The 133,970-nt window shown below is 55.3% G+C and overlaps 12 protein-coding genes and 2 long non-coding RNA genes across 36 annotated transcripts in view; 5 read left to right on the top strand and 9 right to left on the bottom strand.

Moving 5' to 3' along the window:
* Positions 1-427: 427 nt before the first annotated feature.
* On the bottom strand, positions 428-18,393 carry EPN1 (epsin 1). Of its 3 annotated transcripts, none has more exons than XM_077130682.1 (11): positions 18,137-18,393; positions 14,888-15,197; positions 9,436-9,685; positions 6,184-6,308; positions 5,783-5,857; positions 5,228-5,311; positions 3,678-3,981; positions 3,093-3,203; positions 2,813-2,899; positions 1,341-1,598; positions 428-1,040 (listed from the first exon to the last, which is right to left on the bottom strand). In XM_077130682.1, the coding sequence occupies exons 2-11, from the start codon at positions 15,113-15,115 to the stop codon at positions 832-834; spliced, it is 1,731 nt and encodes a 576-aa protein (XP_076986797.1). In that variant the 5' UTR covers positions 15,116-15,197; positions 18,137-18,393; the 3' UTR covers positions 428-831. The 3 variants fall into 3 exon arrangements, with proteins under 3 accessions (XP_076986797.1, XP_076986796.1, XP_076986795.1); XM_077130681.1 differs by lacking the exon at positions 18,137-18,393 and adding an exon at positions 17,065-17,145 and having other exon boundaries at positions 2,813-2,896; XM_077130680.1 differs by lacking the exon at positions 18,137-18,393 and adding an exon at positions 17,065-17,145.
* Positions 18,394-18,818: 425 nt separating this feature from the next.
* On the bottom strand, positions 18,819-43,432 carry U2AF2 (U2 small nuclear RNA auxiliary factor 2). 2 transcript variants are annotated; one of them, XM_077130686.1, is made up of 12 exons: positions 42,408-43,432; positions 38,214-38,349; positions 37,413-37,457; positions 37,028-37,131; positions 36,517-36,668; positions 35,064-35,180; positions 34,085-34,223; positions 24,580-24,659; positions 24,368-24,490; positions 23,995-24,081; positions 23,533-23,781; positions 18,819-19,560 (listed from the first exon to the last, which is right to left on the bottom strand). In XM_077130686.1, the coding sequence occupies exons 1-12, from the start codon at positions 42,454-42,456 to the stop codon at positions 19,426-19,428; spliced, it is 1,416 nt and encodes a 471-aa protein (XP_076986801.1). In that variant the 5' UTR covers positions 42,457-43,432; the 3' UTR covers positions 18,819-19,425. The 2 variants fall into 2 exon arrangements, with proteins under 2 accessions (XP_076986801.1, XP_076986800.1); XM_077130685.1 differs by having other exon boundaries at positions 23,983-24,081.
* Positions 43,433-44,051: 619 nt separating this feature from the next.
* Positions 44,052-47,878, bottom strand: CCDC106 (coiled-coil domain containing 106). Of its 2 annotated transcripts, none has more exons than XM_077130687.1 (6): positions 47,821-47,878; positions 47,275-47,350; positions 47,049-47,156; positions 46,782-46,958; positions 45,413-45,601; positions 44,052-44,925 (listed from the first exon to the last, which is right to left on the bottom strand). In XM_077130687.1, exons 2-6 carry the CDS (start codon positions 47,303-47,305, stop codon positions 44,609-44,611), a joined length of 822 nt encoding a protein of 273 aa, XP_076986802.1. In that variant the 5' UTR covers positions 47,306-47,350; positions 47,821-47,878; the 3' UTR covers positions 44,052-44,608. The 2 variants fall into 2 exon arrangements, with proteins under 2 accessions (XP_076986802.1, XP_076986803.1); XM_077130688.1 differs by lacking the exon at positions 47,821-47,878 and adding an exon at positions 47,749-47,812.
* A 525-nt stretch (positions 47,879-48,403) lies between these two features.
* Positions 48,404-51,034, bottom strand: ZNF581 (zinc finger protein 581). The gene is made up of 2 exons (XM_077130689.1): positions 50,816-51,034; positions 48,404-50,266 (listed from the first exon to the last, which is right to left on the bottom strand). The coding sequence occupies exon 2, from the start codon at positions 50,245-50,247 to the stop codon at positions 49,651-49,653; it is 597 nt and encodes a 198-aa protein (XP_076986804.1). The 5' UTR covers positions 50,248-50,266; positions 50,816-51,034; the 3' UTR covers positions 48,404-49,650.
* A 90-nt stretch (positions 51,035-51,124) lies between these two features.
* Positions 51,125-53,275, bottom strand: LOC143658594 (zinc finger protein 580). Its single transcript, XM_077130690.1, has 2 exons — positions 53,148-53,275; positions 51,125-52,081 (listed from the first exon to the last, which is right to left on the bottom strand). The coding sequence occupies exon 2, from the start codon at positions 52,067-52,069 to the stop codon at positions 51,551-51,553; it is 519 nt and encodes a 172-aa protein (XP_076986805.1). The 5' UTR covers positions 52,070-52,081; positions 53,148-53,275; the 3' UTR covers positions 51,125-51,550.
* A 467-nt stretch (positions 53,276-53,742) lies between these two features.
* On the bottom strand, positions 53,743-58,712 carry LOC143660106 (uncharacterized). Its single transcript, XM_077133536.1, has 3 exons — positions 58,641-58,712; positions 58,157-58,284; positions 53,743-54,193 (listed from the first exon to the last, which is right to left on the bottom strand). Exons 1-3 carry the CDS (start codon positions 58,710-58,712, stop codon positions 53,749-53,751), a joined length of 645 nt encoding a protein of 214 aa, XP_076989651.1. The 3' UTR covers positions 53,743-53,748.
* Positions 58,375-59,978, bottom strand: LOC143658595 (zinc finger protein 580-like). Of its 2 annotated transcripts, none has more exons than XM_077130691.1 (2): positions 59,844-59,978; positions 58,375-59,602 (listed from the first exon to the last, which is right to left on the bottom strand). In XM_077130691.1, exon 2 carries the CDS (start codon positions 59,552-59,554, stop codon positions 59,210-59,212), a length of 345 nt encoding a protein of 114 aa, XP_076986806.1. In that variant the 5' UTR covers positions 59,555-59,602; positions 59,844-59,978; the 3' UTR covers positions 58,375-59,209. The 2 variants fall into 2 exon arrangements, with proteins under 2 accessions (XP_076986806.1, XP_076986807.1); XM_077130692.1 differs by having other exon boundaries at positions 59,840-59,978.
* Positions 59,979-60,038: 60 nt separating this feature from the next.
* Positions 60,039-60,996, top strand: LOC143658597 (uncharacterized). Its single transcript, XR_013163257.1, has 2 exons — positions 60,039-60,110; positions 60,201-60,996. It is a non-coding gene; the product is annotated as an uncharacterized LOC143658597 (long non-coding RNA).
* An 11,839-nt stretch (positions 60,997-72,835) lies between these two features.
* ZNF784 (zinc finger protein 784) lies at positions 72,836-82,300 on the top strand. Of its 3 annotated transcripts, none has more exons than XM_077130697.1 (3): positions 72,836-73,207; positions 73,808-73,862; positions 80,363-82,300. In XM_077130697.1, the coding sequence occupies exons 2-3, from the start codon at positions 73,854-73,856 to the stop codon at positions 81,251-81,253; spliced, it is 900 nt and encodes a 299-aa protein (XP_076986812.1). In that variant the 5' UTR covers positions 72,836-73,207; positions 73,808-73,853; the 3' UTR covers positions 81,254-82,300. The 3 variants fall into 3 exon arrangements, with proteins under 3 accessions (XP_076986812.1, XP_076986809.1, XP_076986808.1); XM_077130694.1 differs by having other exon boundaries at positions 72,837-73,236; XM_077130693.1 differs by lacking the exons at positions 72,836-73,207; positions 73,808-73,862 and adding an exon at positions 79,118-79,212.
* A 2,573-nt stretch (positions 82,301-84,873) lies between these two features.
* ZNF865 (zinc finger protein 865) lies at positions 84,874-98,517 on the bottom strand. 5 transcript variants are annotated; one of them, XR_013163259.1, is made up of 3 exons: positions 94,366-94,637; positions 92,823-92,962; positions 91,367-91,567 (listed from the first exon to the last, which is right to left on the bottom strand). XR_013163259.1 is itself a non-coding variant. In XM_077130699.1 (2 exons), the coding sequence occupies exon 2, from the start codon at positions 88,505-88,507 to the stop codon at positions 85,352-85,354; it is 3,156 nt and encodes a 1,051-aa protein (XP_076986814.1). In that variant the 5' UTR covers positions 88,508-88,533; positions 98,481-98,517; the 3' UTR covers positions 84,874-85,351. The 5 variants fall into 5 exon arrangements, 2 of the variants coding, with proteins under 2 accessions (XP_076986814.1, XP_076986813.1); XR_013163258.1 differs by having other exon boundaries at positions 92,823-92,971; positions 94,366-94,628; XM_077130699.1 differs by lacking the exons at positions 91,367-91,567; positions 92,823-92,962; positions 94,366-94,637 and adding exons at positions 84,874-88,533; positions 98,481-98,517.
* On the bottom strand, positions 95,762-110,051 carry ZNF524 (zinc finger protein 524). 7 transcript variants are annotated; one of them, XM_077130708.1, is made up of 3 exons: positions 98,481-98,559; positions 97,245-97,340; positions 95,762-96,827 (listed from the first exon to the last, which is right to left on the bottom strand). In XM_077130708.1, the coding sequence occupies exon 3, from the start codon at positions 96,786-96,788 to the stop codon at positions 96,003-96,005; it is 786 nt and encodes a 261-aa protein (XP_076986823.1). In that variant the 5' UTR covers positions 96,789-96,827; positions 97,245-97,340; positions 98,481-98,559; the 3' UTR covers positions 95,762-96,002. The 7 variants fall into 7 exon arrangements, with proteins under 7 accessions (XP_076986823.1, XP_076986824.1, XP_076986821.1 ...); XM_077130709.1 differs by having other exon boundaries at positions 97,200-97,340; XM_077130706.1 differs by lacking the exons at positions 97,245-97,340; positions 98,481-98,559 and adding an exon at positions 109,893-110,051.
* Positions 99,464-106,814, top strand: FIZ1 (FLT3 interacting zinc finger 1). Of its 6 annotated transcripts, none has more exons than XM_077130701.1 (4): positions 99,872-100,167; positions 100,864-100,950; positions 101,110-101,455; positions 104,492-106,814. In XM_077130701.1, exons 3-4 carry the CDS (start codon positions 101,144-101,146, stop codon positions 105,656-105,658), a joined length of 1,479 nt encoding a protein of 492 aa, XP_076986816.1. In that variant the 5' UTR covers positions 99,872-100,167; positions 100,864-100,950; positions 101,110-101,143; the 3' UTR covers positions 105,659-106,814. The 6 variants fall into 6 exon arrangements, with proteins under 6 accessions (XP_076986817.1, XP_076986816.1, XP_076986815.1 ...); XM_077130700.1 differs by having other exon boundaries at positions 100,864-100,939; XM_077130704.1 differs by having other exon boundaries at positions 99,872-99,984; positions 100,864-100,939.
* Positions 110,052-112,453: 2,402 nt separating the features above from the next.
* On the top strand, positions 112,454-115,702 carry ZNF579 (zinc finger protein 579). The gene is made up of 2 exons (XM_077133544.1): positions 112,454-112,531; positions 113,897-115,702. Exon 2 carries the CDS (start codon positions 113,899-113,901, stop codon positions 115,576-115,578), a length of 1,680 nt encoding a protein of 559 aa, XP_076989659.1. The 5' UTR covers positions 112,454-112,531; positions 113,897-113,898; the 3' UTR covers positions 115,579-115,702.
* A 16,865-nt stretch (positions 115,703-132,567) lies between these two features.
* LOC143660117 (uncharacterized) overlaps positions 132,568-133,970 on the top strand; it is a 2,239-nt gene continuing 836 nt past the window's right edge. Inside the window, exons 1-2 of the long non-coding RNA XR_013163853.1 lie at positions 132,568-132,662; positions 133,591-133,641. This is a non-coding gene — a long non-coding RNA (uncharacterized LOC143660117). The remainder of the gene's footprint in view (positions 132,663-133,590; positions 133,642-133,970) is intronic.

The following is a 133,970-nucleotide window of genomic DNA, read 5'->3' on the forward strand; positions in this document are numbered from 1 at the left end:
GCACACAAGGAGCCTGGGTGCCCACTCGGCTCAAGCAGGAAGGAGAGGGAGTCCTCCTTGAGGCCCAGGACTGGGCGGGGGCAGGCGGCCACCTCAGAACCTACCCCCTGACATCCCACTGGAACACAACGTGGCCTGTACTGAAGCCGACACTCCCCGGACCTCCCAGCGCTGCAGCTTGGGTCTCCCAGACCTCACACCCACATCAGGTGTCAGAGTTGACCTCAACAGGGCCCCTGCCCTCCTAATCACATCCCCACACACAGCCCAACAAACCCCAAAGGCTCAGGGAAACCAAGGCTTACTGACAGGACAGCCGGTCCCCAGCTGACCCCAAGAGGCAAGCAAGGATCAGAGCCTTGGGTGCCTGGAGTGGGGGTTTCAGGGGCTCGAGCAAGCCATGGAGGGAAGTCTGGGGGAGCCACGCCCATGAGAATTGTCCTTTATTCCCGAAGTTGCCAAAATCATGACCAAGGATCCACCAAGGGGCGCATAAGGGAAAAGAGGAGGCTTGAACACTGATTTGGGGGGAGGTCAGGAGTTTCAGGTTGGGGGGGAGGGACCCCCAGCTGTCCCTCCCCCTTCTAATGCCACAGGACAGGGTCCTCCTCTCGCCAGTATCCCCCATCTCCCCAGGTCCAGGTCCAGTTTCGCTGTGGGGAGGTGAGATGGGGGGGTCACGGGGAGAGGGTGTAGTGTGAGTGGGCCCCAAGAGCGGGGAGGGGGCTATGGTGGGGGGGGGGTCCCCATTTCACATGCACTCACAACACTGATCTCCCAGGGAGCAGAAACGGAGGCAGCTGGGCCGCACCAAGCCCCCTCCCCACTGGATTACAGGAGAAAGGGGTTAGTGTTGGGGGCCGGAGGTCCCGGGGGCATCATGGGGGGCAGACCAGGACCCCCTCCTAGAGGAGAGGTGTAGGACGGCGGCGCTCCCAGGACTGGGGGCACAGGGCTGAGACGCAGCTGGTTGAGCGTTAGCGTTGCTGGGGGTGCAGGCTGGAAGGGGTTGGTGACCGAGGGGCCGGAGGCAGGGGCACCTGCAGAGAGAACAGACAGAGCAGGGTCAGTGGTGCCAGCGGGCACTGGGCTCACCCTGATCCCTCCCACCTCGTGCCATCCCCCAGGCCAAGTCAGGGGTGCACTGTGGATACACCCACACAAGCATCCCCCCCAATCAAGGCTGAGTCTCCTGGGAGCCAGGAAAGGGCCTGCAGGGACACGGAGAGGGTGGAGGGGAGGCAGGAGAAGAAAGGAGGAGGGAGGGAGGGGAAGGAGTCTCACTATGGGCATGCGTGGGAGGAGGGCAAGGGGTCAGGGCAAGTGGGTCCCACACTCACCACTTGGCAGGAAGGGGTTGGAGGCCTTGGCTCCGGGGGGTGTGGGGCCAGGCCGGCTCACCAACGAGTCCAGGTCAACAAGGGATGCGTTGGGCCCTAAGAATGACTCTGGCGTCTTCCGAGTGGGAGGCGTGGGAGTTGGGGCAGTGGCGGCCGGGGGGCTCCCCACAGCCTCGGCCAGAGACCCCCCAACCCCACTCATGTCAAACGTCCCAGGGCTACGGGCGGGCACCTCTCCTGCCAGCAGCTCCAGCTCCCCTGAAGAGGAGGAAAGAGAGGGTACTCAGGGCGGTGGGAGCAGCGGCCATCCCAGAAGCACAAGGAAGACGGGAGTGGGAGCCAAGATCCCCCAGGAGGTGCCCACATCAGCTAGGATCTGGCAGGGCTGCCCGCGAGGGCCGGGCCCCAGAGCCCATCAAGAGGAGCTGAGGCTCCCTGAGGGCACACCCCATGCCCAAGGGTACAACGAGCCGAGCAGAGCCCCTCGGGAGCCCGTGTGGACGTGCCTCGACCTGGCAACGTGCACCACAGCAGGTGTCATCCTCAGCTGTGTGCCAGGCGGGGTTGGAGCAGGGGCTGCCTGTCCCAAGTGGGGCTCCCACGGCCAGCCTAAGGCATCTACCTGTCAGCCTGACATCCTTCTTTTTTAGGTAAACTTAATAATTCTATCATACTGAAAAAATGCACAAATTGGGGTGGGGGGGAACCCAGAAAAACAAAAACTAGCTTGGACAGCCATGTCAACAGATCAGGGGGATGGCAGGGGACGTGCTGAAGCCATGCCCTGCCCCATCACAGGGTGAGAAGTAATCAACTGGAATGTGTTTCTGTGCCAGGCTCCACGCTTCGGATAGCTCTGCTTCTTTAAGACCTGCACACACGGGAACGAACCCAAATGTGACCATGGACTTTAGTCACTATTCAGTGTCAACAGTGGCTCACCATCGTAACAAACACACCACACTAACGTGAGATGCCGGTAACAGAGGAAATGGGACTCTATGGGAAATCTGCACTTTCCTGCAATTTTTTGTAAACCTATAACAGTTCTGAAAATAAAATATATTATTAAAAAAAAAGAAGTGCTCTAAATTACAGGGTCCGTGACAGGCCACAGCACCCGTTCCCAATAAGATGTCTCTTGCCTAAAACGCACACGAGAAGAGCCCAGGTTGACCCCACACACACCCCTTGCCGGGGCATGCTGGCAGCACTGTGCCCGGGGGCCTACGCCAGAGGCGTGAGACGCCATGAGCCTGCGCAGACGCAGAAGGGCTCTGAGGTCACGAGAGGCAAAAGGGTAGCACTTGTGAATCTTGATGAAGCAAATCAAAGTTTAAAACTTTTTTCAAAACTGGGAGAGAGTCTCTCACCAGGGAGTGTGTTCTCTCTAGCTTAACTTTAAACCCTTCAGCACCCCAGCTGGCCCCAGGACCCGGTGCTGCAGGTGGGAGCCAGGGCAGGCTGCTCACCTGTGCTACTTCCAGAGGTCGGCAGAGCCGTCCGGAGTCGGTCAAAGTCAGAGAACTCATCAGGCTCTGGGTCAAATCCCTCAGCTGCTGCAGGGGATCCAGAAGTTCCTGCAGATGCCGCCCCACCTGCACAGGTACCACCCCACCTGCACAGGTACCCCAGCCCAGGCCTCTAGCCCCTTCTCCCTCAGGACCCGGGGTCTAAACACCACACCCCGAAGGCCGCTGCCTGCCCCCACCCGTCCAGGGCCCAGTTTCCAGGCCCGAGGCCTGCAGGTACCTGTGGTGCCATTGGTGCTGGCCTTGGCAGGAGACCCCCCCCAGGGGTCCGAGAAGGCCGGGGCAGGTGCCCAGGGATCAGAGGCAGGTGGCCCACTAATGGAGGCCCCACCTGAGTAAGGAAGGGAGAGCGTAAGGGGGCTGGAAGGCCCCCACCCCCACCCAGAATGCCATCCCCTGGGAGTTCAGGGGCTCTGTCCCCTCTGCTTGCCAGTGGCTACCAGACAGCCCACAACTGGACACTCTTCTAAGAACAATCAAGGCTGTTCACAAATAAAACCCCTCTCCAGTGCCAGGCTCCCCTCAGAAGCCCCCATTGGCTCAGGCCTTCAGGACGCCCCTGCCCAGCCCTGGACTCCTTTCTCGCCCATGTCATTTGTCATCTCTCTGGGCCTTGCCTGGGCCAGGCCCTCCTGGCTTGGCCTCACCCAGGCCCCCCCCAAGCCTCCACAGCCCTCTGCTGCCTCCCCCAGCCTCCCTCGCCAGCTCCCGCAGGCTGCTCTGGGGAGTCTTCTCCAACACCCAGGCCTGGGCTCCCCATCGCTGCCCCCCCCATGGGTGCCAACCCCCCTTAGCACGGACTCACCGTCGGCACCGCCCCATGGGTCAGGTGCAGGCCCCTCTCCAGCCGCGGGGGCAGGAGTCCCACCCCAAGGGTCAGCCGAGGGCCCAGCTGGGGTGGGAGCTCTCCAGGGGTCCCCAGAGGCTGGAGTGGGGGCCGGACCACCCCAGGGGTCAGCAGCAGGAGGGACAGAGTGACCCCCCCAAGGGTCCGAGGCAGGGGTCGCCGTGGGGACAGCAGCAGCCATGGGGGCGGGGCCTCCCCAGGGGTCTGAGGTTGGTGGGGGGGCGGGGGCCGTGAAGACGTCCGCGAGGTCCATGAGCGCCGACTGCAGGAAGGAGAGAGAGCGCGTGGAGGTGAGGCAGAAGGACACAGACATCTACCCGGTCCCGGAAGAAGGGCGGGAGACAGGGCGGGAGCTAAGAGAAGACACACCTCCCTCCAAACAGCCTGGGAACCTATCCATCCCCCAACCGCCCAGGACCCAGGTCCCAGCAAACACTGACAGCCCCAGCCTGGCCCCCTGCCCACCTCACCCACACTCCAACCCCTGCAGGGCAGCCAGGGCCTTCAAAGCCCACCCAAGCCTCTCCCTGTGGGGTCCTCTGACGGCTCCCGGGGGCCGAGATGTCAGGCCAGAGCCCCACTCCCACCCGGGCCAGCCCCGCACGAGCTAGGGCTCCATTCGGCCTCTGCAGCAGGCCATGGTCCCCACTGCCCTCTCTGCGCCTGCCCCACATGCGCCCCCCACCCTCTCAGGGGAATTTCCAGGCCCACCGTGCCCACCACGAGGCTGACGGCGAACACATAACTAAGGCCTGGCCAACCAAAGTCCTCCCCACCCAGTCAGCGACGACCAGCAGACAGACAGCAGGGGGGGCAGGCACCAGGAAAAGGCTCTGGGCCTGCTCAGGCCATGCACAGAAGCAACCACAGCAGAGAGGGGGCAGAGCACCCCAATGAGCCCAGGCGACCCGAGCGTTGTGAGAAACAATCGGCTGGTGCTGCAGCTGCTACGTTCAGGACGGTGAGCGGCAAGCTGTGCGCAGGGGATGTTGCCCACGTGCTGCTCGAGTGCAGCTCTGAGGGGAGCATGCAAGTCCGTCACGGTGCCCGGCACATGGCCTGGCACTCGGCAGGTCCCTGGGACAAGCTTACAGCTCTCCCCGGCACTCGTGCTGTGTGTTAGGTTCTTCCTGGCCGGCGAGGCCCAGCTGCACGGACACCAGCCTAGCACTTACACAGTGAGCCCACCCCGACGGCTGTCCCAGGCCGTGCTCCAAGCCTGTCCCAGCGCCTCGCAACACCTCACACAGAGAAGCAGGCAAGGGAGCTGTGGGCACAGCAGGCCACATGCCCAAGGCCCCAGAGAGGTGGCAGACCCAGAGCCGAGGACCCGGGATGGCAGGTGGAGCTTCCTACTCCCCATTTCTTCAGCTCTCGACCAAGGACACAGACGGAGCAGATGAGGGATGAACAGACAAAACGCAGACGAGGATGAGCAAGAGCAGATCGACAGGGATGCTGCAGCAGTGGGAGGGAATGAGCCAGGCTCCCCTGTGGCCCCCGCTCACCTCCTCCTTGCCCCCCGTCTCCCTCTTGCTCTCCTCAATGGCCATCTGCAGCCTCAGGTCATCGCCTCGGCGAATCCGCTCCTCCTGTGCTCGAGGGGGAGGGAGAGGGGGCATGAGGGTATGCAGACTCCCCAACCTGACCCCCAGACTGGAAGGCTCCTAGACCCTCTCCCACCCTGACAAAGACAACCAAAACTTTAAAATGGGATGTGGCGATGTATGGAATGGGGATGGGGGGTAGGACACCTGGGTCAAAGGATGTGTGGGAGGCCGGGGGAATGAGGGAGGTGAAGACACACAGGGGACCGTGCTGAGGACAGGCCAAGGATGGGCCTACTCTGTGCCAAGGGCAAGGGCACCTGCCTGGAGTAGTGTGTTCTGCCCTGTGGAGGCAATGAGGCCATGGGGTTGCCGGGGTAGGGAGAGGGCAGGGCCCCAGCACCCAGAGAACTGGTTCACCCGTGCTCTGCTCATAATCCTGCAAGGCAGGAGGCCCTGCAGTAGCAGGAGGCAGGGCCTGAGGGGAGGACAGGGGCCAGGGAAGCGGGCTCTGACCTTGTCATGCTCTTCACGGCTCAAACTAAGGGCCAGCTGAAGCTGGACGTCGTCCTCGGGGCCGCAGGGCAGGGGCTAGGGAAAGAGAGTGTGAGGGGCTGGGAGGGGCTGGGGAGGAGCGGGAGAGAGAGGAGGGGGTGTCGGGGAGACCCGGCCCAGGGCAAGGGCAGATGGCAAAAGACGGACAGATGGACAGACGCTCAGACCGGGAGACAGGCAGAGACAGGAAGAGTCAGGGAAGAGTGCGGTATGGGGGGTGGACAGGCGGCAGGAGGAGGGAGAAAGGAGGAGGGCGGCGTGGAGGAGGCTGAGCGGGAGGAGCCAGGGAGGCTGAGGACGGAGGGGCTGAGGCCAAGGAGGTGGGATGGCGGGCCCCATCCACGCCCGGGCGCCCAGCCTACCTGGTCGGCCTCCTCCTTGCTCATGGCCAAGGCCAGCTGGAGTTGCAGCTCCTCCTCCCCGCTGCTCTGCGGCCAGGCCTGCTCTGCCTCGGGAGGGGGCCCGGGGCCCACGGCGGCCGAAGAGGCTGGGGGTGGGGAAAGAGTGGGTCAGGCCAGCGAGTGACTCCACAGGCAGCAGACACAGGGTCTGCAGGGCTGGGGGCAGAGCCCACCCACGAGGAGTCCTTGAGACATCGAGGTGGTGGTGGTGGCACAACACTGAGATGTAACTAATGCCACTGAACTGCATACCCAACAGCAGCAAAATGGGAAAGTTTAAATTTAAATGATTTTTAAAAAGGGCAAGATAAAATAGCACACGGAGGTGAAAAAGGGTGAAGAGCTGAGGATCCCCAGACCCACAGAAGGGGCCTCTGCTCCACACGGTAGCTTGGGAGCCCACACGGGAATCCTTGGTGGGTAAGGGCCCCCAAGCCAGCCTCCCCGGACCCCAGCTGGAAAGGGCCTAAGAGCTGCCTGCTGGACCCCGTGGGCCCAGCCCCAGGGAGGGGTGGAGGGCTGTCCCATCCACAGGAGGGTTGGGAAGAGAGGGCAGCACTGCCCAGACCAGGGGCAGAAGTCAGCAGACAGGAGGGAGGGACGCTCAGAGCAGCACTGAGGCCTGTCTTCAACCTTGGGCCTGCCCAGCCCACGAAAGCTCCACGCAGGGCCTGAGGACCCGGCATCCAGGGCTTGTTGAGGACGAGCACCCTGACCATCGGAACTGGGGAGGGGAAGCAGCATCTGCTCAGACTTGGGGACTCCAAGGCCCACTTGTGGGAGGGGAGTGGACAAGGAAGAGCCCTTGGGTCCCCAGGTGCCAGGAAGAGTGGGCAGTCGGCAGAGAGGGCCACTCTCAGTGTCCTGGGGACCAGCAGGAGAGCCGGGGAGGCCACTGGGCCCTGTGCGAAGACCACAACTCTGGGTCTTGGGCCAGCACCTCCCACTGCCCCGCTGCCCGCTCCCATCCCCCCGAGACCCCAGCCCCAGCCTCCTCCAGGCCTCTGCTCCCCAGCCCCCAGAGCAGGCCCCCACCCTCGACACATCCCTGCTCCAGGGCCTCAGGAGACACAGGAAGGAGGGAGAGAAATCCCAAAGCCGCCCAGACAGGGCTTCTGTCTCACACGGGCAAAGTCCAAAACCCACCCCTCACACGTGACCCTTCCCTCCCCTCTCGACAGGCCCTGACTGTCTGGCCAGCAGTGGCCTGAGCCTGATACCTGGTCCCAGTGCCCCAGCTTCCACTCTTCCTGCGGCCCACACAGTGCTCTACCACAGTTCTCCACACCCAGACCGGGGCTGGACACAAGCCGCCCTGGCTACTGCTGGTCTTAGGGTGGAACACGTGGTCAGAACAGGGATGACCTGCTGATGTGACAAAAGAGGAAAAGGATGGACAGAGAGGAGAGGAGTGGCTGATGGCAAGGGTGAACAGTGACCCCTAGAAGATAGATTGCTAGATAGAAAGGTGGGGGGCAGACCACTATCACACAGGAGGATGTCACCTCTGTGATCCCTTCCCTGACCTCCCACCCCCAAATGGCCCCTGCCTTGGTCCCCAAACACCCCTCTCAGGGCTCCCAGGTGGGTGCCGGGCTCACCCCCACTGCCACGCTCTGCCTGCAAATACCCGCAACCCCTCGCCCACGTCCCAACATGGGCCCAGCGTGGGGGAAGGCCTTCCCACAGGAGCAGAGCCTAGGGCAGAGGCCAGCAAGGTACAGTTCGCTGCCTCCTGTTTCTGTGAAGCCCAGGAGCTAAGGAAGGTTTTTATATTTTTAAATGGCTGTGGGGAAAGTAAAATCAAGAGTATTTCATGATGTAAACACTTAAATGAAATCCAAATTTTAGCGTCCACAAATAAAGCTTGGCTGGCACCAAGCAAGGCCTGCCGGTCCACGTACGGCCCGTGGCTGCAGCAGCAGAGCTGACCGGTGGAGGCAGACAGCATGGAGCCCACAGCCAGGGACTTTACTTCTAGGCCCTCGCAGGGAATTTGATGACCCCTGCCCTATGATGCCTGACTGCTAAAAACTCTTCTCTTGAGGCCTCCTAAATTCTCTTCCAGCCAACACCCCGTTTCTCCACTCCTCTTCCTGGCAAGACTCGGGATAATGAGTCACCCGGTGGCACCTTGCACCACTCCTTCCCCACGGCCCACTCGTGACCCTCGTCCCCACCTCCAAGTGGCTGGAGCGCCGGCTCCTCTGAGAAGCCCCCACGGCCTGCACTCTGCAGCCTGCGCTCCCCACCCTCCACAGCACAGCCTCTCTGCTTTAACTGCCACCAGTGGGCTGCCCAGTTCGACTTGCGCAGGCCACACACAGCCGCACCACCCAGCCCCAGATGCGTACACCTGTCCACCTCCCCACATCTCCATGGCAACCTCAAGCTGGGACTTCCCGACAGATGCCGCCCCTTCCCCTCAGAGAGCCTCCTCCACCCAGGCCCATCCACCCTCCAGGTGAGGCTGCACTCCCTCTTCTCCATCCCAAAGTCGGGAACTGTTGGGAATGCCACTCAGCCTCTGCCCCCCAGCTTTCACCTGCACCACCTGCCCTCCACCTGGACCTCGTACCTTCCTGCTGCAAACCCTCCACTAGCTCCTGGTGCTCTTGGTGCCATTTTTCCAACTTTTCTGGCCACGACCCCAGTAAAACATGCATTTCCCAGCACAGCTCGGGGCCCACACACCTATGTCTGACTAACTGACCAGGTCCATGCAGAGAACCTCCGCCCTGCTGCATCGGGCACTCCCGGCCCCCCACTGGCTGCTGCCTTGCCCACATGAGGCTAGTGGAGGCCCACGACCCCGCCTTCAGGCCACTGTGCAGATGCCCCCCAGCACCAGTGAGCCTGGGACCCCCACACTCTGCAGTGCCCCCTCTCCCATGGCCCCATCTCCTTCTCTTCAAGGCACCATCTGCTCTCAGGGAGGGCCGGGGGCTTGCTGCCTGGTTCTCTGGGGCCCCCGGGGCGCCACAGGAGCAGGGACTCGGCCTCATGCAGGGCCTGAGGAGACTAGCGGAACAAAGTACCTCAGAGCCCAGGTCCCGCCACAGTGGGGAGGGAGAGAGGGAGAGGAAGGAGAAGGCAGAGGGAAGCCGGGACTCGAGAACCCCAGGGTCCTATGGGCTGGGAGGGGTGGGGGTGCCGATGCAGAAGGAAGGATGCCGGGCCGGCAGGCTCAGGGGCAGTGGGTGGCAGGCTCACCGGTGGCGGTCTGCGCCAGCTTCTCCTTGGTCTTGAGGGCGTGGGCACGCTCCTCCCGCAGCCGGTCCTCGTCACGCAGCAAGGCCACCAGCTGCTTGGCCTTCTCACGCACGTTCACGCCCTGGTCCTTGCCATCCCGGTCGACATACTGGAAGTCCTTGAGCGTCTGCACGGCGTACATGTTCTCCTTGCACTGCTGCGACACGCGCTCAGAGCCCGTCTTGATCAGGTACTCCATCAGCGTCATGGCCTGCGGGCAGCGGGCGGGCGACGCGCACTCACGTCACCTGGGGGCCTCGGGGTCACCCAGAGTCACTCAGGGTCACTCAGGGTCACTCCCATGGCCTTCGAGCACACTGCGGACACTGTGGGGTCCACGGGAGCTGCTCAGGCTGGGATGACGAGCGCATCCACTGGCAGGTGAGCAAGAAAGAAAATGTGGCCTCCCCACAGATGGGAAGTTCTAACAGATGCTGCAACGTGGACGAACCAGACAACGCGATGCAAGGGAAACAAGCCAGACACAAAAGCCCACATGCTGCACAGCTCACGCCTATGAAACGTCCAGAAAAAGCAAATGCAGAGACAGAAAGTACACTGGTGTTGCCACAGGCTGAGGGCAGGCTTGTTACGGGGCTTGTTCTGAGAATAGAAAACATCCGGGAGTGAGACAGGGGTGATAGCTGCACAGCTTGTGATACTCTACAAACCACTGAATTGTACACTTAAAAAAAAAACTCAATTTTTAAAATGTGGGAAACGGCAGCTATGTCCACTTCTGTTCTGGCTGGCTTCATTCAATGGCACAAAACCTGCTCCATTTTTTTTTAATGAAAATTCTAAAGTAACAAGAAAAAAAAAAAGTGCTGCTAACTCATGTTCGCGGGCACATAGCACACTGGTTTGGTTCTGTATGGTTCTGCAAATCTGAAATATGTCGTCGTCATTAAATGTCAGAAAGCCATACTGGTGTGGAACACTTCTGTGAACGACCGAGCGGGGAGCTGCTAAAGGAGGGCTCCTTCCCAGTTGTCCAAGCATGCGCCCCCAGGAAGGACACTATCCCCAGCCAGGCTCAGGGAGCACAAGAGAACAGGCTGGAGACGCTTCTTTCCCATGTGCACCCTCCGATACCTTTCAGGTGCCGTAACATGAGAATGTATTCCCTTTTCAAAAAGTTAAAATGAAATGGAAGAAACAAAAGCGCATGGGACCCCTCCTGGTAGGATGGCTTCTGTGGCTCACACCCTGGAGGGTCCTCAGGGAAAAAGGCACACCTTAAAGCCTGCAAATTCACGGAGGGGTCCCTGGAGCCCCAAAGCCCCATCCAGAGTAGAGGCACAGAGGGGGAGGTCAGCCCATCACTTCTGTTGTCTTCTGTCTGGGCCACTGTGAAATCTGGCAGGAAACTGCTGTGTGGGGGTCCGCAGCATCTTCCCCGCCATTGGAGGGGAGGACCTAGACCCGGCCAGGCCCTCGGCAGACCTCTTACATCTGTGAGTGGAGATTAGTCTGGAACTCGCCCTCACCCTGGAGGTGTTCACAGATTAGAGGAGAAAGGAAACAAGCACAGCAATTTCTATGCCTTATCACACCAAGCCTGTGGGGCAGGCACCAGTCCAGGCCTCTTATCCAAAGTACTTGGATCAGCTGTGTTTCAGGACTCAGAATTTTCCAGAACTCAGCCTGATAAGACTGTGCACACACATTCCCCAGTGGAGCACTTACAAATAGTCTTGCTAAGTGGGACCATCAGAGACAACCTAAGTAACCTACCTCAGCTCAGCTCAGATGGCATCACCAAGTCAATTACGAGAAAATCTTCTGTTTCTCAGAGCTTTCTTAACTTTGCATTGTGGTCAAAAGACTGTGGACTTGGAAATAACCCAAATGCCCACCAAAAGAATGCCTAGGTAAGAGGTAGCAAATCCACCTGATGGGAAGACCACACACATGGCATAAACGAGTCGGCACATTATGGCTACACGCAACCCCACAGGCTTGCACGGACATGACGGGCAGCAAGGGAAGCAGACACGAGACCACAAGCCCCACGGCCCCACACGACTGACGACACGGCAGCCCCTCTGGAAACATCCTCCCTCTCTATCTTGGGGCGGTGATGTAAGGGTACACACGGGCAAAACTACTCAAGCCACCTGCTCAAGACTGGTTTTGGATGCAATGCCCTGATCCAAAAAAAAAAAAAAGAAAAATCAGGAACTAAAAAAGCAATGTGCAATTGGATAAGCCTATTTCTTCTGTCAATATTTAAAACAGCTTTGCCAAGGATGTCCTGGTATGGCCATCCCTGCCACCTGGGATGGAAGCAGCCACCGACAGCACACAGACAGGGGTGTGGCTGCATGCCAATGCAACCTTACGGTCCAAACCAGGTAGCACGGGCCTCCTCTGCTGACCGACCTCAAAACTTCTGAGACCCCGTACTCCTCAGGGAAGCAGGTAGCACCAACCAGGGTTAAGCACCACTGCCCCTTCCTGGCCTCAGTTTCCCATCCACCAAACAGGAAAGACCACTCCTGCCCGACCACTATCGAGAGCTGAAGCCACAAGCACAATGGTAGTGGGAAGGGACGGTGCCAGCACTGGTCATCAGGCGGACCCCCAACAGAGCCCAAGCAAGCGCCATGGACTCACAGGCTGCTGGAGGTCTCGGACCCCCGCCCAGCTAAGTGTGGGCCAGTCTACAGGAAGCCTCAGCCGTATTTCTGCCTGAACCCCTCTGGGGGTTCCCCTTTGCTCCTAGAAAATCCTGGGCTGCCCAGAGCCGGCCCAGCCCCTCCCCTGCCACTCCCTCCCAGCAACCCCCGCCACGCCCACGCCACCCGGCCAGCTGGCTCCCATGGGCCCCAGGCCTTCCCATTGCCTGCTGCCAGTGCAGTGTTTCAAAACCCCTGCTGAGGACTCACTTCCCTTCACACTCGCCCCCCCAGCCCAGCAGGCCCTGTCCCTCCTTGCCTCCACACTGTGGGTCTCCTTCCCCACACTGGGCAGGACAAACACCACACAGCCCTTCAGCCCTCACAAAAATCGAGACTTGATCGGGGAACTGAACAGACCTGGCTTATCAGACAGACCTTCAGACAAGCCAGAGGAAATGGGCCTCAAAAATGTACACACTGTGGCCTCCCTCAGTGTGCTCATTACTGAAATGGGGAGAAATACAGCAGGCCCCGGGGAGAGCAGCCTGGGGGGCGGGGCTGCAGACCCCACTGGCTGAGCGGATGCCCTGTGTCCGCCCTGCCCAGCAGAAGCACCTGTCTACTCCTCACGAGTCTCATGAGCTCCGCTGTGCAAGGACACAGATGACTGGTCGCACATCAATCTAAGTGCAGCGCCAGGAGGAGAAGCCAAGCCCCCTCTGGAGCCCCTGCAGGCAAAAAGCCCTGGTCCTGAGCTCCCCACAGAGCACACAGCTGGACGGGTGTCCTAGAATCCAGTCCCAGATACAGAGACGGGAGGCACCTCTGTTCTGGAGACACGGAGATTAGGCCACCTGACCTCACGGTCGTGCATCCTCCACCTCCAGGCCCAGGCATGACACCTACACCCCAGAAAGGCATTCCTGCCCCCCCCCGCCCCGCCCGCCCCACCTAGGCCGGGCGATTGATGATGTCTCTGACCAGGCTGGGGGCTCCGTGAGAGCAGGGTCACATCTCTCTCGCCCACCACTACAAACGGAGAGGGGCCCTCAACAAACATGTGCTGAAGAAGTAGCAGCAGCAGCAGCAGCCACACAGCTTGAGCCTTCCTGCCAACCCCTGCTGCCAGGGTCTGACATGTACCTGCTCACCAAGTGCTTCCAGAGCCCAGAGGGACGCCCAGGACCTGACTGAGCCCATGCTGCTCTCACCACTTCACTCTAACATGGAAAAACACGGGCGACACCAGCCCCAGACCCCTCCAGAGAACAGTCACAGACTGGAAACCCACGCACAGAGCCCTGTCTGCAGATCTGTTTAGCTCAAAGCGTAAGATTTTTTCACTGAACTGAATTAAGGTACACTCAGGGATTACCAGGGGCGAGCACAGGCACAACTCATTTCAGTGTGCTTCACAGATATTGCATTGATTAAAACTGAAGGTCTGTGGCAACCCTGCCCTGAGCAAGTCTACCAGCTCCATTTTCTCAACAGCCTGGCGTGGTGTGCTCACTTTGTGTCTCTGTGTCACATTTTAATTAAAGTATGTACAATGGTTCCCTAGACTTAATTCTTACTGCACACTTTAACAGATTATGGGAGAATGCAAACATACCTTTTACATGCACTGGGAAACCAAGAAACTTGTGAATCGCTTGGCTGCAGAACTTGCTTTATTGTGAGCCTGAACTATCCCCAAGGGGGGCCTGGTCTGCTTCCACGGACAGCAATCTGTTCACTTTTATCAAACCACAAAGGCACGTGCCCTTTGACCCAAGAATCTCACTTCCAGAAAACGACAAATGTACAAGGATATACAAGGCAATCTTACTTGTAAAAGCAAAACATGGTAAACCAGTTAAAATTCCATCAATATGGAAATAGTTAAATAAATTATCAGCCACCCCTACTGTGAAATACTGTGCATTTTATAAAAAAAATTGTATACTTTTTTTTAATGTCTGCTGGGAAACAATCTCTAAGATACACTCAGTTTACCTTTTTGTGATTGAGCAGTGCTTTGCTCCTTTCATAGTCCAGCTCTGAGTTCTGACAAACACAGACAGCTGTGGAGCCACACAAGGATCAATATGCAAGGAGTTGCCTTGCCCTGAAAACCCCTCCTGCTGCCCCTCTGTAATCAACCCTGCCCCCCAATTCCTGGCAAACACCAATATGCCACTGCTTTTCAATCCCTCAGTTCTGCCTTCCCTGACATGCCCTATAAACGGAAGCAGACTTTACACAGCCCAGTGAGCCCGCCCCATTGCCCGTGTTACAGCCCAGCTGAGAGTCAACGAGTTGTTCTAACGCATCTTTAAATGGAAAGAGCAAGGCAAGAAGTAAGGTGTAGAAGGCAACCGCCTCTGTGGAAGAGACAGAGAGGAGCAGGAGGCACCCGAGTTCTCCTCCGCTCGAGCGTCCAGGCATGGACTGCCCCCAGGAGATGGGACATTGGCTGCCTCTGAGGAAAGGAGATGGGTGGCTGAGGATACTGGTGAGAGGACACTGAACACCCTCTTGGACCTTAAATGTACAAATCTTATGAATGAGCCGCTTACTTTGGAATAAGTCTGAATGACAAGGTTCTAAGACTTAAACATGCTATATGTGTTGTCTTGATTCATTTAAAAAACAGAAAAAGAAAGAAGGGAGCTTCTCTATAGAAACACGGAACGTCAACTGGAAGGTCAGGCCCTCAAGCAGCCGGTAACCCTCGTCAGACACCCATCCCACCCACAGGAGTCTGCGTGAGAGCCTGGCCCTAGGGCAGGGCAAGGGCCACCAACCTTGTACACGTGCCTCCAATTCTTGCCGTGGTCGTTGAGCCGCTTCCAGATCATGCTCATGATCTCCGAGAAGGCAACGACGTTGTAGGTGAGGTCAGCGATCTCAGACATGAGGGAGCTGGACGGGCCCCACGGGTCGTTGCTTGTGGCTTCGCGGACCTTGATCTCCGCCTCCGAGTAGTTGTGGACAATGTTCTTCATCTGGCGCCTCAACGAAGAGGTCGACATGATGCCCGATGGCGAGGGGGCGGGTCCCCTGGGGCGTGCAGAGGCAGCTGATTGAAGGAGGCTGGGGAGCAGATCACCGCATCTGAGAAGAGAAGGGGGCTTTGGAGGCACCACCTGGATGGGGGGGGCTGCCCAGCCTGAACACCCACTGCTCTCAGGGTCACGGATGAGGTCCTGACTGTGGCCAAAAGGCTCTGTCCTGCCTTAACGCTGCCTTCACATGAAGGCATCGAGTTCCAGTTCCTCAAACTTGCCCAGCTCCTTCCTGCTTGGGGTCTTGGTTCAATGAGGCAGAGCCTGCAGCCGCAGCTCAGGTGCCTACTAGCCTTTGGACACCTTGGCTTTATGTGGTGTGACACTCCAGGGAACTGGAAGGACCCGACAAACGGAGAGGGAGCTAGGAATGCCGGCTTTATAAAATGGTTCCTCCTGCCCTACTCACTACCTCTTCAGCTTCTCACCTGTGTACTCCCAGCTTACCCCAAGGGTACAGCTCAACATTTCCTTCCAGGTCTCCACCCAGAACCCACCATCATTGCTGCCTGGAGACTGCCACCCTCATGGTTTTATATTTATTTGTCTGATTCTCTGAGACTTAGACTGTGTTACAGTTCAGGAACTGTCTGAGGCTTCTTGGAGAGACTGACCTCCTTGGTGATCAGAGCCTGGCCACTGGGGGTGGGGGATGAGTCTATGTCCCAAGGCAAGGGAACTGACTTTTCTGTGACTCCATTTCCTCTCTTGCAAGGTGGCTATGAGTCCTGGAGCCCTTGTGAGGACTGAGTTAGTGTATAAAGCACACAGTGACAACGGCACGACAACGGCACAAGGTAACGCCATGTGAGTGCTCACTCGGCATCCTCATTGCTTGATTCCCGCCTTCCCGTTCTCATCGCCCTCTGTTGAGCTCAGGTTAATTTCATTTAGATTAACTTAAAAGTTAAATGGGTAAATTCTGGAGTTCAAGCATGTTTAGGTTTGAATCTCTGCACTGCCTTTACTAGTGACTTGCTTGAACCTCCATGAGCCCCAGACTTCTCATCTACTCCAGAGTCTGGTAAAACTGCATGCAGTGCTAGGTGAGATAATGCTTAGTGAGCAGCCTGACACTGGGACCCAGTGACTGGGGCCTCCCAGGTTCCTCATCTCTCCTCCCCTGAGCCTGCAGCTGCCCCCACTGGTGGGACGCTCAATTCCCTAGCATTCCCCACACTCCTGCTGCCCTGGAGCCACTCCCCTCTCCACCCATCATCTAATCTCTTCACTGGCCTGCTCTCCCATGAGTCCTTGTTTCTGCCTCGGATTCCTGCTGCCCTTTACCCCTAATTCTCCAGAGGTCTTTCCTGCTCTCTCTCCTTTCCTTCCTTCCTTCCTTATTTATTGAATGACTCCTCCGGGACAGCTTCTATGTTGGGAAAAGCCACGTTCAGACAAATGTGGTCTCTGACCCCCATGTGGCTCACGAGTCAACCTCAGCCAGCTGGCCCCTGCTTTCACCTCAGACCAGACAGCCAGGTTCTCAGAGACGCAAACAGCTGAAAAGAGATGGCCAGGGCCCCAAGAAAGGCTTGGACAGACACACCAAGACTAAGAAACGAAGTGACAAACAGAGAGAAGAATGGCAGAAAAGTGAACGAGAAATAAACAAAAAGAGGTGGAGAGAAATCTAGACAGAAGGAGTGACACCAAAACGTAGCAAACCAGACAAAGACACAATAAAACACAGACATCTGAAACATGTTAAGATAGGGAGACAAAAGGACAAACAGGAAAGAGAGAGGACTTGAAAGAGAAAGAGGTGGTAACCTGGACAGAGAATAAGAGACAAGATATATCAGATAGAATATGGGAAATCTTGTGTCCAAATCCCGGCCACATCAGCAGTCAATAAAGCAACCTTCTTGAGATTCACTTTGCCCAACTAGGAAATGAAGGCAAGAAATTCCTACCTGGCAGGCCTGTTGATCAAATAAGATGGGTACATAAAGTGCTTGGCTCCAAGCCCCATAGATAGTAGGCACCCAATAACATTGGCCGCTATTATCAGGAGAAAAAAAAAAAAAAACAGAAAACGGTTCCAAAAGGGTAGCATCAGAAGACACGTGATCTCAACAGTGTGTGTTAAAGTGCACTAACACATCAAAGCTGGGGTTTTAGAGACACTGCTTAGAAGGAGGCAATGTTTTTCAAAGTAAGTGGATTTAAGGAAAAATATTAGCTTAAATGCAGTACAAACGTTATGGCAACACTCACCAAGTGCGCCCAGACGATGGGCATCAAATATTGTGTAGAACAGAAAATCTACAAGTAACACAGACCTCCCAGTAATTACGCTCTTTTTATGTATCATGCACTGCGCAGGTGCTTTACAAGCATGGCTCAACTGATATACACAGTGACCCTATGAAACGGTAACTGTTAAGACCCCCATTTTAAAGACCAGAAAACTAAGAGAAATCGCCTCCCAAATACCGCAAGTTAACAACCATCCGGCTTGGTTCCACTACACTACAGACTCAAGGTCCTGGGGGGAAGGGAAAGAGAGCAGACTCCAGAACAAACAGACTCGGCGGCGAGGGGCTTTGGGGTTGGATGGAGGTGATGGGGACGGAGACAGAACTGAGACGCGAAGGCAGAGAAAGGGAGAGAGATGCGCTCGAGGCAGAGGGATCTGGAGGGGAGGGCTGAAGAAAAAACCCAGAGAGGGGCAAGCGAACGGAAACACTGACCATCAGAAACGGGGATAGGACAGGCAGACAGAGACCGTGGGTCAGGCACACGGAGACGCCGACGCGGAGGCAGTCACACGGCAGATGGTCACCCGCGGCAGAGTCAGGGGCAGCGGAAGGCCGCCGAGACAGAGACACAAAGGCGTCCAGAGACGGTCGGAAGCCGAGGGCAGACACCCAGGACCGGGGGCCCGCCGGAACCCGTGCGCACCGCAGCCAAGGCCCGAGCCTGGGGCGGACCCGGCCGCTCCCCGCCTGCCCCCGCGAACGCCGGCGACCCCGCCGCGCTCACCTCGCACTCTCACGCCTGCTTCCCGGGGACCATAGCGATCAACCCCCTGCCCCCTTGGAGTCACGGGGCGCGCGCCGACGCACGGAGGCACAGAGGGCCGCAAAACGACGGCCCCGCCGCCCCGGCGCCCGAGAGGGGCCGCGTAGAACCGGGCGGGGGAGGGGAGCCGCGGAACAGACGGGAAGCAACCAAAGGCAGAGACGGACCGGAAGCGGAAACGGCCGCACGCCCCGCCCCTCCAGCCTGCACCGAGCTTGCGCAGACTGCACACCCGGGCCGACACGCCCGGGTGGCGTCACTTCCGCCGCGCCGGACCCCTGCGCCCCCGTCGCCGGGAGCCGCTCAACTCACTTCCGCCTGCCACCCGGGCGCCGACGGCCGCGCGGTGCCCTTTCTTGCTCGCCTTCGCTGCCCTCCGGACCGCGCCGCCCCCACGCCGTAGGACCAGGCCCCGCCCCCTCAAGGTGCTGCTAGGAATACGCCTTCCCAGGGGTCCCAAGGAGAGACCACCCTCCCTCTCTGGGCGGGGACGGGACCAGCGCCCCGCCTAGAAAAGCAGGGGATGCAGGCCGGTCTGCCCCTGGGGGACAAGGAGGCAGGGCAAGGCACCCCGCAGTAGGCCAAGGCGAACCTCTCAGAGAACTAAAAGGAAGGGTTAGACACTTGACACACAACACCTTCATAAAGTAAAATACAACAAAATGTTTAATGAGCAAATTCGTCTTAGCAAATATGAAACTGCCACAGTAAGGAGAGGGACTGGGCCACGGGGATGGGAGCAGGTCCAGAGGAAGACTAAAGAAAGGAGAGCATCAACTACATAAGAAACCAGGGAGGGGACCAGAGGCCATTAGGGCAGGAGCTGTGGTCCTGGAAAAGGACAGGGCAGGGCACTGAGGGGTCGGGCAACAAAATTCAAAATAGTTTGGCCGTAAGATATAAACACACTATGTTCCTAAGGGAGAAGTGGGGGGCATAATGGGGAAGGAGAGGCTGTTTGGGGAGCGGCTGTGGGGGTCCTACCCCGCCCTGCTGTGCGCCCCGTTCCCATCCCGACCCGTCCCTCTGTGTCTGTGTGGGTGCATGTGTCTGTGTGGGCCTGTGTGCGGTCCCCAGCCCCCTCCCAGCCCCACCCCACTCCCACCCCCACCCTGAATCGCTGCCATTCCAGTTGCTGCCGGCTGTTATTCGGCTGTCATTCCTTTGCCCGTCCTCTTCCGAGGGGGAAAAGGGGGGCGGGAGGAGGGACAAAGCCCCCACATCCCTGCCCCCACCCTCCCCGGCCGCCTCTACCAGAAGTCCCGGCGGTGGTAAGAGTCGGGGTCACAGTACTTTGTGACAACCACTCTGTTGGCGAACTTGCGGCCTGTCAGGCCCTGCATGGCTTTCTGGCAGTCAAACACAGAGGTGAACTCCACAAAGATCTGTGGGGACAAGAAAAAGGTTGTGAAGGCCAGACTGACAGACAGTCCTCAGAGGGCAAGCAGGCCCGCTTCCAGCAAAGAACTCGGAAGAAGCGGCTAAGAGGGGCAGGCCTCTCACCACAGGGCTTGGAAAGGTGTTGACTCCTTAAAAAACCCAGCATCAAAGAATAAGAGAACAGACAGCAGAGATAAGACTACAGCTAAAAAAACAGAGGGACCACAGGCATGGAGTGAGGGAAAAACATCCAGGCTGGTCGGTCAACAGCACCACACAGGGCAGCAGAGACAGAGGAGTGCTCCCAGGGAAGAGGAGGAACTGGGGCCGTGTCCGCTTTCATCAGGCACCACGCTGGGCACTCCACCCCAAGGCCCATATCCTCCCTGGGAAGCAACCAGAAGAAGTCAAGGAAGTTTAGAAATTAGGGAATTCCTGCACAGCCAGAGAGTGAAAGAGCTGACATTCAAATTCAGGTAGAATAAAAAGAAAAAAATTGAACCTTCATCTATTCAAGCTTCTAATCTTGCTTGAAGCACCAATTTACAGAAAATGAGGGGATGGAGGGAAAAAAGATAAAACAAGCCTAATCCAAGACATGGGAAACTCTATAGGATGAATGACTCAGTTCCTCAATGAATAAAATGGCTTGACCAAAAAAATACAATAAAATAAGGAGTGATGTACAACCAACATAAATAAGAAAAAACTAACCAAATGCACAGCAGGAACTTGTTTAGCTCCATAACAAATCAAGGACATTTTGAGGCAGAAACATGAACCCAGAATGGGTATATATTAAGGAATTTAATGTTAACTTCGTTTTCATTAAGATAAGTGTTAACATAAATGGTTCTCAAGTGGGGTGACTGTGTCAGGACATTTAGCAACATCTAGAGACCATTTGGTTGTCACACTGTGGGCTGGGGGAGGTGGTGTGACCTGTCTAGTGGGTAGAGGCCAGGGTTGCCACTGAATAACTAAAGTGAACCGGACAGGCCCCCACAACAAGATGTGGCGCAAAACGTCAGTAGTTTTAAGAACTTAAGTGTTTCAGACAAAATATGCTCTATCTGAAACATGGTTTAGTATACCAGAATAAAAAATAAAAAGGTGGGGAGAGATGTCAGAATACAGAAACAAGGAATAAAACACGGTAACTTGAAGCTGTGTCGCAGGTACAGAAGAGTCGCCGAACAAGTCTCTCTACTTTTATGTGTATTTCAAGAGTTCCGTAAGATTAAAATTAAGATGGCAGGGGAGGGGGTAATTCCAGAACCCAGGATTTTTTCCAACCATTCTTCCCATAAATAATCAGCCCTACTTGAAGACACTCTACTCCAGGTGCCAGACGGCACTAATGAGCAAATGGGACAGAAAGGCTCAAAACGTCCCATCACACCAACAAGATGAGTGGGCTGGCTAGAAAACAAGAGGTAACACCAGTCCACCCTCCTCCTTACATCCTCTTCCTCGGCCTTCTCTCCCAAGACACCCTTCTCCCTCTTTTGTGGCTCAGATGTGGCCTCTCTCTCCAGCCAACACAACACGCAAACTCGCCACCCTTCCCCTGTCTACGTGGGACATGACTCCCAGGGGTGTGGACCTTCCTGGCAACATGGGACAGAAATCCTAGAATGAGCTGAGACTCAGCATCAAGGGATTGAGAAAACCTTCTCCACCAAAAGGAGGAAGGGTGAAATGAGACAAAATAAAGTGTCAATGGCTGAGAGATTCCAAACAGAGTCAAGAGATTATCCTGGAGGTTATTCTTACGCATTAAATAGACATCACCTTGTTATTCAAGATATAATGTAGAGGCTGGAGGGAACTGCCTGAAAATGTGGAGCTGTGTCCCAGTAGCCACGTTTCTTGAAGATGATTGTATAAATGATATAGCTTTTACAACGTGACTGTGTGATTGTGAAAACCTTGTGTCTGATGCTCCTTTTATCTACCTCATCAACGAACGAGTAAAACATATGGAATAAAAATAAATAATAGGGGAAACAAATGTTAAATTCAGATTGAAATGCCAGTGATCAATGAAAAGGGAAAGGTAAGGAGTATGGTACGTTTTTTTCTGTTTTCTTTTTATTTCTTTTTCTGAATAGATGCAAATGTTCCAAGAAATTAACATGATAATGAATATGCAACTATGTGATGATATTGTGAATTACTGATTATATATGTAGAACAGAACGATCAAAAGTTAAGAATGTTTGTGTTTGTTTGGTGTTTATTGGTATTTTTTTAAAATTTTAAAAATTAATAACAAAAAAAGATACCCTTCTCTCCCTCTTGAGCCCTGTCTCCTCTTGCCCTGGCCCCACTCTGCCTCTCCCAGTCCATACTCTCCTGGGGCAAGCTCATCTAGTTCCGATCCAAAAATACGGGTCAGTTTTCCCACGATGCCCAATTCCTATCAGATCTCACGTCTGGAATACAGATTTGTCTCTAATGAATGGAGTACCCACAGGAACCTCGAAGCCCATCCCACCCACCAACCATCCCTTTCCCCTCCCCTACCGTTCCTTCAGTGACCCAAGCCTAAAGTCTAATCATCTCACTCAGCTTCTCCCACCTCCTTCCCCACATATCCAAATCAATCACCAAGGTCTAATATTTTACAAGCAAAAATCACTCTCGAGTTATCAACTTCTCTCCTGTCCCACTGCTGTTGTTCTAAATCAGGCATCCAGATTAATCAAGACTCTTAACCGGTCAGTCTACGCCCATCCTTGAACCCTCCCAGTCCATTCTCCAAACACAACCAAAATCACCTACAAATTATTTTGTGTCTCCTTAAAAACCCTGCAGTAGCCCAACCACTCCAGGGAAGGCCCAGCTCCCTAGAAAAACCAGTGCAACTCTCTGCAGAGCACACCAGCGTGGTGTGGATAAATGCTGCCTCTGGGCTATGCACTCTAAATGGCAGCACCTGCCCACCCCTCCACTTCCCACTGTGCAAACCCAGATTTCCATCCCACAGGTCACAGCCCTGCAGGACTAGATGAAGTCCCACTTCACCCTCACTCTCTCTTGCCCACCTCCCACTTCATCCTAACAGGGTGTCATTTCCTGCCCAAACCACACCTCAAATGATCACTGAAAACAAGACTCCTCTGCTCAAAATTCTTCAAACTTCCTTCTCATCTCCCTCAAGAGAATGCCAAATTCCTACTGATACCCCACAGGACCCACAAATCTGCCTTTCCGCAAGCCCCAGTATTCCCATCTCACCTCTTGGTGCCCTCGGCTTTACTTGTTCTGCCCCAGCAACATGACCTCCCTGCTGTCCCCAAAAGCACCAGCCCACACCTGCCCCAGGGCTCTGCACACGCTGGGCCCTCCGCCCATGACACTGCTGCCTCAATCCCCATCTCACCCTGACCACCCTATCTGGAACCATGCCCAGCAACCCCATTCCCTTTCCCTGCCTACCTAACATAACACGTCTTCTTTAGCAACTGCTCCCTAGGTAGCATGTGAGCTTTTGTTCACCGAATCCTCAGCGCCTAGAACAACACCTGGCACAAAATGGGCACTCCATAAACATGCTGTGTGAGTGTGAGCCACACGGACCTCACAGCTGCCTCATGCCATGCACCACGCAGGTGCTCATGTGGCCCATCACCAGACTGGCAGTAATTAACAGAACCCCTAGCCCAGAGAGAGGCTTGAAGATATCAATGGCAACACGTAAAGCTCTAACAGACTTTACGACACAGAGCACCAGGTGTTTTTACATCATTTCCTCCCCATTTCAGAGACAAAGCACCTAATGTGTTCAGAAAAGCAAAATCAGACACAAGGTCTTTTGACAAAGATGAGGCAGAGCCAGATTTGAACCCTGCACCTCCACTGCCATGCCCGAGGGGTGGCGTATGTGCCTGTTGTCGTGCATGCACATGAGATAGAGAGAAAAAGACAGATAAATCCAGGGAGGCAGGCGCACTGGGCCTGGGGCCCCTGACCTTTCCGCAGCCGGGCACTTCAACGCCATCCACCGGCCGGGGGATCTCGATGGACTTGACGAGTCCGTACTTGCTGCACTCGTCGCGCACATCCTCCACGATCTCCTCGTACTCCTCGTCGTCCAGCAGCTCCTCTGGCAGCACCATGTTCATGAGGCACAGCACCTCAGTGGGGTGGCCGCCCATCTGCACCTGGGAGCTCATCAGACCCGGCACCTGGAGGGTCACGGGCGTCTGGTTGATGGTGCTCTGTGGGGCAAGGGGGATGAGGGCGTCACCGAAGGCCCCACCCCCTCAGGATTCCGTCTCCCCATGGCCCATGCCCCTCAGGAAACCCTCACAAAGACCATGCAGCCCACCTCCCAGCACTAGGCACACCACCCCAAATAGGAGAAGCCCAGCCCCTCCCCAGCCCCTCCCCGTCCCCCTAGCCAATGGAAGGTGACGTGCCGGGGGGCTCACCAGCGTGGCATTCTTGGCTCCCACACTTGCCCTCTGGACTAGCAGCTTCTTATCCCCCAGCTGCATCCCATTCAGCCCCGCAATGGCCTGGTTTGGAGGAAGGGCAGGAGGGGGTGCAGGGGAGAGGTGTGGGTCAGGGTGGTCCCAAGCCCTGGTACTCCAGAGCCAGGATCGTTGGTGGAGAAAAGGGGGAAGGCAAAGGGGGCGCTGAAAGAATGGAAAGAGCCAGAACCAAGGGAAAGGTGATACGTCCCACCCCTGGATGTAGCTGGCTCCTACAATCCCATCCCGAAACGGGGAGACCTCCACTTGGGCTGGAGTGCAGGGCGGGGCAAGGGCAGAGTGGCCAGCAGCCAGGTTCCTGGAGACTCACCTGGTCCGTGACGTTGATGTCCACGTACTCACAGAAGGCGTAGCCTTTGGAGAGGCCCGTGGCGCTGTCCTTGACCAGGTTGAAGGCCTTGAGAGGCCCAAACGACGTCAGCAGCTCTTTCACCTGCAATGGGCCACACACACCCCATTCCCTCAGGACCCAGGGGAAGGCCAGGGGCAGCAGGAGGGGCTGGGCCAGAGAAAAGGGTTTACCTGGTCATCATTCAGGTAGTTGGGTAAGCCCCCAATGAACAGCTTGTGGGCAGAATCAGGGACCACGGTGGACACAACTCCTAAGTGGAGAAAGGACAACAAGGAAGGACCTCAATTCCCAGGGCAAGGCCATCACCCACCACCTTGTGGGCAAGTCCACAGGTGAGACTGCCCCATCCATTCACAGAAAGCCCACTATGGGCCAGACCACTTCGTGCTGATGGGGACAACCACCACCTGTCCCTGGGGTGGCAAAAACAGACATATATGCATATGACCCACAATCCTGTTGCCAGGTATCTACTCAGAGGACATGAGGGCAAGGACATAAACAGACATTTGCACACCAATGTTTATAGCAGCATTATTTACAATTGCCAAGAGATGGGAACAGCCCAAATATCCATCAACAGACGAGTGGCTAAACAAGCTGTGGTATATACATACGATGGAATATTACGCAGCTGTAAGACAAAATAAAGTTATAAATCACGTAACAACATGAATGGACCCTGAGGACATTATGCTGAGTGAGATTAGCCAGAAACAAAAGGACAAATACTGTATGGTCTCACTGATATGAACAAACAGTTAGAACTCAGTTAATAACAGAGACCATCAGGAGAAAGAAATAGGGTAGATATTGGGTATTTGGAACTGCAGTGATACAGATTGTGCGACTGATTATAAAAATTCAGAAATGGACAGCACAATACTACCTAACTGTAAGATGAAGCTGAATGTGAGAATGATAGAGGGAGGAGGCCTGGGGACACAAATGAAATCAGAAGGAAAGACAGACGATAAAGACTGAGATGGTATAATCTAGGAATGCCTAGAGTATATAATGATAGTGACTTAATGTACAAATTTAAAAATGTTTTGCATGAGGAAGAATAAAGGAATGTCAATAATGCAGGGTGTTGAAAACAAATGATAATATTTTAAAACTTTGAGCAAAAAATGTTTATTTGGTACAAAATTTATATTTTGACTAGTACATTTCCTAGTATAACTTAAGTGGACAGCTTAATTGAATACCATAAGTACATGGAACCTTGAGTAGGGCATGAGATTTTGTAGGTTTGTCCAAAGTGATGCCTCGATAAATCCCAGAAGGATTTGAACAGTGAATAAAAAAGTATTTGCAAAGTCCCCTTGGGAGAATGGTGAGAAAGGTGGATAATTCAACTTACCCAAGTGGAAAAATCTTGACAGTCTCACAAAGCAGTGGGGACAACCAAAGCAGTAGGCTAAGCCCCCAATCTTGGGGTTTGTTCATACGAAACTTAACCCCACAAAGGCTAGGTAAGCCTACTTAAAATTAAGCCTAAAAGTCACCCCAAGAGAATCCCTTTTGTTTCTCAGATGTGGCCTCTTTCTCTCAGCCAACACAACAAGCAAACTCACCACCCTCCCCCTGTCTACGTGGGACGTGACTCCCAGGGGTATCAACCTTCCTGGCAACATGGGACAGAAATCCTAAAATGAGCTGAGACTCAGCATCAAGGGATTGAGAAAACCTTTTCGACCGAAAGGGGGAAGAGCAAAATGAAATTGACACAAAATATAGTGTCAATGGCTTAGAGATTTCAAACAGAGTCGAGAGGTTATCCAGGAAGTTATTCTTACACATTGAATAGATATTACCTTTTTAGTTAAGATGTTAACAGAGAGGCTCGAGAGAACTGCCTGAAAATGTAGAGCTGTGTTCCAGTATCCATGTTTCTTAAAGATGACTGTATCATGATACAGCGTTCGCAATGTGACTGTGTGATTATGAAAACCTTGTGTCTGATGCTTCTTTTATCTACCTTATCAACAGACAAGTAAAACATATGGAATAAAAATAAATAATAGGGGGAACAAATGTTAAAGTAAATTTAGTAGAATGAAATGCTAGTGATCAATGAAAGGGAGGGGTAAGGGGTACGGTATGTGTGAATTTTTTTCTGTTTTCTTTTTATTTCTTTTTCTGAATTGAAGCAAATGTTCTAAGAAATGATCATGATGATGAATATGCAACTATGTGATGATATTGTGAATTACTGATTATATATTCGAACGGAATGATAAGTTAAGAATGCTTGCATTTGTGAGGAAGAACAAAGGAATGTCATTATTGCAGGGTGCTGAAAATAGATGGTAATTAATATTTTAAAATGTCACCTTATGTGTGAGACTAAAGCAAAAAATGTTTGTTACAAAATTTATATTTTGACTAGTACATTTCTTAATATAACTTATGTAGATAGTTTGATTGACCACCATAAGTACCTGGAATCTCAGACAGGACATGAGATTTTGTTAGTTTGTCCAGAGTGATGCCCCGATGAATCCCAGAGTGATTCGATCAGTGAGTGGAAAAGTATCTGCAAAGCCCCCTTCGGGGAGTGGTGAGAACAGGGAAGTATGCCATGACTGCTCCCCAGACCCACCAGCCTCAGGGCCTCAAACTGGCAACGCTGCTCAGAACTTGCCAGGACCAGCACTGGCTGTGGGCAGCTGAATCGCCCCCACTGAGGTCACTAAGACTCCATGCAGAACCTGAACCTGCCACTGGCTGCTCTGTGACCTTGACAAGTCCCCTTGGCTGGGGCCATTTTTTCTCACCCTGCTGGGAGGAGTCAGAAAGACACACCCCTTCCTCAACTAACTCTTCCTCCTTCAGCCCTCAACTTGAAGAATTCTTTCCTGACAACCCCTCTTAAATTGAGTCTCCTGTGAAATCTGTTCTTTCCCTTCAGGGGTCACAGGACCTTGTGAGCTCAGCAAGACACTCCTGACAAGGGCTACCCGCTACAGGGTTATCAGGACAAGGAAATGGGCTGCTGCTTGCAGTCTCAGAGTACCACCCTTAATATCCACTGTGAACCCTTGCATGCTAACTGCTGTTGCACTGCAGGGATTCTGCCCTTAGGGTGTGCCCAGGTCATTCACCACTACTCCAACGGTGCCCAACGTGGTCAGGTCAGCTGAGTGAGTTTAACGACGACTGTGTGTTGGCCCCAACTCCAGCCCTCTCCACTCAACTGCAGACACGTATATTTAAACACCCATTAGGTGGCCCAGCTTTGATGGCCCACATGTCATCAAATTCTTGGCATCCTCGAGTCAGCCGGGAGACATGGAAGCCCCAGCACACTGTGTGGAACACAGAGGGACAAACCAACAGACCCAACACCACCCAGCATGCCCTCCTCACCTTGTCCCGAGAACGCTAGCCCCGCCACAGCCTCTCTTTGCTCCGCAGCCACAGCCAGAGCGTCGGAAAGGCCTCTGCCCGCCTCCATCCCACGTCTCGAGAGGAACAGATGAAGTCAGGAATGGGAGGAAGTGCAAACACTAAGACCCTGCGCCCACAGGAAGGGAACAAGACCCCCATCCGGCCTCAGGCTCAAACCTGCCCCAGTGCACTCCCCCAGACCTCTCCAAGAACCAGCTAATGTCACCCCTACAGAAATGCCTGCACTAACAGCCAGAGCCAAGCATCATCCGAGCTGGGGCTCTGGGGCTGTGCAGACCCCAGCAGACGCCCGACCCAGAGAAAAAGGTAAACTTGAAGCAGCAGCGAATATCTGCCAGCTGCTGCTTCCCGTGGCCCAAGCACGGTTGGACCCCTCCTCAATCCTCACCGAGGCCCTTCCACAGTACAGTAAGGAGCAGTGGCACAGAGACTGAGCACCACCCTGAGGTCACAAAGGTAAGAGATAACCTTGGCTCCACGGGCAACTCCTGACAGCCAAGAGTCTGTTTAAGCTATCACTCCACCCAGGTGACAGTCAAGGAAACTGAGGCTCAGAGGTCAGGTGCCTGACACACCTGAGCTTCCCCAGCAAGCGTGGCAGAGCTGGAGTACAGCCCACAGGGGGCTGGGAGGCAGCTCAGCCACTGAGACAACTCCCCAGGGCTCATTTTGGTTGTACCAGAAACCCCTGGGCCTCAGTTTCCCCATCTGCAACTCCAACACCAGAAAAAACACCTAGTACCTACTGTAGAGAGAGGATCCACAACAAGTACGGACACATGCAAGGCCTGAAAACAGGCACAGAAGCCCCTGAGGCTCGACAGGGCATGTCTGACTCGCCGCCCAGTCAACCACTGAGAGCACAGCAAGACACGCCAACCACAATCACGTGATGGTGCTTTAGATGTAAACTTCTCTGAGCTTCAGGTTCCTCAGCTAACCAGTGAGGTGGCTGAGAAAATGTGCCAAATGACTATGCGGGAGTCAAACCTCCCAAGGCATCCCAATGACTATGCGGGAGTCAAACCTCCCAAGGCATCCCAAGTTATATGCAAGCACGTGGCATCCTGGAGCAAGGGAAAGAGGGGCGCTGGAGCCACAAAGGATGGGGCTCTGGTCCTGCCCTTCCCACAACTCACAGGGCAGCTGAGTCCGGCAGCGACACACTCTCCTTCAGGACCAAAGGACTGCTGCCTACTCTTCCGCATCGTGGGGTCACCCCCGCTCAGAACAGAGCCTGCACACCTCAGCAAACAGACACAGTCAAAACATCACCTGCACGCAGGGAGTCTGGCTTCAAAGCATACCCTAAGGGGCTTGTTCTCCAAGCAAGAGTTTGGGCTTTTTTCTATAACTATTTTTGTTAGTTTAGTGTATATCCATTCAGAATTTTTTTATGCATATATAACCAAGTACAAATATATAATCCCCCTTTCTGAGACAAAAGGTAGCATGCTATATATACCATACTGTACCTTGCTTTTATTATCTAACCATATATCCTGGAGAGCTTTAAAAATCGGTGCATAGAGATCATCCTCTCTCTTTGTTACAGCTCCTTAGCATTCCTTTGAACACATGTACAATAACTTATTTAATCTCAGATTGATTCCACTTTCTGCCTATGATAATGCTCTAATGAATAGCTTTATCCATTCATCATTGTATTCCCAGAAATGGAATTACTGGGTCAAAAGGTATACAGACATTTGTAATTTCGATGGTGCCAAATTGCACTCCGTAAGTGTTGTATTATGTTGCATTCTTTCCCACAGTATATGACAATATGTAAGTGCATTTTAAACAATTACTTAAGTTCTGAGTAGGTAATATGCATCTGCTTCCGAAATAAAGGTGAAAAAGATGTGCACTGAAAAGCTTCATGCCATCAATCATTTTCCCCTACCTACAATGTCCTCCCACCCCCTGCTATTAACCGTTATTATCCATTTGTTACTTAAACTTCTAGTGTTTTAATTCTCTTTTCTTCGGATATAGACCTTTTTTCCCTAAACATTTCTTATTACACACACACACACACAAGAAAGGTCACCTGCCCTTCTACCACCTAGGACCTGGCTGCTTGGTCTGCACCTCATCACTGAACCTTCCCAACTCCGGACAGGGAGCCACAGGCACTCCCTGTTCCGCAAACAAGGAAGAGGAGGCGCAGAGGTTAAGCACCTTGCCCAAGGTAATAATACGATCTTGGAGGAGAACCTTCCAGTAGAACACCCAGGGCAGCTCCAGGGGCCCAGTGCCAGATATACTAGAGTCGCTTCTGGAGTTAAAATCACCCTACAGGGTAGGCACTGTTGCCCCTCTCTTTCAGACACACACTTGGAAGCAGCAGATAACAATGACCAATGCAAGGTCACAACTAGGAATGGAAAGATGCAACCCTGCACACACCTCTGTATTTCCTCCTCAGAACACTCTCCCTCACACTGGCTACCTGGTACATACCTCTCATCCTTCCAAACTCAGCCCTAAAACATGCCTGCCCCCCTCCCCTCTAAAGCCCTCTCTGGACCCCAAAAGCCCCTCACTGTCACCAGCTGGGCAGTCAGACCAGGTCTACCTTGTGTACTGCTCTGAACCCAGAACTGACCATTAGGCCAAAAACAATCAGCGTCTGGCTCATGGGGAGGCTAAACCCCCAGACTCACCACCTCTGGAAGCAGAAGCCAGTCCGTTCTGGGGAGGCTAAACCCCCAGACTCAGCACCTCTGGAAGCAGAAGCCAGTCCGTTCTTCCCGAACCCTCAGCAGGAAGTGTACTGGCTCAAGATGAAACTGATTCACAGACCCAAAGACTAGCATCCTCTTGCCTACAAATAAAGTTCTGGTTCTTCCCGCCCCTTTTTTACATCTCATTTTTTATTCGGATCCCACATTGTAGCTAAACTTGGCTGGTCTTTGTGCCCAGTTCCTGGGGGGAACCCTTGTGGGCCATACCTGGCAGTTCATCTACTAAAAAGATGACACCTGTGGTCTTAAGGTGGGCCCGGCCACAGCAGCCAGACTAACCATGGGACTGGGGATTGCAGCTCTGGGCTGCCTGGTACCCGCCGTCAGCCCACCTCCTGGGCCACCTGGTACCTGCCATCAGCCCTCCTCCTGGGCCTATGGGAATACGGAGGGACTGAAGGTTGCATTCAAACAAGTAGGCCTGGACCCCACCCATCAGACCTTTGTAAGGAGACCCACATAAACTCGAAACCACAAAACAAGGGGGCGTTTCCACAACAGACAGGATAAGAAGATAAAACAGCATGTGCCTGGAGGGTCACACGCCCTCCCACACCTCACTCACCCCATGCATTGCTTCCTCTTCTGTAGTAAAACTACAATCATAAGTTTAAGAGAGTTCTGTGAGTTGTTCCAGCCAGTTACCGAACCGAGGAGCTGGGGGGAATGCCTGAATCCATACTTGGGTGGTTCAAAGAGAAGACTTGCACCCAGTGCCTGAAGGCAATTGTGTGGAGAGTGGGCCTACTCTGTGGGATCCAGCCTGGGGCTGGAGGTGAGTTTTACAACTACTGATAAAAGTTAATGCAGTATTTGCAGCAGCTACTTGTTTATGCACTTTTTATCCACATCAACCCTGAAGTGTTAGATTTACTCAGGTAGCCTTGCCTTGCATGACAGCAGTGGGAAAGCATTTTGTGTTTCACTGCTATATATGATGTCTCTCTAGTTACAGGTTGATACCCTCTTATCAAGGAAAGAATGTCTCCTTTCAGATTGCTGAGTTTGGTTTTCAATCATGAGCATCTGCTGAATTTTCTCAAATGCTTTTTTTCCTGTGAGTCTCTTTTTGTAGTGAAACTGACAGGGGAGAGGGGGGTCAAAACACCTTAACCTACAGCCAGAATCACACGCACCTCCTGCCATCTCTTCAAGAACTGAATTTGTCCATCCAGTTGTTACAATCAAAACTGGACAACCAAGCCTCTATAGGAAGCCACACCCCAAAAAGAAAAAAAAAAACTGATGGATGACTTTCCTATTATTTAACTGTAGTCAATGGCTACCTCTGGAAAAGGGCCTGTGACTAAGGGAAGATGACCAAAAGCCCGTGTGTGTGCAGTGTTCCCATCTCCACAAGGAGAAATGGACACATTCAGGAGAAAGCACAGTGAAGTGACTAAGCCTGGACTCTGCATTCAAACTACCTAAAGCTCAGAATATCAACTCTACTAACCTCACGACTTCACGCAAGCTTTTACTAGCTTATGCCGCCATTTCCCCTGTCTTCTACAGCAGGGGTTGGCAAACTTCCAGAGAAGGTCCACATGCTGGTTTGAAGAAGGAAAACGCCTCCCGAGAAGCTTCATGAAACCAGAAACCAGGAGAGAAAGCTAGCAGATGACGCCGTACTCGCCATGTGCCCTTCCAGCCAAGAGAGAAGCCCTGTGTTCGCCACGTGCCTTCTCACTTGAGAGAGAAACCCTGAACTTCATCGGCCTTCTTGAACCAAGGTATCTTTCCCTGGATGTCTTTGATTGGACATTTCTATAGACTTGTTTTAATTGGGATATTTTCTCGGCCTTAGAACTGTAAATTAGCAACTCATTAAATTCCCCTTTTTAATAGCCATTCCGTTTCTGGTATACTGCATTCTGGCAGCTAGCAAACTAGAACAGTTCAGGTAGTAAATATTTTCAGCTTTGCAGGCCACACAGTCTCTGCTACAACTACTCAACTTGGTCCTTATAGCATGAAAGCAGCCAGACTGTAAACTAATGGTCGCAGCTTTGCATCAATCAAACTTTATTTACAAAAATGGGTGATGGACCACTTTGGCCCCCAAGTTGTAGTGTGCCAACCTCTGTACTACAGGACTGTTGTAACCATTAAAAGATAACTCAGGCAGCACAGCAAGCACACAGCAGGTGGGTGGGTTTTGTATGTAACTAACACATATTGAATTTACTGGGAAGAGGTACAAAGGAAATGTTCCACAGCTTGATCTGGGAGACAATTACACAGACAAACATGCAAAAATTCATCGAACTATCCACTTACAATACAGCAAGTCAATCACGTATTATGGCTCACTCTTTTAAAAGGATGATACACTAAATTTATCAAAACTGTTTCGGCAAAAAGCACTGGAGAATAGTCAGGGGTCCGAGCACTGAGTCTTGAATTGCACACACTTTGTAGAGTGAGGAGATGATGCAGTTTCTAAAGTGCTAAGCGTCAACCAGCAGAACTCACGCTGCCGAGAGTCCAAAGGGGCCTGGCTCCCTCCACCCCAACACCCGCAGCACTGTGGTGCTGACCCTGCCTTCACTGACACAAATTGGGGGAACTGGAGGCCTGAGCTCACAAGTTAAGCTATAGCAGCACTGGCCTCCTCCCACCCCAAATGATCTGCCATCTCAACAGGGCCTCAAACAAGCTTAAGTCTTCACTTATCCCATTTACCTACAACAGGGGTTGGCAAACTACAGCCTGCAGGGTAGATCTGGCCTGTGTACACACAGTCTGCAAGCAAAATGTCTTTCAAGTTTTTCCAGAAGACTATTTCATGACTTGTGAAGACCCAAATTCACACGTCAGAATTCATAAAATGCTAAGATGTACTGGAGCACAACCATGCTCATTTATGCACCCATCGCCTTTGTCCGCTTTTGTGCAATAAAGTGAGAGAAAAGTAGTTCCAACAGAGGCCAAATGGCCCACAAAGCCAAAAATATTTACTACGTGGGTCTTTATAAACACGTTTGCTGAGCCCTGGTCCACTATTCTCTGCTGCTCCAGGCTGCTATGAAACAGGTCCGCGAGGAATGGCCCCAGACCACAGGACTCAGGGAACTCGAGAGGCAAACAGTGAATGAACAGCCACGTGCTAGACTCCACGCGTGCAGCTGAGGGACAGTTTGCTAACACCCAGGTGCACAGACCTGAGAAGACAGGCTCAAGATGCTGAGTCCCTCATCCACACCGCAGAGTCACGGGGCAGCAGGCAGGAATGAGACCCAGATCCCCTGCTCTCAGAAGCACCTTCAACTAGCCCTGGCTCTGCCACTAACAGCTCAGAGTCCTCAAGCAAACCACAAGCCATCCTCTCTGTTCCCCAGGTGCCACACCCAACTCACAAAGGCTTGGGAAGATCAGATAAGATGGTACATAAATCCCAAAGCACTTCAAAAACACCATTTTCTAGGTAGCTTCAACTGAGCTAAAGAAAGGGTGAGACACAGAAAGAGGGCAGGGGTAAGAGGCCCAGGATCGACATCCTACTCACCAGGCACATAGACGGAGGGATTCTCTGACATGCCAGGTAAGGGCTGGTAGTCGTGAGGTCTGCGGATCTTCAGAGACTGGCCCTGGAAGATGATGCCATCAAAGGCCATAGCCTGGGTTGTCTCGTCCACCGAGCGAAACTGAAGGAGGGAGAAGAGGGCAGTGAAGGGTGTGGAGTCAGGTACCATCCAGCCACCCCCAAACCGCCAGAAGCCTCTGAGATGAACACCACCTCTTCCCTGCCACTCCTGTAGACATTAACTGAACAAATACACAGGCCAGGTTTTGTGCTAGCACTGGGAGGACAAGATCGGCACAATCCCTGCTCATGCTCTAGTGACTGAATTCACCAACGCCAACCACAAGCACAGAGGTAAACATTCAACCACGAGGTGTGACAAATACAAAAAGGAAAAAAGTGGTGAGAGAGTAAAACAACGGTGATCTAATTAAGATGGGGAGGAGATGGTGTTAAGAGGTGACATCTAGAGCAGGGCAACATCAAGTGTGCTTTGCCTGCAAGGCCAGCCCTCAAAGAGGCAAGCACCAAAAGTGAGAACAAACTAGAAACCTTTACAGCAACCTACTGTTACTACACTGTGCTTACTGTATTTTACAAAAGTACATTTTCATGGCCCACAAGGAATTGAAAATGTGATGTGCAAACTATTCAGAAGTCAGCTAGTCAAGCTCCGAGCAAGGCAGCCCGACCATGATGTGCACAGCGGGAGCACTGGGAGGTGAGGAGGGGACAGGCAGGCCTCCTGGGCCACAGGGACAGCAGAGGCAAGGTCTGAGACAGGATCAGATTTCTACCTTACAAAGCTCACTTTGGAACTAGTGGGGAGGAAGGATTGCGGAAGGGTAGACGGAGTCAAAGGACAGTGTCAGCGGGCTGCTGCAGAAACTCCAGGGCAGGCCCAGGGACACAGGAAACACGCGTGGGAGACTTTCCTGAGCCTGACATGTGCCCAGCTCACCTCCAAGAAGGCAAAATTCTTGTCCTGGTTAATCTGCACAGCCAAGACCGGGTTGCCAGGGGCCTGAGTAAGTCCCCCCAGGCGCATCTGGGCGTTGAAGAAATCCATCATGGCCTCCTGCAGAGGGAATAGGAGACAGGGGGGGGCAGGGAAGGGAGGTGGAGAGAGGAGGGGAAGGGTGAGAGAGGGAGACACAGAGGGGTTTGGGGCAGGGGAGAGGGATGAGGGAAGGGAAGAGGGTGGGAAAGGGAAGGGAACAAGTGGAAAATATGGTCGAAGAAGGGTGCAGAGATCAACAGCAAGAAGAAATGAGAGAAAATGGGCAAGAAACAGCAGAGACAGCAAGGGATCAGGAAATAGAAGCAAATGGGGAAGACAGAAGAACAGACATGAGGGGAGAGCCAAAGGGGCTCCAGACAACCAGGGAAAAGGAGAGCATTTCCAGAAAAACAACAGGGAGAGAAAAAAATACATAACCAAACATTTAAGAAATTAGAAAAATGAATGTATAAGAAGAGAAAAACATCCAATGGTGACAAAGACAGGAAAATGATTGGAAAGTAGACAAGAAAAAGCAGAGACCCAGGGTCAGAGGCAGAAACCAGCGAAGGCACAGAGAGGGAGACCCAGGTGGAGAAGGAGCCAAGAGGAGGTCAAAGTGCAATAGGAGCAAGAGGGAGGACGGAGTGCGGGGAGGAAGGGTGGGGACGGGAGGGGAGGAAAAAAGAGTGATGTGGAGGGACCTGGCCCTGGAGTCCGGGGGCTGGTTTATCAAATGTAGCAAAGTGCAGGTTGAGAAAGTCAGAATGGACCTTACTTGCCTTCGCCGATGGTAGCAAACTTTTTGTTGCTACGAGGGATCTCAGCCCCACAATATTTCACTTTAAAGAGAAATGGAAACAACTCTTTGATCTCGGGATTCTCAGGGGGTGCCACGGGAAGGGGTGGGGGAAAAGGGGAGGGGAGAGGAGAGGTGGGGAAGGTAGGGGTGGGAGGAGGTCAGGGCGATCAAAAATAAAAGAACAGCAACCATGGAGGGGTGTGGGGGAGAGGATGGGGGACAGGCGGCAGAGAACGAGAGGCATGTCAGAAACAAAACTGAGGGGAAGCGTGCGTCTGAGTCTGTGTGTGAGGCCGGGTCTGAGTCTCCCTCTCTGTCTCTCTCCGGTAGATAGGCATGTTACATGTGTGTTTGATCCCTGGGCTGCTGGAGGAGCGGGGGAGGGGAAACAGGAGACGGGGGAAGAGGAGGGAGGGAGAGGGCCACCCCCAGCCCGGCCCCTGGCTGGCTCAACTCCATCGGTCCGTCTGGGAGGGGGGCCGGGGGGTCTTGCAGGAGCAGAGTCTGACTCGTGCAGGTTTGGGGTGGGGGGTCGGGAGTAGGGAATCAAAGGAGTGGGGGAACTGGGAGGGAGGGGCGGGGGGCGGGGGGGGGGCAGGGGAAGGGCAGTACCTCAGTGATGCCAAAAGGGATGTTCCCCACGTAGAGGCGCCGGGCCTGTCTGGTCATCTGGCTCCCGACCACCGGGACTGGTGTCGGGGTCACAGCTAGACCGTCTGGGGTCATGGTGGGGAGAAGGGCGGTGGCCGGAATCTGACCCGCAGCTTTAAGAGGGTGGAATACAAACAAACAAGATCAGGAAACCTCCAACCAAGCCAGGTCAGAGACACTCACTCAGTACTCAACCTAGGAACTCCCCAGCCCAGCAAAGCTCCCTGGACCCTCCACCCAGCTTCCTCTCCACCCCAAGGGACTGCAGGCACTCCTTCTAAGAGCCATGTCTCCCCTAACGGTGTCCAGATGGGGGCACTTTCCCCACTCAGGTCATCTCCTCCTCCAGGGGGACCTTCCACAGGGCAGAGTCCAGAAACCTAAATAAGAACCTACATGGAGCCCTGCTGGAGTGTCCCATAAGCACACTCTCGGGGTGCTGCGGCCTGGCAGAGGCTCCCCGGAAGCCTACCTTGCATGGCTTTGTACTGCATGGGGGTGATGTGCTCGAAGCCCGGGGGGGGCACGTCCCAGTATTTACGGACCTTCTTCTTCTTCTCGTGGCGGGGGGAGCGACTGGGGGGGGAGAGCGGGGCAGGGCAACCTCAGTCTGACCAACAGGAGGCCCGCGTGCCCCTCCCAGGCTCCTCCTCCAGGTCCGTCCCAGGAGAGACTGGACAGGGTCAGGGCGGGGCTGGGCCCAGGCTTGTGGAGGGAGTGGAATGCTCATGTTAGGCAGCGAATCTCTTCCCCAGTGTTCTGGGCCAGGGCTGGACAAGGGCAGGGCAAGGTATGCCAGGGGCACGGGGGAACAGGATGGACATCAGGGTGGAAGGAGGTAGGCAAGAGACGCTCACATCAATCCACCGTGCTCCTCTTTAGCGCCTCTGGTCAAAGGTTTGCTGGGGGTGGGAGGGAAAGGTATGGGGGGGTTACTGGGGACCCTCGTCTTCCCCATACACCACAGCCCCCAACGACACGGAACTCCCAGGGCTAGGGGCAGGGCCAAGGTGAATAAGTACCAAGCAAGCAGCCCTTGGCCCAGCCACTGCCCAGCCATTCCCCACCCCCAAAACACTCCCACCAAAGAAATGAAAGGAGAAAAGGGGACAAGAAATAAACCAGTTTCTAGTTGCAGAGACTGAGAAGGGAGGACAAAGGCAGATTTCCAACAATCCCACCCTTCCTCAGCTAAGAGGGTCAGGGAATGGGAAGGGGGGGCCTAAAGAGTGACAAGGCAGGAGGGTGGCAAAAACCAACACCTGAGCAAAAAAGCAAACCAGGCTGCAGGCACTGCCCCACTGGGAGAAAGGGAGAAGCTCCTGGAAGACAGGTGCATAGACCCACAGAAAGAGAGCCGAAAAGAAAAACACAGCCCTTGAAGAGAGTGACAGAGAACAGCCCCTCATAAAGAAAGAGACAGAATCAACTCACTGCCTCCAAACAAATCAGTAAGATAAAGAGCCCAATGCCCCAACAACCCCCTAGTACACTCAGAGAAACAAACACAAACACCAGGGGAAAAACTCAGCTCTAGACAAATCAAGCTGCAGACGCCTCCCCGAGAGGCATGCGGTCGAGAAAACAAGCCACAAAGACCAGAGGCACACCAGCCGACCCCACGCCCCAGTGGGCACAGCCCCACCCCTGCCTGGTACCTGCGTCGCCGTCGGTCCCGGGAGGCACTCCGCTGGTCCCGGTTGCGCCGGTCTCGACTGCGGCTCCGGCGCTTGCGGTCCCGGCTCCGGGAGCGGCTGTGGCTGCGCTTCCGGTGCCGGTTCTCCTTGTCCCGCTCTGAGCAAAGGTGGAGGAGACAAGCTGAATAAGGACATGGGGCCCAGCCACCCTGATGGCCATGTCCCAAGCCCCAGGGAAGCCACGCCCAAAGGTAAGGGCTCCAACGGAGGGAAGACAGACAGCCTTCCCTGAGCCACAAACGAAGCCAAGAACCCTTGAGGAACAGGGCCTGGCAATGCCCCCGTGAGAGATGCCTGAAGACACCCAGGAGAGCTGGGGAGTAGAGGACACAGGAGACTGCTTCCCAGCCCCCTCACCAGACAGGGCTAGAGGCTAGGAATCAAAAGACCCAAAGTTTTCCTGAAAGAACCCGGTGACTCGTCAGGAAAGACCACTGCAGCCAGCTGGCACCCAGAGTCCCACCAGCTGGGCCCTGGGATCAGGTGCCAGACAGGATTCTGATACCCACAGGAAGAAAGGAAACTGACCCCCTTCCTTCCCATCCAGGTGAATAATACAGGAGTCCCTCCCTGCAAAAGAGCAGGTTCTCTTTCTGAATTTGTAGACTGAAGGTGAAAGCTAGGCCCAGACCGTCTTGGGAGATGGGGAGAGGAATGTATCCTCGAGAATCCCAAATCACCCAACTCCCCCAGCCTCATACTTTCAAGCCTAGCCCAAGCATAGGAGGGACAAGAGTAGGGCTTGTGTCTCCGATGGCCTCGCCCTCACTTGTCTACAGGACATCGACTGTCAGAGAAGACTCCGTACCCACCACCCACAGGAGGACGAGGAAACGGCCCAGAAACGGAGCACAGCCTAGCTAACAAAACCACAGAAACCTCCATTCCCAACAGACCCTTCGCCCTCCAGAAAAGGGAGATGGATAGGCACTTGTGACCCACCCTTGTGACCTCCTCTCCAAGAAGCAAACTGAAGGTCACAGTGGATGAGAACTACATAAGCCAGAAGTAAGGGACCCAAGAGAAGCGCCTCATGCGCCCACCACGTCAGAACGCCCTCCTGCTATAATCCCTAGGCTCTTGAACACCACTCATCAGGCACAAAGAAAAACATAACACGTGCACACTTAAACACGCGCCTCTTAAAAGTGGTAACTCCTTGGGACACGAGGAGAGACCAGCCATGAGGAGAGGATATTAAGTGGGCTCAGCCTCATCAGCAACCTTTGGTTTCACATATTTTTCTAACGTAATTAAATTTTTTTTTTGGTAAATTCAACTGGATTTTAGAATCACTGCAACTCCAGAAAAATATGCACCTCAGAAAGAAAAAGAAACATAGTAACAATCATCACCTGGATGATTTCTAAAACCAGAACCTGCTACACCATTTTACTTGTATTTAATCCTTGCTACAACTTTGGAAAACACTGCTGGATTCCTGTAACAGATAAGCAGACAGGTTCAGAAATCATGAGATTTGCCAAAAGTCAGAAAACTAAGAAATAGTGACTGAATTTGAGCACTGTCATGTCTGCGGCATCTACATGTCAATACAGCTTAGTACCAGGCAAAATTCCTGAACAGGGTCAGGCAGAACCACTGAAGGCAGATCATCATTCTGGACGCAAAAAAAAATTAAAAATCCAAAGACCCGAACTGGGAAGGGAGAATGAGGAGCCAGCAGTGCGTAGCAGTCTCCGGAGCTGTGGCTAGGGGCTTTAGGACTCTGGCCTCCATCACTGAAGGGGCAGGCTATAAGCCCCAAGAGCTTTTCCTGCTGCTAAGGCTCTAAGACAGACATGACAGAAAAAGGGACAAGCACAGAGGAAGCAGTGACACCTGCTGGGTGCCCGGCACGCAGACAAGAGCAGTAATGCCTTGAAGAGACAGGCACACCAGGTAGAGCTGGAGCCTAGAGAGGCAAGGAGGCCACCTGCAGAGACAAAGACCCACAGACAGGGAGTATATGGGTGGCTGGTCCCATTCGTGAACCCTCTTTCACATACTAATGTTGGACAATGGATGAGAAAGGGAGCTCAGTTGACTCAAAATGCTGTGTGCAGTTGTTGCATGGGAGCAGGTCCACCAAACCAGGAAACAAGACAGGTCTGAGGGCCTGGCCTCCCCAACCAGTGGGGTCACTCTGGGAGAACCCAAGAAGCATATTTCAAGAGTCTCAAGGAACAACTCAGGCAGCACCACTTCACGGTCATGCACAGCAGAATGGATACATGGCCCTGTAGCCAGTCAGAGCTCAACATCACATCACGTTTTCTGCTCACCAACCACACAGAAGCACACAGCGGAAAGACCTAGTCTGCACTTCTTGAGGAAGGGTCAGGACTTGGCCGGATAGCATTTGGAAAGCACCTTTCCCCGTGCTTCTCCACCTCTGACCCAATCCCGGAGTAGGCTGAGATCTGCCTAAGTAGAAGCTTGTGCTGGCCATGATTTCACAATAACAAATGTCATCCATTGGGCACTTAGCATATGCCAAGGCACACACCAAACTACCTATGTTAACCCGTTTAATCTCAGCCATCTTTGACCACCTAAGATCTGGTAAAGTCTAAGTTTTCTGAGCCTCCATATCCTCTACAAAAGGAAGGAAATCTCTGCTTCACAGAGCCCTTACAAGGATGCACTTAGAAGAACCATACAAAGAGCGTTAAAAAAGTGTGTGGCACATGGTAAGCACTGAGTTTAACCACAACTATTATTACTACCACTCGTATTAATGTTCTCGAAGTCCCTATGACAGTAGAATGACGATGGTCAGTCAAGTACAAAAGTATTAAAGTAGCACAGCTACTAAACAGCCAAGCACGTATTTGAACCCAGGTGTGTACTTAACTCCACAGCCTGTACTTTTAAGCAGTATGAAATATAAATACCGTGAATACTCAGTAAACGTTATTCCCTTCCCCAGGCACTAGATCCTAACCCAGCCATCACCCATCCAAGTCCAGCCTAGGCTCAAACGAGAATTCCTGAACCCTCATACAGTCCAGTCCTCTGAAGAACTGAAGGAGAAAAGGCTCCAACTAGAGACATGGGCAACTCAAGCCTCAAGCACCAAGAGAACCAAAACCTCAGTCTTCCCTAAGTCTTCAATCTTAAACCAAACTAGGGAGACAGGAAGTACAAGAAGTCACCTACCAACTCCCCCAAAGTCTAATATACTTGAATTTCCTAACCTGACCAGCACCAGCACCAGCACAGCCCCGTACTTTGTTCTAACCGTCACAAGCCTCGGCGCCACCTGAAGGGCACCTTTGTCCCACCCTTCCCAATTCTACCCACCTAGGCCAGGTCACTCTTACCCAGAACCTGTCTCCTTACCTCTGTGCTAAGATACAAGAGGCCGAGGCTGGGTACTCTTAGCGTAGGGGCACAACAGGATTTGGGGCTTCTCTCAAGTGGGGAAAGGATGGAAGATAAACACTCCATGTTGGTACTGCCAGAACTGCCAGAAGTCCCCACGTGTGTAAATGTACTTGCGAGAGGGGTACTTACACGAAGGAGCAGGGGTCAAATAAGCGCCCCACGACCAATGGCGGGAGGAGGGTAAAAACACCCTGACAGGCAAATTTAACCAGAAATCATGCAAAAGGAGTGAGACAGAGCCGCGCGGCCTCCACGCAGCCGGGCGAAGGGCCTAACGCATAGGGCCCACGTGAAGGGGGGGGGGGAAGAGCGCACAGACGCCATTTTGGAAACAAAGGGGGCGTGGAGACTGAGAAGCGGACCCAACCGGAAGCGGAAGTGCTAGGGCAGCGGGAAGAAAAAGAAGAGATTACGGGCCCTAATATCAACTCCTTTACGGGAAAGAGTAGTCGCTTCAAGACACTTCGCTAGCTTGCGCCCCAGTCCCTCGCACTGCCTCCGCCCAGGGCCACGTGGGGCGAGGGAATAGACGCAGCGGCGCGCATGCGTCACGGGTCCGCGCCCGCCGCCCCTCGTCTCGCCGCGCGCGCGGCGGAACGTAGAGAAAGGTCACGTGGGCGAGGCGCGCGCCGCTGAGCGGAGGCGGGGGGGGGGGTTACCGCGCGGCACTCGGAGGAGGTGGGGAAGGAGGGAGAAAATGGCGGGGGCCAGGGAGGGAAGTGGAGAGCCGCCCCGACCGTCGCCCCATGACCCCAACGCCCTCACCTTGCTTATTCTCGTTGAGCTGCCGCTCGAACTCATCGAAGTCCGACATGCTGAGGCGGCCGCGTCGGGGCCTGTGCTGCTCTCGCCTCGCCTTGCTGCCCGCCCGCTTCGGCTACTTCCGCCGCTTGCTTCGGCTACTTCCGGCCACCGCCGGCGCTTCGCTGTCTCCTACCTAATCAAGCACCCGGAACCCCGCCCCGCCCCGCCCCGGCTCCGCCCTTGTCCCCGCCCGCCAACCCGCGAACTGCCCCGCCCCCTAAGCCTCGCTCGGAAATGCGTCGGCTGTTTCCGGACAGCAGAGGAAGGGGTCGGAAAGTGGCGGCTTCGGCTGCCTCCGAAAACCCCCGAAGCGAGGGCTTTGCCGGCTTCCCAGGCTCCCGTAACTTTTGAGATTAGGTCTTCAACGTTCGGGTCTTTCCGTAGGACCTCACGTTCCTCCACTCTCAGCCTCCTCTAAGGGTTCGGCTTCTTGCGACAATTCAAACTGTCCCAATCTTTGGTTCCTTCCGCAGATACCCCCGGTCTGCGCCTGCCCTCTGGAAAGAATCGGCTACTTCCGACAATCCTAACCGTCCCAGACTTCGGCACTTTCCGAAGGTTCCCGGCGCTCGTCTTCGGGCTCCGCCAGCGATTACGCGCAATTCCAAGCTTCGGCTCTTTCCGGAAATTCCACTCGCACCCTCCTCCCTTCTCGGAGAATTTCGGCTCCTTCCGCGGCCGTTTCGGGAAGACCTCACTGGCGATGAACAGCTTCGGCTTTTTCCGTCGGCGCTTCGGCTCCTTCCAGCTTCGGAAACTGATCAGGGAGGGAGGACGGAGGAGAGGTGGGTCAAGGGAAAGGACGCGATAAGGGGCGGAATCCCACTTCTCCACACCTGGCTCTCCGGGTGGGGAGAACAGAAGAAAAGAAGGAACGATCTCGCGGATGGGCCGAAAAGGTTGCGCGAGACAAAAGCAGGCAGCGAGATGAAGGGTGCGCGCGGCCGCTGCGGAGTTGTCAGCGCGGTTTTTTGCGCCTGCGCGGGGCGGAAGGGGCGGGGCGCGAGTTCGGTTTGTGCGCCTGCGTAGAGGTCGGTCGGAGGCGAGATTTTCTCTGCCTGGGTAGGGAGACGGATGCCTAGAACCTTCTGCGCGGGTGCGCGAAAAGGTCCCCAATTCCCAACCGTTAAGCCCGGCCGCTTTCCCCTGGTTGCCCTAGCAACTGCGTAAGCGCGCTCCATCCCGGGTGCGCAGGCGCAGGAGGCAGCGAAGCGCCCACTTCCGGGAGAAGGCTAACCTGGCGCTATCGCCGCCTTGCGGGCGTGCGGAAGCGTCCTCCCAAAGAGTCCCTAGTCCCCGGTGGCCTCTTGGACTAGAGGTCATTGCGTCCCGCCTCCTGCCGCGGCGCCTCTACTTCCAAATGGCACGGAGGCTAGGGTTCACGCCTGTTCTCCGGAGCTCTGCCCCCTCGGAGTTCCTGGGGGCACAGCTGCTCCTTCCCCTCCCGCCTCTGCCTCCGGGGGTCTAATTACAGCCTGTCTTCCCGCATCTCCCCGTTTCCCGCCCGACCGCCCGCTCCCTGGAACCCCCTGAGCCCCCGTCAGCGTTTCCGTGGCAACAGCCACCCCCTCTTAGGAAGAGGCTAGGGCCTGGTTTATTCCAAATTTTGTCGTCTCTCTTTAATTTAAATTCTCTGAATAATTCTCTTTCTCACAGGGAATTAGGGTGGTCCGGAAGATGCGTAGGGAGCTCCCGGCCGGGGAGGGGTCCGGCCAGCCTCTCTCGCGGATGGGGGTGGAGACGGGTACATACAGGCCCTCCAGACGCTAGGAGAGAAGGTGGCACTCCCAGAGCGCGCCTCCCAGTTTTCCCAGGAGGAAAGGTGCCCGGCGAGGGCAGGATGAGTGCAGCGCAAGTGCAAAGACTTTCTTTTTGGAGAGGGACACCAGTGCTTAGGGAAGGGCAGAAACAAGCCCTCTGGGCAGTAAGCTCTTCAGAGTCTGGCTGAGTGAGACCCCAGCCCAGAGAAAGAGAGAAAGGCGGGTGCTAGGAGGGGAAGACCTGTGTACGCGAGCACCTGGGGCGGGAGGGGCTGCAGAGGCGGAGGAGAGAGGTGCGCCTCTCCCGTCGCGGCCCGGGTGCTGGGGAGGCTGGAGGAGGGGACAGGGCTGGAGGGGCTGCGAGAGTAGCCGTGTGGAACCCGGCCAGGCTGAGCGGGGGCATCACCGCTTGAAGCGGTAGGTGATGGGAAGCAGCAGCTTGCTCTTCTTTAGCGCTTGCACCTTCTTGAGCGTCTCGTCGTCCAGGGCCAGGAAGCAGCGGCGGGAGTACTCGAGCAGCCGCTCCTTGGAGGGGTCGAACTCGCCCACCTCGGCCAGCTTCTCGGGCGCCACGATGAGCAGCTCGGCGATGGGCGTGGTCAGCGCCACGGTGTTGCGGTCCACACGGTGGTGTTCGAAGGCCCGCGACATGCTCTTCAGCTTCTGGAAGGTGCCCAGGATCTTCTTGTAGCGGCAGAGGACACCGTCGGCGTCTTTCACTGCGGGGGCGGGGGGCAGAGAGTCAGAGCTGTAGGGGCCGGAGACATAGAGGTACACAGGTGCAGACGGGGTTCCGAGATGCGGTGGAGAAAGGCGGGGGGCGTGAAGGGTGCGTGCAGAAGAAAGGAACGAAGTCAGAGAAGGAGGATCCAGGAGGGGAGAAGCAGGGACGAGGGGCCCCATACAGGAAAGGGCAGGTGAACAAGATGGAAAGCAGGAGGATAAAAAGATGGAAGAATTAGAGGAGAAGGAGACAAGACACCGAAGTGGAACCATGGGGAACTGAAGAAGGAAGGCTCCGGAGTGCGGAGGAAGAGAGCAGAGCAGAGCCTCCCCCCAGCTCTCGGCTCCGTCATGACAAGCCGTCAAAGCTGGCAGGTACCCCAGGACTGATCTCTTCACGGGGGGGACACGGCGGCCTGCCGGGAAGGGCCTCTGCGAAGGTCACTGTGCAGGTGCCCACGGCCCCACCCCAGCCCCACCTACCTCGCTGTCTCTCCCGAGCTTTGGGCTTCCCGAACCGCCTCCGAGTGGCACCTCCCCTCTGCCTCTGCCTCTTCCTCTCGCTGGAGCTGCCTTCCTCAGACCCTGCGCTCAGCGACGAGCCCGCGGACTCGGGCTCGGACGCCTCGCCCTCAGCCCGCCGGGGCCCCGGCTTCCCCCTGCAGTGGTCCTCTGGGAGGACAGGAGGAGGGAGACACGTGAGCTGCGGGAGGGGGAGGGAAGAGAAGGCACGAGGCCTCGCCACCTTTCCCGTGGGAAACTCTGGGTCCCAGGAAGGGAAGAGGCTGGACTTCCCGAAATGAGGGTCTCCTGCAAGGGCCAGCATCATCTCCAAGGCACCCGGGCTGTAGAGGCTCAGCAGGGCCCCTAAAGCTGGCCAGTGCCTCAGTGGACAACTGCAAGAGGCTTGCGAGGGGAAGAGTTCGGGTGTCCGAGGCCTCTGGGTAAGGACTACCTGACAAGGCAGGGCTGTGGCCACAGGTGGTTCCCATAGTAGAGAGGGGGTCTTCTGGGGACCCTAGCAGTCCCTCCAGAAGAGTGGAGCCCCTGGGGCAGGCAAGGCCTTGGCAATCACAGGCCCCTGTGTCTGACTGGCTAGGAAAGGCCACTGCTTTTAAGACAGGGAGCCAGCCGGGGTCCCCAGAGAAAGTCCGACACCCTTGGGCTGCACTAGCTGGGATACCCTCAGCTGTTCCTGAGGACAGTAGGAGCTGGTGACCCAAGGACACCAGAGGACCTGGCCCACGAGAAGACAGGCAGCCAGGGGGCTCAGCCTCAGGGAGGGCCAGCTGCGGGGTGGGCCAGCTCTAGGAGCTCACCCCAGAGCTCCTGGCTATGAAATAGAACCAGGCAACAGAAGGGGGTGTGCTGAGAAGCTGGGCAGGGTCTGGAGGGATAACAGATGCTGACACACACACACACGTCAAGTAAGACCTGAGGCTCCACTAGGGAAGGGTGAGTAGGCCAGGAAGGGATCTAGGGTCTTTAGTAGGAAAGGAGCTTTAATTAGCCAAGGGGAGGGGACAGTCGGGACCATCAAGCTGGGCATGGGAAGACGCTGGAGGTCTGGACTCCAGGTCTTTGCGAAGTGGAAGTGCCCAGGGAACCCCAGCAGAGGAGTGCCTGAGGGCACAGAAGTCAGGGTGGGCAAGATTTGCGGGGGCTGACAGGGATAGGAGACTTGGAACAGTGGAAAGGGCCGCCAGGGCAAACAGGGTTGGAGAGCTTTGGCTACCAGGAGACATGATGCACCCAACCCAGGAGGGGGGCTTCACGCCTCTATCCCTGAGGAGGGTGGGTGGCAGAGGGGTCCGATTCAGTGGAGCTTCCCTGGTCACAGCCCCCTGCCCACCTGCATCCATGCGGGCTGAGGAGATGAACTTGTCCAGCTGGCATCGCAGGAAGTCCCTCTCTTCCTCCAGGTCCTCGATGCGCTTCTGCAGCCACGAGTTCCTCTCCAGGGCCAAGTGCAGCTGGGCCTTGACTCCGTGCATCCGGGCCAGGGTGGGGGACGCCGCCTCCGGAGGCTCTGGGAACACGGGGCGGCGGCATCACACCCCAGGCCTCTCGGCCTGGTGTGCCACCGGCTCGAGGCCCTGCGCGCCCGGCCCTAGCTCACCCTCGAAGTTTCCTCGAGATGGGCTCAGCCTGTAGAAGATCTGCGGGTCTAGGTGGGGCGTCTCGTCGAAGGGGATGGAGATCTCCAAGGCTTCATCGTCCTTCTTCACTGAGAGGAGAAGCCGGGGTCACCCAGGGAAATCTGCGGTCCAGCCCCCAACCGCACTACCCTGGGGGGAAGGGTGGGCCTTGGGACCAAGGGTCGGGAGGGGGCCCCAGTTCCTCACTTGTCCTCCTCCGGCTGTTCCGATCACTCATGGCGCGGCTGGGGGCAGACCCGGGCAGCGGAGCGCCTCAGGGGCACTGCACAGAAACGGCAGCCATGGGTAGAGGGGCGAGGATGGGCTCGCAGGGTCCACCCTGGGGGGGCGGGGGGGGGGCCCGGACTCTCGAGGACTGAAATGGGAACTCCTGGACTCGGGCGCGTGGAGGGAAGAGGGGCTGGAACGCGAAATGTCTGGGTTTGCCATGGGGTCGAGAGCAGGGACACCCCGGCCGGAAGGAGGACCCTCCCCACGGGTCAAGAAGCCAACAGCGGAAGGGGGCGTCCGACCCACGCGCGGCGCCTTCCCTGCCCGCCGGCACCCCACGCCCCTCCCCCGCTCTCGCCTAGGGGTGGGCAGGACCCCTCTCCCGAGGAGGGTGGGGGCTGGGCGCGTGCGCACCGCGGGGGGAGGGGTACGGTGGTGGGCGAGACACACCTGGGGACATGCGCCACCCCCCTCCCACAGGCGCCTGGGGTCCGAGAGGCCGGGGTGCCCGCGATCACCCACCCGCGCGCGGGATCCGGCCGGGGTACCAGCGGCAGCAGCGGCGCCCATTCCCGGCGCCGGGGAGCGTCTGCAAAGTGTCAAGGGAGCGAGGGAGGCGTCCGCCCACCCGCGAGCGGGCGCAGCGGCCGCGGAGGCGATCCTCGGGGCGGGAGGGGCACGGGACGTCGGTGGGTCAGGCCTGCCGCGCGCCGCCGTTTCCGTGCGCCCGGGGCGCAGGCAAGGGGCTCCGTATGCGGCTGAGACCGGGGCCGTACTTGCGCGATGGCCCCTTGCCGCTCTCTCCGCCCGCCGCAAGCCCCGGGCAGGGGGCATCACAAAATTCTCATCTCCGGAGCAGCGGCGCGGCTCGGGGACTCCAGTGGGAGGCGGGGCCGAGTGTAACATAGCGCCAGGAAAATTGGGGCAAAAGGGAACATTCTTTTAGTTATGCTCGGGGGGCGGCCAGTGCAGAGCCCCACATGCTGCTTTAACTCCCACAGGGCGTCTGGGCACAGCGGGCCCCGAGGTACCCAAGGAAGTAGGGGTTGGGGGGGTCATGCCTCTCCCTGAGAATAAGGGCCAGAAATACCCACTCAACCGCGCGTTAGTGATAGACGACTATTTTTGCAATCGTCAGACCTAGATCCCTCGGTAGGGAGCGCATAATCCCTACCTTTTATGCTCCTTTCGGGAATGCATTGATGGATACGCAAAACGCACCCCCAAGTGCCTGTCAGAGGACTCAGGAGGGCAGGCATTATTAGAAGTGAAGCGGAGGTTCTCTTTCTCTCTGGACGTGGGCGGATGAACCAAGGCCCAACACAGAGTCTGGCACTACAGAGCCCTGCCAGGAGGGGTACCCCTTAGGAAGACTGCATCAGCTCAATTCCATCTGCCTCTCCTCCCGTTCTCCATTACTATCCATACCCTGAGATTTTGCCAGCCATCTGTGAACGTGGCTCTAACCATGTAAGGAAGAACCTCAGGGTTTGTGCCCCCTAGAAAGCTGCGGCCACTCTTTCCCCTGCCCCCTCCATTTTACAGATAAATTGCAGCCTGGATCAAGAAATCCAGGGGGCACCACCTGCCCTAGATCAGTGCTTTCCAAGCTACAGGTTCATGGGGTGGGGAACTCCATATAGTAGATGGGACCAACAATTTAAAATAACAGATTTTAAAATATCAACGTGCCCTGCACATCATGGAGATAACTTATTAAGGAAACCTGTTTCACATTTTCTGTATCTGTATGCTGGCTTACCCCATAAAATGTGGTGCTTACTGTGGACGGTGGTTAAAAAAACCTTTAAACGTCTGAAAAACACTTCTGCTCTGTCTAGATGATAGGGTCAGAAGCAGAACACCAGGATGCCAAGTCATCCCAGCCCCCAGCCAGGCAAGCTGAGGCCCAAGGCAGGAAAGGGGGAGGCAAAGATGGCCCCAGACACCCTCTCCAAACGCAAGCATGGCTGATGTGCAAAGTGAAAACTGTGTTTATTCTTTGTGCAATCCCAGGCCTTGGTGGGGACATGGGAGGCAGACCCTGGGGCCCCCTTCTGACAGCAGGAGATGGGGTAGATTCGTGATGACCCCCAGGCATGCTTTTAAGGTTGAGGATTTCCACACCCAGGACTCCCTGCTTCCTCCAGTCAGGGCTCCCCTTGAATGTCACTGAGGTTAGCAGACTCCAGCCTGTGCCAGGAGGTCTTTTTCCTTCACATCTTCAAACCACAGGACACCTGAAGAGCCCTTGCAAGCCCCTCTTTCCGGCAGGGCTGTGCCATGTGTTGAAGTTGGTCTGCCTGTGTCCAGTCTCCACCTCAGAGGTCCCAGGGTCCCCACCAGCCTGGCTCATAGGTGCTTCCATCGGGTGTGCTTCTGTAGAGTGTTCTGCTCCATGAAGCGGCGCGGGCAGTGCGGGCACTGGTAGGGGCGCTCCCCAGAGTGCACGCGGCTGTGCTGGGCCAGATCGCCCGCGTCCCGGAAGCGGCGAGGGCAGAGCGGGCAGCCGTGGGGCCTCCCCCCACCCGCCCGGTGGATGGAGTGGTGCCGTGCCAGGTGGCTGGCCCGCTTGAAGGCCTTCCCGCAGGTGTCGCACTCGAAGGGCTTCACCTCTGAGTGCGTGATGCTGTGTCGCTGAAGGTAAGACATGTACTCAAAGACCCGGGAGCACACGGGGCAGCTGTAGCACTTTTTCTGGGCTGAGGCTGCATGGGTTCCCGGCTCCGTCTGCGCCTCCTCTTCCACGAGTACGGTGTACGGGATGCCCTGGGTGTCAATGAGCAGGTAGTGGCTGGGCCGCGCAGGGGACGAGGTCCGGGGAGATCCTGTGGAGGAGGACGGTCCTGGTTCTGAGGACAGGCCTGTCCGGGGGGGAGAGGCCTCCATGGCCTCGATCGAGGAGGGAAGCGCCTGGCGCTGGAGACAGGGGGGCGGCAGCACCAGCATCCGGAGGGGTCAGTGCAGCCTGGTGGGTTAGAGACAGGATGAGGTGCCACGAGAGGGAAGCTCGTGCCCCCTGCTTAGCCTCCCCTCACCCCATCTCTCGGGCACTCCTACCCACCCCGAGGTGCTGGACAAGGTCTGGGGGCTCCTGGGACGCTCCTTTGAAAACCTGCCCTGTCTCAGCACGCCTCGGCCCTCCCAGGGCCGTTCTCCCCTCCGCGCACGGCCAAACCCTCTCTAGCCCCCTCCCTGCACCCTCAGATCACCCGCGCCGTCCCAGGGCGCCCAGAGACCACCCCTCTAGGGGCCCCCCCGACGCCGATTTCGGCGCCAGCCCGTCCACCGCCCCTCCGGGCCTGCGCCTTCCCGACCCGCGGCAACGTCAGGACCCGCAGGTCCCCAGCGGCCGGGCCCGCCCTCCACGCCCCCCAAGCCCAGCGCTCTCCAGGGCCCCGCCCCGGCCGCGGCCCTCTCCTTTGGAGGCGGCCCCTCGCGGTCCTCGCCAGCGCCACCTCAGAGAGCGCAGGGCGCCCGGCCCGCCCCTCCGCCCACGCCCTCCCGGCCCCCGTACCCGGTGCAGCAGCCTCTCAGGTCCGGGCGGCTCCGGAACGAGCGCGGACTACTCTCCTCGTTGCAGGTGGCGGCGGGTCGGAGGGCCTCTGGAGTCCGCCGGCGGCAAGCGGCGGCGGGAAGGGGAGCGAGGCCCGGGGGAGGAGAGAAGAGGGTCCGGCGGGGGAGGTGGGGGCGGGGCGCCGGGCCTGCGGGAAACGGTTCCGGCCGGAAACACGCACTGAGACGAAGGTGCCCCGGTGCTGCGAGCCCCCCTGCCTAACCCCCACCCTCAAAAGCAGAATAAAAATTAAAAACAAAACGCCGAAAATGGGATGAGGAATGTTTATTGAGCAGAGTTTAGGAGCAGTGAGCGTTAGGGGGGAGATACAGAAATGAACCAGACCGTGCCCTCGCTCTTTCGTCATCTTTTCCACTCGGATACCCCGCCACTTGGCAGAAGAAACTAAGGCCCAGAGAGATTATGTCAGTCGCAGAGACCCACACAGCACAGCCGGACATGAAGCCAGGACCATGTTCTTCTCCCTTTTTCCCAATCCACCCATTTCACCAGCCCAGGGAGGGATCAGTCGGTCTACATCACACGGCTAGGAGGAGAGGGGAGACAGATGGGGTAACGGGAACAGGGAAAAGCGGTAACCTCAGCAGAGCTAGGGTGTGCGTGAGAGAGTGACGCTGTGTGGGACGGACGTGGTGGCCAGAGGGACCGCGAAGGCCGGGTCTCGAGGTCTCGACCTCAGTGGAGGCGCACGTGCTGCGCCAGCTCCGCGGCGTCCTGGAAGCGGCGTGGGCAGAGCGGGCAGGTGTGCGGCGGACCGGCGCGGGCGCGGTGCGTGGCGCGGTGCCGTGACAGGTGACTGGAGCGCTTGAAGGCCTTGCCACAGGCGCCACACGTGAAGGGCTTGAGGTCCGAGTGCGATACACGGTGGCTCTGCAGCCGCAAAGGGCTAGCAAAGACACGGGCGCACTCCGGGCAGCTGTAGCCTTTGCGGGGCGCAGGCTCTCCCGCAGGCGCCTCGCGCTGGGGCGGGCCCCGCGGCTCCTCCTCCAGCTGCACCGTGTACGTGTAGGGCACCCCGTTGGCGTCGATGAGCAGGTGGCGACCCAGCCGCGGGGGTCGGGGCCCAGCGGCCGAGGAAGGGGAGGAAGAGGGGCCTTCGGTCTTGGGGAAAGGGGGAGCCTTGGGGGGCGGAGGGTCCATGGCCTCCGGAGAGGAGGACCGAGGGTGGGGTGGCCGCGGCGGCAACAGCAGCATCTGGAGCGGCAACTGGGAGCGGCGGAGGGGAGAGAAGTTACAATTTCCACTCCCTTTACCCAAGCGTCCCCATTCTTGCTGCCTGTTACTCTGTGCCACTGATCTACTTCCCCTACATAAAAGAAAACTCCGATTCCAGCCCACAGCCTCTGAGCTCCCTACGCTGCACCTTGGACATCTCAAATTAGCTCAGCATACCCCCACCTCAACCTGCTCTTCCTCCTGGAGCCTCCTCTCAACCCCTAGGTCCGCCCGGAGCGCTTCATCCTCCTCTGTCCCTTTCCCTTCTCCCCAACAGCCTATTTCCCCTCTTTTCATCTACACTCCGTCTAATCAGACCCCAGAGCTCTGCTGCCTGCAAAATTCCTCTAACCAGGCGCTTCCTCCTCTCCCCCTCGACGGCGAGGTCAGCCTCAGTCGTCCCGCCTCCAGGTCCTCTCCACCCAACCGCCCCATTTCTGTATACAGCCGCGGTCTCTCTCATTCCCTCCCTAGGTTCATCGCCCGGGCCCCACTAACCCAGTTCCCCACTTTCCACTCAGGGCTCCTACAGCCTGCTCCCCCGCGGCCCTGGAGCAGGGCTTCGCCTTCTCGCCCCACTGTGCAGCCCGCCGACCGCTCCCCTCTGTCCTTCCCTGGGGCGCCCCAGCTGCCTTCCACGTATCCACTGACCCTGTCCCGGCTGTTCTCCCCTAAAGGCCCCTCCTCCCACCCCCGGTACACACACCATGCCTCTGGATCCCTCCCCTCCCCTCTCCTTTCCACAGACTGCCTGGCATCCTCATTCCACCCCTCCTCCTCTTCGCATCTGCGGACGCTCATCCCGCTCCCCGCACGCCGCGTGCCCCTCCACCTCTCTTCTCTTCCACTCGGTTCCCCACCTCGGGCCCTCGGACCCCTTCTCGCACTCCCCGGGACTCCTCCCGTTCCCCCCGCTGTTACAAAGCGCGATGGCATTCCGGTTCCCTTTCGCACGTTCCCCGCCATAACACCCCGGCCGCCCACCCTGCCCCCCGCGCCTTCCCGGCCTGGGCGCCTTCCCGGAGCCAGGCTCCTCCCTCCATCCCGGCCCCCGTACCCGGTGCAGCGGCCTCTCGGGTCCGGAGCAGCAGGCCGAGGTCCCGGGCGGCCCCGGCTTCCCCTGGCGAGCGCCGGCGGCGGGGGGGTTCAGACTTCGAGGAGCTCCGGGCCGGCGGCGCCGGGGAAGCGGGCACGGGGGGCGCGGGCGCGGGGGCGCGAGGGGCGGCGGCGTCCCTGGGAAAGGGCACCGGCCGGAAACGTGCGCACCCGGAACGAAGGTTCCGCCGCCTCTGGGTCGTCTACTGCCGCGCGAGCGCCAACATTGGGGGCGGGGCGGGGGAAGGAGACCCGCTAAGGAAGCCCGTCCGCCCTGTCGCTCCTAAACTGGGGCTAGGCGGGGCTGAGTGGTGACCCCTGAGTTCCGCGGCCGGGCACAGGCACCGAACGCTCCACTACTCGGTGAGCGCCCCCGGGCAACGCAGAGGCCCCCGCGAAGAATGCGACTGCCGCTGGGCGGGCGGGAAACCGAGGCCCCGAAGCCGGCCACGTGCCCTGCTGTGATACCGCCATCCTTCTCCCCTCCAGCAAATGGGGAACCTGAGGCGCCGGGGAGGCCGGACAGCGCGGGGTGCGGAGGGGGCGGGGGCGGGCGGTGCGGCCTAGTGCAGGCAGGCGTGCTTAGCCAGCGCCGCGGCGTTCTGGAAGCGGCGCGTACAGAGTCCGCAGTCGTGCGCCACGCTCCGGTGTTGCGTCAGCTCGGTGGCGCGCTTGAAGGTGCGCCCGCACGTGGCGCAGGCGAAGGGCTTGAGCGTCGAGTGCGACACGCGGTGGCGCCGCAGCTGGTCGCGCGAGTAGCACAGGCGGCCGCACTCGGGGCAGGTGCAGCGCTCAAACGGGGGGGCCTTCTTGCGGGGCGCCTCCCCCGGCTCGTGCTCGGCGCGCTCCTCGTGCTCGGCGTGCTCGGCGTGCTCCGCCTGCGCCGTGTACTTGTAGGGCACGCCGCGCTTGTCGATGAGCAGGTAGTGGCGCGGCGGGGAGGGCGCGGCGGCCGGCGGCGGGGCCGGCGGTGGTGGGGCCGGCGGGTCCATGGCCTCGGGGCGGCAGCTGGGGAGGGCAGAGGGGAGAGAGGCGTTAGTGGCGCCCCCTGAGGGCGGCTGTGGGAACGTTCTACGACCGCTGGGGAGGGCGACGGAAGGAATGCTTAATTTTATTTTAATTAACTTAAATGCAGACCGCCTCCTTGTGCTATCGCACTCTTGAAATGCGACTGAGGAATTGCATCTTCATTTTGTTTAATTTTCCACAGTCCACCACTGCAAGCTGGAAGCCCGTGGGCCAAAAATGGCTCACCCTTTTATCTAGATTTGACTACAAGGGTTGTTGTGGTTGTTATTTTAATGTTTATGAATTACTGTCGAGATTTAAAAAGCCTGAAATGCACATAAAAATCCAAATTTCTAGGTGTTTTTGAAGAAAACTTTGGCAGCAACTTGCTGAAATTGAGGTAATATCTGCCTTCTTCAGAAAACTCCCGAGTGGTAAAACAATTCTGAATTAGGCTAAGATTAATGAAGGGGCTCTCCACCTGCCACCACCTGCCACGCTGAGCACTGACACGTGCCAGTCTAAATTGAGACATGCTGCAAATGCAAAATGCCTGACAGATTTCCAGGACTTAGTAACCCCCCTCCAAAAGTTTAAACAATTCCATTAATCATTTTATATCAATTACATTTAGAAATATGTTGGATGTATTAAGTAGATTAATACATCTCAACTGTATCCTTTCACTTTTTTAATACGGTGATTAGAACATTTTAATGGCTCGCATTATATGTCACCCCAGATGTCCTTCTTGAGTAAGAAGAACATCTACACTACAGTGGGGATGAGTGAGTGAAGCAGCTGGTGGGCTGGGCAGCGGATACCTGGTCTAAAGGGGTCCATCCTACCCACGTGGCCCCCTTCACTCACCTGAGTCACCCACCTTGAAATCATTTGCGTTTGCAGTCTTCTCCCTACCGAGATTCTCATACCTTCACCTCCCCCCTCCTGTCTACAGCAGAGATTCTCAATTCAAGGCTGGGTCATTCCGTGCCGGGAGGATGTTCGGCAGTGTCCGTGGTCTCTACCCACAAGATGCCAGTAGCCCCCCCTCTGTCCCCCAGCCATGACAACCCAAAATGTCTCCACGTGTCACCAGACGTACCCTGGGGGACAGAGTTTCCCCCAGCTGAAGACCAGTGGTCTCACCAACAACGTCGCGATCTCTCTCGGTCCAGATTTCTCTGGTGAACTTTGGACCCACGGAACTAGGTGCACCTGTGACAGCCAGCCCCACCAACCCACACCGAGTCCTCGCGGCAGGGTGGAGCCTGCTTCTGCCTGGCCCCTCAGCGCTGTCTATAGGCAACTCGCACTTGAGCTCCCCTCCCCCCCGGCCCAGTGCAGGCCCCCAAGTTTACCATCATCACACACGCGTGCACACACACACACTCACACTCTTACTGCAGCAGCCTCCCAGTCTCCACTCGCCCTCGATCCCTTCTTCCTCTGGCAATACTGTGGTATTTAAAAACCCATACAATCCTGTCTTCTCTGATTAAGCACTCTTCACTGCTCCAAGAATAAAATCCCAAAGCCTCCCAAGGCTGTGGGGACTGGCGCCTGGCTGCCTCCCCTCTGGCCATCCCTCAGACCAGTCAACCACTCCCATCTCCGTGGCCTGTGTGTGCTTGTCCCCTCAGGGGAACGCTCCTCTCTAGCTCCTCACAAAGCTGGGCTCTTCCTGACCATTCTAGTCTTGGCTCAAATGTTAATAATGGACAAAGGTGGTGAATTCTCTGCCCCATGGTTCAAATGACCAATTCCTGAGACACCAGGGTTTTTCTCAAAGAGAGTTTACAACTAGGCACAAAGCAGGAGAGCCGATGGCCTAGGGCCCAAAAATCTATCTCCCTGAGTTTAGGGGGTTCAAGGTTTTATGGATTCTAACAGGGGAAGATGAAGTCATTACAATTTCAATAGAAAGCAGAGAGGAAGGGAGAAAAAAATATCATTTCAATAGCAGGCCTTCCAGGAAACAATTTGCAAATGTAAAGGTGTTAGATGGATCAGTAGTAGAAACGGGAGGCCTGGGAATCAACCCCAAGACCTGGGTTGATTCCCGGCCCCTGCATCAAAAAAAAAAAGTAAAGCAGTGAATGGGGGCTGGACTGGTTAAAGGCTGACCCTTTATGGTGAGTGCCCTTACAAACTTCTAAAAAAATTAATTAAATGGACAAAGCTACAAGATAAGAGCTTTTACAATCATTCTTAGGGATCAGGGCAGGCAGATTACCATTCAGAGATTTACTCTCTAATCAGAAAGAAAAAAATATATTTATATACTCATAATTATTCATTAAGTTCTAATACTCAGTTACAATATAACACCTCACCAGAGAAGCCTCCTGCGATGGCACTACTCTACTGGTGGGCCCTTCTGTTCACTGGTCTGTCTGTCTCACATCCCTTGAGATACATGGAGACCTTTTTTGTTTCTTGATTTGCTATTTTACTAACTGCCTTCCCGGCTGTCCAGGAAGGCATGCCAGGGCCTGTCTCGGTCATGAGTGTATCCTCAGACTCCGGCAGAGGTCTTGGGCGAGCACAGGGGTTCAATGCAATATAGGTGGAATGAATGAATTCAGCTGCCCTGTCCAACCCTGCTCATTCTCCTGAGTCAAGAGCATGGAGCTCCACTATCCACACAGGTCTAGGCTGATCATGTCCTCATTTCCTCATCCCCTAAAGCCAAACAGGACCCCTGAACCAGCCTCTCCCTGGAATAATGGCCCCCAGTTCCCTTCCCACACTGGTCCAGAGCCTTCTCACATCTGAGTCAGCTGCAACTGCGCTACCGTTCAAAACGTTCCCACTGCCTCCATTACCTTGGGGACAAAGTTCAAGCTCCTCAGCCTGGAATGTGAGGCCCTTCGTGATGTGGTCCAGCCACCTCCACCATCTCCTCTCCATCCCTGTGCTCCGACCACACGCAGCACCGCACAGCCTCCTGATCAAACCTAGCACTTGCACAACTGCAGGCGCAAAGGCATATGCATTTTCCTCTGCCTGGACACCTCCCCTTGCCTATACTGGCCACCTCCTCCTTCACCTTTCAGAATCCCACCCACCCTGACACCACAAATGGGTAGGCATTTCCCTTTCCTCCCGCTCGCTGGTCCACCAGCTCCAGAAGGATCTTTCTACCACCCCCTCTGCTCAAAATCGTCCGGTGGCTCTGCTTACAGTACAAGCCCCTTAGCTTGGCCTGCAAAGCCACTTAAGTGAATGAACTATTCTGACTTTTCTATTCATTCCTCTAATTTGGGGACACTATGAGCCTCTACACTCAGGAATTCCCATCCCAGACTCCTCCTCTATCAGACAGTTCAGCCTTTAGCAGTTTCTCCAACCTGATCTGCAACAGATCGTCCCTGTCCCCAACCTCATATATTCTTCGCTTCGTAGAGCACGTTCCTATCCGTGGCCTGGCTCCATTCTCAGTCCAGTGAGGCAGGCGTCAGGAGCACTTCACTGGGCGTCAAAGAAGGCACGCGGTGGCCTCGGGTCTCCAGCCCGGGCACGGCGGACACTGGTCAAACCCGGCGCCCACGCCGCCCCCTCCGCCGGCCCGGCACCCTCGCTTCCCTCTGGGCTTCCCACTCCCTGCGCAGCCTGCAGTCGGAGCCCTTCTACCCCCTCTTCTCGCGCTCCGGATGCAGCAAGGCCAGTTCCGCTTTCGGAAGCGATTTCCCACGCCCGCGTTTCTGGGTCACTTCGGGTCCCGGCGGCCCCTTCCGCGGGCTTCCTTCCCGCCTCTCCACACCCCCTCCCTGGCCTCTGGAGCCCCTCCCCGGACCTCTCTCGGGTGCTTTCGCCGACTCCGGCGCCCACCGCCCTAGGGACCACCCCGTCCCACACCCCCAGCCCCTCCGGCGGCCGCGAACCCCACCGCCCCATAGGGCGGGACCCCACCTCGCCTGAGCCCACGCACTCCCCCGCGCCCCAGCCCGGCCTCCATACCCCGGTACAGCAAACTTTCGAGTCCGGAAGCGGCAGCAGGGACGAGTTCCGACGGCGGCTCCGACCTCGGAGCAGAAGGAAGAGGCGGGCCCGCCTCTTCCGGACTTAGGCGGCAGCTGCGGGGGCCCCTAGGAAAGCGCGCCGACGAGAAACGCACACCCACAAAGAAAGGTTCCCGAGGCGTCTGGGGTGCCACAGTACCCAGCGAAAAAAGAATCTGAAGTAATTAACATTTATTTGAGTCCGTCACAGCGAGCACCACGAGCTGCTACAGAGAAGTAATGCTTCGACATGCACTACCTATGTACATTATCTGACACCTGTGCGTTACCTACAACACTGGACGTTCTGATATCTGGACTCATCCTATGGTCATGGAATGGGAACCTATCCCGTCTTACAGATGGGGAAACTGAGTCCCAGAATGGTTCAGTGATTGGTGCCAGGCTTTAAAGAGCAGCCATGGCCGACTCAGAGACCCTACGGAGACCCCCGCCTCTGTGCCCTGGCCAGGGTGGGTGGGGGAAAGGTTCAGAGACCACGAGCCACTCCGCATTTCAGGAATGAGATGAGCCCAGAGAGACATCACGTGCCTCGAGTCACACAGCAAGTAGGCAGTGAGGACAGGCGAGGGCCAGAAACGAGAGATTCCGTGGAGCCCACTGCCGCCACCATTCAGGAAGGTCCTTCCAGCCCAGCGGACCCAGACATCACAGGCCAAACGCTGCGCATCCTGGAAACGCCGGGACAAAGCAGGCAGGTGTGAACCTGGCCCCGCCAGGACAGGGGAGTTGCCGAAAACCGCAGGTTCACCGCCCGATGCGCGCTGAAAGCAATATAGTCACACCGGTGCTTCACAGTGAAACGGCTTTAATGCAAGGTCGACCGGCACTGGAAGCGGAGCCCCTCGGCTCCAATCAGTCGCCCCCAGTCTAAAAAAGAGTTTAGGGTTTTTATGGGTTCAAACAATAACAAGTAATTTAGCTAGAACAGCCTGCACAATAACAAGCATCCCGCAAAGGACAAGTACAAACGACGACCGTGCATCCGGGGTTACAGGTGTATGACGCGATGCATGGAGAGGTTGCCCGAGTGCTTGAAGGCCTTGCCGCAGATGGCGCACACGTAGGGCCGCAGCTCCGAGTGGGAGATGCTGTGGTTCCTCAGATTCAGGGCGCTCTTGAAGACCTGGAAACACTGCGGGCACGGGAAGCCCTTGGCCGGCTCGGGCTCGGGCTCGGGCTCGGGCCCGGGCGGGGGAGCCTCGTCCTCTGTGTACATGTAGGGGACACCGTTCACGTCGATGAGCAGGTGGCGGTCCTTCTGCGGGGCGGCGAGGGCCGAGGAGGAGGGGGCCACAGCGGGGGCGGGGGTCACCCTGGCAGGGCAGGAGTCCATGGCCTCCACAGAGACAACGGGGGCAAACTATACTTCGGGATCCTGAGCCTGAGGAGAGGAGACAAGGGATTAAGGAATTCCTTTCCCCAAAACTGACCGGCTCAGCGCTTCTCACCCCACACGCCAAGACACGCGTGCCCCCAGCAATGCCCCTCTCGCGGCCTCTCTAGCCCGTCGGCGTCGATGCCCCCGCGGCCCGGGCCGCTCTAGCCTCGAGTGCCCAAAGCCTCTATGGTCACAGCCCTCCGAGCGTCGCCCGCCCGGCTCCTAGCCCTGAGCGCCTACCTACCGGCGCCGGCTCGTGGGGCGGCGGTTCCTCGGGTTCAAGCTCGGTGAGAACAGGCTCCAGGGGCGGCCCCGGGTCCCCGCCGCGCAGTGCGGATGGGCCGGGAGAGCCAGGAGCCCGGCTTCCGGTCCCGCCGCAGGTGCGGCCCGCTGGGTCCCGGAAACCCGCCCCGGCGGGAAGCAAGCGCCCCAGTCAATGGTTCCGGGGAGCTGCACCGCTCACCACTCCGCGTCGCACCCACCCAAGTCAGAATAAAGTCGTTATGTGGCGGTAAGCTGGATGCAGCGCGAGCGGAGAGAAAAGGAGTCGCTTTTGTCCAAAAAGTCGTGATTTTTTATATACTCGCTTTATCCTTCCCAGCTCGAGAAAATTTCGGAGACTGGGAACGGCTTGCCCGTGTTTGTACAAAAGGGCGGCGAAGACGCGGGACCGAACTGAACCCACGAGGCAGGGACGGAGCCGAGGCCCTGCGACTTCTGTTTCACAGAAGGAAAAGAGTCAGCGTATTTCCACATCGGTTAGGTGGTAAACCCGGCAGGGGGGCTGGCGGGGCCGGGGCCGGGGCTCAGCGCCCAGCGGGGGCGAGTCCGAGGGCGCCTCCCCGTGCGGGTGACGGGATGCGAGTCCGCTAGAGAAGCCACGTCGAGTCAGAATCCCAGTTCACAAGGCAGAATGATCCCTCCTCAGTGCTGTGTGTTTGCAACTGTAATCACCACATCTCCCTGGATGGTGTGATTTCGTCATGAGTGGTTGTTAAGCTGGATTAGGGGGGACATGTCTCCACCCATTAGTTTGTGGAAATCCTATAAAAGAGGAAACGTTTTGGAGAAAGAGAGAGATTCAGAGAGAGCAGAGAATGCTGCAGCTCCAGGAAGCAGAGCCCACGAGCCAACACTTTGGAGAAGACGAAGGAAAACGCCTCCTGGGGAGACGAAACAGGAAGCCAGGAGAGGAAGCTAGCAGATGACGCCAGTGCTCGCCATGTGCCCTTCCAGAAGAGAGAGAAACCCTGAACTTCATCGGCCTTCTTGAACCAAGCCATCTTTCCCTGGATGCCTTTGATTGGACGTTTCTATAGACTTGTTTTAATTGGGACATTTTCTCAGCCTTAGAACTATAAACTAGCAACTTATTAAATTCCCCTTTTTAAATGCCATTCCGTTTGTGGTCTATTGCATTCCGGCAGCTAGCAAGCTAGAACGTATGTCCAGCAGTCAGGATAGTGGGGTCAGGCTATCAGAAACATCTCAAAGTCAGCCACCAGATGGCAAACCTAGGAAACGCACCATCACCCAGCAGACCCCTTCCCTGCCGATGGGGCTAGGGCCATTCATGACTCCAGTTATAACCCTTATCCCCACCTTCCTGCTCTCCCCACTACTGAGGCAGCTTCTCCACCAGGTTATTTCTTCCCAGGTGAAAAGCTTTTCTCACCCGTGATGCTACTCCAGAATCACCAACTGCCTCACCAGCCCCAGGACTTCTCGGAACCTTAATCTCACCTCCGACCCCGGCCGGTGCCCGAGCCATGGGGCCTGTGGAATCTTTGCCACCACAGCCCCCAGCCTCACCACGGCGTCCCCCTCCAGTGGAAGCAGCTGAGCCAACAACACCACCCACTTTCCCTGCGCTCCCTCCCTGGCCTAGCCCAAATGTACCTCCGTACCCATTTTTTTCTTTTTCCTTTTCATACACAACCAAAAGCCGAAATGTCTGTAACTTTTGACTAGCCTCCCCTGAGATCAGTTGGTCCCAGGCCTTCTTCATATCTAACAGAAACTAGATGCCTTCTCCGGTGTTTGGCAAGTCACCACCAACATTCATTCCCATTTTACAGATGGGGTTATTGAGAGCAGAGGCGAAATCCCCAGTCACAAAGCCCAGCAGGTATGGATTTAAAATCCAGGGCCCGGGGCGGTGCCACCGGAGCTCAGCAGGCAGAGTTCTCGCCTGCCATGCCGGAGACCCGGGTTCAATTCCTGGTGCCTGCCCATGCAAAAAAAAACCCAGGGTCCCTCCCTCTTGGCTAAAGTAGAAGAGGCCTGGTGTCTCCCTAGAAGGGAGCTCATCTTTCTCACACACATCCTCCTCCTTTCCCTGCCCCCTGTAAACTTCCCACGCACCCTGAGGCTGGAAATCATTCTCCATGCTGTCCTTGTCTATTATCAAAGCCAGAGCTGAGCTCAGGCGCTGACATCACCCAGACCCAGGCCTCAGCCTCAAAGACCTGGGAAGGATTTCCAGAGCACTGCGTGCCGAGGGCATCCATTCAGGGCCTGCATCAGTGACAGATTTTCGTCTGCCCTGGTGCACCGAGACGTGCACCCCGGAACCCCGAGGCAGAAGGAGCAGGTGTAGGAAGCTCGGCGGCTGAGCGATGCTGGCAGAGACTGCTGGATGGCTGGAAGGCCTCGCCACAGGCACAAACCTCCCGGACAAAGGGCTGGCCATCCCGGGATGGGGCAGCTTGGGCCATGCGGCAGGAAGCATTCCTCAAGAGCTGCGGCCGCTAGGGTCAGCTGGAAAGCAGGGGGCAGCCAGCTCCGTGACCTTCCTGGTGGTCCCCGAGTCTCCCACTTGCATTGCGTGTACAGAGTGCCCTTCTGCTCAGTGACAGGTGTCAGCCTTGCATGGGCAGGGCATGACCTGGAGACCACAGGGAAAAGACAAAGAAGGGCCCAACTCAAGGGGGAGGTACATGTTGGGGGCAGAGACTCCTTGGTTAATGAGGATAAACTCAGGATTGTCCTCACATTCAGAGGAGGGGCTGAGAGAAGGAGAAAAATCATTAGCCGAAGGTGGGGAAGATAGGGTAAAGTCCAATCTGCCAAAGAACCCCCCTGTGTCTCCCAGTCTCTGCTTCCTTATTTCATTCTCCACCACCCCCTCAAACCCCTCCTGTCTCCAAGGGGCTGGGAGCTTTCCTGGGACCCTCAATGCGCCCTGCCCCAGGGCTTTCTAACTCTACCTCCTTGCCACACTCCCAGCATTTGTGTCAGCCTCCAGCGCCCATAAACCCAACTCCTGTGGGGTACCCTGTGGGTCTGCTCTCAGGACCGGTGTGGCCAGTACTTTACTACCCCAGGGTTCTCTATCCCTGCTTCCCACTGCCTCTTTCCTGCCTTCGCAGCTTCTCTGGCCCTCCCTATCCAGGTGACCCTCCTCCCTTCCAGGACCTCACTGTCTCTCCAGACTTTCTCTCTCTCCAACTTAAAGATCCCTTCCTTTCTTGTTTCAGTTGGTGGCCCCCTCCCCCAGAAGTCCCACCCCAGAGCGCTTGTATCTGACCCACCCCATCAGCCCCCCAACCTCACTTTCCAAGGCCTCCCCAGTTGCTGCTCCTTCTGTGTCCCCAGGGATTCCCCCGCAAACCCCCTCGATCCTCCCCAAACATCCACCCCATCGCGGCCCACCCAAGCACCCTGCCCTCTTGCTTTGAGACCCCCAGCTCGGTCAGTTCCCTGAAGGGTCCCCCAACCCCCCAGTTAGGCCGTCGGCTCCCTCCAGCCCAGCAGGCAGTGCCCTCGCAGGGAATGCTCCAGAGCCTTGTGTTCCATCGATCTAAACCGTCAGCCGGTTCCTCCATTCCTCCTTTTCTTTTAAATAATGCCTCATTCGACAGCCACTCATTAAGCTCCCACTACATACCACAGCCTCTGCAGGTGAAAACGTGAGCAGACCCAGCCGAGGGCATCATGGCTTCTCTCCGCGGAGAGGCCACACGTCCTCAGGATGCCTGTTCTAGTTTGCTAGCTGCTGGAGTGCAATATACCAGAAACGGAATGGCTTTTAAAAAGGGGAATTTAATGAGTTGCTAGTTTACAGTTCTAAGGCCGAGAAAATGTCCCAATTAAAACAAGTCTATAGAAATGTCCAATCAAAGGCATCTAGGGAAAGATATATTGGTTCAAGGCCAATGAAGTTCAGGCTTTTCTCTCAAGTGAGAAGGCACATGGCGAACACAGTCAGGGCTTCTCTCTCAGCTGGAAGGGCACGTGGTGAACACAGCATCATCTCCTAGCTTTCTCTCCTGGCTTCTTATTTCATGAAGCTCCCCGGGAGGCGTCTTCCTTCTTCATCTCCAAAGGTTGCTGGCTGGTGGACTCTCTGCTTTGTAGTGTTGCTCTCTCTGAATCTCTCATTCTCCAAAATGTTTCCTCTTTTATAGGACTTCAGAAACTAATCAAGACCCACTCAAATGGGTGGAGACATGTCATCCCCTAATCCAGTTTAACAACCATTCTTAACTAAACCACATCAACCAGGGAGATGATCTCATTACAGTTTCAAACATACAGTATTGAATAGAGACTATTCTACCTTTAAGAAATGGGATTTATATTAAAACATGGCTTTTCTTAGGGGGCATACTTCCTTTCAAACCAGCACAATGCCCATCACTGGACACCTGCTAATGGCCTTACCTCTCTCGTGTGGGCAATGAGACCAAACCATCAAACGCCTCACCCGGGCTCAGCACCGGGCCTTTGTCCCCTCCAGGTTACAGACCAGGAGGCTGCCATCCAAAGACGGGCAGGCACAGCCTCTGTGTGTCTCAGGAGCTTTCTGAGGGCCAAGCCTAGAATTTCGGACTAGATGGTCCTTTAGTTTCTCACATTCAGCCCTAGCCTTTCTCTGATGCGAGACTGAGGCCCAGAGAGAGGAACATACAAGGACATGCAGGGCAGTTGGGGTTAGAACCCAAAGCAGCGAAGAACATTTAAGACAATAAAAGAGAGTTTCCTTAGGAGAAGAGCCAAGAGGCTGTGAGATGCACTCCCAGAGGGTGAATTCCCAGCCCTCAAGGAGTGGTCTGGAGCTGGCCAGCATGTCCTGGATGTGGTGCTGGCCTGGACAGCAAGGAGAAGCCAGAAGACAGGGACTTTGAATTTCTGCTTATCCTGAACTCCAAGAAGTCACGAAGAGGTTGCCTTCTCCTCGCCTCGATGCAGACTGCCCGGAAGCACTGAGCCATTCCATCAGGACTCGATGGCAAACGTCAGACTTCAACGAGGCAGTTTAGAAATGGCAGGATCCTGATTCGGGTCCCAAAGCAATCTGACCTCGCAGGCAAATCCTAGAAACACTGTATGATTTCACTCCCCATGTGGTGACTCAGTTTCCCTATCCATTATGTAGAGCCATCATTCCTTGTTGTTTATTTTATTTTTATATATTGAAGTGTATCTTACATAAACTGCGCAAGCATTAAGGTTATGGAGCAGTGAATTTTCACCTGTGTACATAACCACGTCACCACCCAGCCTGGCTGAGAGAACATTTCCCGCCACCCCCAGTGGGTCCCTCCTACCTCCATAGGTCACTGGCCTCCATCGAGGGTGACCACTATTCTGACTTCTCTCCCCAAAGACTTTGGCCTGTCTTGAAATGTCACATAAATGGAATTGTACTGTAGGTACTCTTTCATGCCTGGCCATCCCACTGAACATTGTGAAATCTTCCATGTTGCTGGGTATATCAGTAGTTTTTTTATTGTTATGTAGGTTTTATTGCATGACTGTAGCACAGTTTATTTATTTCACTGATGATGGACATCTCTACATTTCTTTTGTCCTGAGCTTTCGTCAGTTATGAATTAAGCTGCTACGAGTGTTCTTGTGTGTGTGTGTCATCACTGGACTTGGGCACCCATCTCTTCCAGATGTGTACCTGAGGATGAAAGTGCTGAGTCCTGGGGCATACATATGCCTAGAGTTGTACAAACAATTATTTTTTCAGTGGCTGTACCAATTTATCCTTCTCGACAGCCATGTGAGAGTACCAGTTGCTCTATACCCTCCCCAACGCTTGATGTTGCAAGTCCTTTTAATTTCAGCCGTGCTGGTGAGTGTAAAGTGGTTTCTCATTGTGGTTGTCATTGCATTTCCCTAAGGACTAAAGATGATGAGGCCTTCTGTGTATGTTCATCGGCCCTTTTAATAATTTCTTTGGTGTGATGTTTGTTTAATTATTTTTGCCCATTTTAAAATCAAGGGGTAGCTCATGCTTCCTAGGCAGGTAGGAGGCTGGGAGGGTTAAGAGCAACTGCAGTTTGAGTCCTGGGCCCACGAACAAACTGTCGCGTGTCCTCATCGGGGCCCCTCACCCCTCAGAGCCTGAGTTGCTCCATCGGAGGAATAACACGTTCCCAGGTGGGCCACCGAGAACACGAAACAAGACAGGGTTCTTAGCTACAAGCCACAGATGCCAACACTGGTTTACATAAAAGGAAAACAGGTGGGTTGAAAGCTGTTAGGGAGCTCAGAGAATCCCTGGGGGGCTGGAGAAGTAAGCTCAAGGGTACATAAGAAGGAACAACACTCTTCCAGGACCACCCCATCGCCACCCCAAAGCATGAGGCACTGCAGGGTGGACCAAAGCCACTTCTGCATGGGAAACTCAGTCCTGCCGCGGTTGTTATCGCCCCCACAAAGCGCCACTGTCCCTGCTGCTCCCTTCCCGGCTCTCGCCCTGCTGTTTGCTTTGTTCCACGTGAGAGGCTGTGCCTGGGTCATGTGCCCATGCCATAGCTGCAGGGGAGGTTGGGGAAGCAGGTGGTTACCTATTTTTTCATTATTATCCTTAGTTGCCTTTCAGATGAAGAAGTTTGAACCACTATTCTTATCATCAGTGTCCATGTAAGAATTTCTTTCAGGTATTTGTTTATTCATTCATTCCCTTTTACCCCTATACCTCCATTTCTATCTGTCATAGGTAGGGTTGCTAGATTTCACAAATTCAAAATACAGGGCACCCAGGTAAATTTTAATTTCAGATTAAAAACTGACTACCTCTTTAGTATAAATGTGACCTGTGCAATCTTTGGGACATACTTATACTAAAAATTGTTCATTTTAAATCTGTAATTAAAATTTAACCAGATGTCCCGAACTTTTTAGGGCAACCCTACATATAGGCAATCATTATAATGTGTTTCTCGTATACCCTTTTATTTGTATGTTTGTAAAGTGTGTATCACTATATTGTGTGCCTGTTTAATTGTGACAAAGTACATATGTAAAATTTATGATTAGTTGCATTTAGCACATTTAAAAGGTGCAACCATTGCCACCTTTGGTCACTGTGCTGGTTTGAAAGGATGTATGCCCCCTAGAAAAGCCATGTTTTAATCAAAATCCCATTTCATAAAGGTAGAATAATCTCTATTCAATACTGTATGTTTGAAACTGTGATCAGATCATCTCCCTGGATGATGTGATTTAGTCAAGAGTGGTTGTTAAACTGGATTAGGTGTTGTGTCTTCACCCATTTGGGTGGGTCTTGATTCGTTTGTTGGAGTCCTATAAAAGAGGAAACATTTTGGAGAATAAGAGATTCAGAGAGAGCAGAGGAGAACGAGATAGGCACGAGAAAGAGTACCTACAGTACAATTCTTCATCTCCAGTGGCCTTTGGAGATGAAGAAGGAAAACGCCTCCCGGGGAGCTTCATGAAACAGGAAGCCAGGAGAAGAAGCTAGCAGATGATGCCGTGTTCACCATATGCCCTTCCAGATGAGAGAGGAACCCTGACTGTGTTCACCATGTGCCTTTCCAGATGAGAGAGAAACTGTGACTGTGTTCACCATGTGCCCTTCTCACTCGAGAGAGAAACTCTAAACTTCATCAGCCTTCTTGAACCAAGGTATCTTTCCCTCGATGCCTTAGATTGGACATTTCTATAGACTTGTTTTAATTGGGACATTTTCTCGGCCTTGGAACTGTAAACTAGCAACTTATTAAATTCCCTTTTGAAAAGCCATTCCGTTTGTGGTCTATTGAATTCCGGCAGCTAGCAAACTAGAACAGTCACCACAACACTTCCATCACCCAGACCTTGTACCTATTAAGCAGTAACCCCCTATTCCCTGCCCCCAGCCCCTGGCAACCACCAATCTGCTTTCTGTCTCTATGGATTTCCCTATTCTGGAGATTTTATATAAATTTTACACGTGGCCTTTTTTATCTCACTTCTTTCAGGTAGCGTGATGTTTTCAAGGTTCACCTATGTTGTTTAATGTATTAGAACTGAATTCCTTTAAAGAGCTGATAATATTCCATTATATGGATCTTTCATATTATAATTATCCATTCATTGGGTTGTTGCTTCCTATTGAAACGGAGCTCGAAGAATATTAAGGAATGATGAGAAGTAAAGAAAGGAAGAATGAAAGAAAGAAAGAAAGAAAGACACAGACGGGCTCAGGGGGTCTGAAGCTTGAGTTTACTTCAGACAGACTTCAGACAATTTTATTCTTAACCAGATCCTGGTTATATACCACAGGATGTCAATAGGCATGCATGAATTTCCTGAGGGAGCAAAGTTCTTATCTTTCAGTGTTCTTCATACTTAACATAACCATTTGGGGTAAACATTCTCTTCCTCCCAGACTGCTCTACATAACAATCTCCAGTTTACTGCCGCCATCCTGAGGCCAGCTGCTTGCAACAAATTCTGCGGGCCTTGTTTTAAACCCTTGGCTCCTACATTGGGTGATGGACATTTGGGTTGTTTCCACCTGAAAAATCATGCAGATTTTTCTATAAACACACCACCCCACTACACCCCACTCCCACACAGTCTTCTCAATTCTTAACATTTTTGCAATAGGGCACTACATTTTGCATTCACTTTTTAAATCAACTTTTTCTTTTAGATCATTTTTAGACATACAGGAAAACTGCAAAGATAGTACAGAGAGCCCCCATATATCCACACCGAGTCGCCCCATTATCACGAGTATCTTTTTTTATTAGAAAAGTTGTGAGCTAGCGTAACAGCTATACAGAAAGTACAGAGCTCCCGCATGCTACCCTCTTGTTAATACTTTGCTTTGGGGTGGTGCAGTCACTTGTTAAAACTGATGAAAACACACGTGTGTAATTGTACCATGGCCCATCGTCTAATTTAGGGCTTGCTGAGTTGGGCAGTTCCATGGATTTTTTTTTTTTTAATGTTTATTCTTGTGGTTCGTAGTATGTCTCCCAGTCTAATGCATTTCACATGGCCCATTCTAGCCCCCTCCTGCTGCTCAGCTGTGACCTCCTGTTCCTCCAGTGGCAACCTGAGCCCCACCATCCACCGCCCGTTTATTTAATTTTGCAATTCCAGGACACCCATATAGCAGAATCAGAACTATTAACCCATACACTGTGGGAACCAACTCTGCCAACGTCAATAAGTGCTTGTGTACAAGTTTCTCAGGCCTTTCGTCCTGCAGACTCTGCTCATTTCTAAAGTTACTTACGTCAGCACCTCTTTATCTCACCCCCTTCACGGCAGTTATTTCATAGATTTGTAATACAAATAAATAATTTTATCATGTTCTGCATTCCCTCCGGGTATCCCCTGGCCTCCTAAATTATTTTTTGAATTTGCAGACATTAAGATGCATTCTTGGTGCTGTGAAGTTCTTTGGATTTTAACAAATGCAGTGTCATATATCCTTACAGCAGAATACAAAATGGTTTCACCACCCTAAAACAAAGTCCCTGTGCTTCACCTCAGCTCTCCAAACCCCTTGCAACCATTGATGTTTTACTGTCTCTATAGCTTTGCCTTTTCCTGTCATATAATTGGAATTGTACAGTATGTAGCCTTTTCAAACTGGCTTATTTCACTTAACAATATGCACTTAAGATTCATTCATGTGTTTTAGTGACTTGATAGCTCATTTCTTTTTATTGCTGAGTAATATTCCATTTTACAGATGTACCAGTCTGTTTTCACCTATTAGAGGGCATCTTGGTTGCTTCCAGTGTTTGATGAGTATGAATAAAGCTGCTATAAAGATTAACTTGCAGGGTGATGCATCCTAATTTATTTAAGTGATATGCTTTAGTTCTCTTTCTGTTTCTTCTTCTCACTCAGCATTATGTTTACATATTATTTTTTCCACTTTTGCAGTGGGAGGTGGGCTCTTTCTGCCAATAAGATCTATGGGGTGGAGGATTCCCCAAACATAGGAAGGCTATTCAGATGCTGAACAACCAAACAGAACCAAAATGCCCACTACAGAGTATAAAGTGCACCATAAGTGCCTAACACAAAGTAAACACTTAATATAAGGCTGCAGTGGCCTTATCATATTATTATTATTATTATTACTCTCAGGTCTCTCTACTGAACCTATAATAATAGATGCTATGAGTCAGATCATGACCCCACCCCCACCCCCCAAAATACTCATACAGTGGGAGAGGGAAGACAAGCTAACTTTAGGTGACACGTCACAATGGGAAAAACAAAAAGCATCTTGAGCCCAGTCACTGAACCCTTTTTGGTTCAAACATCTATCTCCTGGCCGCCACCACCACTCCACGGGCTGGGTGATGCCAGGGACACCACAATGAATTAGAGCCCATCTCTGACCTCTTTGAAATCAGACACACACACTGGCAAACACAACGAAGGGGGGTGGGGTGGTGCAGTGATGGCTCAGCAGCAGAGTTCTCACCTGCCATGCCAGAGACCCAGGTTCGATTCCCGGACACTGCCCATGCAAAAAAAATGAAGAGGGAATTGCCACTAACAGAGGCAGTCAAGCTCAGGGCATTATAAGAGCAAACAGACCTTTTGACAGCTGACAGCTTGGGTGAAACAAATCATCGATTCAGCCCTACTTAAAAGACAGCTGCTATGTGCCAGGCACTGTCCTAGGTACTGAGAATACAATTGTACTATTATAGAAAGAGTATTACTAAATATTAAATAAAGAGTAATAATATTTCCCCAAGTTATTAGTCAGCCTGTGGCACTGATGCCAGCACTTCCTCCAATGAGAGAAATGCATCTAGTCTGTGCCATCCAGGATGGCAGCCACTAGGTACACAAACCTAGTAAGGACTTGAAATGCAGCTACTGCAACTAAGGAATTGAACTGTTACTTTTTTTGTTTTCACATGGGCGGGCACCGGGAATCGAACCCGGGTCCTCTGGCATGGCAGGCAAGCATTCTTGCCTGCTGAGCCACCGTGGCCCACCCTGAACTGTTACTTTTACTTTATTATAATTAATTTAAATATAAATGGCAACATGAGGCAAGTGGATCCCATAAGGGGTGGTGCAGGCCTAAAGCAGCACTGGCTGAAAGTGGCCACATGTGTAAAGAGCGAGGACAGGCAAGGGAAATACATATTAATAATGTACCTCATTAATAATGTATCTATCCAAAATACTGTTCCATCATGTAGTTGATATAAAAATGACTGAGATCTTTCACATTATTTTTTTACAAACACTAAGTCTTTGGAATCTGGTGCCTCTTTAATATACAGGAATCTCGATTTGAATAAACACATTTCAACTGCTCAAGAGCCACATGTGCCCAGCGGCTTCCTCACTGGACAAACAGGTCCAGAGGAGGAGGGAAGGCAGGTAGGTGATTATGGCGTGCAGCGATATGGGACTCCAGGAGGCCAGAAGGGGTACATGACACCCTCGGGAGGGGGAAGAAATTGGAGGGGTTCTGTAGAGGCAACACCCCTGTGAAGTGTCGAAGGATGAGAGTGTTGGCCAGGTTTGGGGAACAGTTAACACAATCCTGAGCAGTGAACAGTGAGCATGAAGTCCAGGACTACACTGTGGGTGAACTGTGTCCCCCCAAAAAACATGTTCAAGTCCTAATTCCTGGCCGTGTAGGTGTGACCCTACCTGGAAGTAGGATCTTTGAAGATGTTCATTAAGACGGGGACCCAGGATGAGGGTAGGCCCTAACCCAATGTGGCTGATGTCCTCACGGGATCTGGACACACGGGGAGAGGAGGACACGGTGTGATGACTGGGGCACAGGACACCACGGATTGCCAGCAAGCAATGCCAGAGGCCTGGAGGGAGGCAAGGAGCAGATTCTTCTCTACGGACTTCAGGGGGAACATGGCACTGCTGACAGCTCGATTTCAGACTTCTAGCTCCCAGACAGTGGACAGTTCATTTCTGTTGTCTCAAGCCGCCCAGACGGTGGTACTTTGTAACTGCAGTCCGGGAAAACTGGGGCAGACTACAACAGCCTAGAGAACTGCGCCGCTTTCAGAGTGACCGGACACGACATGCCCAGCCAGGGCCGAGGTTGGCTGGAGGTGTCGGCAGGAGTTACACGCGGCGCTGGATCTTGTCCTGAGGGAAGAAGGACATCACTGGAAGGTTCTGAGCCAGCGTGGGACACGACTGAGTAAGGGAGTTGGGAGGATTCCTCTGAAGCAGTGAACTGAAGGCAGCGCAGGGGAGAAGCCCGGGGGCTGCCTGATTCAGCCTGGAGATGGGGGTGGGCGAGAATCAGAGGTTGCTTCCTGGAGGAAATGTCTTTCAAGAGAGCAGCAGGGATGGACCAAGACTTGGCAGCTGGAGGGATACAAGTGTGAGGGTTCTCAGGGAGGTGTGCTGGCTTCGGGTGCAGCACAATCGAAGTGGTCACGAAGGGCCCAAAGGGCAGGCTCAGGCGTCAGCCGGCGGCGTGGGAGGGATGTGAGGTGCGACGATATGAGGGCTACTGCGAAGAACCCCCTGTCTGCCTCCGACGGACGGCCACAGGGAGGAAGCTGGGAGGCCGGGGCCGGGGCTGGGGCTGGTGCCGCGATCCGGCTGCCAGGGAACGAGGCCTGCGCCGGAGGGGCTGCGGAGACTCAGCCGTCTCAGGCCCGATGACGTGCAGAGCCCGGAGGGCTCCTGTTGAAGTCCTCGCCGCCTGACTTCAACGCCTCACGGGGTGCGGAGGCTCAGGAAGGATGCGGCAGCACCACAACCACGGCACTAGTCCCCACGCGCTGCACACTGCCTGTGGAAAGGCGCTGAGCTCGCTGCTTCCACACGCGAGTCTCCCCCAGCCAGCGCGAGGACGTGGCCGGCAGAGGATGCCTGCCCCGGGGCACGCGGACAGCAGACACGGACTCGCGACGGGCGCGCCATCCTCCCACGCCCATCTACCCTCACGCCGCCTCTCGTTCCCCTCCCGCCCGGCCGCTCTACCCGACGCCAGCCTCTCTATGGTGCCCCTTCTCCCCCAGCCTGTTCTAGCGGCTTCATCTCCCAACGCCTCCGTTTCCACCATCCGCTTCCGCGCTTGAAGGGCCGGACATCCGGGCTGCCCCTCCGGTCCGACCCGGCCCACCCGGCGGCCAGTGGGCAAGTTGTTTCAGGAAGGACCGGGCAGGGAGCGAGGAGGAGCCGCGACTTCCGGGGCCGGCCCTGGGAGAAGGCGCGCGCCCGGGCCGTGTGCGAAGAGGCTCCGGCCGGAAACGGGCGGCGCGGGGAGGAAGGGTCCGCGTCACGCTCGGCCCGCCTTCATTGTTGGCTCGGCGGCCGCGCCGGGAAACGAGGCCCGACGTCCGAGCGACCGAACGGCCCTCGAGCCGGAGTCGCCCTTTACAGACCGTCCGTGTCCTGGGGAGTGGTGGAAGAGGGTATGAGATGGCTGCGCACAGTCGCAGGAAGGCGCCGAAGGCGGCGGCCCGGGCGCCCGGGAACAGGCGCCGTGGGATGGGCCCTGCCCGCCTCGCGAGGCGGCGTCCGTCCCGCCGCCGGTCCTGGGGCTGCGCGCCCTGTGTGGGGCGCGGGCACACCTCGGGACGGTCGTGCTGAGATTTAAATTTAAGTGTAATTTAATTTTTTAACTGCATTAAAAGATAAATTTTTAAAAACTAGTTGAATGTGGCGGCCAGGGTGGGCTCCCCGTGCAGGTGATGCCGTCGCGGTTGAGGGCTCGCTCTTGCGCGGTTCCCTTCCCGGGCCTCGGGTGGGGAACGTGCGCTGCCCCAGCCGTAGTGAAGACGAGCGACTGCTCCGAAATACACGCGGGGCCCTGGAGCAGGTTCATAGCTGCAAGAGGCTTGTTGAGGACTTTCCCAGACCCGACAACGCTAACGCTATACCGGTTGTGGATCTGAAAGAAGATATTCCTAGTCAGCCAACAATTAAATTTTTTATCAGCCGTATTAAAGAAACGGTTGAGTCATCTCTCTGTTTCCTCTACAGAAAATGATATGGCAAAATTGCTGTCATATGAAGAGGCAATCAAAGAATGTACAGGGTAAGTGTTATAGAGCTGAGTCAGGCAGTATATTAACAAAACATTTTGTGTATGGTTTTAAATTGGGGGAGTTTCGTATGGTAATGGTCGCCTTCTGAATTGTGTAATTGATTGAGATCTCACTTTATTTTATATTTAAAGTTTTGTATTCTTTTTCTTAATTGTACATTCTTCGTGCCCCACAAAACCTGGACCTGTCTCTGCTTTGCGCTCAGGAAGCTCTCAATAATTGTTAGTGATCATTGTCGATATTGTTGCCATTTAAAGATCCAACAGGAAAATTTGCAGGTCGTCTACGCTTTCGGGATTTCATTGGCTCAGGACTTCATACAGTGATTATTAGAAGCATGTATTGATAGAGTCATTAGTCCGATACACGTTTGTTGAATGGCTGCTACATCCCAGGCAGTATTGAGGCGCTGGAGCCGGGACTCTTGCACCCTCCTGAGAATTGTATATGGAATTGATTTGCAGTTTCTAAAAATCATATTTAAAAAGTGTTACTCACAATGATAGCTAATACATAGTGCCTACTTTGTGCCAAACACTGTTCAAAACATGTTTGACTCATTTAAGCCTCATGACAGCTCTGGGAAGTAGGTACCATTATAATCTTCCTTTTTTTAAAAAAAAAAAAAAAGTCCAGGTAGGGCGACCTCGGCTAGAACAGAAGGTATAGTGTCTAAGGCCTGCAATACTTTTAGGGGCTCAAGAAATGATTTACTTAAAATCATAAGCAAAAAACAAAAAAGAACTTCATTCAGCCGGGGTTATATAGTTTTAATAAGTCTTTATGGATGACGGTGCTCATGAAGGCACAGGCACTGTGGGCCCACAAACACCATCATGCAGCCCGGGACTCAGAGAGGTTAAATAACTATCCCCAGATATCCAGGTTAGTAAGTGGTGATGTGACCACAAAGAGTAATTGGGTGGCCTCTGCTAAACTAAAGATAGAAGGTGAAGATGCTCATATTCTTTCATCCAGCAGTTCAACTCCCAGAGATAATATGAAGAAATCTCCCTTTTGTGTTCAAGAAGATATGATCAAGAATATCCCTGGCAGTGGGCGGGCCATGGTGGCTCAGCAGGCAAGAATGCTTGCTTGCCACGCCAGAGGACCTGGGTTTGATTCCCGGTGCCTGCCCATGTTAAAAAAAAATATATATATATATATCCCTGGCAGTCGTGTTTGTAAAAATAAAGAAGTGGAAATGACATTATATCCTTCAATACTAGAATGAATAAATACGGTGTGGTATAATCATTGACGGACTGTCACACCAGCCATAAACAAAGATAAAAACAATTTCAGCAAGCAAGACAGAAACAAGCTGGAGATTACAACGAAAGGATTCAATTTATTATAAAATTTTAGAACATGCAAAACAATGCTATCTAATTCTGTAAATGTGGCAAAACTAAAAGAAAACACATGAGAATGATAAATAGCAAGTGCAAAATCTAATACCCTGGGTGAGGGAGGAAGGAGAATGGTATGGGGGTATGCACCGTGAACAGAGGTGGTACCTGTAATGTATTTTTATTTTTTATTTCATTTTCTTTGGCTTTTAAAAAGGGGAATTTAATAAATTGCAAGTTTACAGTTCTAAGGCCAAGAAAATGTCCCAGTTAAAACAAGTCTATGGAAATGTCCAATCTAAGGCATCCAGGGAAAGATACCTTGGTTCAAGAAGGCCAGTGAAGTTCAGAGTTTTCTCTTGGCTAGAAGGGTGTATAGTGAATTCTGCAGCATCTGCTGGTTTCCTCTCCAGGCCTCTTGTTTCGTGAAGTTTCCCCAGGGCATTCGCCTTCATCTCCAAAGGTTGCTGGCTGGTGGACTCTGTCTCCCTCAGAATCATGTGGCTTCCTGTCTTGTTCTGTTGTCATTCTCTGCTCTCTCAGAGACAGAATCGAATCAGGATTTCTTTCTCACTTTGTAATGTATTTTTAAAGTTTATTTGTGCGTACAGGGATTTCTTTAAGTTATTCTGTAAGCATTTCCATGCAGAAGTATTTCTTAATAAAATGAAAAAGACTCCCTATGTGTATCAGTTCAGATAGAATAGGTTATCCTACAGTATCAAACAACTAAATCTCCCCACAATGAGCTGAACACAATGAACATTTATTTTAAATGCTGTACATCCAAGGCAGGTTTTCACTTATTTGCTCATTGTAGCAATCTGAGACTCAGGCTGGTGGCAATTTCATTTCACCAATGATCCACTACCACAAAATGATAGGAAGGGAGCATGGTTTATGGCCCACTGACTTTTTTTTTTTAATAATTTTTCTTTATTTTCTATATAGAGCAAGTATTGTTATTTTTTAATATATTTTAATTGCAAAATCTTTACACACAAACAGTCCAACTGTAGTATACAATCAACGGCTCACAATATCATCATTGTTGTGATGAATCGTCACATAGCTGTGCATTCATCACCATGATCATTTTTAGAGAATTTGCATCACTCCAGAAAGAAAAATAAAAAGAAATAAAAATGACTCATACATCACATACCCCTTACCCCTCCCTTTCATTGACCACCAATATTTTAATCTGCCCAATTTTTTACTCTTTATCTCCCCTATTATTTGTTTATTATCCTTATTTAATTTAATTTTTTTTTTTTTAGTCATCCATACCCTGGATAAAAGCCTCAGACACAAAGTTTTCACAATCACATGGTCACATTTTAAAAGTTATATCTTTATTCAGTCGTCTTCAAGAGTCAAGACTACTGGAACTGCCTGAAAATGTGGAGCTGTGTTCCAGTAGCCATGTTTCTTGATGATTGTATAATGATACAGCTTTCACAATGTGACTGTGTGATTGTGAAAACCTTGTGTCTGATGCTCCTTTTATCTACCTTGTCAACAGATGAGTAGAATGTATGGAATAAAAATAAATAATAGGGGGAACAAATGTTAAAATAAATTTAGTTTGAAATGCTAGTGATCAATGAAAGGGAGGGGTAAGGGGTATGGTATAATTTTTTTTCTGTTTTTGTTTTCTTTCTTTTTCTGTTGTCTTTATTTCTTTTAATTGATGCAAATGTTCTAAGAAAGGATCATGATAAATATGCAACTATGTGATGATATTGTGAATTACTGATTATATATGTAGAATGGAATGATCATATAAGAATGTTTGTTTCTTGTCATATTTTTTAAAACTTAAAAATTAATAAATTTTTTTAAAAATTAAAAAATAAATAAAAGAGTCAAGGCTACTGGAACACAGCTCAGCAGTTTCAGGTTCCCTCCAGTCACTGCAATACACCATAAACTAAAAAGGGATATCTATATAATACATATGATTAACCTCCAGGATAACCTCTCAACTCTGTTTGAAATCTCTCAGCCACTGAAACCTTATTTTGTCTCATTTCTGTCTTCCCCCTTTTGGTCAAGAAGGCTTTCGCAATCCCATGATGCCAGATCCTGGTTCATCCCAAGAGTCCTGTCCCACATTGTCACGGAGATTTACATCCCGGAATCATGTCCCATGTTGAGAGGGAGGGCAGTGAGTTCACTACCGGCTTAAGTAGTGCCGGCTTAAGAGAGAAGCCACATCTGAGGCACAAAAGAAGTTCTCTGGGGGTGACTCTTAGGCATAATTATAAGTAGACTTGGCTTCTTTGCAGGAACAAGCTTCACAGGGGTAAGCCCTAAATTGAGAACTCAGCCTATTAAATTGGTTGTCCCCATGGCTTGTGAGAATATCAGGAATTCCCCAGATGGGGAAGTTGAATATTTCCTCCTTTCTCCCCATTTCCCCCAGGGCACTTTGCAAATACTTTTTTATTGTCTGCCCAGATTACTCTGGGATATATCAGGTCATCACACTAACCTGTACAAACTAACAAGATCTCACATCCTATTTGTATTCCCTATAATTATGGTGTTCAAGTAAACTAACCATACAAGCTAAATTAGATAACATGCTACCCAAAATATAAATTTTGCACTAAATTACATCTCTCCCCTTGGTCTCACACGGAACTTGAAGTTTGAAGTTATGGACCATATCATCCTTTACCCAGTATTCTGATTTACATTAGTCCTATCCAAATCGGCTTCCTTCGTACCTCTTGTCAATGTCTGATCACTTTCTCAGCTTTTTAAACATTTGCTGAATGAGGTAACAGTGGCTTTCATAGCTTCAGAGCTCTAACTTTGAGTCTCAGGTGTCACATAAATACCCAGAGTTTCTGGGAACGGCTAGATTATATACAAACAGCTCAGTATCTCAGAATTCAGAAATAGCAGTTACACGTCCAGAATAGGTGTGACTGCTGTAAGAGCTTACAGCGTAGGACCTTTTACAATAGGCCCCAACCTGAGAACCCCTGCTCTCGACTTCAGTTCACTGAGTTTGTATAATATAATTAGTCCATACGAGTGAAGCTTGATAATATTTGTCTTTTTGTTTCTGACATTTCATTCAACATGCGGTCCTTAAGGTTCATTCACCTAGTTCCATGCCTCACAAGTCTGGTGGCTCTTAATGTGTACCAGAGGTGGCACACAGCTCTTTCACTTGTATTTCCTCCGCCAAAGCCAACCCCGTGGTCATGTCCAGCTTCAAAGGGAAGTGCAAGTCTAACATATTCCCAGGAGTAAACACAGAATATTTGGGAAGTGTAGTGATGACCCACCTCCCATCCTGCCCTTCCAAAAAGTATTTTTAAATGTAAGGACGTTGGAAGGCTCTTCCGTATCTCTTCCTATGTTGGAATTCACAGCCGCCCTACCATTGCACCCGGGAGAGGGGGTGTGGCCGGTGGGGGGGTGGGGAGGCCCCAGCCAGGCCCTGTCCGTGGTGCTGCCGGGAGGCTCGCGCCGCGCGTCCCCAACGTCAAACCAGCCCCAGGTGGTAGCTGCGCCCAATCACGCCCTGTCCCGTGGTTGGCTGAGAAGTCCTTTCACTTCTGTGAAAGTGTAAAAGTCACTTCTGTGACTGTAAAAAAATTAACCCTGATATTTGCAAGTTCTGCATCCCCTTCTTATCACGCGCCGTAGGAGAAGCCAGCCACAAATACCTGCTCTGTGAAGCCCAAACGAATGCTATCAAACCCCGGTGAGGCGCAGGGCACAGCTGGGCGTCGGTCCGCCTCTGTGTGCACGGCAGGTCCGACGGCGCCGCAGCCTGTATCGGGGCCCTAGACGGCCGAGCCCCCCCCCGCCCTCCAGTGCGCCTGCGCGGAGCCAGCCCCGCCCCCGCGGGAGACCTCCGGCCTCGGGGGCGGGGCTTGGGCACAAGATGGCCGCCGCGCGCCTGGAGACCCCGAGTCCGAGCTCGCCGACCCCGGAGTCCCGTTCTCCGGAGCCTCCGGACCTGGTGCGCGCGACGAAAGGCCTGGGCGGGGGCTCCAGGCCGGACGGGGTCGCAGGGCGGGGGCGGGGCCTGGGCCGTGACCGGGGGCGGGGCTTTGGGAGGAGCATCCGAGTGGGTGGGGGCAGAGTTTAAGTGGGGTGGGGCGGGCGGAGCGCCGGGGGTCGGGGTGCGTCGGGGGCGAGGAGTCTCCGGGACCGGAGCTGTGCAGCTGGACGGCAGAGCTCGCAGAGGGCCGGGCCCGGGCCGGGTCCTGGGCGAGGGAGCTAGCTGAAAGGCTGGGAAGGTGAGCCTGAAAGACAAGGGGGGGCCCGTAAGTGGGGCTCCCGCCTGGGGGGTGGTAGTTCTGGAAGGGTCTGAGGGCTGTGTCTCGGACGTCCGAGGGGGGACTTGGGGCAGGTATGGCTGCTGCAGGTGACAGGGACTTACAGAGTCCCACAGTCCGGATCCGACAGTAAGTGAGGACATTCATTCACTCAACAAACGTTTACTGAACGCCTGCTTCGGCTTTGCGGACAGAGAGGGACAAGACAGGCAAGGACCACTTTCTCTCGGTGCTCACAGTTTAGGGAGACAATAAAAGTGTGACGTGATGGAGTGGGGGGGGCAGAATGGGAAAGAGCTAAATGTAGACGCGAGAAGTCAGCTGTGTGCCGGTTTCTATTTACACCGGGTTGGAGGGAAACAGGAGGCTGAACGTGACGGATGTTTAAGTCATGGTGATGACTTTGGATTTTTAAGTGCAGTTGGAGCCTTTGGAGGGGTTTGACTGGGAGAATGACTCGCCCTGATTTACATTTTTCAGAAGGTCATTCAGGCTGCTGTAAGGAGGTGGGTTATGAGACGGGAGGAGTAGAACCAGACATTCCATTTCAGTCACTTTTTCAGTTGTCAAGGCAAGAAATGATGGGCTTTAACTAGAGTGCAGGAGGAGAATGGATGGATCCATGATATATGTTGGGCAGGAAGGGAAACTTTGCTGGGGAGTCAACAGAAACCAAGAGGTTGGAGAACAGGTTCCAGAAATCCCGGGGCCCATAGGCTACCAAGAGATGACTGTTTTAGTAAGTTGGGGCATGGCATGTTGGAGAGACATTCAGGAGAAGGTCTTGCAGCAGGGTCCACAGGCCCCTTGTCTTCTCTTCCTGTCACCCAGGTCCTGGTGCCCGATGACGCCCACCCCACCACAGCCCCGAGTGACCTCATCGAGATCCAGGTGGTGAGGGTGACAGATACCACACTGGCCCCTGAGCCCCCGGAGCCAGGCTCGCTTCACTGTGCCCTGTGTCCGGCTGCCTTCCGACTGGTTTCCGAGCTGCTCTTCCATGAACATGGGCACCTGTCAGGGGCTGAGGGAGGCGGGCAGGGTGGGAACCCAAGCCGATGTCATGTATGTGGCCACAGCTGTCCAGGCCCTGCCAGCCTCCGTGCCCATTACAGCTTACACACGGGAGAGCGGCCCTACCGCTGCCCGCTCTGCCCCCGGGCCTTCAAGGCCTTGGCGCCTCTGCTCCGGCACCAGCACCGACACGGCGTGGAGCCGGGGACCTCTCAGACGTCTCCAGAAGCAGCAGCAGCTCAAGAACCGAGGCCAGGGGTGCCCCAGGAGAGGTCAGAGGTGGTGATGGCAGCAGCAGCAGCAGGAGCAGCGGTGGGGAAGCCTTTTGCTTGCAGGTTCTGTGCCAAGCCGTTCCGCCGCTCCTCAGACATGCGTGACCACGAGCGGGTGCACACGGGCGAACGGCCGTACCACTGCGGTGTCTGCGGCAAGGGTTTTACCCAGTCCTCCGTGCTGAGTGGGCATGCCCGCATCCACACGGGCGAGCGCCCTTTCCGCTGTACCCTCTGTGACCGCACTTTCAACAACTCCTCCAACTTCCGCAAGCACCAGCGCACCCACTTCCACGGGCCGGGCCCCGGGCTGGGAGATTCTGGAAGCCAGCTGGGATTGGTGGCTGAGGGGTCAGGGAGCAGGTGTGGGGCAGGAAACACCCTGGAACAGGGGAGTGGGGAGACAGTGAAGGTGAAAGTGGAGGTTGACCAGTAATCTGGAAGAGCAGGGCTATGGGAAGTAGGAGATGGATTGCAGGGGAGGGGGATGGGAAAAAGGTAGGGGACAGAAGAGGGGAGACTGAGGCAGAGATGACATAACCCCTAATGGAGATAACCACGAACAGGTAGAGTTGGATGGCAGAGGAAGAGGTTCAGGACTCCCCACAAGCCCACCTTTGTGAGACTTAAGAAAGGTACAGACACAGTCCCTTGGATGCCCAGGTAAATGAGAGGCACGTGGGCTGGGTTTCATGGCCTCATCTGACTCCAGTTGGGTTGTCCTGGTGTGTGACACAGTTTGTCATGAAAGAGCCTGGGCGCTGAGGAGGTGGAGCCAGACTGCTTGGGAGGGGTGGAGCCAGGGTCCGCCCCAGCATGCCTGGCCCAGCCCTCCGCCTGCATAGCCCTGGACTATCTTAGGGGCTCCCTAGGTAGACCAGGATGGAATCTTTTGCCTACCTCACTGGATTGCACTGGACCTGGGGTTTCTACCCACCCTCAGGCAGAAGATGCCCTCTAGGTCCTCCTAAAGAAACTCTGGAATCCCATCACCTCGAAGCCAAAGGGTCCCCAAGGCACTTGAGTCTCAAGGAGGTCAGCTTGACCATGAGGATCTTGGCTCCAAGAGCTGCTACCCCACCCCTACAGTGGTCCCTCCCCACCCCTTCCAGACTCCTACTGGGAGGCAACTGACAACACCGACAACAAACAGCCACCTAATATCCCCCCCCCCCCCCAAAAAAAAACACACAAACACAAAAGCTCTTGGATCAGCACACCCACAGTCTCCCACATCTACAAAATAGCCTCAGGTTTCTCTAAAATCCTCTACTCCCAATTTGAAGCCAACAGTTTACTGCCCAGTCCTCAAGCAAAACCAAAGGTTTGTCTGATGGCGGGAGGGTGGGCTGGTCGAAGGTTAAACCTAGGTGTGGTGGGTATAAAATCAAAGGAATCACTGAGGTGTTGGGGAGATGAGGACTTGGGAACTGAAGGTGAGAAACCTCCAGCTCTCTCCCTAATAAAAGACTTTTCTGATGGATTTCTCTATGTTGGTCTTGGATTTGGGCTGTCTGCTTTTGGGAGGTGGGGGTAGAGGGATCACACTGGCCTCGCCACCTGCACTGGTTTGTAATGGGGCCCTCTCCAAACCCATCTTTCTTCCTCTTCAGAATGGGGTGAACAGCTTCTAGCATTCAGAGATGTTAGGTAGTTCAGTGTGGGAGAGGGGAGCTCTTGCGTTGGCATGCTTATTAAGGGGGGAGAGTCCCTGATTTGTACGCCATCCTGTTCACCCAACACCACCCACAAGATAACAACAGGCCGCTCATAATCAGCATGGACAAAACGCATTCAATTTCCCTCAAAGACACGGGTATATTTCCTATCTCACTGCCATCACTACCCAAGCGAAATCTGGGCAAGTTCCTTAAATCTTTATCCCTCATCCACATTTCTAACCAATTTCCCTCTGTTGAGCCAACTAAGTCTACCCTTGTAGACTAAACCAGCAGTCATCTCACACCTGGATAACTACAGCACCCCACTATTCTCCTGACCTCCAGGCCTTTCCTCCTTCATTCTCCATACTGCAGCCACATGGATGGGTCATTCGAAAACAGATCCCACCTGGTAACCAAGCCATAGCTCCTTGTTGCTTTGAGAAGGTATCCCAAATAGGAATGCCTGTAGGAGCTGGGTAGCAAATGAATGAGTAAGGCGGGCAGGTTCTCTAGGTACAAGCAGGGTGAAACATAGCAACTGAGCCCTAGGCTCAGTTTTGGGATTCAACAAAGAGTGGTGGGAATTGGTGGCAACTTGAAAAGCACATGCAGTGGCTGCTCATGTCCAGGGGCAGTGTAGACTAGCCAACTAGATCTTTCAAATTTTCCAAAAGTTTCAGTTCAAGTTATATAAAGTCTTTTGATTTTCAAATGTTGGCAACTAAGCTAAACTTTAATAATTTTTAAATGCATAGACTAAACAAACTGTCCATGGGCTATATCCAACCGGGAAGCTTGTTTTCCAGCCTCTGCCCTACAAAACCATCCAGGCTCCTCAGTTTGGAGATCAAGGCCCTTCTACATCTAAGCATCTCTAATACCCCAACCTCTGCTGCCTCCTCATACACAATTCCAGAGCCCAATCCCCACTGTCCAGCCATACCGTTCTACTTGCTATCCTCCAGAATAGCTCGGGGTAGACACCTGGCATTCTTTCCCCCTGCTTTATCTGGCAAGCTCCCGTTGCTTTGCCATCATTCAGGTACTTCCCTTCTGCAGAAAGCTTTTTCTAGCCCCCACCCCCGGTTCTGATAATGTGATTCCTTTGGGCTCTCTCAGCCCCCAGTGAGACTTCCTGTGCCTTCTATTGTTTTCTTTCCACAGAATCTTTGCATCCAGTGGCACCAACTCAAGCTCCGATTCAGGATGGCTACTCAGCACTGGGATATGTGGCCACGCTGGGTTGCGGTTCTCCCCAAGGTTAAACTGGGCTTGTTCAGGCAGCACCCCTCTTACCTGAGCCTGGAAGACCAGATCGAACAGGTGTCCTTGGAGCCTCTTTCTTTCTCAGTACATCGTGTTCCTCTTCTAACAAATGGAATAATTAAACCACACACTGCAAAGCATACATCTTACTGTTCTGAGAACCAAAATGAGAAATGTGAGAAGGCTTTCTGACTATCCCAAATTATCCTGGATGGACAGGAGCTCCAAGTAAAATGTGAAACAAACAGGAATGTGCCCAAGGCTGGAACACTGTAGGGGCTCCACGGAGTTCTGTCACACTCCAGGGCTCAGGGCATGTCCCGATCATGTCTCCTCCATGCTCAGCCCAGAGTCCCACAGAGGAGAGTCTTTGGGAAATGCCAGCAGGGTGCATCGATGCTGAAAGCACCATGAGGGGGATGGAGTCCAGAGGCTTACCTAACTCCTCCCTCTCCACATCCCCAACTCATTGGACCCAGCTTGGAATATGGCAGATCCCCGGTAAGTATTGGTTGGGGTAGTGAACACCCAGGGTTAACAGAGAGGCAGAGTGTGCGTGGGAATCAAAGCCCTGAGGAAACCAAAGTTGTCCGCTGTGTTAGTTAAATTCAGTTGTCAACTTGGCCACGTGAGCATACCTAGTTCTGTTGCTGCGGACACAAGCCAATGGTTCGTGAACCTCATCTGTTGCTAATTACATCTGCAATTGGCTAGGAGGCGTGTCTGCTGCAATGAGTGACGTTTGACTTAATTGGCTGGTGCTTAAATGAGAGAGCACAACATAGCACAGCCAAGCAACTCCTAGTTCCTCATCTCAGCAGTTGCAGCTCAGCCCAGGCCTTTGGAGATGCAGAAAAAAGTCACCCCAGGGAAAGTTGTTGGAACCCAGGGGCCTAGAGAGAAGACCAGCAGAGACCATCCTGTGCCTTCCATGTAAGAAAGAACCTCAGTGGAAAGTTAGCTGCCTTTCCTCTGAAGAACCAACAAAATAAATTCCCTTTTATTAAAAGCCAATCCATCTCTGGTGTGTTGCATTCCAGCAGCTAGCAAACTAGAACATCCGCCTTCTGCTTTGCCAGCACCTGACCCTCATTCTCCCAGGGATGAAAGAAAGGACTCAAGCAGCTCTGTTGATAGGATTTATTATTCTCCGCTCTGTACAAGCCGCGTCTGCCACCCTAACCCCCCCACCCCACAATCCAAAAGCACACCCACTGCCCCCTTGTGTCCCCACCAGTGCTGTTCACATTCCATTGTCCGGCCCATTTCAAGAAGAGTAGGGGAAGTTCAGAGCCCGTCTCAGCCGAGCTTACTGGGACCCAATGCTGCTGGGGGCCTGATGAGGACTAGAAAGTGGGGGGCTGGGGGTGGGCAGAGGGTCAAGTCCGGTGTCTGACGGGATGAGAAGAGGGCCAGAGGGGATCCAGGCCCGGAGCGGGTCAGTCTTGCGTTTGAAGGGCACAGGTCTCCAGGGAGGCGAGTCCATCTGAAGTTCTGAAGAAGGGGGATACAGCGGCAAGGAGGGGGCAAGTCTGACCACGGAAGGCAGGGGGAGTCCAGAGGGACACATCTGCTCGTAACCGTGGGTGGGCACCTTCCCCAGGTCAGGCGTCCTTCCCCGCCATGGTGCCGGCCGCTGCCCCAGGTCCCCCGAGGCCCTCGGCCTTGTGCGCCAGGCGGTGTTTCTTGAGGCCATAGGTGTTGGCGAAGCCCTCGCCGCAGGAGGAGCAGCGGAAGGGCCGGCCGCCCTGGTGTGCGGCCAGGTGCTTGCGGAAGTAGCCGGGATCCTTGAAAGCCTTGAGGCAGGCGGGGCAGCGGAGCTCGGGCCGCGGCGGCTCGTGAGCGCGCTGGTGCCGCAACACCGAGCTCAGGTAGAAGAAGCCCTTGCCGCAGTGCTCGCAGCGGTAGGCCCGCTCGCCCAGGTGCAGCCGCTGGTGTTCCAGCAGGTTGGAGCGGTAGCGGAAGGTCTTGCCGCAGGCGCCGCAACGCTGGGGCCGGGCCACGGCGTGCAGTCGCCGGTGCTCCGCCAGGCTGGACGACTGCGCGAAGCGCTTGGCGCACACGCCGCACTTGAAGGCGCGCTCGCCCGTGTGCACCACGCGGTGCTGCCGCAGGTACCAGGAGCGCAGGAAGCCGCGGCCGCACACCCCGCACCGGTAGGGCCGCTGCTCCGTGTGGCAGCGCTGGTGCCGCATCAGCAGGGCTGCCTCCCAGAAGCGCTTGCCGCACACCGGGCAGCGGAAGCCCCGCTTCTGCCGATGGCTGCGGCGGTGCAGGAGCAGGTCGTAGGCGCCGGCGAAGCTCTGGCCGCAGAGGCCGCAGCCCAGGGTCCGGCGCACTAGGTGCACGTACTTGTGGGTGACCAGGCCCAGGAAGTGCTTGAAGCTCTGGCCGCAAGTGGCACAGCTGAAGCGCTCGGGGCCGGACCCTGCGCTCCCGCCGCCCCCGGCCGCCGCCGCCACCGCGCCCCCGGCGTCTTCGCCACCAGACACCCCTGCCAGGGCCGCCACGGCTGCCCCCACCTCGCCGGCCAGCCCGTGGTCCAGCCCCGAGGCGGCGTCAGCCCCGCCGGAGCCGTCGGGGGTCTGCGCCGCGCCAGGCGCGGGGGCCAGCAGGCGCTCGGGGGCGGCCTGGTGGACCAGTTTGTGCCACATGAGGTTCTCGATAAAGCCGAAGGTCTTGCCGCAGGCGTCGCAGCCGTACGGCTTCTCGGCCATATGGGCCTCCTTGTGGCTCATGACGTGGAAGAGATCCGGGAAGTGCTCGCCGCAGTCCGAGCAGGCGTAGCTCAGCGCCTCCGCCGGTCCCGCCGACGTGGCCGAGGCCCCGGGGCCGCACGAGCCCGCCGGACCCGGGGCGCCCGGGAGGCCGGCGGCCCCGGCCAGGGCGCAGGGCAGCTGCAGTCGGTGCACCTGGCGGTGGCGGGTGAGGCTCTGCGGGTAGCCGAAGACCTTCCCGCAGAGCTCGCACTTGTAGGGCCGCTCGCGCGTGTGCACCACGTGGTGCTTGCTCAGGTGGAAGGACTCTCGGAAGCGCTTCCCGCACACAGGGCACTGGTGCGGTTTCTCGCCGGTGTGGATGCGCTCGTGGCGCTTCAAGGTTTCGCGGCGCCCGAAGCCGCGCCCGCAGATCCCGCAGCAGAAAGTCTTGCCCGGCGCGCTGGCCGCGGAGGCCCCCGCCCCGCCGGCTCCGGCCCCACCGAGTAGCAGCGGGTGGGCGCCCAGCAGCGGCACGGGCACCGCGCCGTACACCACGGCCGCCGCCGCCGCCGCCGCCTTCTCGCTGTCGGTGGCGGGAGCGTCGGGGGGCAGGAGGTAGGGGCCGGCGGGGAAGGCGGGCGGCGGCGGCGGCGGGCCGGGCGCCGTGGCGTCCTTTGCGGCAGGGGCGGCGGCGGCTGCTGCCGAGGCGGGCGGGCCGTGCGCGGCCTTGTGCCGCAGCAGGCTCTGCGGCGCGGAGTAGGACTTGCCGCACAGGTCGCAGGGGTAGGCGGGCCGCGGGCCGCCGGCGCCGGCGTGGGCCGCCTGGTGCTTGAGGAGGTAGGCGGCGTCCCGGAAGGCCTTGCCACACACGCCGCAGGGTAGGCGCAGCAGCGCGGCCGAGTGCGTTTTCACGTGGCGCTTGAGGCTCTCGCGGCGGTTGAAGCTCTTGCCGCAGGCCGAGCAGGAGAAGGGCTTCTCGCCAGTGTGGATGATCTGGTGCTGGTGGAGGTGGCTGGGCTTCTTGAACACCTTCCAGCACAGCGGGCACGCGAACGGACCCTCGCCACCCGCCGTCGGGGCCGGGGGCGCGCCCAGGCTGGGGGGGCCGCCGGGGGCGCCAGGGCCCGAGCTGCCCTCGGGGGTGGCGGCAGGTGCGGCCTGGGGACCCGGGGCGGTGGCGGCGGCGGCGGCGGCGGGCGGGGGCGCGGGGTGACCGAGGGCCGGCGGTGGAGGCGGGCCGGCGGCCGGGGGCGCGTCCTTGTGGCAGCGGCGGTGGCGGATGAGGCTGGAGACATGGTTGTAGGTGCGCCCGCAGACGCCGCACTCATAGGGCCGCTCGCCGGAGTGCACGAGCATGTGCTGCACCAGGTGCGAGGACTGCTTGAAGGACTTCTGGCACACGCCGCAGGGGAAGCGCCGCTCCATCAGGTACTTGAGCCGTCGGAAGTAGCCCTTGTCGTCCTTGGCAGGGTCACAGGCTCCCCCTGCGGCGGGCCCAGGTGGGGTCTGCGCTGGGGCAGGCAGCGGCCCGGGAGCTCCTGCGGGGGCGCCCAGCCCCGGGGCCACCCCCGGGCCGGCCGTCGGGCCTCCTCGCTTCAGATTCCCGAAGAGGTGCTGATGGCCCGAGAGGTCCACGATGCCCCACTGCGGGGCGGGGAAGGCGGCATCAAAGAGGGGCGGCGGGGGGGCCCCAAAGGCGGGGGGCAGGGGTGGGTCGGGCTTCTTGGCTTGCGAGGAGGTGGACGAAGACGAGGAGGAGGAGGAGGAGGAGGAGGAAGAGGATGACGGCACCTCCGCCTTGGGCTTGAAGGTGGCCTGGGGTGGGTAGTCATACTGGGGGGCGGGGGGCGGCAGCGGCGGCTGGGGCGGGGGGCCGGGCGCGCAGGGCAGCGCCGCTACCGCCTTGGCATGCTCCCCGTACAACTCCATGGGCTCGAAGCGCTGGTGGTTGAGGAATTCCAGGAAGTCGAAGGGGTAACTCTGGAAGTGGACCCCGTCCTCGCCCCCTAGGGCACTGCTCCCACCACCCCCGGCACCGCTGCCCGCTGGGTTTGCCTCCATCTCCGCCGGTGGGAAGAGGGGAGACCCTGTGAAGGAGAGGGTGGGTCTGAGGGAGAGGACCCAGGGCGTTGGGTCTCCCCACTGGCAAAGGACCTGGGGGAGGGGGGGCAGGAACTCATATTCATCTGCTGGGGCTCCACACCTCCTCTTTTACCTTTTCTCATCAAATCCCTGTCTTTCCATCCTGAAGAACAGTCCACCTCTCTATCCCTTAGCTCCACTGGCTGATAGCCTCTCCTACCCTGCCCTTCACCTTCCAGGTGTGTGCCCTACCCCACCCCCAGCCCCACATCTGCCTCCTGTCTCTCCAGTTCCTTCCACATCTCCCCCTCTCTTCTGGATCCTTACACACCTTCTCTCTCCCCACCCCCCACCAATCCCTTTGCAGGCACTCTATCATTCCCCTAGCGCCCCAGGCTCTCTGCTCTCAGAACCCACCACCAGCAGCAACCCTGTCCTCAGCTCCCTCAGGTTTTGCCCCCTGTAAAATGGGGTGATAGTAATTTCCAACCTAATGGGTAAGAAGGTGGCCTCTAGTTAGAATATCATATTATAGCTGTGTGACCATGGGCAAGTACAAAACCTCTCTGTGCCTCCACTGTCTGCATCCATAAATCGGGGTGCTAAAGCACATACCTCCCTAATAGACTGTTACGAGGATCCAACAAGTTAAAACACATGAGGCTCTTTACAGGCACTCTGGGACATTTATAGAGAGCTTACACTCCTAGAAGCAGAAGTAAGGACGTCAAGATAAGCCAAGAGAGCTGGAGAAGAAGTGAGTATGGGACAGAGGTCATTCTTTTAATGCACACTGGAAGGAGAACTGCTTGCCTGGGAGAAATGCCTTGCATTAAGTGGGCTAGCATTTAATCAGAAGGCAGTTGGGTATGCAGGCCCTGAGATGGGAAGACCTAGGTTTAAATCCCAGCCTCTCTTCCCCTGGAAAGTCACATTCTCCATTTCTACAATGGGCAAGGACTTCTACACTGTGGGGGATTGAAGGGACTGTATCAGGATGTAATGAAATTCACCAATCTGCATGGCACACTTGATCCCCATCGCTGTTTTACCCTCAGTGACAGCACAAACCAGACGCGAGCCCCGAACACAGATGCTTCTGTGGGCAGGTTCCACCCTGCCGGCTAGTCTCGGTGCCTGTCCCTCCCCAACCCCTACCAGAACCTCAGCTTCTGCCACAGACCTCCCAGTCCTCAGGCCCACCCAGGGATGGGGAAATGCCTCCACTGACAACGAGTTCTGGTGGTGCTTCTTGTCCACAGGTCCCTCCCTGCTGGGAGCCTGGTTCTGTGGCAGCCCAAGACTGGGGTCAGTGCAGCCTCAGCCCGTAGGTGACAGGTGAATGGCTCCTCCATCCTACCCCAGCCCTGGATTATATTGTTCTGGTCTCCAGCCCTGGCATCCATGTCCTCATCCTCCAACTAGCCCCACATCCCATGCCCGCACACCCCTCCATTTAATCTGCTCCCCCGGAAGGAGCCAATGCTCGGCCGGTGTGGTGACCAGAAGCCTACAGGCTGGGCCTAAATGGGGAGGAGACAGCTCTGGAGGCGGCTTCTGTGGACAGGGAAGAAAGCACATCTATCAGCCTGGAAGGAGCAGGGGAGGAGGCAGTTAGGATGCTCGGGGTTGGGGGAAAAGAAGTCCTGCCCTGGCTTCCCTCCACCCCTAGTTTCTACGGCACATGCATTAGTGATGGCTAACATGAAGCACCTGCTCACCACCGGCCTGGCCCGCCCTGACATGTAACAGTTTACTGGATCTGCACAGCAACGCTGAGTTAGGGGCCACCATCATCCCCGCCTTACAAAGGAGAAAATGAAGGCACAAAGAGGCCAAGGGACTACCCAAGGTTACCGAGCAGCAGACTGGGGCTGAGTCCATATCAGCTCCACCCACCTGTGAGAGGACCACTTCCCCTGCCGCCTCCCCACCGGCGTGTTTGAGCTGGTGGTGGAGGAAGATGAGGTAAGAGCCTTATCTGAGGGTGCTCTCTGGGTTAGGAAGGGGGTTTTACACAGGAGCCAGGGTTGAGAGAGGTGAACAGACGAAGAAGGAATGAGCTGAGACTGCTGCCTCTGCCTAGAATATCCATTTTCAGATTTCCTCATCCCCTTCAGGTCTCTGCTCAGGTGTCACCTCCAAGGAGAGGGGGGCCCCAGCCCCCATCCTGTTGTCTTGCTTTCATCGCACTTACCACTACTGACATCATTTACTCCTCTGCCCTCTGTGCCCCTGAGAGCAAGGACTGGGCCCGCCTGGGTCCCCATCGTGGCCCAGCACCGAGCACAGTGCTGGCACAAGCAGTATCTGCTGATACGTAGAAATTAAACCACGTGCTCCAAATTACCGGTGGGAAAGACAGCACAAGGGAAATTAGAAAATGCTTCAAGATGAATAAAAACAAAAACACAGCCCACCAGAACTTATGAGCGCCAGTGAATCAGTGCTTAGAGGGAAGTTATAGTTGTAAACACCCATACCCATCAATATTTGCTGAATGGGTGAAGCAGGGAGACTAAGCTGACCAGGCCTTCCCAAGGGAGAGGGGCAGTGGGCAGAGTGGAGCCCACGTCAGGGGGCAGGGGATCCCTGGAAGCAAGCTTCAGGGAGCAGTGATGCCATGCAGAGGGCAGGATGGGTAGATGCTGAAGGCTCCTGCCAAGAGGGGCAGAGCAGTCACCGGGGACAGAAGTGATGAGGCCTGCGGTTATCCCCACGGGGAAAGAAGAGACACACTATCTTCTGAGGGGGACCAAGGACTTAAAGTGGTGTCTTTGTAAGGGGAGATGTGTCCCAGGAGGAGGGCAGGGAGCACCAAAGCAACCACAGGATCCATTAGGGCAGCTCGAATTTATTGTTAGGCATTGGATAAATGTCTCCCCAGAACCATAATTGGCTCCATTTTATATGTGGGGAAACTGAGGAGCAGATGGGGGAGGTCAGTTCCCCAAGGTCACGAAGTCAGCATTTGATTCCAGGTCTTTCTGAGGTCAGAGCCTTTGGGTCATTCCACTGCAACAATGATGAAATTCTAGTCTGTTAATAACGAGATTTATAACATGTAACATTGAGTGAGGTATTCTTACAGATTCTCTGAATGTGCTGACAACGAATCCTCCCAACAACCCTAGAAGATGCTTAGGATTATTGACTCTGTTTTTTTTTCAGATGAGAAGACTGAGGATCAGAGAGGTCAATGAACCTCCCAAAGTCACACAGCTCACAAGCAACAGGACCAGAAATTGGGATCAGAGTCCATGCTCTCACCCCTTACAATATGGTCTCTTGCTATTTCTCCCTCCAAAATAAAGGAGGATCCCCAAACTTCACCTTACATGGGAGGTGCTTTGCCCCACCCAGCCCTGGCCACCTACTCCTAGGTCTCTTGGCTTGATCCAACCCCAGGACAAGCACTGACATTTACTGAATGCTAATAAGTACTGAGCTAGGTGCTTTATGTGGCTTGTCACATTCAAATGTCAAAGGTTGGAGGACTAAGACCCAACAGTGCCCTCCTCTGCTCAGCACCCTGCAGTGTTTCCGCCCCAGGGCACAAGCTGAAGTCCTCGAGATTACCACAAGACTCTCGTGGTTTGCTACCCAAAGCCTCCTGGCTGCTTCTCCACATGCCAGCCCTGTTCCTTCCTCAGGGCCTTTGCACTGGCTGTTCCTTCTGCCTGGAATGCTCTTTACTCCCACAAAGCCACCTCTCACTCCCTCTCATCTTTGCTCAATCCTGATGTTCTCAAGGAGGCTCTCACAGCTACGTGTCGCCCAGGCCAGTTTCCAGATCTCCTTCACCCAGCTGCCCTTCTCTCAGTGCTCATTCATCATTTAATGTATCATAAATCCTGCTAGTTTGTCTTGATCGTTGGGATTTTACAAAGCGGAGCACTGTTCACTGCTCTATTCCCAGGACCCAGAACATTGTCTGGCACATACAGGTGCTCAATAAATACTTGGTGAATAAGTGAGTGAATGAGGCTAAGAAAAGAGGGGGTAGTCTGCTCAATCCAGAGCTCTTAACTTCACTCTTGGTGACAGTGGGGAGGGGTCCTGTTATAAGGGCAGCCCTTGGGTGGGTCATAACAGTAGCACTGTCCAGGAGGAGGGGCGTTTACACCCAGGTGTGGCTTTGGGGGTAGGGGACAAGATGACAAGAGAAAGTGATTGCGAATTTTATCTCGAGAGGCCTTCCTGCCATCTCTCTGGCAGCACAGCCCCTACCATTCCATCCCCTTATCCTACTTAATCTTACTGCACACACACACACACACACACACACACACACCTTGGTTTTTAATCGTTCCCCTCCACTAACACATCAGCTCCATGAGGACAGGGATTTTTGCCTTTTGTTCTCCGCTGCATCCCCAGCACAGAGCACTTGTTCATGAAACACTTGCAGGTGAAGACATGCTGCACGAGGAACTGACAGGGCTAACAAAAGTTGGCTAACTTATTGCAATGCCTAGAAAGCCTCATGAGATGGTGTCTTCCCCCTTCCCACTCTCCCCCACAATTCCTCTGCTCCAACCTCACTGGCATCCCTGCTTCTCCTCCAGGTCCTATGATCACAGTCACCTCAAGACCCTTGTACTTGCTGATCCCTCTGCCGGGAACAATTCACCCAGATCTCCGCATGGCTAAATTAATTCTCATTATTCAGATCTCTCCTCTGAGACAGCTAGAGCAGGAGCTGAAGCTCAGAGAATGGCATTTATACTGTTTATTGGCGCATTGCTTGTTTCTGATTTGTCACCTCAACTAGAATGTAAAACCTACAAGATAAAGAGTGTTGCATCTCCCTCCTTCAGGACTGTAACCCCTGGATCGAGAACAGTGCATATTTGTTCAATGAAAAGTGAATGAATGGTATGCATGTGAATGTGTCCCCTTAAAACTGCTTAAAAAAAAGGGGGGGGGGAATGAATGAATGAAGAAGTCACCCTAGTTGGAGCCAGGGGTCTTCTGTAGGTCTTCCATGAAGATGGAGTGAGCCTGGGTGTGAAGTTGCAGGCCAGGATGGGAGAGAGGCTGGTGCCTGGGGGTGGGGTGTTCTCAGAGGAAACCCTCCCTGGGGAGCGTTTCTGCGGGAGAAGTGCCCAGACAGGAGCTGCTGAGGATGAGGATGGGATGGGAGACCCGGCAGGAGCGTTTCCTGGGGCCACAGCTAAGCAGGAGTATGTTTGCACCTGAAGGGGCAGAGGACGTGGTGTGAGTGCAGAACTCTAGGGGGAGCGCTTCTATGATGGGGGGCGGGGTTGCAAGGGGTATTTTATTTTTCAAGGGAAATCACTGTCGGGTTCGGAGAAGGGGGAACAGGATGGAAATTAATTTTAAACATCGGAGTGAGAATTGGGGAGGGAGGGGCTTTGGGGGGGCTGCTGCGTGTGGCTAACGATCATGGGGGTCAATTCTGCAGGACAGCACTAGTGGGACGCTCTCCGGAGTAACCCTATGGCGGGTACCAACGGGGTTCACGGGCAGCTGCCCCAGGTGAAGGGGGGCATGAAGGGGGCATTCTGGGGTCTGTCCTGGATGAAGCAATGATGGGGGGCTATGTGGAAGACATCCTATGGGGAAGCACCAGCGGGGGCCCTTCCAGCAACCTAGGGGGGGTGTCGCACAATATGGGCGACTTGGCAACTGTCCTACAAGGGGGGCCTTAACGGAGAGATATCCGGAGCGATCTTATAGAGGAGCAGTAACTGGGGGGCCCTCGTGCACGGGCCCGACAGGAGAAGCACTGACGGGGGGCGTTCTGGGGACCAGGGCGGGGCCCCCCGCCCCCGTTGCATCCGGGCCCCCGGGCCGCGCGCCCCGTCACTCACCGGCGCCGGGGTCTCCGCCGGGAGGAAGCCGAGGAGGCGGAGGAGGCGCCGCCGCTCCGGGGAGACCCGAGGGCCCGACCGGAAGTGCCGCCCCCTCCCCCTCCCCGGCAGCCCCGCGCCGCTCGCCTCTCCACCCGCCCGGAAGCGGAAGTCGCGCCAGTCCCCGAGGCGCCGGCGTGGAGGGGCAGAAAGAGGAGGTGGCGGCGGAGACGCGGAGGGGCAGTGCGCTTGCGCACTGACTCGGCGTACACGGGCTGGGGCAGCCTCGGCCACTTCCGGCGGGTGAGCCGAGCAAGGTGCGCCTGCGCAGCATGTGCCCGCCTCTTCTTAGGGCCCCGCCCCCACAGCCCGACTTCCGGCGAGGCCCCGCCCCGTTCTCACTTAAGCTCCGCCCCCAAACAGAATCACGCCCATCTCAGAGCTTATTAGAAATCCCGCCCTTAGCCTCAAAGTCGGCCCTCTTCGCCCCACCCCCGGCCCTTTCATCCGGGAGACTCCACGCTCCTTCCCTCTGGGGCCCATCCTCTCTCCTAAGTTCCGCCCCCAGCACGCCTCTCTCCTCCAAGCCCCGGCTCCCGACGCGCCGAGGACTTTGGCCGCCCTCACAACTCACAGCCCTAAAGCACTCCCTAGATCAGTGGTTCTCGGAGGATAGTTTGGAGACCAGCAGCACGGAAACGTGCTAGAAATGCAAATCCCGCGGCCCCTAGACCAGAGCTCCTGAATCAAAAACTCTGTGGGTGAGCCCAGCCATCTGCACTTTAAAATGTCCTTCAGGGGGTCTTGGTGCACGCTAATGTCTGGGAACAAGGCTTTCTCACAGGTGGCTGTCAGCTCTGCCCCTCCAGTTTAGACCCCTCTCCTGCGGCGCCTCTCCTCTCCTTCTCACAGGTTGGCCAGCCCCACAGTCAAGCAGTCCGCACGCCCGCGCTCGCAGCTCGCCAATCCCTAGGCTCGGCCCCGCCCACAGGTCGGCAGGCCCCGCCCCACTCCGGCAAGCCACGCCCCTCGCCTCTCTGAACCCTTCCAAAGGTGTCAGACCCGCAGCCGTCCTCAACTCGCCTTCCCTTGGAAACAGTGGATCCCCAGGACAAGAATTAGGGCGAGGTGGTGGCTGCAGAATTTCTGGAAAAGTGACTGGAATAGGGGAACAATCTAGAGTCAGGTTTGCACAGGAAGTCCAATGTTTTACTTAGAATGGATAGTGACTGGGAGTGTTTTGAAATTTGATGCAGTTTGGGGGACCGGGGGCGTCCCCCAAGTCATTCTTGAGCGCCCCGCTAACAAGGCAGATGACACGGGGGGGGGTTCCCTCGCACTCCCCACGCCCTGGCGCCAGGGCGGTGCAGGGGCGTCGAAGAAAGAAGGGGAGAGTCCCCCGCGCCACCACGCAACACACGCAGGAAGCCCGCAGGCAGACATTTATTTCCGCGGCCCGCGGCCCTAAGGGCCGGTCAGTCCGGGGAACAGTGGCAGGAGGCGGCGGGCCCCAGAAGTTTAGGTCCCCACCCTCAACAGCCCCCTGCATCAGAAAGACCACCGGCAACCACGGGGTCCCTGCTTCTCCGCCCTGGCCCAGCACCACCGGAGCTCCCAACTCTGAACTCCGCCTGGGGAGGGGCGGCCGGGGCTGCGGGTCAGCCCAGCTCCTTCCCGTCCGGGCCCTGCCCCTCCTCCCCCGCCGTGGCAGGTATCCCCTCGTCGTCCCACGGCGGTTCAGGTTCTGGGTCCGGGGGACACAGGGGTGCCCCCATGGCCTCCGGGTGCTTGCGCTTGGCATGGCGCCGCAGCGTGTTGGCCTCGGTGAAGCGCAGCCGGCAGACCGGGCACTGGTAGGGGCGCTCCCCGGAGTGGACGCGGTGGTGGTGGGCCAGCTCCCCGGCCTCGCGGAAGCGGCGCGGGCAGAGCGGGCAGCGGAAGGGCCGCAGGCCGGCATGGATGTTACAGTGGCGCCGCAGGTGGCTGGACCGCTTGAAGGTCTTGCCGCAGTCCTTGCACTCGTGCGGCTTCAGCTCCGAGTGTGAGATACTGTGCCGCTCCAGGTCCGAGAGGTAGGGGAATGCGCGCAGGCAGACCGGGCAGAAGTGCTGGGCCTTTTTGGGGCCGGGGCCCTCGGACCTAAGGGCCACTGACCCTTCAGAGACCGTGTAGGGCACGCCCTGATCATCGATCAACAGGAGGTCGCTGCCGCCACCGCTGCCCAGCGGCGCTGTCACGCCCTCGGGCAGGGGAGACTCCTGCCCTGACTTGGGGGGACGGCCTCGCTTGCGAGGGAGGGGAGCCTTGAGTGTCCGCTTCGAGCAGGTGGGTCCCCCGGGACGTCGACCTCGGCGGCCCCGGGGAACAGGAGGAGGTAAGGCCAGAGGTTCGTCTTCCTCCCCGGGCAAAGGCGAAGGCAACTGGTCTGGGCTGGGGGTGTCCATTGAGCAGTGGGGGGCTTGGGTCTGGGCACTGGAGCCAGGCTAAGAGGAGAAAGGGGTCAATGTCAGTGCGGGGAGGGTCTGCAGCACCCCCCGGGCCCCCCAACACATCGCCCATCCCTGTCTCAGAACCTCTCAATCTGGGTAAGGCTGGCCTTCAACCAAATGCACAATTCTAGCCATGCTGGAGGGTCAAAGAGAGGAATGACAAACAGCCACTGTCCCAAGGTCCACACGTGTTCCCCAGTTCTCCCTAACACTTCCTCTAGAGCTACAAGTTCAGACTCTACCGGGCCAAAATAAAAAAGAATCTTCACAGGAAGATTCAGAATCCAAATGAGGGAGCAGGCTAGGTCAGAACAGTTCATCAACGCCCACAGCCGTAGAGGCCCCAGAAATGTGCTTTTCCTCCACCTGTTAGGAGGGGTGGGGAGGGGCGCTTGGGACCGGAGGAAGGACCTGTCCCAGGTGATGCTGGATCCCAAGTCATCGATGAGGAAATATATCCGAGTTGCTAAGAGTCTGGACTCCGGAGAAGGACATCCTGGTCAAGTCCTGAAAGACATCCTGGTCAAGTCCTGAGTCTGTTGCTTACTACCTGTGTGGTTTTTGGTGTGGCATTGACTTCTCTGGGCCTCTGGTAAAGTCTTTTGCACAATGGGACTAGTTCTACCTACCCACTTGCACAGAAACGACCTCGGTGCATGTAAAGTGCTCAGTGCACAAGGAGCTCTTGAGGTGGCATTAGCCATGATTAGCATCCTCAGCAGCTAAGCCTCATACCAACTCTCTGGAGAAGGAACGACACCCCCACTTTGCAAGTGGGGAAACTGAGGCCCAGCAAAGCCAAGTCAGTTGCTCACGTTCTCTCTGCCAGTAAGTGCCAGGGCCAAGACGCAAACCAAATCTCGCTGGAACCCATGGCATGGGGTGTGAGGAAAAAGGAACCCAACGAGACAAGGGGACTTCGCCGGGTCCCACATTCCCGGGTTTGAATCCGGCTCTGCTCCCAGCTAGCAAGTGGCCGTGCAAGCGACTTTGCCTCTCTGCGCCAGAGATTTCTCCTCTGTAAGTGGAAACACCAGGGTCGTCAGGAGGCTCAAAGGAGAGAAGGGGCTTTGAAAGCCCCCAGGGCCCTGCCTGGCGCCTCGTGGGCGTTCCATAAGCCGCCAAAGCCTCGATCACCGTGCGCGCAAAATAAAAAAGCAGCGGGAAGGTGGGGCTGGGTTTAGAGCAATAGTGGAGCAATATTGGGGGAAAGCTGATGCATTTAGGAGACGGGGATGCAGCACCCCTTTTAACAGACACACAGGCTGAGGTCCAGGGATGGGCATCCGCTTTTTCATGCTCACATGGTTCGCTCGGGCGGGGGAGTCTGGAGTAGAACCGGGTCCCTGCAACTGGGAGAGGGGCGTGGGTCCCCTCGACCCTCCCCACTAGTTTCCCCACAGTCGTCCCGGCGTGCGGGGCGGGCCCTGCGGGGGCGCCGGCCAATGAGCAGTGCCGGGGCCGCGGCCGGCGGGGGTTGCCAGGAAGGGGGTCTGCGCGCGCGCGTGCACGGGAGGCCTCGCGGGCCGCGCGCTACAGCGAGCGCGCGCGCAGGAACAGGTGTTGGGGGGCGCCAGACGCGCTCGGCCCCGGGCTTCCCCTTCCCCCCACCCCTCCCCCCGCCCGGGCCCCCCGCCTCCCGGGTACCTCATTTGCATGTCGCCTGGGCTCGCGTGTGTGCGTGTGTGTGTGTGTGTGTGTGCGCGCGCGCGCGCGCAGCGACGGGACCGGCGCGTGGGGAGGGGCGAGGGGGCCCTGCCCCTGCGCGGCGGCGGGGCGGGGGCGGGGGCGGCGGCAGCGCGCAGGGGACCGCCCCTCCCTCCCCTCCCCGCCCGGCCCGCGCGCCCGTAGGGAACAAAGGGGACTCGCCGGGGCGGCCCGACGCCGGCTTCGCTGGGTCCTAAGGCCGGGTCTCGACCCTGCAGGCACGCCGCGCCTGCGCACCAGCCGACCTCGCGGGGCTGGGCACAGAGATGCTCCAAGCCCCTCCCTCCACTCGCTCCTGTTTGGAGTCGGGGAAATAACCCAGCCAGCATCACCACCACCGCATCCCCGAGCACACAGAAATATCTTTTCTTCCACGAAGTACCCAATCAAAAATAACCCGAGAATGGACGAGAAGCGGGAAAATGGCTGCTCCTTGCCCGTAGTTAACATGGTGCCTGATAGGCTTCACATCCCCACCCGGGGCTGAGCGGACGAGATGGAAGCTGGTCTTTTCTTCTGTTTCTGTATCTCAGTCGGCGCCCTTCGGCTTCGCTCATTGCTCCTGATTCAACTCAACTTCCTACTCAGGGTAGTCCGAAGCTGGGAGAAGGGGATCAGATCTGCCCTCATCTACGTTAGCACCCGTGACAACTAGCTTCGCCACTCAGGGGGAGAAAGCCACGCACAGGGCTCGTTGCCCCTAGTCTATATGGCGCCGACCCGAAGCCCCGCCCCTTCCCTCTGCCCTCACCCAAGATGGCACCAATCTGGCTTCTCCGACCTTTTCCAGGGCTGGGAACTGGAAGGGAATGGGGGAGCACGGCGAGGATGGGAAGGGGTAGCCAAGAGGGCGGGTGAAAAGGAGAGGGCGGGAGGAAAGGATAGGACGGGGGGGCCAGGCGGAAGTTGAGGGGCCCCCCGGGTGGAAGTGACGCTACCCCCGCTGCCCAAAATGTCGGCGCCCAGAGGGAGGTGTAAGTAATTAAAGAGGAAAGCCGACCGACTTCCCCGGCCTCTCGGGGCCGCCCCAGGTCTCCAGAACCCCCCCTCCCTACGAGAGAGGTGGACTCGCCTGGGCCCGGCGGCCGCCTGACCTGCCCCCCGCCCAGGACGCCCGGGGCCGCACCTTTCAGGGCCGGGGGGAGGGGCACAAAGGGCCGGTTCTCGGGGGCCCCGGGCCTGTAGCGCACTGGGGGGAAGGGGCGAGAGCAGCCTTGTAGGCTGGGGGGTGTGAGAGGAGGCGGGGCTTGAGCGGCAGTTGGGGCGGAGTAAGGATTGGGAGGTGCTATGTGGGCGTGGCCTCGTGTGTAAGTGGGCGGGGCTTTGGTGGGGGGAGGGTTGTGGGAGGGTGGGGCTTGGTAAGGGGCGTGGCTCAAAGGACCCTTGGTTGAAGTGTGTGAGGAACTTCATCAAGGCTAGAGATGAAATGAGGCAGTGGGTGAAGGTGGGAGAAGCATACAGTAGAAGAGGGGAGTTTAGGTGAGGCCTAGAGAAGGTGGGTGGACAGAGCAAGGAAGTCGGGCCTCGCTGTGCAGTTTTGAAGGTCTTAGTGGAAATATGACTTCATAAAGAAGGTGAAAAGGCGGAGGAAGGAGAAAGACTTCGTAGAGGGGAAGGGCTGAGACAGGTGAGAGGAGCAGAGTGTAGGGGTCTTGGAAAGGGAGGGGCTTATTTGAAGGTGGGGCTTAAGGGAAAAGTTGAGCGGAGTTTTGGAGGCGTGTCTTAGTGGAGAAGAGAGAGGCTTCATCTACTTAGATAAATTTAGGAAAGTATGGCCGGGTTTAAGGAGAGTAGGAGGGCTGTAAAGGTTAGTTAGAAATCAGAACAGTTTGCTTTTAAACCTTACTCTGGGCGGGGTTAAGTAAGCTTAGAGCACACATTGCCAGTTTTCCTCAATTTTCAGTCACTTTATGAGTTTATCCAAGGTTAGAGGACTAGTTCCAGCCACCGTGGAAGGGTTTCCCGAGTAGACGAGGTCCAAACCTTTAGGCTCCCATTCACTATAAAGCTTAAAAGAAGAGGGGGTAAGGCCTAGAGAGGAGTGGGAGGGGCTTTTAGCAGGAGTGGGTGTGGCTTGTTGCAGGGTGGGAGGGCTGTTGCTAAGAGGTGGGGCTGTGTTATGTGGGTGGGGTTTCTTTAGAAGTGGGTGGGGATTGCTGTGGAGTGGGAGGGGCATAGCGAGAATGGGGGTTGTGGTCAATGTGGTGGGGCTTGTTGAGACGTGGGTGAGGCTTAGCCAGGGTGGGGAGGTTGTGGCTAAAGTGGGTGGGACTCAGATAGGAGTGGGTGTATGCTTGCTAAGCGTGTGAAGGGCTTCGAACAGGCTGACCGTCTCTAGACACTGGGAAGCGGTTACTGTTGGCAGAAGAGTGGGGAAGAGTGAGAAGGCGTCGCAGAGAGTAAGAGAAGCGTAAGGACCATCGGGTGGAGCCTAGAGAGCAGCGGGGGGGGGGGGGGGGGGTTCCAGAGAACAGGTGGCGGGTCTGCGGGTCCGAGGCGCCTGAGGGGAAGGCCGATAAGGAGGCGATCCTCTCACCTATCCCCCTATTTCCCCCCACCCGCACTCCAGAGAGAGCCCCCCCTCGCCACCGCTCCTGGCCACCATGGATGACGCCCCGCTGCCAGCGCCCCAGGTCCCAGCCTCCGCCCCGGCCCCGGCCCCTCCGGCCGCTGCCCTCCGCGTCCCATTTCACTGCAGCGAGTGCGGCAAGAGCTTCCGCTACCGCTCGGACCTGCGGCGCCACTTCGCCCGGCACACGGCGCTCAAGCCCCACGCGTGTCCGCGCTGCGGCAAGGGCTTCAAGCACAGCTTCAACCTGGCCAACCACCTGCGCTCGCACACCGGGGAGCGCCCCTACCGCTGCTCCGCCTGTCCCAAGGGCTTCCGAGACTCCACGGGCCTGCTGCACCACCAGGTGAGCCCTCCCCAAGCCGCTGGCCTTGGCTGCAGAACCACCACCCCCCCCCCCCCCCCAGCCGCTGGGGAGCGGGCGCAGGAGGTGAAGCAGCTGGCCCAAGCTTCAGCGCCCCACCCCACCCCACTCATCTTTTCCCCTTAGGAATTCTCTCCCTCCAAACCCCTCTGACCCTGCAGATGGTGAGGTACTTTTCTTTCCACCACTACCCAAGAACCAGAACGTTCTTACTGACTTGGTTCTGCCTGTGTGCCCCTCCCTTCTCCCCAGGCGGGCCCTGCCAGTACCCCTCACCTGACAGTATCTGCAGTTTTGGACTTATCATTCCCTTATGGCTTTTTTTTTTTCTCGCATGGGCAGGCACGGGAAATGGAACCGGGGTCTGCGGCATGGCAGGCGAGAACTCAGCCTGCTGAGCCCCCTTGGCCTGCCCTCCCTTACTGCTTTTTAAATAGGCATCTCACATATATACTTAGTTTCTTCATTCAGTGGTTGTTTGTTGTTTCATTACCCACCCAGGGTGGAGGTAAAAGTAACAAATGCCCTGCCTTGGCAGAGCCAGACATTCTGTAGACAAGGGGAGATGTGAGATCTCATACATAGGTAAGAATATTCTGGAAAGGGAAGAGTGCTGGAAAGGAAATAAAAAAACAGGTGGCTGTGCTGCAATAAATAGGGGAGAGCTACAGGCTGTTTCAGACACGGCGGGGAAGGGCAGTGCCGGGTAACATCTGAGTCCAGACCTGAAGCACAAGAGGGGGTCTGCCAGGGGAAGAGTGTTCCAAGCAGAGGAAACGGCAAAGCACAGCCCCAGAGTGGGGGGATCTTGATATGTTCAAGTTTCAGGGTTCAGGGGAGACCATGCCATTGGGGTGCAGAGCACTCAGAAGAGAGTGAAAGGAGATGAGGCAAAGGCAGGTGGAGGCTGGGTCCTCTAGAACCTTCTCAGCTGCTGTAAGGAATTGGGAATTTACCATAAGGGAGCGCTTGCTATGTGCCAGGCGCTCAGGATACAAGGGCAAGTGAACCCACATGTACCGATGCGGCCGCTTTCCCGCACGTCTCCTTCTCTCCATCCCCACGGCTCCTGCCTTGGCTCAGGCCCCTGCCTCCAGCATTCTCGGTGGCTCCTCCCTCCTCACTCCTGAAAGTTTGGCCTCTGTGTCCCTCACAGAGTGGCAGATGCCCCTGCCTTACAGGAGGAGGGGTCTCCTAACTTGTCATCCTCAGTCCTCTGAGGTCTCCACCCTGCCCACCAGTAAGTCATAATTCAACGGGACATTTAATGAGCATCCTTTAGTGGGACATGGGGGCAGAAAACAGACACGCCCACTTCTTTCAGGAATTCCTTTTCCTGAGTATTCAGCTTATAAATGCTCAGTTGCCACCAGAAGTGTGAGGACAGTACCTAGGGGCTCCGAGGCCAAGGTGAGGGTGAGCTGATGTCGTCTGGGTCAAGGAGGGAGTCAGGGATGGTTTTCCTAGGGAAGGGGTGACAAATGCACTGTCCCTGGCAAAGGAATGGGCGGGGGGTGGGGTGGCTGGGAAAGAGTTCTCCAGGGTCAGGGAGCAGGATGTGCACTTTCGAGGAAGCCAGGAAGTCTTCTGAGGAACTGGAGGAAGGCCAGTGTGGCCAGAGCAGAGAGGGCAGGGCGGTGTGTCCCTGGAAGGCTGGAGAGACAGCAGGGCTGGTTGTTCCTACCGTGTGCCAGCCCCTGGGAATACAGCTGTGACCAGAACCAGTATGATCCTTCATTTCATGGTCCGTGAAGCTAGGTGGGGAGACAGATGACACGCAAGTTAGGTGTAGTTCCTAAGTGCAACGTGAGCCATAGCTTTGAAGAGAGAAAGAATAATGTAGCAAGTCAAGGGGCTAGACTAAAGGAATGGTCCCTGAGGAGCTCATGGATAAACTGAAAGTTATAGGATAAGGCAGGTGCCTGGCACTGGAAAGAATATTCCGGGCAGAGAGAACAGAACGTACAAAGACCCTGAGGCTCGCACAACACTGTTGGGTTAGAAGATCAGAGGACAGAGTTCATGGGGCCCACATAACCCATGGCATGACAGTCACATAACTGCATTAGAGTCGGGACAACAGATGAGTAGTGCCACCTGCTGCCACTTCACGTACAGACCCTGGGCAGACGTCACTAACCCAGCCCTGCAGGCTCAGTCCTCTCCCCACAGCACCCAGGGAGCCGGGACCAGCCCCTGGGGTTCTGCACACTCAAAATCTCTGCCATTCCAAGACTCTTAAATAAACAAAAAGGGCAAATTCCTTACCGTCAGCCACAGGTGGCCATTTAACTTTAAATTAATTAAACAAAAGTTAAAACTCAGTTTCCTGGGCACACTAGCCACAGTTCAAGTACTGGGTAGCCACACGTGGTTGGCACATGGGAGGGCCAGGCAGAGAAATACATCGTGGCAGGCAGGCCTGTTGGACAGTGGTGCTCCAGGGGGAGGGGCGCCTGCTTTGAGAAGCCCCTCCCACCCCACCCACCTGCACACAGTTCACAGGACAGCAGGACCAGAAACGTCTGACGACTTGAATTGTGTATTCCACAAGTGGAGTGGTTATTTGGGGCTGCTCTCCACGTATGATTTTGGCTATCCTCACAGCAATGGGTGAGAGGGCCTGTGGCAGAGGTCCCGAGACGAGAACTTACTCCCCCAAGTGTTCCCAGTGAGTTTCGGAAGGCAGAGCCGGGGGTTGGGGAATTTGAACCCAGGGCCCAAGCACTTAACTGGTTCTCGCAGTGATCGGCATCCCTGGCTGGGCTGGTTGAAACTGAGCGAGTGCTGCCAAGGAAGAGCGACAGGAAGAGTTTCCCAGCCGGGGGGAACAGTGAGCGCAGAGGTTCTGAGACTGGAAGGGCCTTGGCCTTTTTCAGCGAGTAGGAAGCAAGGGTGAGAAGGGGCGCCCAGCTGGAGCGCGCGGCCTGTTCCGCACGGCTCTCTGCAAGGCTGGGAATCTGTCCTCCGGGCCAGACCGTCAGCCCTGACTCTCTCCTCTTCCTCCCGCGCTCCCAGGTTGTCCACACCGGTGAAAAGCCCTATTGCTGCCTGGTCTGTGAGCTTCGCTTCTCCTCGCGCTCCAGCCTGGGCCGCCACCTCAAGCGCCAGCACCACGGGGTGCTCCCGCCGCCCCTGCAGCCCGCCCCGGGCCTGCCCCCCTTGAGCACGCCCTGCTCGGTCTGCTGCAACGTGGGGCCCTGCGCCGTGTGCGGGGGCGCCGGGGCGGGTGGCGGAGAGGGCCCCGAGGGTCCTGGCGCCGCAGGCGGCTGGGGGTTGGCAGAGGCGGCGGCCGCGGCAGCGGCCTCGCTGCCCCCGTTTGCGTGCGGCGCCTGCGCGCGGCGCTTCGACCAGGGCCGCGAGCTGGCGGCCCACTGGGCCGCGCACACCGACGTGAAGCCCTTCAAGTGCCCGCGCTGCGAGCGCGACTTCAACGCACCCGCGCTGCTGGAGCGGCACAAGCTAACGCACGACCTGCAGGGGACCAGCGCGCCCCCCGCGCACGCTTGGGCCACAGCCGGGCCGGAGACGGCCGCGGAGCGTGGCACTGCGGAGGCAGGCGACGCGCCCCCGGCTTGGGACGGCGGGCTGCTCCTGGACCCCGAGGGGGGCGGCGTGCCCGAGCTGGGGGCGCTGCTTCCCGAGGGCGGCGGGGAGGCGCCGGCGGCCGTGGCCGAGCCGTCGGAAGACACCCTGTACCAGTGCGACTGCGGGACCTTCTTCGCGTCGGCCGCGGCGCTCGCCAGCCACCTGGAGGCGCATTCGGGCCCGGCCGCCTACGGCTGCGGCCACTGCGGGGAGCTGTACGCGGCCCTGGCGGCGCTGGAGGAGCATCGGCGGGCCAGCCACGGCGAGGGTGGAGGTGCCGAGGCGGCGGCGGCGGCGGCCCCCGAGGGCGAGCCCGCGTCCGGCTCTGGCCGCGGCAAGAAGATCTTCGGCTGCTCCGAGTGCGAGAAGCTGTTCCGCTCACCGCGCGACCTGGAGCGGCACGTGCTGGTACACACGGGCGAGAAGCCGTTCCCGTGCCTCGAGTGCGGCAAGTTCTTCCGCCACGAGTGCTACCTCAAGCGCCACCGGCTGCTGCACGGGTCCGAGCGGCCCTTCCCCTGCCACATCTGCGGCAAGGGCTTCATCACGCTCAGCAACCTCTCGCGGCACCTGAAGCTGCACCGGGGCATGGACTGAGTCGGCCAGGGCCCCCTACCCCTCCGCGGCCCGCCCACCCCCACGCCCCGGGGACGGGACGCCCAGCCCGGGCCAGGGGACCGTGGAACTGTGAGCCGGTCACGGCACTCCGAATCCAGATCCGGGTCCCGAGAGGAGGGGACCCTGGCTGGAGGGATGGGGCCACCACACCCAGGCCCTGGAGCTAGTGGGCTGGAAACACTGGGGGACCGCAAATAAACCGAGAGAATCCTCAGCCTGGGGGCATCCAAGAACATGAGAGTTGGGATCCCCCAAATCAATGGAGAGGCCCTTGAGTTTGAGACCCCTGGAATCCGGGCAGGACACCCCCAAATCGGCAGGCCCCTGATCTGTGGGGATCTAGGAATAAGACATGGGTCCCCACAGGTAACCCCTCATCTTGAGGGCCCTAATAATAAAAGATGGGCAGACAGCCACCCCTGCCCCCCCAGGGGAAGATGGGCCCCATTCCCTGAGAGCCATGTTCCCAATGACGTTGAACTGGAGAATTGGGGGGGGGGAGGGGGAGTGACCATGCACCGAAATTTCCCAGGACCCCCTCCAAATGCTACCCACCGGAGTCACTGAGATGGTGCCCCCCCAAAAAATGGATGCAGCCAGGATCTGCCTTCCCCAATTCAATTCCTGTGCTGAAAGAGGACCAGGGTAGAAGTCCCTTCCCCCCATTAGGCCTCCCTCCCTGCTGTGGAATGGATGGACCCAAACGATCTCCCCCACCCTCAAACACTAGGATAGACTCGTCCAAAATTCCCTGCCCGGTAGAGTGGACTGATCCAGATACATGCACCCATGCACCGCTGTCCACTTGGCATGGGCGGTCCAGGCTGCGGCCTGTGCCCACCCTCCTTAGAGTGAGTGGCAGACACTCCGCCCCTTCCTGTAGAACATGGACTGGCCCAGCCACTCCCCACCTGGAAATTCATCCTGGGAAGTGGTGGGCTTTGGGGTTTCCGCCCGGGCCCTAGTAACTGTCAGTCTTTCTCTCCATCTCTTTGTCAGTTTGTCTGTCTCTGTGTTTCAACCTCAAGGGGCAGGGGGGCTTGGCTAAGGGGTTCCCCCTTGAGTTTTGACCTTGACCCCTCATCCCACACCCCGATGTCTCCAGGACCCCAATAAACCTAGTCCTGTCAGTCAACTGTCTCATTTTCTGATCCTTGACTTCCTCTCCCATATAGGACTGGCCCCCTAAACACAGACAGATCCTTTCTCCCTTTCCAGAAGTTCTGAGTCTTGTAGATAGTACACAACTTTTAAAATCAGGGTCGACTCAAGACTCACCTAAATGGAATGCCTTCCCTTCAACACTAGATACCCCAAGTCATCAGACACACCCTTTACATATCATTCCCTTGGGACCTGCCCCCTAGGAGCCAAAGACATACATTCCTACCCCTAAAAGAGGCCGGCCCCTTAGCTGCCTCCAGCTGTGGAATTCGTCCTCTAGCTGCTGCACCTACCCACTAGCAGTCAGGTAGCCGGGAGACACCTGCACCCAGGGGGTAGGGAAGTACAGGTTGCTCACTCTGCACCAGGCCCTGGACCACCCTAGGAGATCCCACAGTGACCTACGCAGATAGCTCCAGCCCTCTTGGAGCTTAGGTTCTAGTGTGTGCGGGTGGGGTGGGTGGGAAAGACAGACAGGAGGTCTGAAGGTGATTTCAGATGGTTAGGAGCACCCTGAAGGAGATGAAGCAGGGGCTTGAGAAAGGGGGTGCCTGGGCTCCACCTCATCAGCTGGGATGGCTGGCCCTGGCCGACTTCTTGGCGGAGGTGGCATTTGGTCTGAGACCTGAAGGTAAGAAGGGGCCTGCCAGGAGGACAGCTCGGACGGAGATTGCGCAGGGGCTGGTGGGTCAAGGGAGGTGTTTGACTTTGATTTGCAGACCGGGAGAAGCCAGGCTTTAAGCCAGGAGGGATGAGATCCCATTGCCTCGCTCTGGTTGCCAAGTGGAGAAGGAATCGGAGGGGGCAAGGGTGGAAGCCGTAGGCTATTTCCATGACCCAGGAGGGAGAGAGGAGGTCTGGCCCAAGCTGCAGAGAGACGGAGATAAGTAGAGGGAATTGAGGTGAAGCGTGGAGGCTGAATGCAGAGGACTGCAGGGCGCCTCTGTGTGTGCATGTGTGCATGTGTGTGTGCGCGTGTGCATGGGGACATGTGCATGTGTGTCTGCGCTGGAGGGTAATGGTAACGGAAGCAACTAGTTGGGTGGTGGCACTTTGTGCCAGGATGAGAAAACTGGGGACAAATTTGGAAAGGGGGTTAGGGAGCCCAGGAGTTCCATCTTGAACTTCTTAAATCTAAGATGCCTAACCAGATTAGCAGTCCCTAATAAGGTGAGGATGTCCTGTGACGAGTGCACCTACAAGCCCTAAAAAAGACTCATGTTCACATGCACCAGGAGACACACAATAAACGCTCACAGCAGCAGAATTTACAACTGCAAACTCAAAAGAGCTGAAATGTTCACCAACAGCACAGCTGATAAATAAATGGTGGCATATTCATGCTTAAGGGATACCTATACAGTGAGTCAACGAAAGCGCTTCCGGTATGCACAATTACAGGACTGGAGGTTACAAGAAGCCGGACACATAGAGTATAATTCCATGTATATACAATTCCAAAGCAAGCACAACTAAACTGTAATACTGTTGAGGATGCATTGTGGGTAGTCAACATATAGAAAAGCAGGTAAGAATTTTCCACAAAACTCGTAACAGTGGGTCCCACTAGGGGTTATGTTTGGAATGACCTGCTGGAAGCTTCTGTGGATTTCTGCATGTGGTTGGCAAAGTTGTATTTCTTAACCTGGTGGTCATCTTATAAGTATTTGTTAGGTTGTGCGTTTGTTTTATGCACTTCTATCTATGTGTCTTATATTTCACAAGGAAACACTTTTAAAAGAGAGACATTTTAGGGGAAGTAAACAAGGAAGGGTTTGGCATTGGAGACTCACTGGGACCTACAGTCGCCCATTTGAAAAGGCTCCTTTTTAAGTTTAGGAAGCTGAACCTTCCAGCCAGTTACCTGCGCTGGGCAGCCCCCACGCAGGAACCAGCCTAGCCCCTCAGGGGTAGGAAAATCACCTGCCACGGGGAAACAGGGCCCGCGCCTCAGAGGCACCGCCCCAGGGACGCGCCCGCCCACTTAGAGACCTAGTTAGAGACAGGTTCAGCCCCGGGAGCGGCTCCTGGCCCGGCGCCCGGCTGTCGTGGAGACCTCCTGGGGACTGGCCGAGTCGGCGTCTCCCCCCACCCCGGGGTTCCGGGCGTCTCCCCCGGGCCGGGCGCTGGGCGAAGCCTGCAACCCCTCGTTCCACGGTGGCCCCATTTTATAGAAGCGCTAATGGGGGCTCCAGGTGTCGGGGATTTTACCGTGGGGACATCACCCACTCCCCAACCTCAGTGACCCGCCGGACGCCGGCGACTCCCACGCCTCAGCCGCGGGAGTTAACGCCCCGCAAACCCCCCTCGCCTGCGTCCCGCACCTCCCCACCCCTCCAATCCGCTCTTCTGCAGGGGTTCTCGCCCCCACCCCACCCCGCTGAGTCCCCAAATCCCGAGCGCACTTCGCCACTCTCGGCCCCCCACCTCCCTTTATTCCTTCACAGATATTTGTTGAGCTCCCCCCTCTCCCCCCACGTCTGTGCCAAGCCGGGTGCTGGCTGGGGGCAGGGGCTGGGGGAAAGCTTTAAGCCCGATGGCAAAACCAGTCCCTGCCCTCCACATTCTAGTGGGAGGGGAGACGGGTCGGCGACAGGTCAATTAACAAGTGGCCTGAAGCTTGGCTGCGGAAAGCACAGGGTGAGGCATGGCGGGAGTGAGGAGTGAAGGGTGACGCGGCGGGCAGGGCAGACGCCCCGAGGAGAGCGGAAAGAAGTGAGAAATCCAGGCAGAGGGAACGGCACGTGCGAAGTCCCCGAGCCCAGAAGGCGCGAGGAGAGCCTCGCGGCCGAAGCAGAGTGAGGCAAAGGAGCGGAGGTAGGCAAAGGGGTGACAGAGGTCCCCGAGACTGGGGAGGGGGCCTGTTCTTTATTCCGAGTGACGTCATCTGATCGCCGGCTGCTGGAGACGGGGCGGGAGGGGGGCTCGGAGAGGCCAATGAGGGGGCTGTTGCCGTGGGACTGGCACCCAGGAGTCCAGCTCTGAGCCAATGGGCGCCAGTCCCGCCCCGGCCCGCGGCCGCTCGCGCTCAGACCCCCTCCCCTCTCACCTGGTCCCGCGCCTCCTCCCCGCTTGCAGCCGGCGTCTCGCCCGCATCCGGCCGGGCCTCCCCGCGGGTCCCACGGGAACCGCTCTCTACCACTAATGGGATCATGTGACTCGCCCGCTTAAAACCTTCCCGAAGGCTTCTCAGCTCCCTCGGAAGGAGTCCGAGCTCAGGCTGGAACGCGCGGCGCTGCGCACACGCCGGGCAGCTCCCGCCCCGCGCGCTGCGCCCCAGCCACCCTGGGCCCCAAGTCAGACCCCCCCACCAACCACGTGCTGTTAGTTCTCTCCGCCTGAAATTTTCTTTTCCCGCGTCCCCTTCCTGGATTCATTTCTCCTCCCTCCTTTCCTCCTCCTCGGCCTCCTCCTTCAGACACAATCTTTTAATATTTAAAATATTGATAGTAAGCCAAGGCCACCCACATACCCACCACAAGCTTTAAAACCCTAGAGCTACACCTGACAAAGCAGATTGCCCTGGGGAGTGGGACGTGAGGCCTCTCCTCTCTCTGAGGCAACTGCTACACAGAATTCGTGTTTATTATTTCCAAGGGCATTTGGAGACTTTTACTCCATATGGATATGACCTCAAAATATATACTGTTATTGACCAGGTGGCTTTAAAAACTCATGCTCCTGACCCACTATAAGTTCTCCTGATTCATTGTGAAATGTAATGTCTTAGAGAGGCTCACCAGCTTTGAAACCTTTCAGTTTCCAAGTAAGTTATCCACTTCATAAGTTATGGAATACTCACATTCATATTTATAAGGCTCTTACGAGAGTTAAGGTATTATTTGTTTCATTTTTCATTTATTTTTATTATTCTCTCTTTTAAAAAAAACTTTTTTTGAGTATGTAACATGCACCTGGTTTTAAATTCAAAGTGCAAGAGGATAGAGTGTACTAAGTTTGAGTCCTGGGAGTTAGTGTTGCCAGCTTCTTGTCTCTCCTTCCAGACACAGCCCACAGATAAACAAGCACATATGGTTAGAACATGGGGTGCTCGCTGTTCTTCATCTTCCTTCTATTCTCCTTTTCATTATCAACTTCGCACTATCGCTTGGAGCCTTTCCACAGTTAGACGTCATGAGCGTCTCCACTCTGTTTTTTTTTTCCACTCTGTTTTACAGATGCATAATATTCCATCGAGACAACCCATTAGAATTTGCCACCCAATCCCTACTGATGGCCATATAGGCTGTTCGCAGTCCTTTCGGTGATGCTACAATGATTAACTTGGTACAAGACTTCGTTCTGCACCTTTCTGAGTAGACCTAGCCCGAGGACAAGTTCCTGGAATGGCTGGTTCACGGAGATTGTTCCAAATTTTCCTCCCCCAGCCATGTGTGAAAGGGCTGCGTCCCCCATGTTTCCTCCAACCGTGCTTTGCATGTTTTAACTTTTTACAAATGGTGTCAGGCTGCCGTTACACAACTGAAACACACCTTTTCTGCTCAACACTAGGATATTGATTTTTTTTTAATTAGAGAAGTTCTGATTATCTAGCAAAGAAAATACAGAGTTCACATATGCCCTCCAAAGAACATACATGCAGTTTTCCCTTTGTGAAAACTTTGCATCATTATGAACACTTTGCATTAGTGAGGCACCTTTGCTACAACGAATGAACCAACATTATTGTAATTATACCATTAACTACAGTCCATAGTTTATACTAGGGATCATGGGATTGCACAATTCTTGACATCAGGTTTTTGAGATGTCGCATGTCGATACCTTCCTCTCCAGTTACCATCTGCTTCCCCATCTCATTCCTAACCCCTGGCTTTGATCCCACAAAGTCTTTGGGAAGCATCCCATCCCTCTGCGCCTTTTCTGTTCTCTGTTTCCTCCTGTACAGCTCAGCCCCCGGGGAGCCTGGTTGGGTATGTGTCTCTCTGTCTTCCCCATCAGACACTGGGTCCCGCCCCCATCAGCCCGAGGTCCCTGCCGACAGGGTCCCACAGCATTTTTGCATGTGTGGCTCCAGCACCAAGGACAGAGCTAGCCCACAGTAGGCCTAAAGTAGGTGCTCAGTAAACAAGGGAGCCTTAGGGTCCAGTGAAATTACACAGGGTTTATTACAGATGGGGAAACGGAGGCTCAGAGAAGGGACAGCCACTAGCTCAGGCTGACAAGTGAAGTCTGGCGCCAGGTTCCAGTGCAGAGACCCGGCACTCTCCCCGGGACGCCTGTCACTGCCTCATTCATCTCCCTGCTCGCCCAACACAGGGCCTGGCACAGACGGGGCCTGATAAATGTCTATTTGTTGAAGGAATGAATGAACATGTGTGTCTACTGGGGAGGGGACGGGGGCTGGTCCCTGCCTCCCAGGCCCCCAGCCCCCTCTTCCCTCCGGGAGGCCAGCGAGGGGGCCCCAGCCCCCTCCCCTCGCAGGACCCAGGCGTCCAAGCCGCCCCGCGCCCCTCCGCCCCCGGGTCCCCTCGCCCTCCCGCTTCCGCCTTCCCAGCCAGCCTTTCCTCTCCCGGGCTTGGGCGAGAGGCCGGGTTTCCGGGGGGAAGGCTTAGGCGGGGACACCGAGCCCAGCCTCCTCCCCCCGAGGCTCGGGGCCCCCTCCCTCCCCGCCACCTCCGTCCGCGCTTGGCCGGCCGCGGGGAAGAAAGGCGCCCGGAGGCAGAGGTAAGCGCCGGCTGCGACCCCGTGTCTCCGCCCGCCGCCCCGATTCGGCGGGTCTCGCGGGGGCCGCAGGTCCGGCCCAGGCCGAGGTCGGCCCCCTCGAGGATCCGGGGCTTGCGCCCCCCGCCGCCCTCCTCCGCGGCCCAGGGAGCCGGGCCTGGGCCTCCTCCTCGCTGGGGGTTCCAGCGGCTGGTCCCCAGGCCCCCCTGCTCCACGGCCGAGGGTTCCGCCGCTTCCTTCCCCGGGACCCGGGGCCCAGCCGGGGGTTCCAAGCCCGCTCTGATCCAGGAGCCGGAGCCCCAGCGCCTCCCTCGGACAAGGAGGCCAGGCCCCGGCCCCTCCTCCCTCGGCCCCTCCTCCCTCGCATCCAGGGTACCCCCAGCCCACCCTCCCTCAGACCCGGGGGTCCAGGCCCCCAGCCCCTCCTCCCTCGGACCCTCCTCCCTCGCATCCGGGGGACCCCCAGCCCATCCTTCCTCAGACCCAGGGATCCAGGCCCCCAGCCCCTCCTCCCTAAGACTCAGGGGTCCAGGCCCCCAGCTCCTCCTCCCTCAGACCCCGGGACCCCCAGCCCCTCCTCCCTCAGACCCGGGGGGTCCCCCAGCCCCTCCTCCCTCAGGTCCGAGGACCCCCAGACCCTCCTCCTTCAGACCCCGGGGTCCCCCAGCCCCTCCTCCCTCAGATCCGAGGACCCCCCCAGCCCCTCCTCCCTAAGACCCAGGGGTCCCCCGATCTCTCCTCCCAGATCTGGGGCTCCAGGCCCCTAGCCCCTTCTCCTGCACACCCCGGGGTCCCCCAGCCCCTCCTCCCTTAGACCCAGGAATGGGGCCCACCTACTCCTTGGACTGCCCCAGGCCCTGGCGTCAGGGCACCCTCTGTCTATTTCCAGGGCCTCCCGACTTAATGTCCCCCCTCACTCAGGCCCAGGCCTGGTTCCCAGCCCCTCCCAGAACCTTCACCCTCGGACGGGGAGGCAGCCCTGGAGAAAAGCTGTTCGCTGACTTGTCTCCCTGTGCGTCTCCTCTCTGTCTGTATGTCTGTCCTGTTCTCACTCTCACCCCTCCTCTCCTCATGGGTGCTTGCACCATCTCTGCCTCTGGGTCTCTAAATCTCTTTGTTTGCTCATCTCTGCTTCTCTCACTCATTCACTCTCTGGGTTTCTCATATGTCTCTCTCTGTTCTCTGTCTCTCATCTCCGTGGTCTCTGTCGCTCTGTCACTGTTCTGTGTCCCTCTGGTCTTGTCCTGCCTCCCCACTTGCTTTTGTGGAATATCTGCTCCTCCCCCTCTCTTTCTGCTTCTTCCCGCCTCATCCCATACATCGCCCCTGTCTCTGCCATCTCTCCACCTGTCCCCTCTCTCCCCACAGGCATGGACCCGCAGCCCCCTCCACCGGCCCAGGGCAGCCCTCCTCACCGTGGCAGGGGCCGGGGTCGCGGCCGTGGCCGGGGTCGCGGCCGAGGCCGAGGCCGGGGAGGAGCCGGCGCCCCTCGCGCGCCCCTGCCCTGCCCCACCTGCGGCCGCCTCTTCCGCTTCCCCTACTACCTCTCCAGACACCGGCTGAGCCACTCGGGCCTCCGCCCGCACGCCTGCCCCCTGTGCCCCAAGGCCTTCCGCAGGCCCGCCCACCTCTCCCGCCACCTGCGTGGCCACGGGCCCCAGCCCCCGCTGCGCTGCGCGGCCTGTCCCCGCACCTTCCCCGAACCCGCGCAGCTCCGGCGCCACCTGGCCCAGGAGCACGCGGGCGGGGAGGTCGAGCTGGCCATCGAGAGGGCGGCCAAGGAGGCGGCCGACACCAGCTGGGGCCCGGCGGACGAGGGCGCTGAGCAGCCCACGACGGCCGCGGGGGCCACGGAGGAAGCTGCGCGGCCCGAGACGTGGCCGGCGGGGGAGCCCTCGGCCCCCGTGGCGGCCCCGACAGCCGGCGAGCCCCGGGAGTCGGAGGAGGAGGAGGAGGCCGAGGCGGGGGCAGCGGAGCTGAGGGCCGAGCTGGCGTTGGCGGCGGGGCGGCAGGAGGAGAAGCAGGTGCTGCTCCAGGCCGACTGGACGCTGCTGTGCCTCCGCTGCCGCGAGGCCTTCGCCACCAAGGGCGAGCTCAAGGCCCACCCGTGTCTGCGGCCCGAGGGCGAGCAGGAGGGCGAAGGGGGCCCCCCGCCGCGCCCCAAGCGCCACCAGTGCTCCATCTGCCTCAAGGCCTTCGCCAGGCCCTGGTCGCTGTCCCGCCACCGGCTGGTCCACTCCACCGACCGGCCCTTCGTCTGCCCGGACTGCGGCCTGGCCTTCCGCCTGGCCTCCTACCTCCGCCAGCACCGCCGCGTCCACGGCGCGCTCAGCCTCCTGGCCCCGCTGCCCGGGCCGGGCAAGAAGGACGACAAGGCCGCGGGCGGACGGAACTCAGGGAAGGGGCCCGAGGGCAGCGACGGGGCGGAGCGGGGCGGCGCCGCGGAGGGCGGAGAAGGCGGGCAGAACGGAGGGGACGCCGCCCCGGCCCGGCCTCCCGCCGGCGAACCCCGCTTCTGGTGCCCCGAGTGCGGCAAGGGCTTCCGGCGCCGCGCGCACCTGCGCCAGCACGGGGTGACCCACTCAGGCGCGCGCCCCTTCCAGTGTGTGCGCTGCCAGCGCGAGTTCAAGCGCCTGGCCGACCTGGCCCGCCACGCGCAGGTGCACGCCGGGGGGCCCGCCCCGCACCCGTGCCCCCGCTGCCCGCGCCGCTTCTCGCGCGCCTACAGCCTCCTGCGGCACCAGCGCTGCCACCGCGCCGAGCTGGAGAGGGCCGCCGCCCTGCAGGCGCTCCAGGCCCAGGCCCCGCCGTCGCCCCCGCCGCCGCCGCCGCCGCCACCGCCCGCCGAGCCCCAGGAGGAGGAAGGGCTGCCGCTGCACATCAAGGAGGAGCCCCCCTCCCCCGGCAGCCCGCCCCGCTCCCCGCCCGCGCCCCCCGTCTTTCTCAGCGCCTCCTGCTTCGACAGCCAAGACCACTCGGCCTTCGAGATGGAGGAAGAAGAGGCAGATAGCAAGGCTCACCTGCGCGGGTCCGGAGGCCTGGCCTCCTGACCCTCACCCGGCCCGCTGCCCCGCCACCCGAGCTCCCCGGTTTGCAGTGCCGAGGAGGGCAGCTGAAGGAGAGGCACCTCCTCTGTCCACCCGCCCTTCCCCTCCCGGCCCCCCACCCCCGACACTAAGGAGGAGGGAGGGGGGCCCTGGGCCTCCCTCCCTCCCTCCCCGTCGCCTGTCCCCAGGCTCCCCGTGCTGTTTAGGAGACTCTCACCCGGACACACGTCTTAAGGCAGGAGGACTTGGAGGAGCCGGAGGACAATCGCCCCGAGGGATGGAGGCCGGTGGCCCTGCCTGCCCGTCCCCCGCCGGGCACTTACACACTGGACACCACCACCTCTTTGGAACTGCCAGACCTGGGGGTCCCCAGTGAGCAAAGGTCCGTCCCTGTCCCTTTGTCTATCTGTGAATAAATGTGAGTTCGTGAAACCGATGAGAGCGAGCGAGGCTGTCTGTGGAGGCGGGGGTCGGGGTGGCTGTGGGGAGCCGGGGTTTGCCCAGCGAGCTTGGAGCTGGGGCTCAGGGCAGAAAGGGTGCAGATACCTGGGGCGCCTGGGCCCCCCAACCGTCGAGGGAGCCCAGGATGTCCTCAGCCGGCCCCACGGTGCCCGGAAGTCACTGTGTGCATTCCTTCCACAAACTGATCATGCGGGGACTGGTCCTCCCAGCCGAGGCAGTGCGGGGCCGCGGGGATTCCGTGGAGAAGGAGAAACACCTCCCTTACAAGGGCTGGAATGTCCGAGTCCTTACATTAAATATAGTCATTGAAATTAAACATTCAGTTCCTCTGTCACACTCTTTCGAGGGCTGAATAGTTTCGAGTAGCCAGCAGCTACCAGATTGGAAGGCGCAGATTTAGAACATTTTATCATCACCCAAAATTTTATTGGACTTTGCTGCAAGTTCTATTGGACTTCACTGCTCTGGACGTTAAACCGATATATAGTATAACATCAGGAATTGATTAGGGCTACCGGGAACTCCGAGCCGCGTTATGGCGTCGGTATATGCCCGGGAGGGTGGGGCCTACCCAATGAGGTGACATTTGACCCCAAAGGAAAAGGAAGGAACCAGGCGGACACCTGGGAGGAGAGAGCATGGGGCAGAGGGATCTGGGGGCGGAGGCTGGGAGATGGGAGGAGATGGAATGTTTGAGGCCCCTGAAGGGATTGGGAAGGACCATTTTCTACAAGCCTCATAAGTGCTTTTGTTGTTGCTTTTAATGCATTTGCGTACACTCTAGGAATGGGGAAGGGGAGCAACGTCTCCATCTTCCTTAAAGCCCCTCTCCTCCCCCCAGCCCTCTGACAGCTCCCCCTTGCCCTGTGCAATCATAACAACCTACCCCACTTGGGCACTTCACACCTGCAGGTCAAGGCCGCGGAGGGATGACGTCAGGTCCAGGGGTCACCTGGGGCTCTGGAAAGAAAGTTGTTTCCAGGGTATGAGGGCGCCTCCAGCCAGCGGATGGCAGGAAGCTGGGAAGATGATGGGTTTTCCCAGGATCCCCTCCATCGGTGCATTTAACACTTATCATGTGCCTAGAACAGCACCTGACATTGGGCCCCTGTTAGCGCATTTGATTACCTCTGCGTTTGAGCACCCGCTGCTCTGCCTGAGGCAGCAAGCGAGACCACCCACGTGCCTGCCTTCGTGGAACTTACAGTTCAGCCCGGGAGACGGGCACTCATCAAACATTGGCATGAACGCCCGTGGGGTTACCAAATGAGACCGGTTCTCCAAGGGACTAGATCCTACGAGAGCCTAAATTGAGAGAATCAGATAAGGGGCATGCCTTCATGACATCAAGTCCACCACCCTCTCCCAGGAACCTTCTGTGACTCCCCATTACCCTAGCCCAATGTCAGCTACCATTTAGTGGGAGCCCACTTCAGTTAGACAACTGATCATGGACAGAACCCAATCAGGGAAAGGATTAGATCGTCCTGCTAAGAGACGGGGTAAACCGAGGCTGACAGCAGAGAAGTCTTCTACCCTGCTTCAGTTACACCAGGGCTGGGAACAGTGCTCGGCACCTGATAGGAAGCTGTTGATGCCATCGCTTTCCCATTAGTCTTCTCCCAGGCTGGTATGTACGTGATGTTACACGCTCACGACACCACCACCTCCACTGTGAGGTGGGAAATGTCCTCCCCATTTCCCAGAGGCAGCACCCAGCAAGGATGTCACTTCTCCGAGATCCCACAGCTGGGGGATGGCATACGTGGGATTCGAACCCAGGCTCGACCCATCCAGACCAGGACCCTGAGCCAGGCCACTGTGACCTTCGTGATCTCTCCCGCCCCGCCCTGCCTTTCCAGCCCCCTCCCTACGTGCATCCTGACCTCGATCTCCCCTCTACGGGCTTGCCCACCACGTGCCACGTCTGCCTTAAGGATCTGCTGCTCTGGAGGAAAGTATTCAGGGAACAGAGCACAGAACTACAGAGGGAGCAGGGCCTGGCGGGGAGAGCCCGGCTCACTCATTCAGCCCAGGCACATGGGAGACACCTGGGAAAGGAGAGAATAACCAGATGGTCCTTATTTTGGAGTAGGCGCAGTGGTTCCCGTGTTCTGAAGCCTGCCACTTGCTCTTTCCCGTGCAGAGGCTCTTAGAATAGAGAACACATTTATTGAGGGCTGACCCTCTGTTTCTAAGGGGTGTCCATGGATTTACTCATTTAATCTCACAACAGCCCCATAATGATGGGCTCCCGCTTTTACTTCTTAAGCAGCTTTGAGGTATCATGTATATACCACAGAATTCACCCATTTTAAGTGAAAAACTCCGTGGCTTTAATAAGTTTGTGGACTTGTGCAACCATCACCACAAGCCAATGTTAAGAGCTGTCTCCCCTCTCCCCAGATTTCTTGTGTGCCACTGCGGTCACTTCTGGTTCCCACACCCAGCTAGAGGCAACTGCTAATCTACTTTACATCTCTATGGATTTGCCTTTTATGGACATTTTGTGTAAATGGCTTGTGTCTGGCTTCTTTCACTTAGCATATTGTTTCCAAGGTTCACCCTCAAACCTAGGTGCCGTGTGCATCACGACCTCATTCCTTTTTTTGGCTGAATACTATTCTATAGGCCGGAGAGACCCTACTTCGTTTGTCCATTTATCGGTTGGTAGACGCCGGGTGGCTTCCAGCTCTCGGCCACCGTGAGTAATGCTGCTGTGAGCGTGGGTGTGCAGCTATCTGTCCATGTTTTCAGTTCTTTTTGGTATATGGCTAGGAGTGGAATTGCTGGGTCACATGCTAACTTGATGATTAACTTTTTTGGAGGAACCACCACACTATTTTTCAAAGTGGCCAGGCCATTTACATTCCCATCAGCGGGGTCTGATGGCCCCTTCAGGCTCCTTCCCCCGAGCAGGAAGCTCCAGTGCAGAGATGTGAACTGACTTGCCCCAGGTCACACAGCTAATAAGTGTGCAGAGCCAGCCATGACCCTGGAGTTGTGTTCTTCACCCTTCATGGCTCATCCTTTCCCCATCCGTTCATTGATTCTGAGGTCTTTATTGAGCTCTTACTCTGTGCAAAGGACTGGGTTGGAGGACCAGCAGCAGACAAAATGCACAAGCACACTTGGAGCGTATTTGGTAGTGAGGGACACAGGTGAACAAATATCTTCATGGTATCCACCCAACAAATGTCTCTGGAGCCCCTACTATGTGCTGGGCACTGTCCTTGGTGCTGCTTATGCACCCATGAATCACACACACAAAGCTTTACACAGGGAGCTTCCATTCTACCAGGGGAGACAGGTAAGATAACGTGATACATAAATAATTATAAAGCATCTCAGAAGGGGGTAAATGCTTTGGAGGAAGATGGGATGCAGGAAAAGGGGGAGAGGAACTGCAGGTCCTCAGAAGCAGGAGCTGAAGGAGAGGGCCATGCAGATACCTGGGGACGTGTCGGGGAAGAGGGCACAGCTGGTGCAAGGGTTCTGAGATGGGGATGGAACTGAGATGCTTGAGGAGCAGTGAGGCCAGTGAGTCTGGAGCAGCACGAATGAGTGATGGGGGAGGCCAGGGGGTAAAGGGGCACAGATTGGGAAGACTGGTGAGGAATCTGGCTTTTTCTCGTATGAGGTGGGCACCCTTTGGAGGGTTCCATACAGCGACTGACAGGATTTGGTTTTCTTTTTTTCCCTTTTAACAGCTTATTGTGAAAATTTTCAAACATAGAAAATGTGAAGAATCTGTTTGGGTGTGAACTCCTATGGGCCCATCCCTAAGATTCTACAATTGACATTTTGTAGCTATATATGCTTCATAACATACCTTTCTATCTATCCATCCTTCCATCCATCCATCCTTTCCTCCATCTATATATCCATCCATCTACCCATCCATCTACCCATCCATCCATTCATCCATCCATTCATCCAACCATCCATCCTTCCATCCATCCATCCATCCATCCATTCATCCATCCATCCTTCCATCTATCCATCCATCCATCCTTCCACCCATCCATTTATCCATCCATCCTTCCATCCATCCACCCATCCATCCATCCATCCATTCATCCATCCATCCTTCCACCCATCCATTTATCCATCCATCCTTCCATCCATCCATCCATCCATCCATTCATCCATCCATCCTTCCATCTATCCATCCATCCATCCTTCCACCCATCCATCCATCCTTTCTTCCATCCATCCTTCCTTCCATCCATCCATCCATCCATCCATCCATCCATCCATCCATTCATCCATCCATCCTTCCATCTATCCATCCATCCATCCTTCCACCCATCCATCCATCCTTTCTTCCATCCATCCTTCCTTCCATCCATCCATTCATCCATCCATCCATCCATCCATTCATCCATCCATCCTTCCACCCATCCATTTATCCATCCATCCTTCCATCCATCCATCCATCCATCCATTCATCCATCCATCCTTCCATCTATCCATCCATCCATCCATCCTTCCACCCATCCATCCATCCTTTCTTCCATCCATCCTTCCTTCCATCCATCCATCCATGCATCCATCCATTCATCCAACCATCCATCCTTCCATCCATCCATCCATCCATCCATCCATTCATCCATCCATCCTTCCACCCATCCATTTATCCATCCATCCTTCCATCCATCCATCCATCCATCCATTCATCCATCCATCCTTCCATCTATCCATCCATCCATCCTTCCACCCATCCATCCATCCTTTCTTCCATCCATCCTTCCATCCATCCATCCATCCATCCATCCATCCATCCATCCATCCATTCATCCATCCATCCATCCATCCTTCCATCCATCCATGCATCCATCCATCCATGCATCCATCCATTCATCCTTCCTTCCACCCATCCATTCATCCATCCATCCATCCTTCCATCCATCCATCCATCCATCCTTCCACTCATCCATTCATCGTCCATCCTTCCATCCATCCATCCATCCATCCATCCATCCATCCTTCCACTCATCCATTCATCCATCCATCCTTCCATCCATCCTTCCATCCATCCATCCATCCATCCTTCCACTCATCCATTCATCCATCCATCCATCCATGCATCCATCCATTCATACTTCCTTCCACCCATCCATTCATCCATCCATCCATCCTTCCATCCGTCCATCCATCCATCCATCCTTCCTTCCATCTATCCATTCGTTCATCCATCTATCCACCCTTCCATCTGTCCATCTATCCTTCATTCCAACCATCCATCCATCCACCCATCTTTTTTTTAGAGGTATTTCAAAGCAAGTTGCAAATATTAGTTCAATTCACCCTTAAACACATCAGTAACTAGAAAGTAGATATTTATTTTGCTTCCTTGGTAGAACTTAAATGCAGTGAAATGCACACATTTTACGTGCTATTATTTGGTGAGTTTTGACAAATACCTACAGCTGAGTAAACAAACCCCTCCCTCGTCGCAGCAGATTCTCTCTGGCTTCTCTCTGTGTGCAGAATGGACTACATGGAGTGGGGCGAAGGACTTCTAAACCTGTTTGTGTGGTTTGTTTTAAATGACTTTTTATTTTAGAAAAGTTACAATGACAGTGCAGAAAGTTTCCGTAGATCCTTCACCCAATTCTACTAATGCTCTCACCTCTCATTCACATGCCACTTTTTTCGAGATGAGAAATAAACCAGAGTTGGCACGTTACTATTGATTCACCTCTCCACTGTGCTCGTCTGACTCTGGTTTTTCTCTAATGTCCTTTTTCTGTTTGAAGATCCGATTCAGGATCCCAAATTACATTTGGTCAGCATGTCTCCTTGGTCTCTGATCTGGAACAGTTTCTCAGACTGTCTTAATTTTTATTTGTATTATATATATAATCACAGAGGTTTTAGGTTTACATAAAAGTCGTGCAGAAAATCCAGAGTTCCCAGAGGCTGCACCTATTACTCCCGCCTTGCACTAATGTGCCTTTGTCACAGCTGATGAAAGATTATGCCAATTGCACTAGCAACTCTAGTTCACGGTTTACAGTAGGGTTTGCTGTGTCGTGCAGGCCTAGTTCATAGTTATTTTAATTTTTATTTCACAACATATATACAACCTGAAATTTCCCCTTTAGACCACATGCGAATAGAATCAGTTTTGGGGAACCCTGGGGAGGACGCCCCCAGTGGGCAGGTCCCTTCCACCTGGTCTTGTCAGGAGACACGGACCCGCGTGACTTCTCATTGGGTTGTCCTAGTGCTGCCCTTGCCACCCAGCTGGGTTTGCTTGCCCCTGTAAAGTCACCATCCCCCCTTTCCGAACTCTGCAGTTCGTATTCGAGTCACCAAGTGCAGCCCACGTGACCCAAGAGACGCCCATCAGGCTCCACCTTCGCAAGGGGACAGGGTTGGCCGAACTTCCGGTCAGTTCTCCAGTTTATTTACCCATTGGATCACTTATATCACCGTGGCCTTGGGGATCTTTAATTGATCCTTGGGGTTCATTACCCAAACCCTGTGCTATCTGTTTCACTGAAGCCCACCTGTTTTCAGTGCCAGGTACAACCAAGAAAGAAGAAAGCAGGGCAAGGCTGTTGGCCCTGGGAGATGCGACTTCAGCTGGGGAAACCGAGGGCTGCTGAGCCATTGTGGTTTGTGCCAAGGCTTGATCCAAATGCTGCAGGGAGCTGAGCACAGGAAGCCGGGGCCGTGGGGCACTGAGGTTCGGGGAGGGAGGGTTACCTGCCCACGTGATAGCCCAGAGAGGTCTCACCGCCCGCCCTCCTCCCCCGTTCCCGCCGCCCTCGCAATGTGGAATTCAGCCTTGGAGGCCAAGTTCCGGGCCAACTCCTAGTCTTTATCTGCCCCCCGCCCCCCCGCACTGTGCCTGGCACCAGCCCTCCATAAATATTTGCTGCCACTCGCCCTGCTCCTTCCACCTCCCCCCCACCCCCCACCCCCCCCACTGCTGTCCCACCCCGGGGCCTTTGCCCAAGCCATGCCCTCCTCCAGAATCAGCTCTTGTCTCAAGGACGGAGGGGGCGCCTGCCCACCCAAGAGGGTGAAGTGAGCTGCCCAAGGTCACTGGGGGGGAGGGCAGGGGGAGGGTTGGGCGGCCTCCAGAGCTCTAATAACCAGCAAAATAAGGAGCTCCCACTTATGATCACACTCGTTCCCGAGCCAGGCACTTCACACGCCCGGGCCTGTTTAATCTGCACACCAGCACGTCCTGTGTCACCTCACAGCCTCTGACCTGCAGTTCTCTCTGCCTGGAATGACATCCCCACGCGTGTCCCTCCAGGCCCCCCCTTAAATGTCCTGTGCTGGAGGCCTGCTCCACCCCTCCTCTCACACTCCAGCTCTGTCAGTCCCTAGGAGAGGTGGAATTCTAAGCTGGCCCTTCTGCCCCAGGCGGCCACACCCCTTCTCCCAATTATTCAACCAAGGCCGAATAGGTGCTGCTGGAAAGGGCCATTGCAATGAAATGGAGGCCCATGTCAGTTGGCAGTGGTGTGGGGAGGTTATCCTCAGTGGGACTGACCTAATCAGGCAGACACAGGGCTCCTCCCAGGCTGAGTGTTTTCAAGCATGAGAGGGATTCAGTACGAGGGAGAGTCTCTGTTGCAGGCTTGGAAGATGGAGGGGCCACTTCATAAGAAATGTGGGAAGCTTCCAGGAGCTGAGAGCAGCCCCAGACCGGCAGCCAGCAAGGAAATGGAGTCTCAGTCTTGTAACCACAAGCCCCTGAGTCCTGCCACAATGAGGTCTTAGAATTGACCCTGAGCCCCAGTCGAGAAAAGCAGTGGTGCCACCAACACCATGACTTCACCTGTGGGAGCCCCAGCAGAGAACTCAGCCGTGCAGGGCCCAAACTCCGCATCCCTGTAAAATCGTGAGCCACAAAATGGTGTTGCTTTAAGATGCTATATTTTGGGCAGTTTGTTACGCAGCACATAGGACAAATATGGTCTCCTTGCTTTGTCTCCTTCACAGCCCACACCGTCAAATTCAGTTGGTTTCTTTATTTGATTGTTTCAAGTCTGTCCATCCTACCACCATGTGCAATCCACAGGGGACACCCTGGGCTGTGACACCCCCAGGTTCCTAGAGCAGCGGCTGGCCACAACAGGCACCCCACCCAGAGGGCGGGCCATCTGATGAGTTCTCTCTCGCAGCCGTTTGCCTTGTCCTGCATGGGGATGAAGCCACCTTCTGACTTGCTTTCTTCTCATTTCTCCATTTGTTTAGTGACTCTCTTGCCTGCCCCACCCCCAGAGAGTGGAAAAGTCCATGCGTGGTTCAGCCTCATGCTTCCAGAGTCGAGCCCAGAGCCACAACATGCACAGCCAACAACTGCCCGACAGAGGAACGAGGTGGCGCTTGTCACCTGTCCCACTCCCAGGCTTTGCAGAGGGGGAAACAGAGGCTGGGAAAGGTGCAGTGGCTTCCCTAAGGCCCCCCAGAGGCGAGCAGCAGGGGGTGCCTCAGAGAGGGCAGCTGGGCCGACCATGAGGGGGGACATTTAAGCGATGCTCGGTGTCCTTATTCTTCTAAGGGCCACAGAGACTGTGGCTGGCTGTGTCCAACCAGCCCCCAGGGACACTACCCCCACCCTGTAACCCACTCCCCTTGCTGTGGGCTGGACCCAGTGACTTGCTTCCAACCAACAGAACTGAACAGACATGGGGCGCCCTCAGGACGTGGCGACATCCCTCCCGCCAGCCCCTTCAGGCCTTCCTGGCTGCCCCACTCTGCTTTCAGTGTCCTGTGGCGGGGCCCATGCTGCAAGGAGCTCAGACCAGCAGCCAGTGAGAAACCGGACCTATGGAACCAGGAGCTTAGAGGCAGTTCCTGCCCCAGTCAAGCCTTCGGATGAGGCCCCAGTCTCTTGGGAAACCCTGAAACACAGCCCGGCTAAGTTGTACTGGGACTCTCAAGTCACAGAAATGGTGAGATGGCAAATGAGTGTCATTTCGAGCCCCTAAGTTTTGGGGCAATTTGTTACACAGCAGTGGAAACTGATACGCATGTATTATATTAACCCACTTCATCCTCATAGGTGATGACCTAGCCTACGCATTCTGTCCTTTTATTATCTCCTTCTAACAGATGGGGACATTGAAGCACAGAGAGCTATAATTATTTCCTACAGCTAGTAAGTGCCACAGCCAGGGTGTAAAACCAGAAAGGCTGGCTCCAGAGCTCATGCTTTTACCCCTCGCTTTATTAAAAGTGGCTACTAAATAATGAATAGCATTTATCAAAGACTGACTTCTTATTGGTCCCTGAGCAAGCGTCTCTCCATGGATCTAGTCTTTATAACGACTTACTGCAATATGCCTTGGCCACGTTTGGTTTTGTTACCATTTTTCATGATTTTAGAATTACAGTTGCAGAGAGCAGCTTTAATCTCACTTTGGGGTCACTGACCCTTGCCACTGCCAAACTGCATCCTGGCAAGGAGAGAGCTGGGGGCACGCACTCCTCCCTCCCACCCCGAACCCAAGCAGAAGACAGAAGGAGCACAGGGGGTCCAGCCGGAAGGGCCAGCCGCGTGGACAGAGAGAAGACCAGGAAGGAAAGACGGAGGGAAATCGGCATATTCGGATTGCTTCCAGCTCTCCCACCACGCGCCACACCGACCTGTGGGAAAGCTCCCCAGAAACGTACACCAGGAGGGGACTCCTGAGATCTGGGCTCCTAATTTCCTCGGAGCCGCTCACAAGTGGACACCCCACCTGCAACGCTTAAGCCTGCCTCTTCTCCCACGCCCCCGCTTCTGACTTCCACCAGCTGGAGGGGTGCAGACAGGTCCTCCCAGCAGGTGGGATGTCGGCTGACAATGTAAAAGCAACAATAGCAGCCACTGCAAGCTGGTTCTGCTTTTCATCTTCGCCACGTGCCGACCATTCTAAAGAGTGTCAGTGATAAAGCACTGCTCCAGGGAGAGAAAAAAAAATCCTCCATGGGTCTGAGTTCTAATCATCCACTGCATTTTTGCTGGAGAGTTTTAATAGTATCTGTGCGGTAGTCTCAAGTCAGCACATTTTATTATCGTAAGAAATATTGCACTGCACATGGACTATTCAGAGAACTTGTTTTACAGACCCAGCTGTCGACGTTCAGTTTGAACGTTAAGTTCAGGAGCATTTAGGATCAAGTTTCCTTCAGCAGGGGCGTGTGTCTCCTGCTGCTGTCATGCTGTCCATTCCATAATAATTGTTATTATTAATTTTTTGGGGTGCATGGTCCAGGAATCAAAGCCGGGTCTCCCGCATGGAAGGCGAGCATTCTACCACCAAACCACCCGTGCACCCATTATTAATTTTTAAATGCAATTTTATTGTGCTATTTTCACACCATACAAGCCATCCAAAGTATACAATCAATGGCTCATAGTGTCATCACTTAATTGTGTTTTCATTCCCACATCCTGCTTTTTTTAATCAGTAATTTTTTTTAACTTTTTTTATTAATTAAAAAAATTAACAAAACATTTAGATATCATTCCATTCTACATATACAATCAGTAATTCTTAATATCATCACATAGTTGCATATTCATCATTTCTTAGTACATTTGCATCGATTTAGAAAAAGAAATAAAAAGACAACAGAAAAATAAATAAAATGATAATAGAGAAAAAAAAGATTCTACATATCATACCCCTTACCCCTCGCTTTCATTTACCACTAGCATTTCAAACTAAATTTATTTTAACATTTGTTCCCCCCTATTATTTATTTTTATTCCATGTGTTCTACTCTTCTGTTGATACAGTAGCTAAAAGGAACATCAGACACAAGGTTTTCACATTCACAGAGTCTCATTGTGAAAGCTATATCATTGTTCAATCATCATCAAGAAACATGGCTACTGGAACACAGCTCTACATTTTCAGGCAGTTCCCTCCAGCCTCTCCGCTACATCTTGGATCACAAGGCGATATCTACTTAATGCGTAAGAATAACCTCCAGGATAACCTCTCAACTCTGTTTGGAATCTCTCAGACATTGACACTTTGTCTCATTTTACTCTTTCCCCGTTTGGGGAGAAGTTTCTCTCAATCCCTTGATGTTAATTCTCAGCTTATTCTAGGGTTTTTCTCAGTCCCTTGATGCTGAGTCTCAGCTCATTCCAGGATCTCTGTCCCACGTTGCCAGTAAGGTCCACACCCCTGGGAGTCATGTCCCACGCAGACAGGGGGAGGGTGGTGTTTGCTTGTTGTGTTGGTTGGAGAGAGGGGCCACATCTGAGCAACAAAAGAGGTTCTCTTGGGGGTAACTCTTAGGCCTAATCAGTAATTTTGAAACAAACGTTGATAACACGGTAATTGTAAAAGATGAAGAGATGGAGTTAGAGCAACTTCGGTTCTGTCCTTCTATGTGACCACACGGAGCTTTTTATTCATGTTTAGAGTTCAAAACCTGAAGCAGATGGAACCACAAGGTGTAATATTTTTATTTGGTAAGGGCAATTTTTTAAATTTATTAAACATACCAAGATACAAACACAAACTTTCTTACCATATGATCATTCCATTCTATATATATAGTCAGTAACTCACAATATCATCACATAGTTGTATATTCATCATAATCATTTCTTAGAACATTTGCATCAATTCATAAAAAGAGATAAAAAGAAAACAGAAAAAAATTCATACATACCATATCTCTTACCCCTCCCTTTCATTGATCACTAGCATTTCAATCTACTAAATTTATTTTAACATTTGTTCCCACTATTATTTATTTATTTTTAATCCATATGTTTTACTCATCTGTTCATAAGGTAGATAAAAGGAGCATCAGACACAAGGTTTTCACAATCACACAGTCACGTTGTGAAAGCTTTATCATTATTCAATCATCTTCAAGAAACATGGCTACTGGAACACAGCTCCACATTTTCAGGCAGTTCCCTCCAGCCTCTCCATTACATCTTGACTAACAAGGTGATATCTACTTAATGCGTAAGAATAACCTCCAGGATAACCTCTCGACTCTGTTTGGAATCTCTCAGCCATTGACACTTTATTTTGTCTCATTTCGCTCTTCCCCCTTTTGGTCGAGAAGGTTTTCTCAATCCCTTGATGCTGAGTCCCAGCTCATTCTAGGATTTCTGTCCCATGTTGCCAGGAAGGTCCACACCCCTGGGAGCCATGCCCCACACAGACAGGGGGAGGACATGAGTTTGCTTGTTGTGTTGGCTGGAGAGAGAGGCCACATCTGAGCAACAAAAGAGGTTCTCTTGGGGGTGACTCTTAGGCTTAATTTTAAGTAGGCTTAGCTTAGTCTTTGTGGGGATAAGTTTCATATGAACAAACACCAAGATTGGGGACTCAGCCTAGTGCTTTGGTTGCCCCCACTGCTTGTGAGAATGTCAAGGATTCTTCACTTGAGGAAGGTGAATTTTCCCCCTTTCTCACCATTTCCCGAAGGGGACTTTGCAAATACTTTTTTATTCGCTGTTCAAATCACTCTGGGATTTACTGGGGTATCACTCTGGACAAACCTACAAAATCTCATGCCCTACTCAAGGTTCCATGTACTATGGTGTTCAGTTAGGCTTTCCACATAAGCTATATTAGGAAATGCACTAGTCAAAATATAAATTTTGTGTCAAATAAACATTTTTTGCTTTAGTCTCACGCATAAGTTAGTTTTAAAATATTATTTACCATCTATTTTCAATACCCTGCAGTATTGACATTCCTTTGTTCTCCCTCATGCAAAAATATTTTTTAATTTGTACATTTAGTCATACATTATGCACTCTAGGCATTCCTAGATTATGATAAGGGCAAATTTTAATTGACACCTGAAACAGTTACCGAATTTGAATTGATATATCTAAAGTTGAAATGTATTCTTTTAAATTGTGCATTGCTTTCTAACAAAAGAAGAGAAAAACTGAAAACCCTGATGCACTGCAGGTGGGAATGTAAAATGGTGCAGCTATTGTGGAAAATGGTCTAGTGGTTCCTGAAAAACGTTAAACGTAGAATTACCATCTGATGTGACTTCTAGATATATACCCCCAAAAATTGAAAATGGGGACTCAGACAGATCCTTGCATGCCAGTGTTCATTGCAGCATTATTCATGATAGTCAAAAGGTGGAAACAACCCGCATCCATGAACGGGCAGACAAATGGATCAAAAAAATGTGGTCTATCAGACAGTGGAATATTATTCATCTTTGAAAAAGAATAGAGCGCTGACACATGCTACAACATGGGCGAACCTTGAAAGCATTATGTTGAGTGATATGAGCCCAGACACAAAAAAGAAAAATATTGAATGATTCCATCAATGTGGAATAGGCAAATTCAGAGACAGAAAGTAAATTAGAGATTGTCAGGTACGGGGGGAAATGGGTTATGGAATAGGAATTATCATTTAATGGGGACAGTTTTTCTTTGGGATGACGAGAAAGTTCTAGAACTGGATGTAGCGACCGTTGTGCATTCCTGTGAATGTACTTAAAGCCATTGAACTGTACACTCAACAGGGTTAAAATGTCCTATTCCATGTGGTCTTTCACTGTATTACAATGGTCTTTCTTGTTAATAAAAAAAAGAGAGAGAGAGAAGTTTTGTGCTGTGTATATTTTACCACCAAAAAAACGTAAAAGAAAAAAAAAAGATGAGCATTAGGTGACTATTGCAGAAAATAGCTTTGCTGCGTACAGGAAGGGGTGAGAAGCAGGAAGCAGGCAGCCCCGGAGGGACACCCGGGCTCACTTAGACGCAGGCTCTTTGAGGGCTAGGATATTTTTTTACTTAAATCAGCTCTGTTAGGATGCAATTCCCATACCATACGTGGTGGTTTGGAGGCTGTGTGTGCCCCAGAAAAGGCCACGTTCTTTAAATGCGCTCCCGGGGGCGTAGGCCTGGTGCGATGGGGTCCTTTGGATGAGGTGGTTTCCATTGAGATGGGACGCGCCCCTTTCGGGGTGGGCCTGATCCCCTTACTACAGGCCTGTTTAAGAGAGGATAAAGGACACACAGAAAAAGCCGAGCCGTGAGATTCACAGGAGCACCCAGAGAAACAGCGCGACGCGCAGGAGCCAAGGGCTGGCAAGTGCGCCCCGCGCCTTCCCGGGTGCGGTGGAAGCCCCGGGCGCGCCCCGCGTCCTCCGAGGCTAGTATCGCCCTGGCGGTGCCTTGATTTGGACGTTTTCGTGGCCTCATAACTGTGAGCTCATCACCCCCCACCCCACCCCCGCCGGTTCTGGTGTCCTGCAGCCCGGCGGCCTGCAGCTCGACGGAGCTCCCCCGGCAGGCGCACAGCTCCGTAGCTTTGGCAAATCCACGGACCTGGGCAGCCCCCACCGCGGCCTGCTCCAGAACCCCTTCCCCGGGCCCCCCGGCGCCCTCCCGCCGCCACCCCGACGCCCTCAGCCTCGCCAGCCCTAGGCGGCCGCTGATGTAGCCCTGGCTCTGGAAGGACAAGGGGGTGTCGTCTTGCTCCCCCGGTTCCCCCTAGGACGTGCAGCGACACCGGGCACAGGTCACCCGGAGGTGCCCCGAGGCCCGCCTGAGTCGTGTCCTCGTGTTCCTGCGGCCGCCGCTCTTGCGTGCTGGGATCGGCCCAAGCCCAGCCTCTGCTCCGGGACTCCTCTTCCCCACCCTCGGCCCCATCAGACGAGGGGGGCCGCCGCTGTCACCCCGTGGTCACGCACCCCTGCCGTCCAGGGCCTCGGGGCCGCCGTGGCGTCTCTCCTCTCCCAGTGCGCGGCCGCAGCCCTGAGCTGGGCCCCGGAAGCGTGCGCTGAACCGAGAGGAGACCAGGGCAGGCAGGCGCCGGGACCGACAGCCGCCCCCCACGCGACAGAGCCGCCCTTTCCTCACCCGCGCGATGGAGCTGGGAGTCGGAGCCAGGCCCGGGCTGCCGCGCGGCTTAGCACGGGGGCTGGTAAGACGCAGGGTTCAGCAGACACCGGCGGTCATGACCGCTAAGCGCCCGGGATTTACGGGGCGCTGCGGGCCCCCCGGCTGGGGGAGAGGCCCCGTGGGCCGGGAGCGGCGGGAGAGAGCGCCCGGAGATACCGTGGAGCAGGTGCTGACTCCGGAAGGGCTCACAGGCCCAGCTCAGGAGCTCGACTCGTTCCTGAGGGCACCGGGGAGCCATGGAAGCTCTAGAGGACAGGAGGGGCCCTGCAGGACTGCCTGTGGCCGCGGGGCCCCTGGGTGGGTGGTGGAGGTTGGGGTAGCTCAGAGGAGGCCGCTGGGGTGGGGGAGCCCTCAGGGAGGAGGCGGAGGCGGGTTTTCTGCGCTGGGCACGGGACACGGTGCCCCAGGCAGCAGGACAGGAATCAGCCCAGGGCGTGGCCAAGGGCCCTGAGTAGCTGTGTTGAGCCCCGGGAGCTCGCCAGTGCCCGGGCAGCTTTGAAGGACCTCTTCTGAGAAGAGAGGGACCAGGTCATCTCTGAGTGTGAGAAAGACGCCTTTGGTGGCAGGGGAGGCGCCCCACGGGAAGAGCTGGCACGATGGCCTAGAGGGGCCTTAGGCGTGGAGGCGTCGAGCCCTGGCTCCGGGGATGGAGAAGGCAGCAGTTCTCGGCCTAGGACACCTGGATGCCCAGGGAGACTCAGGGGTGGGCTCAGGGGTGGGCTCAGAGGCTCCGGGACTCCTGACCTTAGCTGCAATATCACGTGCATGCACACTGCCACTTTTAAAAAGGTAAAAAGGCAACAATTTGAATAACATGCATCTTTTCCCTCAATATATCCAAATATTATCATGTAGCCATGTAATCGATACACAGTATTATCAATGAGCTAGCTCACATCCTGTTTTCCACAGACGTCTTTGGATTCCGATGTGGGGCTTCCACTCGCAGCACACTCCAGTTCAGACCAGCCACAGATCTGGTACTCAATGGCCACCTATGGCCTGCGGCCACTGAACCGGACAGCGCAAGGCTCCATAGCTTTGTTCGGCTTCCCAAAGAGATCTCAGAACTTGAAAAAATAAAACTGAGAGCAATGCCACGAACGGCTACTTTGGAGGGGCAACGTGGCAATGTCTAGGAAAGCCACACATTCTCCCGTGTTTCGACCCAGAAATTCCACGCTGAGGCCAGCATCCTGGAGAACTGGCACCCCTTTCACAAAGCGGCAAGGAGAAGAATGTGCTTTGCACCCCTGACTCTGAGAGCACAGGATGGAGCAACCTGATGCGTTTTCAGGAGATGGCTCCATGAACTACAGTGAGCTGGGGAGGACACTTCGCACAGGAAGGAAGCGGAGCTGCAGGTAACAACACGGGTGATCTGGGGAGGACAAAAGCGAGCTGCAGAAGGCCAGGGACGCAGGATACTATTTACATGACATGTGAAAACACACAAGGTGATACTTGCAGTTTGGAGTCACACATATGTAGCAAAAGTATTAAAACACACACACACAAACCGCAAAGAGGCGTGCCCATGTCCTCTGGGGTGGTGGTTACCTGTGGGAGGGAAGGGAGGGATTTGGAGAGGGGCGGAGCAGGCAGCGCCTTTCAATTATGTTTGAAAAATTGTGTTTCTTGAGCTGAGCGGTGGAAGCGTGGGCGCTTATAGGATCCGGGCTATTTTGGGCGGGTGCATGCCCGAAATAGTTCATTGCATGGGGAACCACGGCGGGGCTGGAGCGGCTGGGTGAGCTGATAAGACACGATGCGCGTGGCCTGTCTGTACCGCGTCTCCTCTCCGTGACCGGGGAAGAGAGGGGACGCCCGTCACGAGTGGGTGGTGGAGGAAATGGAACCAGGGTGCTGGTCTGTGGAGCGCCGGAGAACGCGCCGACCATTAGGGCGCCAAGCCGCTCGCCCTCCACGGGGGCCGCCGGTTCCACCCTCGGCTTCATTTAGCCATTTCCATGAAGTACGCCCGAGCGACGGGGGAGGGGGGGGCGCCCGCGATGGAGCAAGCAGGGCTGGAAAACCCGGCCCAGGCCGCCCCCACGCCTTCCCAGCCCCCTGCCCAGCCGAAGCAGACCAGTTTACTCCAACAGAGTGCTTTCCTTCTTTTTTTTTTGGTGGGAGGGCTAAATTGTCAACTGCATAGTATTTGAAGTACAGGTTGACTTTTATGTGATATTTTAGTATATATTTTATTCAATAAATCTGTTTGAAAATAATAATATATAGAATAGACATGATATGTAATTATGTTATACATAATGTTCTAGATTACAAATGCATCATAATATAGCACGTGACATTACATAATATATTTACTGTGGTGTATGTAGTTTAAGTATTATGATCACACTTATAAATATATTTTTTATATTTAAATTCATGAATATAGTAATATATCTAAGTATAGTTATAAATATATACAGATATGATATATACACTATAGTTAAACATTTGGTACCTATAACGTGTATATTATACCCAATATAATATATTTTGTTGTATACATATTTAAATATGTTGCATATATTATATAATAGTTAATTAAACGTTTACAGGGTGTAATATATAAAATACGATGTAGGTTGTGCATAGCATAGCATGGCTATGCCCTAATGCATGAAACTGTATCACAGCACATGCGAGCTTCTCACCGCTTCTAACAGGTCGCATGCGTGCCTCATGGACACATCCTGGGCGCTGGACGGAAAGTCAGTGTAAGTATTAAATGTTTGATAGCTCGCAGCTGGGGTTGCCCTTGCCTCCTGCAGAGGAAACTGAGGCTGGGAGGAAGGGAGAGGGGTGGAGGAAGGGGTGGGTGGGAGGAGTGAAGGGGGAGGCACCAGCCTGCAGCCCTGAGGCCTCCCCTCCCCCTACCTCCCCCCCCCCCCCCGCGTCCGAGGTCACTCGGGGTGACCCCGCGGAGTGGCGTTGCTAAATGGGGAGGTGAAAAGCTCCGGGATCATCAGAGAGCCTCCCCGGCAGGGACAGCAGCAGGCTGCAGGTTGCAGGCTGGTGCGCCCGTCCCCGGGGACCCAGGTGGCTG

Source organism: Tamandua tetradactyla, chromosome 16, assembly GCF_023851605.1.
Source record: "Tamandua tetradactyla isolate mTamTet1 chromosome 16, mTamTet1.pri, whole genome shotgun sequence".
Classification (NCBI taxonomy): domain Eukaryota; kingdom Metazoa; phylum Chordata; class Mammalia; order Pilosa; family Myrmecophagidae; genus Tamandua; species Tamandua tetradactyla.

What these genes read in the sequence shown, in the direction of transcription:
- EPN1 (XM_077130680.1), bottom strand. Translation starts at nt 17,123, where the DNA reads ATGGGGCTTGGAGCCAAGCACTTTATGTACCCATCTTATTTGATCAAC. An exon ending in GCAAGGAGGAGGCCGACCAG is followed by an intron (nt 5,858 to 6,183) that starts GTAGGCTGGGCG and finishes CTCTTTCCCTAG; the next exon opens with CCCCTGCCCTGCGGCCCCGA. An exon ending in CAACCCCTTCCTGCCAAGTG is followed by an intron (nt 1,041 to 1,340) that starts GTGAGTGTGGGA and finishes TTCTCTCTGCAG; the next exon opens with GTGCCCCTGCCTCCGGCCCC.
- U2AF2 (XM_077130685.1), bottom strand. Translation starts at nt 42,456, where the DNA reads ATGTCGGACTTCGATGAGTTCGAGCGGCAGCTCAACGAGAATAAGCAA. An exon ending in TCCCTCCGTCTATGTGCCTG is followed by an intron (nt 24,660 to 34,084) that starts GTGAGTAGGATG and finishes TTCTCCACTTAG; the next exon opens with GAGTTGTGTCCACCGTGGTC. An exon ending in ACTACCTGAATGATGACCAG is followed by an intron (nt 24,491 to 24,579) that starts GTAAACCCTTTT and finishes GGCCCATTGCAG; the next exon opens with GTGAAAGAGCTGCTGACGTC.
- CCDC106 (XM_077130687.1), bottom strand. Translation starts at nt 47,305, where the DNA reads ATGAGTGATCGGAACAGCCGGAGGAGGACAA. An exon ending in GAACAGCCGGAGGAGGACAA is followed by an intron (nt 47,157 to 47,274) that starts GTGAGGAACTGG and finishes TTCTCCTCTCAG; the next exon opens with TGAAGAAGGACGATGAAGCC. An exon ending in AGCTCGGGAGAGACAGCGAG is followed by an intron (nt 44,926 to 45,412) that starts GTAGGTGGGGCT and finishes CCGCCCCCGCAG; the next exon opens with TGAAAGACGCCGACGGTGTC.
- ZNF581 (XM_077130689.1), bottom strand. Translation starts at nt 50,247, where the DNA reads ATGCTGGTGCTGCCGCCCCCCTGTCTCCAGCGCCAGGCGCTTCCCTCC.
- LOC143658594 (XM_077130690.1), bottom strand. Translation starts at nt 52,069, where the DNA reads ATGCTGCTGTTGCCGCCGCGGCCACCCCACCCTCGGTCCTCCTCTCCG.
- LOC143660106 (XM_077133536.1), bottom strand. Translation starts at nt 58,712, where the DNA reads ATGCGGAGTGGCTCGTGGTCTCTGAACCTTTCCCCCACCCACCCTGGC. An exon ending in GCACAGAGGCGGGGGTCTCC is followed by an intron (nt 58,285 to 58,640) that starts GTAGGGTCTCTG and finishes GCGCTTTCCTAG; the next exon opens with GGGCCCCCGCAGCTGCCGCC. An exon ending in CGAAAGTTTGCTGTACCGGG is followed by an intron (nt 54,194 to 58,156) that starts GTATGGAGGCCG and finishes TGCCCTCCCCAG; the next exon opens with CTGCCGCCCCGAGGCCATGG.
- LOC143658595 (XM_077130691.1), bottom strand. Translation starts at nt 59,554, where the DNA reads ATGGACTCCTGCCCTGCCAGGGTGACCCCCGCCCCCGCTGTGGCCCCC.
- ZNF784 (XM_077130693.1), top strand. Translation starts at nt 79,135, where the DNA reads ATGGCCGCCGCGCGCCTGGAGACCCCGAGTCCGAGCTCGCCGACCCCG. An exon ending in CTCCGGAGCCTCCGGACCTG is followed by an intron (nt 79,213 to 80,362) that starts GTGCGCGCGACG and finishes CCTGTCACCCAG; the next exon opens with GTCCTGGTGCCCGATGACGC.
- ZNF865 (XM_077130699.1), bottom strand. Translation starts at nt 88,507, where the DNA reads ATGGAGGCAAACCCAGCGGGCAGCGGTGCCGGGGGTGGTGGGAGCAGT.
- FIZ1 (XM_077130702.1), top strand. Translation starts at nt 101,144, where the DNA reads ATGGATGACGCCCCGCTGCCAGCGCCCCAGGTCCCAGCCTCCGCCCCG. An exon ending in CGGGCCTGCTGCACCACCAG is followed by an intron (nt 101,456 to 104,491) that starts GTGAGCCCTCCC and finishes CCGCGCTCCCAG; the next exon opens with GTTGTCCACACCGGTGAAAA.
- ZNF524 (XM_077130706.1), bottom strand. Translation starts at nt 109,997, where the DNA reads ATGATCCCATTAGTGGTAGAGAGCGGTTCCCGTGGGACCCGCGGGGAG. An exon ending in GGGAGGAGGCGCGGGACCAG is followed by an intron (nt 96,828 to 109,892) that starts GTGAGAGGGGAG and finishes TTCTCCTCTTAG; the next exon opens with CCTGGCTCCAGTGCCCAGAC.
- ZNF579 (XM_077133544.1), top strand. Translation starts at nt 113,899, where the DNA reads ATGGACCCGCAGCCCCCTCCACCGGCCCAGGGCAGCCCTCCTCACCGT.